Source organism: Vicia villosa, linkage group LG3 (genome assembly GCF_029867415.1).
Source record: "Vicia villosa cultivar HV-30 ecotype Madison, WI linkage group LG3, Vvil1.0, whole genome shotgun sequence".
Lineage (NCBI taxonomy): Eukaryota > Viridiplantae > Streptophyta > Magnoliopsida > Fabales > Fabaceae > Vicia > Vicia villosa.
Window position 1 is genome coordinate 214,362,711 of NC_081182.1, and position 135,788 is coordinate 214,498,498.

At 34.0% G+C, this 135,788-nt stretch overlaps 6 protein-coding genes and 1 pseudogene across 9 annotated transcripts; 5 read left to right on the plus strand and 2 right to left on the minus strand.

The window, feature by feature from the left end:
• The first annotated feature begins 46,031 nt into the window (after nt 1-46,031).
• LOC131657346 (glycerophosphodiester phosphodiesterase GDPD4-like) lies at nt 46,032-50,130 on the plus strand. Of its 2 annotated transcripts, none has more exons than XM_058926752.1 (7): nt 46,032-46,324; nt 46,395-46,492; nt 47,613-47,673; nt 47,902-47,982; nt 48,158-48,250; nt 49,381-49,470; nt 49,628-50,127. In XM_058926752.1, exons 1-7 carry the CDS (start codon nt 46,040-46,042, stop codon nt 49,922-49,924), a joined length of 1,005 nt encoding a protein of 334 aa, XP_058782735.1. In that variant the 5' UTR covers nt 46,032-46,039; the 3' UTR covers nt 49,925-50,127. The 2 variants fall into 2 exon arrangements, with proteins under 2 accessions (XP_058782735.1, XP_058782737.1); XM_058926754.1 differs by having other exon boundaries at nt 46,293-46,324; nt 47,609-47,673; nt 49,628-50,130.
• Nucleotides 50,131-51,287: 1,157 nt separating this feature from the next.
• Nucleotides 51,288-54,349, plus strand: LOC131593504 (uncharacterized). Its single transcript, XM_058866007.1, has 5 exons — nt 51,288-51,485; nt 52,323-52,393; nt 52,708-52,813; nt 53,015-53,147; nt 54,015-54,349. Exons 1-5 carry the CDS (start codon nt 51,409-51,411, stop codon nt 54,171-54,173), a joined length of 546 nt encoding a protein of 181 aa, XP_058721990.1. The 5' UTR covers nt 51,288-51,408; the 3' UTR covers nt 54,174-54,349.
• Nucleotides 54,350-55,913: 1,564 nt separating this feature from the next.
• LOC131593505 (uncharacterized) lies at nt 55,914-59,022 on the plus strand. Of its 2 annotated transcripts, none has more exons than XM_058866008.1 (3): nt 55,914-56,054; nt 56,209-56,984; nt 57,788-59,022. In XM_058866008.1, the coding sequence occupies exons 2-3, from the start codon at nt 56,246-56,248 to the stop codon at nt 58,870-58,872; spliced, it is 1,824 nt and encodes a 607-aa protein (XP_058721991.1). In that variant the 5' UTR covers nt 55,914-56,054; nt 56,209-56,245; the 3' UTR covers nt 58,873-59,022. The 2 variants fall into 2 exon arrangements, with proteins under 2 accessions (XP_058721991.1, XP_058721992.1); XM_058866009.1 differs by having other exon boundaries at nt 55,944-56,054; nt 56,246-56,984.
• Nucleotides 59,023-59,391: 369 nt separating this feature from the next.
• LOC131593506 (uncharacterized) lies at nt 59,392-63,041 on the minus strand. 2 transcript variants are annotated; one of them, XM_058866010.1, is made up of 10 exons: nt 62,915-63,041; nt 62,575-62,692; nt 61,276-61,420; nt 61,059-61,186; nt 60,703-60,774; nt 60,512-60,626; nt 60,312-60,418; nt 60,136-60,177; nt 59,836-60,048; nt 59,392-59,708 (listed from the first exon to the last, which is right to left on the minus strand). In XM_058866010.1, the coding sequence occupies exons 1-10, from the start codon at nt 63,007-63,009 to the stop codon at nt 59,640-59,642; spliced, it is 1,104 nt and encodes a 367-aa protein (XP_058721993.1). In that variant the 5' UTR covers nt 63,010-63,041; the 3' UTR covers nt 59,392-59,639. The 2 variants fall into 2 exon arrangements, with proteins under 2 accessions (XP_058721993.1, XP_058721994.1); XM_058866011.1 differs by having other exon boundaries at nt 59,395-59,708; nt 62,911-63,023.
• A 12,058-nt stretch (nt 63,042-75,099) lies between these two features.
• On the plus strand, nt 75,100-83,324 carry LOC131657347 (cyclin-D1-1-like; annotated as a pseudogene).
• A 2,135-nt stretch (nt 83,325-85,459) lies between these two features.
• On the plus strand, nt 85,460-93,334 carry LOC131593507 (DNA mismatch repair protein MLH1-like). The gene is made up of 15 exons (XM_058866012.1): nt 85,460-85,937; nt 86,821-86,893; nt 87,361-87,495; nt 87,623-87,833; nt 87,979-88,127; nt 88,626-88,724; nt 89,484-89,553; nt 89,646-89,781; nt 90,132-90,226; nt 90,946-91,054; nt 91,270-91,435; nt 91,913-92,074; nt 92,288-92,459; nt 92,565-92,725; nt 93,008-93,334. The coding sequence occupies exons 1-15, from the start codon at nt 85,537-85,539 to the stop codon at nt 93,050-93,052; spliced, it is 2,184 nt and encodes a 727-aa protein (XP_058721995.1). The 5' UTR covers nt 85,460-85,536; the 3' UTR covers nt 93,053-93,334.
• Nucleotides 93,335-100,812: 7,478 nt separating this feature from the next.
• Nucleotides 100,813-103,050, minus strand: LOC131657348 (uncharacterized). The gene is made up of 3 exons (XM_058926755.1): nt 102,534-103,050; nt 101,645-101,696; nt 100,813-101,513 (listed from the first exon to the last, which is right to left on the minus strand). Exons 1-3 carry the CDS (start codon nt 103,020-103,022, stop codon nt 101,401-101,403), a joined length of 654 nt encoding a protein of 217 aa, XP_058782738.1. The 5' UTR covers nt 103,023-103,050; the 3' UTR covers nt 100,813-101,400.
• Nucleotides 103,051-135,788: the final 32,738 nt, after the last annotated feature.

Consider the following 135,788-nt stretch of genomic DNA (forward strand, 5'->3'; position numbering starts at 1 on the left):
TATACACATTTTGTCATGAAAAAAGTTCAATAAAATAAAAATCATGAGAAACGTCTTAATGTCACACCTTGATCATGATGATGATACTAAAAAGCATGTATATGAACTATAAATTTATATTAGATCAATATTATATATGAAAGTGTTGCATTTTTTGCATTCATATAAAAAAATGGGATCTTAATTTTTGGCTTAAACATGTAAATGCTAGAAAAAAACTATATAATGAGGATTGCACATAAAATAGCGTGACTGTTTGTTTCATTTTTTATTTTTTATTTTATTATGTTACATATTTTTGTTAAAAAAAAAATACAATCTAAAAAAAGTTTTAAACAAAAAAAATTAATTTAAATAGTTTTTTTTAAAATGTTATTTTTAATATTTGTTCTTTTTATTATACTATGAATATTAAAATTTCAAAAAATAACTTCAGTTTTAAAGTTATTTCGAATAACTTTTTATGAGAATTATTTTTGAAATATATTTTTTTTTGAATTTTTTTGTAATTTTGACTATTTTAATCTTTAATAATATATATTTATATTATTTGATGTCAAAATTAATCTTTTAACTACTATTAAAATTTTTTTACTAATAATTTTTTTTATACAGATTATTTTTTGAAGGTGGATGAGTGATGTGACCCTTCATATTTGACTATTTTAATAGGTCTATTCATTTACAATATTACATATCTAATATTTTTATTTGTGTAATTGAAATAGTAATACCCAATTAAGCTAAAAGAAGAGGTTAGTATTTTCAATGAAAATTAAATTAAAAACATTATTTGGTTTAATTTTTCTTTGAAATATCATATTTTAATTAAAACAAATCTCTATAGTAATACCATTCCTATAACCATGACACAAAAAATATTGTGATTCACAACTGAAAAGGTTGATTTTTATCTTTGGTAGGTGGGTTAAGAATTATAGGTGTAACAAAAGTATCAAGGATCAAAAATCATCTGATTTTTTAGATAAATTATTTTGATATTTTATCTGCGCAGTTTTTTTTTCTTCTAAATAATGGAATATATATATATATATATATATATATATATATATATATATATATATATATATATATATATATATATATATATATATATATATATATATATATATATATATATATATATATATATATTAATCTGCACTTAATCAAGTGCAGAAATCAACCAGATACATCAAATGCAGGGTCAGCCCAGCAAGTTACAGATACAGTCAACCCATTAAAATTAGGAAAGTGTTTTAATTTTTTTTAAAAATATAAATCATTGAATTGTTAGAAAAGTTTAAAGTTGATTGATAACGTTGTGAGGTAACTTTAAATGATAATATTTTTAATTCCTCAAACGAATGTTTTCTGAAATTCAAAATGAGGTCTAAGTAGGAAGCTGTGATTTCACTTTTTTTTAAACACTTATACTTTGTACCTAATCATAAATATATATGTGAATAAAAGACCATCGATTATGATTTATAGAATAAAAAATATGGTGAAAATTATATCAATTACTTGAGTCTAAGACCAAGTCTAATTTAACGCAACAAAAATCAACAAAAAAAAAACACCTTTAATATTATCGAGTAACATAAAAAAAATTAAAAAACAAAAAATGTAAATAAAATAACAAATATTAAATAATTTTAATATCAAGTATAATTGAATTAGTTTGCATGGTTGAACTTATCAATGTTACCAGAGGATAATGTTCTTCCCAATCGAACGTATGAGGCCAAAAAGATGTTTTCCTCTATTGGCATGAGCTATGATAAGATACATGCATGTTCAAACGATTGCGTTTTGTTTCGAAACGAGTATGCAGCGTTGAATGAGTGTTCTAAATGCGGTGCCCCTCGATATAAGAAAAAGTTGTCTCCGGCAGAAGTCTTATGGTATTTTCCTATAACTCCGAGATTTAGACTCATGTATCATAGTGAAACCTATTCAACACACTTGACTTGGCATGCAGATGAAAGAATTATTGATGGAAAGTTGCGACATCCGGCAGACTCACCACAGTGGATGAAAGTTGATAATGATTATCCTGAATTTGGAAAAGAAGCAAGAATCCTTCGCTTGTCATTGTCTACTGATGGAATGAACCCGCATGGTATTCAAAGTATCTCGCATAGCACCTGGTCTGTGATTCTTATGATCTATAACCTACCTCCGTGGCTATGTATGAAGCGTAAGTATATGATGTTATCTATGTTAATTTCTGGGCCTAAACAACCAGGGAATGACATAGACGTATACTTGGCACCCTTAATCGAAGATTTAAAGTTTTTGTGGGAGAACGGTGTGGAGGTTTACGATGGGTATAGGAAAGAAAGTTTCAACTTGAGGGCGATGTTGTTTGGAACAATTAATCATTTTCCAGCATACGGAAATCTATCAATGTACAACAATAAAGGTCAAAAAGTGTGTCCTGTTTGTGAAGATGAAACCGATACAACACGATTTGATCTTTGTCAGAAGAATGTCTTTCTCGGTCATCGTAGATTCTTAAATTCTAATCATCACTACCGTGGGTGGAGAAAAGCATTCGATGGAAATGCCGAACAACGTACAACCCCGCCTTTTTTTACAGGTGATCAAAATTTTGAAAAGGTGAAAGATGTGAGCACTCAGTTTGGCAAGCCTTTTGCACATTTACTTGTCAAGGGTGGGTTGAAGAAGAGGTCAATTTCTTTTGAACTTCCATATTGGAAGTCACTGTACGTAAGACATTTCCTCGATGTTATGCACATTGAAAAAAATGTATTTGACAGCGTTATAGGTACGTTACTCAATATACAAGGAAAGTCATGATGTCCTTAACATAAGGAAGGACATTGTAAACATGGGAATGAGAACTGAATTGGGACCCGTGACGAAAGGAAGACGAACATATCTGCCACCTGCTGTTTACACTCTGTCTAGAAAGGAGAAGAAAACAATGTGTAAGTTCCTCAGTGAAGTTAAAGTTCCAGAAGGCTACTCATCAGATATTAGAAGATTCGTGTCCATGAAAGACCTCAAGTTAAAGAGTTTAAAGACGCATGATTGCCATGTTATAATGGGACATTTTCTACCAATAGGTATACGTTATATTCTGCCAGAAAAAATAAGAAGCGCAATAACTAAATTGTGTTTTTTCTTCAGGTCAATTTGCAGTAAGGTGATCGATCTCGTGATCTTAGCAACATTGCAAAAAGAGATACTTGTTACTTTATGTGATCTTGAAATGTATTTTCCATAGATCGCTCCCGGATGGACACCTGAAAGTATCAGTTGATGTTGTATTAGATCATGATGCGGTGCTACCAGTACCTGACATGGTCTCAGAGACAACATTGTTGCGAGATGAAATAGGGTCATTTGTTGCATGGCCCTCGGAGCTCATTATCATTGGTGATGAGGTATGTTGAAAACCATTATGAATCATTTAGTTTTCGAACGTCAATTCTGAACCGTTACGTTAATTATTTTTTACATTTTAATTTTAGACTACTCCTACAAAACCTGCAATTAAGGGTAAAGGGATTTTGCAGGAGGATGAGTCTGTTGCATCACTAAAAGAGGTACATTTAAAGTGTTAATATATGATCTAAATCTAAAACTGCATGATTTTATAATTTACCTAAGTTATATGATTTTTAGGTATCTGCTCGGGGGTCACAACAAGTGACGCAGCAAGTTCGTAGCGTACCACCCAAGGAAAAGGGTCCTCCGAAGCCAGGGGAAAAAAGAGGTGCTTTATGCCTCGATACCGGCAAAAGCGCGGAACACTTGTTGATATGTCAGATTTGACGACAAGTGCTTTCCGTGAAATTAATACGGATGAAGCTGTCTTTGATATGGAATTCCTCAAAAATATTGCACTAGATGGCATGCATGAGATTTTTTTTGCATGACCAACTAGGCGTCTGTAATATTCACTCATACATCCGGTAATCCGATGAATATATTATTTAATTAGTTGAACAATTTATTTACACATTTCAATGAAAATAATCTAATGTTTATTATGTTTTTATTTAAGGTTGTTGTATGACAAAGTGTTGCGCGGGACTGAATTGTCAAACAGATTCCATTTCGTGTCTTCCGCCCATTACAGCAGACAAACAATTGCTATAGAATTGGAATCAGTTAGACATCGCTTAGTCGATAGATTCTTGACCACCGGTAATACAGAAAGTCTATATCTTTGGGCGTATAATACCCGACCAGTAGGGTTAGTTTCTCATTCTTGGTTCATCTAATCTTTTTTTCTTTTGCATAGCAAAATTTTCATATAAACTTTTGTTTTATTTTATAGAGCACACTGGTTGTTGCTTGCTATCAACCCTATAAGAGAAGTGGTATATTTTCTGAATTCAGTAGATGGTGAGTGGACCAATTATTCTGCTATGAAGTCAATGATTGATACGTAAGTGAGATCGTTCTAAATATTCGTGTATATTTATATATTTAATTATTTTTGATATTGATCTAAATATATGCTTTTATATTTTTGTTAGATCAATACAAGTGTTTCGAAGTCAAAGAGACGCACAGGTATCCCGAACTAAATCAAACAACATTACTTGGATCAAAGTGCAGGTACATTAATTTTCACAATTTTGCTTATAATGTTTATACTACTTGATAAAACAAGACAACTATAAAATCTTATTTGTTTTTCTATGTAGTATCCGCAACAACGAAACAGTTATGATTGCGGGTACTTTGTTTTGAGGTTTTTGAAAGAAATCCTTCAAACGAATCAATTAGAGATTTCAATCACGGTATGGATTTATAACTTAAGATGATTTCTTATAATTTATTACATTTAACTAAATCATTCATATTATATTTTTGTTATGTAGTACTTTGATGACTTCTATGCTGCTTTTTACACGAGACTTAAGTTGGAAGAAATCAAAGAGGAATTGTGTCAATTTTATATTCAGCAACTATTCATATAGGTATGAATACATTATTATGTGAAAAGTTTTATGAATACATTAATGTGTGACGAAATTTGATAATGACTTTGTGTTAGAGTTTCTTTGGTGGATGTTGGTTCATTTTGCTTAATATTAGTTGACGATGATGACGTTGTTATATGAATCAAGTTTGTTTTTGTTGTTGTTAAGTGATGCTGATAGTTTGATTTGAGACTGGATTGATGATACATTACATTTCTGGATTGAGTTGCAAATCACATGAAATTGTTGCTAATAATATTGTTGATGTTACTGAATGACAATTTGTTTTCTTGGAAAATTTGAAGTATAGATGTTGGAGCCTTTAATTGTGTTTGAGCAAAGTTAGTTTAATTGACCGTGTTGTTCTGTTCATACTTTGCAGAACTAGGACCGTGCACTCGTCGGATTTTTTACATTTCAGGCTTATATTCAGATTTAGTTATTGTTAGAGATGAGTTAGTTATATGTATCTGATTTAGTTTTCTTGAGATGAGTTAGTTACATGTGAATTGAACTATAATGGTGTATATATATTATTTTGGATTATAATGGTATTATATTGGTATATATTGTCCTACCTATGGTTGAAAATATTACAGATTGAAAATATATTACAGGTCGAAAATAAATATAGGTTGAAAATATTACAGGTTGAAAATATTAGAGGTTGAAAATATTAGAGGTTGAAAATATATATAAATTAGAGGTCGAAATGGGAGGCTTAATGATTAGTGCATTTTGATGCACGTTCTTCCATGTTTGTACTCAAGCATTTCTTCGGTTTGTTTTATTTATTTTTATGTTTTAATATGTTTTTATATTTTATTTTATTTTTGCACTTAATTGTTTTTCGTATTAATTTTTCAGCATTAGCAGTCTGCACGGAAACGATCATATATGGAGTTCCAGGAGTCCGATTGAGGCGTTCTAATAATCGAAGGAAAGCTAAGAGAAAGAGCTACAATTCTTATGTTGGAGTCGAAGTCAGATTCGGAACTCATATTTTCCAGAATTGCATTTGAAGTTGCAGCACTAGTTTTAGTTAAGTTTCGGGTCAATTAGTTTTGGGCCTGGGTCGTATGTTTGACCCAATTGGATAGTAAAACGGGTTGTACTCTTTCCCCTTAGGGTAGCAGCCAGGGTGCTGTAGCAATCATCTTCCATTCACGATTTTGAAAGCTTTAACGAATTCATGGAGAACTAAACACCTTCTTACGGATTCACTGTACTCAGGTTTCAAACTTTGAGATTGTTATAATATTTACAATTTGATTTCTATTCCTTTCAATTATGCTATAAGATTCTTGTTTGCTTAATTCGATTATCATATAACATTGTTGATTTAATTTGATTGATTCGTGTTCCCAATTTTAATCGCTGTTAACTTTGCTTAATTGTTAATTTGCGCTATTCATAACCGTATGCTTAATTCGGCAATAGGAACATGTTTCTCATAGTATCAATCACGCTTGTTGATTGATATTGTAATCAAATAGGATAGAAAATCCGCTTAGGGAATTGTAATATTAGCAATCGATGATAAGTAAGAACCGAGTCAGTGGATCTGTTTGCTTTATAATCACTTATTTCAAAACAACTTATTTTCAGAATCACTTATTTTAAGCACTTTTTTCTGTAATTCGACCACCAAACCAACCCCCCCCCCCCCAATTTCGATTTCAGTTAGTAATAATTAAGAATCCTTGAGAGACGATATTCGAGTTACCTTACCGTCGTACTACAATTTTGCAATTAACTCGTTTTTGACCCGCGCGCGACAGCGGATCACTTAAATTACAGGTTGCACTTTAAAATACTGCGCAACCTACGAGAGCGCTTCTGAAAAAAGCGCTGCTATAGGGGAGGCTACCAGAGCGCTTTTCTAGATAAAAGCGCTACTATAGGGGAGGCTACGAGAGCTTTTCTGGAAAAATCGCTGCTATAGGGGTGGCTAAGAGAGCGCTTTTTTGGAAAAAGCGCTGCTATAGGGGTGGCTACGAGAGAGCTTTTGGCGTTTCAAAAGCGTTGTCGTTACCTACGGCAGTGCTGGCTTTGGCAGCGCTTTTAAACGCTCTAAAAGACAAAAATAAACGTTGTCGTAGCCCTTGTACGGTGTAGTGTTCCCTATATGATACAAAACAAAAATCTCTATGTTCATTTTGAAGGGAGATAAAATATATAAATATTTTGGTGGTACTGTTTTTGAACAATTTTTAAGATTCAGTAAGGTGTGAATTGGAAATGTTGCTATCTACTCTCTGTTGTAGAAGTGTGGAAGTTTACATTTGACTAGGTTGCTTTATCTTCATACAATGCTGTTGGAAATCTTGGTATGATGACAACTTAGAGTGGAACTAATATGGAGTGGATTTGAAAGAATATATTTTAGTCCCACGTAGGAGGAAATACAAATATTAGTAGTGTATATATATATATATATATATATATATATATATATATATATATATATATATATATATATATATATATATATATATATATATATATATATATATATATATTCCAACTTAGTCAAATGGATTCGGCCCCAAAGGTACCTAATTTTATAACATAGTGAGGACACACCATCAAGCCATCTTGTCACATACGAGTGTGCCGTCGTATTCGACCGGCCAGCTCGGTTCGATTCGGTCTAGCTATATAGATTTTTTTTAATCTGAATTAGTGAAATTTAATTATTTACTAATTAAATTAAATTTGAACATTAATTATTCATTAATTAATGATGTGTCACTCAAGGTTGACTGAGTTTCGTGTCCGAAAGTTGCTGACCAAATAAAAGGAGAAAAAGGAGGGGCCGTTATAGGTGGCGCTCATCACAGGGGCATGACGTTTGCCATAACCCTTTCAATGACCATATATGCCACGATTGAAACTCGACTGTTTTGCATATTAATTGGCAGTACGGCGAAACATCTTAAAGAAGCGACATAGTACGTGACTCGTTGTTAGAATCCCAATTGTGTTTAGTTTGTATATGAATTTTGTGGTATTTTTTAAACTCTTGTGCCAAGTTTGATTGCTTTTTTGATATATTAGGATGTAAATAAATAAATTTGTGTTTATTTTGTGTTTAAGTTAGTTTATTAACTTTTGTAATGTGTTCTATAGGTTTTAGCAACTTTTGGCAAGATGGAATGAAAAAAAATGGTGAAAACAATCTTGCAATGAGGTTGGAGAGCTAAAAGAAGATTTTTTGTACCAGAAGGACCGCTCAGCAGAGCTTTAGCGGACCTGGCAGAAAGTTTTGGACACCAAGTCCACTCGGCGGAGTTCAAGCGGACATGGGCAGAGGCGAACAACAAAATTGGTTCTGCTCAGCGGACCTTGAAGACAAAGCATATATTTTTGCTAGTCCGCTTAGCGGACCTGTCCCGCTCAGCGGACCTACTTTTTCAACTTTTGTTCTTAGCCACTTAAACTTGATTTGTGAGAGAGCTTAACACAACTTTAACATAATAGAACTTTAGAGAAAAAGCTAGGGCAAGGAAGAAGAGAGAAAAACAATTTTCAAAGTGTATAATCAAGATTTTCAAGCATCTTTCTTAGTTCTTCTTGAGTTTGATGCCAATAAATCTTGGTTTGTTGCTTGTTGTTGAAGCTTCCATGGTTATGGAGAGCTAAGTTTCATCTTGTGTCAAGATTAGAGGTAGTTAGTTTGTAAATATGTATTTTCTTTGATCTTTTATGTATGAACTTGGTTAATGATTAATATATGGTGAATATCTTGCTATTTATGTTTTATTTGTTGTTTTGAATCACTATTGAGAGATATGTTTCAAAGCTAGACCTAAAAGATATTCATCTATCAATAAACAAACTCTAGAGATGGATTTGTGAGTTGATAATCACATGTTTCAAGCTTTTAAGATTATCACGTTGATTGTCGGCATGAGAGATCATCTGACGGTTAATATGATAATAATCACGATATTGCTTTAGAGATAAACGGTATCAAGATGATACGTGGTTGTATTGATCATTAATAGGTTCATATATATAATCAGTAGAGTACATATGAAGCAAACTAACGAATGCTAATCTTGACACAATTTTTTCAAATCGTTTTCAAACCCTATTTTATTGTCTTTACTTAATTTGCATGCTATCTACATTTCATGTCACCAAACTTTAACCCAAACTTAACTCAAAATACACTAAGCAGTAGAACGGCGGTAATGTCGCATCAATCCCTGAGGAGACGATAGAAAAATACTTATCCTATACTTTCTAACAAAATGGCGCCGTCGCCGGGGATTGGCGTTTAGATATTACAAGCATCGCAATAGTTTTTGTGTGTTTTGAGTATAATAATTATTATTATTACCTAGTCTTGGCTCAATTCTTGGTTAGTGATTCAGCTTTGGTTTATGCGAGGAAGTATTCCGGTATAGCAGCTTCTTTTTTATCCAGAAATTGAAAGAACTGCAAGGAGACTTAACAGCAAAACCAGGAGAAGAAGGAAATTAGCCAAAGAACGAAGACTAGCCCAAGAAGCAACTACTTCATATACACCACAAGTTATATAAGAAGAGATGGTGGGGAACGGCGATCCACCACCACCACCAGATCCAAGACCACCATGTGCTAACAGTCCAAGAAGAACATCCCAGTTTGCAAGGAATGACAATAATGTTAGAAACTCGGAGATGAGGACTGGAATTCTTCAGTTATTGTATGCTAGTCCCTTTGCAGGCCTTGACCATGAGGATCCATATACACACTTGACAAAGTTCTATGAAATTTCTGGTGCAGTAGGAGCTCCTGAAAGAGAGGAAGAGCACGTGTTTAAGAGATTGTTTCCTCATTCATTGATTGGCAAAGCAAAGGATTGGTATCTTGACCAACCCACTCAAACTATGACAAATTGGAATGAGTTAGAGGAAAAGTTTCTTGATAGGTTTTTCCCTCAATCAAGGTTGCTCGAAGCAAAAACAGCTATTTCAGTGTTCTCTCAAGGTGTGAATGAAACTCTTAATGAAGCATGGGAAAGGTATAAGTCAATGTTAAGAAAATGTCCGAGTCATGGTTTTGATGAACTCACCCAGATTCACATTTTTTGGAATGGCTTACAACCACAACCTAAGCTCTTGTTAGATGCTACAACTGGAGGTTCTTTGATGGCTAAGACAGCAGAGGAGGCAATTGAAATAATTGAGAAAATGGCCAGAAATGATCATCAGGTGCAACATAACAGAGGAGTTGTTCAAAAGAAACCGGGGCTTATTGAATTAGGGACCAATGATGCTATTCTTGCATAAAATAAGCTTCTTTATCAACAAGTGGAGGAGCTTACTAAACAAATGGCAAGGTTACCTCAACAACTCAAAGAGCTGCAAGATCCTAACAAGAATAAATAAGTTGCTTTGTGTGAGCTTTGTAGTGGAGACCACCCTACCGGATATTGTCCACCGGTGAATGAAGTGAATTATATGGCAAATAAAAATCAAGGAGGCTATCAACAAAGACAAGCTCCTTACCAAAATCAAGGTGGATACCAACAAAGGCCCAATGCACCACAATATGGCCAAGGGTTGAGACAAGATAATTATCAACAAAGACAATCCTTTTCAACAACCACCACCTCAAGGCAAGCCTTCAAAGTTGGAGGAAACTCTAAATCAATTCATGCAAGCATCAATGGCAAATCAAAAGAGTAATGAAGCGGCAATAAAGAATTTAGAGACTCAAGTCGGCCAACTAGCTAAACAACTAGACGAGAAACAAACCGGACCATCATTCACGGCAAACACTCAAACGAATCCTAAGGAGCATTGCCAAGCGGTTGTAACTAGGAGTGGAAGAGTGCTTGAAATTGAAGTGAAGAAGGAGGTTAATGAGGAGAAAGTTAGGATAGAAAAGGAGAAAGAGGTAGAAAGTGAAGTAGAACAAAAGAAAGATAAAGGAGTTTTAGTTGAAAATGAGAGTGAAGAAAAAGTGAGGTAGAAAAAGAAGAAGAAAAATAGAGAGAAAAAGAAAAACATTCAAGAAGGAAAAAGATAAGTATGAGTCCGCCCGTTCGTAACATACCTTACCCTCATGCTCCCACAAAGAAAGATAATGAGAGGCAATATGCTCGATTTATGGACATATTTAGGCAATTGCAAATTAATATCCCTTTTTTGGAAGATTTAGAGCAAATGCCAAAATATGCCAAGTTTATGAAGGACATTCTCACGAAGAAAAGAAGTTACCCTGAGCCTAAAACGGTTGTTCTTGACGCTAAGTGTAGCGCAATCATTCAATGTACTTTACCGAGGAAGGAAAGAGATCCCAGAAGAGTCACTTTGCTAGTTACTATTGGTGATATTCATGTTGGAAGAGGTTTAGTTGATTTGGGTTCAAGTATCAATTTGATTCTGTTGTCCATGGTCAAGAGGTTAGGCATTGTTGATATGAAAGATACAAGAATGACACTTCAATTAGAGGATAAGTCTACAACTCGCCCTTTTGGGATAGCGGAGGACTTGCTTCTGAAAGTTGATAAATTCTTGTTTCTGGTTGATTTTGTCGTTATTGATATGGAGGAAGATGTTGATACCCCATTGATTCTAGGAAGACCTTTTATGAAGACGGAAAGGATGGTGATTGATATTGATGATGGTTTGATGAAGGTGAGATTTCAAGATGAGGAAGTGTGCTTTGATCTCTTTGAGGCAATGAAACATCCAAGTGATAATGGTGATTGTTTTAGAATTGATGGTATGGAGGAAGTTATCATTCAAGTTGAAAATCGAGTTCATGTGTTCAATCCTCTTGAAAAAACATTGACCAAAGCTCTTGATGTTCTCAATGAAGAAGAAGAAAAAGAGATTGAAGAGTGTTTGCGAGATCTTGATGTATTCGAAGAGATAAGTCCTTTTGAAGCAAAGATGGAAGAGTTGAAAGATGAGCCAAAGGTGGAATAAACAAAGTTATAATTGAAGATGTTACCATCCCATTTGAAATATGTCTTTCTTGAAGAAGGTGGTAAGAAGCCGGTGATTATTAGTGGTTCATTGTCAAACAAGGAGGAAGAGAAATTAATTCATGTGTTGAAAGCTAACAAGGAAGCAATAGGATGGGTTCTTTCAAATTTAAAAGGGATTAGTCCGGCCTATTGTATGCATAAAATTATGATGGAGGAGGACTTTAAACCGGTCGCTCAACCTCAACGCCGGTTGAATCCTACAATGAAAGAAGTAGTAAAGAAGGAAGTGGTAAAACTATTGGAATCCGGAATGATTTATCCTATTTCCGATAGTGCATGGGTGAGTCCAGTCCAAGTGGTACCGAAAAAAGGAGGAATGACTGTGATCACTGTAATACGGTGAACTCACTTTATCGGAATGTCGCGGTAAGCAAGAGTCGTCACCGACTTTTATTTTATCCAAATTAATGAAAGGCTAAAAGAACAGAAAAAAACCTTTTTAAAAGAAACTGGGTACGGGGGGTAATTTATACAAAGGGAAGGTGTAAGGCACCCTTTGTATCCATGGTTTTCTATGGGTTCTTAATTGCTTTTCTCTTTTTGAAACCAAAAGTTTAGAAATGTAGAAGAAGAAAATAAGGACTTTAGCTCGTAAATGAGCGTAGCCTTATGAGTTTTGAGAAAAAGGGTAGAAAAGGGAATTTAAACCAGAGCATGCAATTAAGGGCAAGGAAGTCCTTTTATTTGGAGGTTAAAGGGTCGTCGAATCATCGTTAAGAGCATGCAATTAAGGGCAAGGAAGTCCTTGTAAAGAGGTTCTTTTAGTCTTTCAGGGCTATCCATACCATAGGAGGGTAGGAAGTCCTTTTATTTGGAGGTTAAAGGGTCGTCGAATCATCGTTCGCCACAAGACTGTCTCTGTCATAAGAGGGAAGGTAGTCTAAGGGAAGGATCAGAATAGCCATCATTCTTTAGGCAACCAGAGGACACCTCAGCATTTCGTAGGCAACTTCGAGGGACGAGATCATATTAGTGAATCGAAGGTAGCATCATTGGGACTTATGATCTTAAGAATGAACCGAGGGCAATATTGCTGAGGTATCCTCGTATTCGAGGGACTTAGCTATTCTGCACTGAAAAACACAAGGCAACAAGGCAACAGGCAACATGCAACAAGAGGGGTTACCATAAAAGGTGTGTGGATGCACAATCACGTGATTAATTCAAATAATTATCTTATAAAAGTTAATGACTCTACATTCAGTTCGAGGTTATCACACCCTAGAACTACTAACCACGCAGTAATATAAACAGTGTTAAGTGCCTTCAAGGCCACACAATACAGTCCAGGAACAGTTACACAATAAGCCATGGGGATGGGGGACAAAAGCAATAAAGATAAAAAAACCCCACAAGGCAGATAGTTTGAGATAAGTAATAATAATAATAATAAAAAGAAATTAAAAATATAGTGAGGTTTAGGGTTATCGAACATTCGAGCTCTGACCGGTTGATTAACCTTGAAAAATAATAGAGGCAAAGAATAAAGAGGGTAAGTGTAGGAGGAGTTCATTGACATTTAAAAGTAAACCCTAATTTATTTTATTAGGCAGCAAATAAATAATACTTAAAATAATAATTAAATTAGGGACTTAGCTTTTTGATCTGATAGGGCGCGTAGGCGGACGAACCCCGATGGTAACCCTGAAAAACTGCACAAAAAAAGGGAAAATTTTTCAGTGTAGGGATGATCCTCGTAAACCCTGATTAGGGCGAGTAATAGAATAAATAAAAAGCCAAATTAATTATTGGTTTTCAACCTAATCAATTAAATCGGCAAAAATAAGGTTTCGATTAAATTTTCTAACCCTAATATGTATTTTTATCAATTAAAAAAATTAATTAACTAATTAAACAAATAATTTAAACAAATTAAATTTTTAAAATAATTAAAATAAAATTATTTAATAAAAATTAAAACAAATAAATATTTTTTATTTATTATGTTTTTGATAAAAAAAGAATTTAAGAATAATTTAAGAAAGAAAATATAATTAAAAGGATTTTTAAAAAAATAATATAAAAACAATATGTTATATAATTAAAAAGAAAAAAAATTAGAAAACTTAGCTAATGATCCTGTGTGGTACAGCGCTGAGGACGTATGGTGGATCTGCGCATCCTTGGTCGTTGGATGAGGTTGGAGTATTATCCAGTGGCTGAAAGAGTGAGGGCATGTGGTATGCACAACACCTGAATGCACCGGAGCCAAGAAGTCCACTAACCAAAGTGCGCGCCTTTTCTATTTCAAACTGGCCAATCAGAACGCGCCACTTCATCATCTTCTACCTCAGGATTTCTGCAAAGCCCTTTTTATAGCGCTTTTTTCTGAAGCGCCATGGAAGACCCTATCTATTACACCTGTAATTTACGAATACCTCCAAATATACAAATAAACGTTTCGCGAGGCCATGAACAGGATCGTCCAGACCTCACGAGTCCAACCATGGCATTAATTGATCTTAATTTTACCTGTAGATAAAAACCCTCTTTCGAACCTAAAAACCCTAACTATGGCATATCATTCAATCAAGTATGAAAACACAATTAAAGCTCCAGAATCCATAAGAGTATGAACATGATCATGAATATGCAAAGGAAATCCAATTAAAATGCGCAAATCATTAAGATCGAAGAAGTTCGAAGGAGTGCAAACCGTGAGCAATTGTACGTGATTCTGAGTGTTTGAAGCCTTGAATTCGATTGGAAAAACTTCCTTGATGCTCCTGGAACGTGTTGCAATCAACAAAATAACTTGAATTGACCTGTAATTCAGAATTTGTGTTTGAGATTTTCTTGATTTTTGAAGCTCGGGTTTACGGTTCTTGGATGCAGAAATTCGTAACCTTTGCTTCTGAATGGTTTATGTATTTATAATGCAAGGTTTTAGGTCAACAATTATGGACTGAATCCCTTTGAATCATTGATTGGCAACTTGGCAAAAATTTGATTTGAAATTCTTACTAAATTTGTCCAATATTTGATTCAATCACTCTTAATCCTATTTGCACGAAATTTGAGTGTTTATGAGGTATGATTTTTGATTGGGATCAGATTCAAAACAATTTCTTCCATAAATCTTTGATTTTTCTTAATTTTATTGATTTTTTAAATGAATAAAATTCTCATAAAATTAATTAAATCAAATATTTGCGTGGCCAAAGGATTTTGGACTTTCAATACCATGAGGAAGGAGATTGGGTCTTAAAAACATGGGCCTATATGCAAAGAACTTATTTTGAGGCCTTTTATTTCACATTTTCCTTCTTAAAATTGTCCAACTTTAACAAGTGTCATACCCCAAAATTTACCCATACTATTTCTCCTATTCAAATTCAAATCAAAGTATAAAGCTCAAAGACATCTCTCCTAAGCAAAGATCAGAGAATTAGGGTTTTTGTTGTTCTGAAGGAAAATCAATGAATCAATAGCTCCAAGGCATTCTATATGGCCTATGATATCTCACATTACCTCTATGACAAGTCTCAAGTCTCAATTCAAAGGATTGGTCACTCAATTGTTCAGAAAGTCAACAGTCGACTAAGTTAACCTAAAAGTCAACTATGGTCAAAGTAAAGTCAAAACTCCTGATTTTTTGTCAAGATCCTCATATTGAAGTATCATTCACCATTTGATTAAGGATTGATCATGGTTCATCAAGAAAAGCTCCCAGATCATCAAAGACCTGAGTTTCTAAATTAGGGTTTCTAAGGAAAAGTCAACTAAACTTTGACCGGCCATAACTTTCACATGGAACATCATAAATTTCCCATCCAAAGCTCATTTTGAAGGAAATTGAATTCTCTACAACTTTGTCTCTCACATGCCAAGTCTAAAAATGCACCATTTGAGAGATATGAGCCAATACATTACGGGTCCTTCTAGAAGATCGCAAAAAGCAGCTTTTTGTCAAAGCCAATATCATCAAGATAAATTCTTCAAATGTAAAAAAGCTTCCAAAGTGGCTTGTAGAGGACTTCTGGAGGTTTCGAAAAAGTATTAGAACTCCTCCATATCTTAAAAATTGAGGGAGATATGCCTTGTCAAAGTTGGTTGATTTTAAGAGAGAAAATGTGAAACAAAAGGCCTCAAATTGAATTTTCTTGCAAAGGGACCCAACTTTTTTTTGGCCCAAGCTTGACCCCCAAGATATCGAAGGCCCCAAATCTGATCTTCATGAATTTTGCAACATTTATTGATTTTATATGAATTTTTAATCATTTAAAAGTGATTTTAAATCATGTAAATCAAATAAAAAATTGAATACTTGGTTAGAGATATGATATTAATCAATTTAAATCACCAATAAAAACTTCATGATCAATATAAAATAGGATTGATTGAAAAATATTGAAATTTGGCAAAATTGGAAAGATTAAAAACCAAATTTCAATCAAAGTTCAAAAGATTGATTCAAAAGGATCTTGGGTAGTTTTATTGACCGGATTTGTTCTAATACATAAAGGCAAATATCTCAGACCTCAAGGGAGGAGGAAAAAATAAGGGTTGCAGGCAAGAGAGAATCGTGAAACTCCACCAAAATTCAAGAGAAATTCAAAATCGGTTTGAGAGATTGGAGGAGATTCAAAGACTGTTGGAGGTTCAAATACATTCCTGGAGTATTGGTGATCATCTCTCAATCGAGATCGAAGCCCAAAACGCCCGGAATTGTCTACGCACGTTCACGGTTTGGTTACTTTTTTTTTAAGTTCGATTTCGCACATTCGTTCATTCTACACATGATTTAGTTGCATATTGTTATTCATGATGATGTTTGGGACGTGTCTGTATAATTTGATTGGAGTTTGAGTGCAGGTATAGAGATCCACCATGGCTAGGGTTAGAAGCTTCTGATTAGGGCTTTTCTAAAGGGCCAAAATTAGACCAAACGATGGTTACCATCGTGTTCAGGGCATGAATTTTGATCGATCCATAATCTCCATATAAATTTGCATTGCATATTTTTTGGTTTCGGAAATTGCAGGTCACGGCTACGCTCAAGAGTCGTAGCTAATCCAAGGGCACTTCGCAGCAAGAGGAACAGAAGCCAAAGACGGGGACGATGAACAAGGAAGGGCGGGGGATTTAAAATTTTTGAATCTTTGTTGTTTTATATATTTTGTATGCAGATCGTTTCCTTAACAGCAGCGACTCCCAGCACGTGTGGCAAGAAGCATAGATTTGAGCGTGGGGGCCTGGGTTCGAACCCTACCCCCAACGCTTTATTTTTATTAATTGGGTGATTTGTATTGATTTCAGATCCGATGCTCTCCCTTTGTGAATATGCATGGTACACCTTCCTCTCTCAGCCTTTAGATTGTCAGCGCTCCAGATCCAACACACCAAGACTGAAGGACCATCACATGGACTACCAGACTCATTGCACCTAATCAAAGTTGAGTATTTCTTAAATCTTTTTCTTTTTTTATTATTTTACATTAATTGTTTTCTTTGTTACCTTCTTCCTTTTTATTATTAAAATTATCTTTAAATCCAATAAAGTAATATTTTAACGAATGTTGTTTTATTTTATCGAAGACTTTATTTTTACAATTATATCGAAAATTGTTTATTTTTTTATATTCAATTCTTTTTTACAAAAACGTAATCAATTTAATAACCAAGATTTTTATTTTAATAATTATTTGATTGATATGTGTTAAAACAAATTCTCTTCTTTGCGCAAATTTTCAGGGTTATTTCAAGTTCTTCAGCCGCGCGCTTCACCCGACCAAAAGCTAAGTTTTCTGACTTTTTTTATATATTTATTTTTATTTTTAATTACACAATTCCTCTTTTATTTATTATCAATGCCTTGTATTTGCCACAAAATGTTTTCTACCTTTCTCTTCTTCATTTTTCAGGGTTAGCCACGATCCTCCGACTACGCACCATCAGAGCTAAGTTTCCTATCCTTATTTTATTTTATTTAAATATTATTTTACTTTTTGCCTTTTTCCCAAAATAGGGTTTGCTTCGAATAGTCAATACACTCACCCCTATTATTTTTCTATTAATTTTTAGGGTCGATCGAGGGTTCGAGGAAGATCAAAGCGTTCAAGGATGTTTAAAACTAATTATTAATCCTTCTTATTTTTCCGCCTTTTAATTTCCCCCGCCCCCCGCAGGTGTTTATTGTAATAGCGTAGGAAATTTTATTTCTGCCTTTATTTTATTTTAATTGCGTGGTTAGTAATTTAGGGAGTGATAACCATGAATTGAACATAGAATCAGCTAATTCACCTAATTACAAGATAAATGTCATCGAAGTTAACCACATGAATGTTGCACCCAGACACCTTTAGGGTAACCCTTCTTATGCTGTCTGTTGCCTTGTACTGTTGCCTTGTTACCTAAAAATAGTCAAGTCCCTCGATTCCGAGGATACCTAAAGCAAATGTTGCCCTTAAAGTTATTGAAATTCCCTCGATGTTGCCTTATAAATGTTTGTCCCCAATTGCTAAGGTATCCTCGCCTGTTGCCTAAAAGATAAAATGACTATTATATCCTTCCCTTAGACTACCTGCCCTCTTATGGCATGGGACAGTCTTATGGCGAACGATACTCTCTATGACCCTTTCACATCCAATTGAAAGACTTCTTGCCCTCTTATGGTATGGATAGACCCTTTCGCCTGAAAAGCTAAAAGAACAAATTTCTAAACTTAGGGTAGTTGCTATTAATTGCTTGCTCTTTTTTTCAAATTCAAATTCAAATTCTTTTTTCCACTCTTTTCCCAAATCAAATTCAAAAAGACTACGCTTATTTACAAGCTAAAGTTCTTTTTCCAAATCTTTTCTATTCACACTCCATTTTTCAAACAATTCAAACGTTTTTAATAAGTGAGCTAAGCAATTAAGAGCCCATGGATAACCATGGATGCAAAGGGTGCTTTACACCTTCCCTTTGTATAACTTACCCCCCGAACTCAAATCTTTTTTAAAAGGTCTTTTCTGTTCTTTTAGCCTTTCCTAAAATTGGATAAAATAAAAGTCGGTGGCGACTCATGCTTAACCGCGACATTTCGATCATATAAAGTCAGTTCATTGTATTACAACAAGGCATATCTCCCTCAATTTTTAAGATATGGAGGAGTTCTAGGACTTTTTCGAAACCTCAAGATGTCCTCTACAAGCCACTTTGGAAGCTTTTTTCCATTTGGGGATTTTTTCTTGATGATATTGGCTTTGACAAAAAACTACTTTTGGTTGACTTTCAAAAAGGACCTATAATCTTTTGATCCAAATCTCTCAAATGAAGCATTTTTAGACTTGGCTTGTGAGAGACAAAATTGTAGGGAATTCAATTTCCTTCTAAATGAGCTTTCAATGGTAAATTTCTGATGTTTCATGTAGGAGTTAAGGCTGGTCAAAGTTCAGTTGACTTTCTCCTATGAAAACCCTAATTTAGAAACTTTTGAATTTGTTGATTTATGATCTTTCCTTGATGAACCATGATCAATCCTTGATCAAATGGTGAATGATACTTCTAAATAAGGTTGTTGATAAAAAATTAGGGGTTTTTACTGTACTTTGACCACAGTTGACTTTCTGAGCAATTGAGTGATCGATCCTTTGAATTAAATTTGAATTAAAGCCTGAATTTTGTCATGGAGGTAGTTTGAAACATCATAAGCCATATGAGATGCCTTGGAGCCTTTGGTTCATTGATTTTCTTCAGGAAACCACAATCCCTAGTTTCTTGAGCCTTTGTTTAGGAGGGATGTCTTTAAGTTTTGAACTTTGATCTGAGTTTGAATTAAGAGAATTAGGTAGGGAAATTTTGGGGTATGACAATCACAAATGATAAGAACGAATTGATTCCGAAAAGGACCGTTACGGGATGGAGAATGTGTATTGATTACCGGAAGCTTAACCAAGCTACTAGGAAAGATCACTTCCCTTTACCTTTTATGGACCAAATGTTGGAAAGGTTATCGGGTCAAGAGTTTTATTGTTTCTTGGATGGCTACTCCGGATACAACCAAATTTCGGTCAATCCGGAAGATCAAGAGAAAACGGCGTTCACTTGTCCCTTTGGAATTTTTGCTTATAGGAGAATGTCGTTTGGATTGTGTAATGCACCGACCACCTTCCAAAGATGTATGCAAGCTATTTTCTCGGACTTCATAGAAAAGATAATGGAAGTTTTCATGGGTGACTTCTCCGTCTTTGGAGCTTCATTCGATCTGTGTTTGAAGAATTTGGATGCCGTGTTGAAAAGATGTGTTGAAACAAATTTGGTCCTCAATTGGAAAAAATACAATTTCATGGTTACCAAAGGCATATTTCTTGGACATAAAATCTCTTCCAAAGGCATTGAAGTGGATCGAGCAAAAGTGGAAGTTATTGAGAAGTTACCACCACCAACAAATGTCAAAGGAATTCGAAGCTTTTTAGGCCATGCGGGATTCTATAGGAGGTTTATCAAGGACTTCTGAAAGATTGCAAAGCCTTTGAGCAACTTGCTCAACAAAGATAAGCCTTTTATTTTTGATAATGCATGTCTTTTAGCTTTTAATGAATTGAAACAAAGATTGACTACCGCGCCCATAATCATAGCGCCCGATTGGAAACTTGATTTTGAACTAATGTGTGATGCTAGTGATTATGCGATGGGAGCGGTATTGGGTCAAAGAAAAGGAAAAAATTGCATGCTATACATTATGCTAGTAAGGTTCCTAATGAAGCATAAATTAATTATGCAACAACTGAAAAAGAACTACTAGCTATTGTATATGCATTAGAAAAATTTAGGTCCTATTTAATTGGTTCGAAAGTTGTTGTTCACACTGACCATGCAGCGATAAAGTATTTGCTTACCAAGCCGGATTCAAAGCAAAGGCTCATTAGGTGGATATTGTTGTTACAAGAGTTCCATTTAGAGATTAAAGACAAGAAAGGAGCGGAAAACTTGGTAGCGGATCATTTGTCAAGGTTAGTGAATGGGGAAGTAACCAATAAAGAAGAAGAGGCTTTGGAATCATTCCCGGATGAAAAGTTGTTCATGGTGCAAGAAAGACCGTGGTTCGCTGACATGGCCAATCACAAGGCATCGGGTTGGATACCGGAAGATTTGAGTAAAAGTGCAAGAAAGAAGTTCCTTCATAATGCCAAATTCTTTGTGTGTGATGATCCTTATTTGTTCAAAATTGGTGTGAATGGTGTGATGAGAAGATGTGTGACAAGGGAAGAAGCAAAAAGAATATTGTGGCATTGTCATAACTGACCTTATGGTGGCCATTATGGTGGGCAAAGGACGGCGGCAAAAGTTCTCCAATCCGGGTTCTATTGGCCGACGTTGTTCAAAAATGCTTACTTGCATGCACAAAGTTATGACAATTGTCAAAGAAGTGGTGGAGTGAACAAGAGGAATGAGATGCCATTGACAAATATGTTAGAAGTCGAAGTGTTCGATTGCTGGGGTATATACTTTGTAGGACCATTTCCTTCATCATTTAGTTGCGAGTATATCTTGGTTTCGGTTGATTACGTTTCTAAATGGGTGGAAGCAATAGTGTGTCCAAAGGCGGATGGAAAGACCGTAATCAAGTTCTTAAAGAAAAGCATTTTCACAAGGTTTGGAATACCAAGGATTCTCATTAGTGATGGTGGCTCACATTTCTACAACACTCAACTTGAAAAAGTCTTAGAACAATATAGTGTGAAGCACAAAGTAATAACGGCCTACCATCCTCAAACTAATGGTCAAGCCAAAGTGTCCAACCGAGAAATCAAAAGAATCTTGGAAAAAACTGTTTCTTCATCAAGGAAAGATTGGTCGCACAAGTTGGATGCTGCTTTATGAGCTTACCATACGGCATTCAAGGCACCGATTGGCTTTACTCCGTTTCAAATGGTTTATGAAAAAGTTGTCATTTACCCGTGGAATTGGAGCATAAGGCATTTTGGGCCTTGAAGTTGCTTAATTTTGATCCAAAAGCAAGTGGTGAAATGAGGAAATTACAATTACTTGAGATGGAAGAATTGCGGTTATAAGCTTATGAATCCAACAAAATATACAAGGAAAAAGTGAAAGGATATCATGATAAAAAGATTGTTGAGAAGGGATTCAAGGAAGGTCAAATGGTACTTTTGTTCAATTCAAGATTGAAGTTGTTTCCGGGCAAATTGAAATCGAAGTGGTCGGGTCCGTTCCGAATCAAGGAAGTAGAAGAATATGGAGCAGTTATGCTTGAAAATCCGACAACAAACGAAAGTTGGACAGTGAATGGTCAAACACTCAAGTCGTATCTTGGTGGTGAAGTCGATCGAAGTTCGGAAGCCATTCTGATTTTTGATCCGTAAAGCCGCCTCGGACCGTCAAGCTAACCGACGTTAAACAAAGCGCTAGTTGGGAGGCACCCCAACATTGTAAGTATTCCCTGTTTTTTGTGTTTTGGGATGGGTGAAAAGTCGGTGGAGAAAAATCGAGTGGAGAAAAAAGGGTCCAATGGACCAAACCGGTCCAAAGGCCCGCTTAAGACAGAAGTCTGTGGCTGAGCGGGTTCAGAACCCTAACTCACCACAATTGTGTTGCTCACTTGTTCTCTTCTCCCTCTCCACCATTTTCAAACCTTCCAAGCCCTTAATCTTTTGTTTACTCAAGTTGCTGCACTTTTGTTCCTGACAATTCTTAAGCAAGGTATGCAGTGTTGTTTGTTATCATTTGTGTTAGCTATATGTTAGGGTATTGCCAAGATTTGTTTTTTTTGTAGATTTGAAGTTAGGTTTAGCAATAGATTGTGTTTTAGGTTGTGTTTATGTAAGAAATTGTGTAGATTTTAGGATTAGATTTGATTAGGTTTTTGATTTTAGGGTTTTGCTATATGTATCATTTATCCCCTTGCTTGTTTTCATGCTTAATTGTGTACTGGAATGGGGTTTGAAACCCCATTATTCTTCTGATGCAGACCTGTGTTCTGCAGAATTTTTCAATTTCAGCGCAGGTCCGCTGAGCGAACCTCCTTCGCTAAGCGGACCCTGCTGAGTGCAGAATTTTAATTTTGTGATCTGTGGTGATGTGTAGTGGTTTGTGATCTTGTGTAATGTTTCAAATGGACATGTGATATGTTGTAAATGTTGTTTTGATGATGTTTGTTCGATTTTGTGTTGAATTTTTTTTGTAGATGTCGTCAAGAAGTGATCGTGGAAAAAGAGCTAGGCAATTGATCGGTTCAAGTTCTGGTGCTGCTCCGTAACCACCCTTTGACTCTCACAGGTTCCTAGGTCCAGTGCAACAGGAGAGGTTCGAAAATTTGTGTAGTAGGAAGATTTGGCCAGAGAAAGTGTTTGATCTCCCACAAAGCGGTAATTTTTATCAGTTTTTGGAAAACATTGAGGGTCACAAGTGGGAAGCCCTGCTCTCTCCTGAATCTCAAATCAATGTGGACATTGTACGTGAATTCTATGCTAATGCGGTACCGATTAAGGGGATGATATACATGTACAATTCCTATGTGAGAGGTAGGGCAGTTTCTTTTTCAAGGGATTCAATTAATAATTTTTTGGGAAGACCTTCACATCTTGCAGCAGGTGATAAGTGTGCTTATGCAAGGAAAAAGGCTGTAAAATCTTGGAATATGCAGGAGATTGCTGATTTGTTGTCCTTTAAGCACCGAGGGTTCACTCTTAACCCTTTTGGTTATATCCAAAAGATGTACATGAGCAACATGACTCAGATGGCTCAGCTATACTTGGTTTTTCTCCTGAGCAACGTCAAGCCTAGAAGCCACACTTCTGACCTAACCATTAACATGTCTTGTTTACTATTTTGGATTATGACAGGTGGAGAGGTGGATGTTTCACATATCATTTCTGAGGAGATTAGGACTGTGGCCTCAAGTGGTCACAAGTTAGGGACGAAGCCTGCTGCTCAGCTTGGTTTTCCTGGTTTGATAATGGGACTATGCAAGAAAGCTGGTGTGGAGTTTCCTGATGTGGCGAGTATGAGTCTCACTAGTATTTTGAACACTGGCTATGTCCATAGACATTGTGCTCCTAAGCTAGGTGTTCGACAACACCCCCAGCCACAGAACATGGCTCCTCCTGCTGGCGGAAGGTATAATGAGGAGTTAGGTTGCAGGTATAATTGGGCTTATTTTGATGCTAATAGGAGATCACATGCTATGATTCATGATTCTCTCTGCAAGTTGTATCGCCACCAGGTTAATCCGGCAGATGTTCCCTCTTTTCCTTCTAATGAGGACTATGAGGCCCATTGTGCATGGCCTGCGGAGAGGCCATTTTTCAGAGAGGGGGATGGTGAAGATGAGGGGGGGGATGGCATGGAGCAGGATGAGGAGGATTGAGGATATTTGTTGTTGATTCTTGTTGTTTGTTATTTAGTTTCTGTTTAGTTTTATAGTACTTTTATCTTATTGTATGTTGAAGACTGAGTATGTTAATTTGATGTTGTTATTCACTACTTTTGTGCCATTCGTATGCGGATGAGGTTTTGTGTACTTTGGTGGCCGTGAGTGTCACCCGAATATATTTTGTAGTCAATATATGCCTTTGTTGATTAAGTACTGTGTTTTAAGTAAATTGTTCTTGTGTGGGCAATTTATGCCCTTGTTGTTATAATATTTTGTGTTAGTAATAGTATTAGAATACTGTACATATATATTATATGTGTTGAGTTGTACATAAAATTTTTTTGTGTTTGTCTTGGAATAGAAGTGATGCTCTAAAGAAGAAAAGAGTACCAAGGTGTGTCAACATCAAAATTTGGATGGTGATGATAATATTCTTGATGATGTTCATACCAAGGTAAGCATTTTGTTGCTTTGTAGATTATGTGACCATGAATTAAGGGCTTTACACAAATTTTGTGTCACATTGCATTTTGAAAATTTTGTTTATGTTTGAATCAAATTTAGGACAAAACTAGATAAGTGAGTGGACTTCCACTTTGTACAAAAATAAGAGTGTTCTAGTATTTGATGTTAACTCAAATGATTCATGTTTAATCTTGCTTTGTTATGAGACATTAGAACTTAGAAGGGATCGAGGCATTTTTTTGAGTAGTATGAGAAAAACCACCATAAACAAGGCTACCCGTGAGTGTGCGATCTTTTGTAACCAACTTTGAGCCTAAAAATTTGTCTTTATCAAGTGAATCAAAGAAAATTACAATGAATTCTGAAAAAGATAAGAAAAGTCTTGATTCACTTGAAAACTTTCTTTGGTAAACACTTAACCCAATAGCACTTGAACCTTGAATGGAAAGCATTGATATCTTTATAGATAGAAATGTTCAAAGTCGGGGAGAGATGTTCTTTAAAGAAAGAAAAGAAAGAAAATGGTGGTGCAATGCATTCTTTGAAAAAGAAAAGAAAAGAAAAAAAAAAGAGAAAGAAAGAACAAATGGTCAGGATCTAAAGAAAAATCTAAATGATCTAAAGAAAAGAAAGGAATGCATTGTATGGTGAAGAACAAAAGGGTAACATATGAGTAGTTGTGTACATAAATAATGTTTTCCATGATCATTCACCCTTTTTGTTTCAATGGCCGTGTACATATAATATCACTTGTTTGGAACCCAGGCCAAGTTACAATCGAATAAAGTCCTCGGTGATCTTTGTCTCTATTGTCTCGTGTGCATAGTATAGATGAATATATGAATTTTTTTGGATGTCCATCATTTCTAGTGAGTGTGATATGTCCCTTATGCTATTATTGTAATTGTTCTTCAATTTTTTTTTTGTGAAGTGAAACTTAGGAGATTCATTCATAAACATTATCTTCTTAATACAATTGTGTTGGAACGTTTGTGTTTAGAAAGTGGTTCATAGTCATGTTAGAATCTTGTACAAGAAAGGAAGACTTATCTTGTAGGTATGTAACTCAAGTTTGAACCATTCAATTGATGTTACTAACCTTGTGTGATTTGTTGGTGTGTTTTTGAGCTAGCTTTGTTCGAGGACAAACAAAGATCAAAGTTGGGAAGAGTTGTTAGAATCCCAATTGTGTATAGTTTGTATATGAATTTTGTGGTATTTCTTAAACTCTTGTGCCAAGTTTGATTGCTTTTTTGATATATTAGGATGTAAATAAATAAATTTGTGTTTATTTTGTATTTAAGTTAGTTTATTAACTTTTGTAATGTGTTCTATAGGTTTTAGAAACTTTTGGCAAGATGGAATGAAGAGAAATGGTAAAAACAATCTTGCAATGAGGTTGGAGAGCTAAAAGAAGAATTTTTGTACCAGAAGGTCCGCTCAGCGGAGCTCTAGCGGACCTGGGCAGAAAGTTTTGGTCACCAAGTCCGCTCAGCGGAGTTCAAGCGGACATGGACAGAGGCGAATAACAAAATTGGTTCCGCTCAGCGGACCTTGAAGACAAAGCATATATTTTGGCTAGTCCGCTTAGCGGACCTGTCCCGCTCAGCGGACCTACTTTTTCAACTTTTGTTCTTAGCCACTTAAACTTGATTTGTGAGAGAGCTTAACACAACTTTATCATAATAGAACTTTAGAGAAAAAAGCTAGGGCAAGGAAGAAAGAGAAAAACCATTTTCAAAGTGTATAATCAAGATTTTCAAGCAACTTTCTTAGTTCTTCTTGAGTTTGATGCCACTAAATCTTGGTTTGTTGCTTGTTGTTGAAGCTTCCATGGCTATGGAGAGCTAAGTTTCATCTTGTGTCAAGATTAGAGGTAGTTAGTTTGTAAATATGTATTATCTTTGATCTTTTATGTATGAACTTGGTTAATGATTAATATATGGTGAATATCTTGCTATTTATGTTTTATTTGTTTTTTTGAATCACTATTGAGAGATATGTTTCAAAGCTAGACCTAAAAGATATTCATCTATCAATAAACAAACTCTAGAGATGGATTTGTGAGTTGATAATCACATGTATCAAGCTTTTAAGATTATCACGTTGATTGTCGGCATGAGAGATCATATGACGGTTAATATGATAATAATCACGATATTGCTTTAGAAATAAACGGTATCGAGAGGATACGTGGTTGTATTAATCATTAAAAGGTTCATATATATAATCAGTAGAGTACATATGAAGCAAACTAATGAAGGCTAATCTTGACACAATTTTCTCAAATCGTTTTCAAACCCTATTTTATTGTCTTTACTTAATTTGCATGCTATCTACATTTCATGTCACCAAACTTTAACCCAAACTTAACTCAAAATACACTAAGTTGTAGAACGGCGGTAATGTCGCATCAATCCCTTAGGAGACGATAGAAAAATACTTATCCTATACTTTCTAACACTCGTCCAAATAATTTTCTCGGTGGCAAAATTTTATTTTTCAAAATCGGAAACAGCAAGTGTTGGTTCCATTGATATTACAGATCATGTGCTGATTTTTGATGCAGACATGCGTGGAAGTGTGAAGAAAAAAAGTAGAATATTATCTGGTTAGTCGTAGTTAGAGTCATTTGGTTAATTAAAAATGATATTATTTTTAATGATGGAATCAAAAGTGTCAATGATATTGTAATGATCGCGAAAGCATTAACTTGGAATTGGTTTAGAAAAAACACGTCGGGACTTCCATGCAAAAGGTTGTTGATCAAAAGAAAAAACATTTAATGCATATGCTCCCAGAGCTAATAACGTTTCATTAAGACTATGCATTTACTTCTTTTCATATTCAACCTAAGGATGTATATGGAAAATCCCCGATTATACAGAATAAGAACAAGATACTGGGGAAAACACTTCTGGGCCATTAGCAAGGCCCATAACAAAAGTCCTAAGAGCGAACCTCGAGTTTATAAGCGCACATAATTAGAAGACCTCTGATAAGTCAAAGGCAGACATTTCTGCCATTCAACCTGTCAATCATTGCTCGTTTCAATCAGACGACTCTTCCCACATTATGCCACATCACGTACGAACAATTTTAATTGTCCTTGATATATAAGGATAAAGCATAACATTCATGTATTCAAATTCATTTTTACTCTCATGATTTTGCATTCTCTAACTAACTTAAATGTAGAAGTGTTAATTTTGCCGATCACTCACCTCTCTATTACATTGTAGTATTAATATTTTAGTTAATTATTTTTTTATACCTAATAATTAATAACGATAAATTTTCAATTTAACAAATAATTATTTATTAATCCAGTTTATACAAGCTACCCGAAGTTCAGTTGGATTAATCTTTCATGAGTTCATTTACATATCCTACCAAATAAACTGTCTTGCACACTCCTTAGTCACACACACTTCATTTTTCGGGATTATCTCCCACATACAATTTTAAAGCTAAATCTCTATCTCTTCATAAAAAAGTTTATACGCATAAACATTTTAATAAAATGACAATACACATTAACCAACCAAATGATAAAGAATAATAAAAATAACATGATGAAAATATGTATGAGAGGTGAATTGAACAACACCTACCATAAAAACATAAACACACCACTACCTTATGCTGGAATCATGCAATATTATAAACATTATGAGAAACGTCTTTCTTTATGTCACACCTTGATCATGGTGATACTAAAAAGCATGTCAGGAACTATAAATTTATATTAGATCAATGATATATATGAAAGTGTTGCATTTTGCATTCACTTAAAAAATGAGATCTTAATTTTTGGCTTAAATATGTAAATACCAGAAAAAAAAACTATATAGTGATGATTGAACATAAAATAACGTGACAGTTTGTTTCATCTTTTGTTTTTTTTTTTAAAAAGTTATTGTGTTACATATATTTTTGTTAAAAAAAATATACAATTTAAAAAATATATTTTAAAAAAGTTTATTTAAAGATATTTTCTGTAAAATGTTATTTTTAGTATTTTATCTTTTTATTATAATTTTCATTTATATTAACATTTCAAAAAATCACTTACATTTAAAGATTTTTCAAATAACTTTTTATAAAAATTATTTTTGAAAGATATCTTCTTGAAAAAATATATAAATTTGACTATTTTAATTTTCAATAATATATAATTTTGTTATTTGATGGCAAAACTTTTCTTTTAACTACAAAAAATGAGTTAGTTTTTTTATAAAAATTATTTTTATAAAATTCATTTTTAAAAATACAAACAAAAAAAATCCAAAAGTTAAAAGAAAGAGATTTAACATGAATGATTCGAGATATGGTGACTAGCACCTATTTTTAAACCTCACACCAAATTGCTTTTTATTTATATATTTAAAGACAAAATATTATTGTGTACGCTTTGTATTATTAAGAATGCTATATTTGAATTGAACTCAAAAATTAAAACACACAAAAACTTGGGTTGAAGGTTTTGTATTTTTTATTAATACAAATAAATTATTTTTTAAAAAGTATTAGGAAATTAAAAAAACCAAATTATATTTATATTAACTAACTAATTTTTTAAAAAATATAATGCATTAAAATTAAAACTTTTATTTTAATGCTAGGTTTTGGATAATCAATCAAAACTTTTATAATGCATTAACCAATAACATTATCCATTTTCTTGTCGTTAAATTAATGAAAATCAATGGTTAAGATTTGAAGTAAGTCTTCTACACTTACTATTGGAGTAAATATATCCATCCTCATATATATTATATGAATTATATAATTCATTTTTTCTATAAATAACGATATTTATTTTTTCATTTTCATAATTATAATTTATTAACTAAATAATTAAATGATTATTATTATATATAAAATTGATAATTAAATACTATTATTATATATTGAATTTCAAAATTTACTATATAAATCAATTAGCTTAGAAGTATAATTTATTTCTCTTTCCTCAAACGCATTTTTACATAAGAATCTTATGAAATGGCTATCAAAGAATGAAGCTTTACTTCGAATAACGGGAACTTCAATCGTGTCTCCTCCTCCAAGAGCTCGTGGCTCCTCCTCCAAGAGCTATGTGCGTAACTCCTCCTCCAAAACTCAGGCTCGTGATTACTCCTCCAAGCCTCAGGCTCGCGACAGCTTCTCCTCCAATACTCGTATAGAATACCAAATTAGATTTAAAGCGATAATTTAAATATTAAATTAAGTTAAAATTTTATATTAATTGAAATTATTTAGTTAATGTGTACCTTTTAGTTATGATTCATTATTAGAACTATTTGTGTATGAGAGAATTACAATCATCAAATAAATAAAATCAAATTCATTTTTTTAGTAAATTTTATTTGTCTTTTTAATTCTTAACTTTCTCTCATTTTTGTTAGGGTTCTAAATTTATCTTCCTATTAAATTTATGGCTTCCTTGATCATAACCTATTTAACGGGTCTCCATATATCTGTCATATGCTCCTTCATCGACTTCACATGAATCGGCCTATCACTTAGGAATCTCCTACATCTACGCTGTCACTGTCCATATCAAAGCAGATCTACAATTTTGTCTGGTTGGTAGATTCCTAAGTGATAGGCTGATTCATGTGAAGTCGATGAAGGAGCGTATAGCAGATATATGGAGACCCGTTAAATAGGTTATGATCAAGGAAGCCATGAATGGTTGTTTCTCTTCCAATTTAGTCACCGTCTCGATATGGAAGCGGCAAAAAAGGAGGTCTTTGACTTATGATAATCACCTTCTGGTCATTGAGAAAGTGCAGGTAGGAGTGCAAATCACCGTCTGGAGTCTATTATTCTTGCAACTGGGTTATTTTTGGGTTTACAAAGATGTCGAATAGGATGTTCCAACCTGAGTCTTGTTTGTGTTATGTCTTGTAATCTAAGTTATAAACACAATTGTGTCTTTGTTCTGAGTTGCCCATGTTGGTGTTTGGTTGCTACTTAAGAGGTCTCTTATGCCCTTTGGAAGAATTATCCATCAGTAGCAAGAAATGGGTAATTTCATCAATGGCAAGAAATGGTTCCTAGGTTGAGGCGGGTGTCAGTTATCTTCTTCCTCATGTACACCAATGACTTCAGGACTTTATACTCCTTTCTCGAGGTTGTTGTAATGCGGTGTTGAGTTTGTTGTGCTGAAATGGAGATGTTTAGACTATTGTGAATAGATGTAGAACATGATGTCCTGACATCAATCAGATTGAGAAGAAATTTCTCTATGTAGCTGTGTTTAGTAGCTTCTGAAGTTGAGAGATATATTTGAGGAGTGTATGAGCACTGTTGTACTTATGATTTTCCTGTTTGTTTTATTTTTGTTGTTGAACTGTGAATTGTAATATGTTTATTTGTTTTAGCCAAAAAATTTCAAAGGGGGAGATTGTTAATTCTCCATTTTATGGTTGGCATTAATTTTAGTCAATCAAATTAGGCAGCAACATGTTAAAAAGGATGTCCTAACTTGCAGAAAAAATATATTGAACAAAATGTTTTAAAAAAGTTTATTTAAAGATATTTTCTATAAAATGTTATTTTTAGTATTGTATCTTTTTATTATAATTTTCTTTTATATTAATATTTCAAAAAAGCACTTACATTTAAAGTTTTTTCAAATAACTTTTTATAAAAATTATTTTTGAGATATATATTTTTGAAAAATTATGTAAATTTGACTATTTTAATTCTTAATAATATATATTTTTGTTATTTGATGTCAAAACTTTTCTTTTAATAAAAAAATCATTTTTAAAAATACAAATTTATTTTCCTAAAGTTAAAACAAAGAAACTTAACATGAATGATTGGAGGTAAGGTGATTAGTACACTATTTTTAAGCCGCGCACACAATTATTTTTTATTTATATATTTAAAGACAAAATATTATTGTGTAAGCTTTCTGTTTTTAGTAATGCTATATTTGAATTCATTAGGCAAAGAGTGTTCAGTTAAACGAAGCCACCAATCTCAAGCTTGCCTGGGCGCTCTTTAACTCTTCTGATTCTTGGGCCTCTCTTCTTAGGCAAAGAGTGTTCAGGAAAGATAAGGTAATTAATTTCCACATTTTTTCCTCCATCTGGACGAGTATTAAATCAGAGTTGGCTACCATTTTGGACAATTCTTCTTGGTGTCTTGGTAATGGGGCTTCTATCAGCTTGTGGTTTGATAATTGGTGTGGTAATCCGTTGTATTTGGATATGGTGGATTACAATTCTATTGTGGATCATCCTGTGAGCACCATTATTGTCAATGGCCAGTGGGATTTCTCTAAATCTGCCACTCCCATTCCTTCCTCTATCCAGGTGAAAATTCGAAAGTGTCATATTCCCTTTGATCTTAGACCGGATAAGAGAGTTTGGTTTCATTCAGCTTCTGGAGACCTTTCTACTAAAGATGCTTTTGACTTTAAGCGGGTTAAAGGTGTTTGTCAAGATTGGTGGCGGTGGATTTGGTCCAAATCGATTCCTCCATCCAAATCTTCTTTAGTTTGGAGAATCCTTCATAACAAGGTTCCTACAGATGATCAATGGAAGCGGAGGAATTTCTCCTTTCCTTCTAGATGTGCTATTTGCAATGGGGCAGAGGACACGACTCATCATCTTTTCTTTGAATGCGGGTTTGCTTTGCGGCTTTGGCATTGGTTCCAAAATACTCTTAATATCTCTTTTCCCATTCGAGATTGGGCCGACATTTGGAGTACTTGTAGAGCTTCTGGTACGGGTCAATGTAAGATCATTACTATGGCTGCTATCATCTTTATTTTCAACGCTATTTGGCAGGTTAGGAATAAGGTGATTTTTCATAACGCTTCTTTTAATTTCTCTTCTACTATCTCCAACATTTTGGCTTCTGTTTCGTTGGCTGGTAATTCTTCATCTGCTTCCTCTTTTGTGAATATGCATGATTTTGTGCTTCTTAAGAGATTTAGGGTCATTATTCGGCCTCCGAAAGCCCCTGATATCGTCGAGGTTATTTGGAAACCTCCACCTATGAATTGGGTTAAATTTAATTGTGATGGAGCTTCTCTTTCTAATTCTGGTATCTCTTCCTGTGGCGGAATTGCGAGGGATAGTGATGGCGGTTTTTTGGGTGCTTTTGCTGTAACACCCCACATTTTCTAATTGTTAATTTAATCGGAAATTAAATTATTATTTAGAATTATTTGGTATTTTGTTGAATTATTGGAAAAGGATGGTTTATGGTATTGGGCCATGTGTGATGTTAGTAAAGAGGGGGTGCTATGTTAGTAAAGCCCTTTACTAAATTAAAATCTATTTTTCATAAAAATAAGGAATTGAGGAAAAAAAGGAAAATAGATGTGGAAGAGGAGCAGAAGAGTAGAAGTGCTGATACGTGAAAGAGGAACAAAAGAGGAAGAGGGCTAATCAAGATCTTTGGCTAAGGTAAGGGGGGACTCTTCCGGTTAATATCTTTTATCGTATTATAGATAATAGGACTGATTTAGATGCATTGTTTGTGTCAATTGGTTATATGATGGATTGGGGTTTTGGGATGATTTTGAGGGAATTGTATGATTTGATGAATTGTATGATTATATGATTGTTATGATGATTGAATGATCCTCTTTGTGTGTTATATTTGTGTTATAACATGTATGTGGCTGATATGGTGGTATTTGAGGTTCATGACATAACTTGGTTTGGTTTTTGGGGTTTTTGGGGTAAATCCCGTAATGCTGTCAATCGATGTGAGATCTCTGGTTTTTGCCAGTTCGCGCCGCGAAGGTGGGTGCGCGCCGCGAAGGCGGAGTGATTTTCTCGTTCCGCGCCGCGAACCTGTGTTTGCGCCGCGAAGGCGTGTTTTCTATTCGTTACGCGCCGCGGACTGTGGGTGGCGCCGCGTGCTGTAACGATAATTGTTTTCTTTGAAAAAAATGTAAAGATGTGTAACTTTCAAACCGTAAGTCCGTTTTAGACACCATTTTGGGCGTTGTTCCTTAAATTGAATGTTCTACCATATGAAATGAATAAAACAATAATAACTTGATTTTATTTTAAAAAGTATCATTTTCTTCAAATGTGTTTTATTTTGGTTTTGCATAGCTGATGAGGTGCAATGGTTGTTGTGTGCATAATTGAATACGTGCAATGATGTATGTTGTGATAATGTGGTTGCTTCTGTTAATTGTGCAAATGGGTGTTGTTCATGGTAAATATAGTTATCATGTGTTTTGAGGAATGATGAGGTAAATTGATGAGTTGCTTTGTCGTACTTGGTACACGATCGTGAGGGGTGTTATTGTTGTTGCACTGTATATAAATGATTTACCTGTTATGATGTGGTGGTTGTAATTGGTGTTTGTTATACATATATTGTTGATGTAAAATATGTATTTTATTATGGTTGAGAAATAACATAACTGTGTGTGGCTATTGATTATTGTGGTGGTTGATGATTATGACATTTGGTTGATTTATGTGGGTGATGAGCATGTTATGGTTGATACATGCATTCATAATCATTATGTGGCTGATCCTTGACGATGGTGGATCAGTGGTAGCTAATTCCCATTGTGTGGAATTAGTGAGTGGGTGTTGCCGTATCCTTGACGATGGTGGATCGGTGAGTTGGGTTATCCCAGATTTTGGTACCACATGCATATAGTTGCATTTGCATTAGGCTACTTGTGTTATTATAACATGAATGGAAGATTGTCCAATGTTATAATATGTGATGATTGTATAATGGTTATGATTTGTTTGGATGAATTGTGGTGTTGTCTCTTGTAATGTATTCTATTTGTTGTTGTGTGTTGATGAGTACTTCCTGACAATCTGAATATAATGAAATTGGATGAATAATGTGACTATGATGTGTTATTGTTTATGATTCGATAACATTTGTTAATTGTGAATGAGACTCACCCTTACTTTGATGATTTCAGATTGGCGAGTAGAGGCTTTTGGCTCGGTGAGGATTAGCTCATGAGTCAGTTTATTTGGTATAGCGTCGGTGTCATGCTCTGATATTGTAACACTGGGGGAACGCTAGTTTAGAGTTTATGATGATACTCTATTTTGTTGTTATTGGAGTAATTTTGTGAGATATTGCATAGATGATGTTATGCTTATCTGTTGATTAATGTTCCGCTGTATAGAAACATGATTTTGTTAAATGGATGATTTTCCCCTAAGTGAAGCATGACAATTGATTTATGCAAATTTGTTATAATCGGAATTGTGGCACCCTTGTTTTCATGTTTTACTCTGAGTTATTTTATTAATTTCCGCGGGGTTTAGAAGGGTGTTACAATAGTGGTATCAGAGCAGGTCGGTCCGTCCGGCCAATTGTTGAGTCAGTTGAGTTGCACGACGGTTGAATACTGCCGGCATTTTTATTCCTTGGTATGCGACATGTGAGTGAATCACTGTCGGTACTTGGTTGTTTGTTGCAGGTGTGGGATTGAAACAAGTGGGGGAGAAGCTTCGCTTCTCGGTTATGTTTCAGTTGAAGAAGATTGATTCAGTAGGCTGTTGTTGGAAACAGTGCGAGCGTTGTCGGAGTTTGTTGTTTCCCGAGTTGAAGGTGATTTGGAATTAAGACTTCACTGGGAATTGAGTTAGAACATCTTGAAGGAAGGTGATTAGAGGTAATTGACTGTTATTGTAAGAGAAGGAAATTGGAAAGTTGCGATGTGTCAGCTCTACTGGTGTACTGCGAAGATGTCAGTTGAGTAGCTTACGTCTCGGAAGAGATTCAGCTACAAGTTTGCAAAGAAGATTGATGTTGTAATATTTCAGAAATCGCGCTTCGGCGATAGGATGTGTTGCTCAAAGTCATAAGAATGTTTGGAAGTAAAGAGATACGATAAGGGGCTGTTTGGAATGTGATAGAGTTGAAGAGAATGAGTTTTGGAGAGAGATTTTCGTAAGCAAAACGCAGGAAAATTGCTGAATAGCTGCGGAACTTCGAAAATTCATAACTGGAGTTCTGGACATCCGAATTGAGTTCCGTTTGAAGCGTCGGAAAGCTAACGAGATGAACTTTGTTATAAAAATGGTTGCAGCAGCTGTAACATAATTAATTGTGACAGGAGGACGTTGGAAAGAGGTGAAGTTACGGTTACTCTTGTTCTTATAACTAGACTTGTTTATTAGTACTGCACGGGATGTCAGTGTCAGTGTTGAATGGATTGAAGGAATAATTAGAAGGTTTGTTGAGGAGTAATTTTAAGAATTGAATTTACCAATTGAGAATGTTTTGGATATATCGTATAGAGTGTCGCTGCATGATGTCAGTGTTGCATTTTTCGGGCAATGATTGGAAAATTCATATCTTGAGTTTCGAGCGTCGGATTAATGTGCCGTTTGAACCTATGAAGAGGAGAGACTATGTTCTACATTATGGGAGAGTTATAAATACAGTAGAGGTGATCCTATGAGAAGATATTTTGAATTCAGTTAAGGAAGCGTGAAATTGTTGAATAGGAATGTCTACTACCGTGATTATTCGAAACGAAGTTGAGTAAGACATATTGTTGATGAATAAGTCGATGAGATATTCGGTAATAAAGATGATTTGAGTACCGATGGATTTTAGTGAGGATTGAATTAGTAGCAAAGATGGAATAAACTTTAGAACTCTTGGAATCGTATTTGTGATGGCAAAGTGACGATAAGTATAAAAGAAGAATTGTGGGGAATTTCTAACATTTGTTGACGTGAGGAAGACTTTGTTGGGATTCCGAGTGGGATGATATTTGGACGTGAAGGATGTAATAGAATTTGGATTAAAACCACGAGTTATGAATGTTGTGCTATTGTGTTGCGTAGGAAGTCTTTAAATATGTCGGTGCTAATGATGAATGAGTTGGATTTAATTGGACAATTTTGAGACTTGAGTTGGTATGTGAAGGCACTCCTAATAGTGTTAGATTGAGTATGCTAGAAGATGACTAGTGGTATTCTTGACGAGATTTGAGAAGGTCAGAAAGATGATAGTTGAGTTGATCGATAGGTTGACTTTGAATTACCAAAGGTAAAGGCGGTGAATTCATAATCGATGAAAACAATGTAATGAGGTTGAGTGATTGGATTTGTGTAACTGATGTTTTGAGCTTCAGAAGGATATTCTAGAAGGACACCGTAGTGGATTATTGAACTATGACGATGTTAATGAGTTTGGGTGCAAACTCGGAAATGGACACTATTATGTAGTAACGACGGTTTATGCTTAAATATGATTTTCAACTAATATTGACAAATTTAGGACTTGATCACCCTAAATCTCTTGTTGGTAGTAGATGGAATCATATAGAAGAGATAAGCTTGTTTTGTTACCTTAATGGTTTAAGATGTGATGAATACTAAGCCGTGAGAATAATCACTCACTATGTTGTGTGAACTTATGAAGAAGTGAATATGAAAGAGTGCAACATGGTGGATGATGACTTAAGACGGGTAATCAGAGTTGCGCAGCGAAAGTGTGATGCGGAGTAGTGTTATGAGTACTACTCGCGGGAAGTAAGGAATTAATATGTCGGAAGCCTACATAGAGAATATGTATTGATCTATATGTTGGATTTAGAATCCAGTGGATGTGAGGATGCGTGTCGAAGGATTGTAACTCTTTTGAATAATTACCGAGATGATGAATATGTTACTACGGTTGTACGTAGTTAACAAGTATGTATTCGGCGAAATTAAAACGAAGAGTTGATGCTATATGATGTTGTAATAATTTTGCGTTGTTATTGAGGTGACATTGTAGATTCCAGATATAATGAGGAATTATACTCGATGAAGAGAGAAATTGATTTAATTCTTAGAAAAGAGCGAAACTCAAATTGAGTTGTTTTGTAAGAAATTGTGTATTGAAGCTGATGAGTGTGATTATAATTGCTTGTGTATACTCGTTCTGATGGTTAGAATGTTTTAATAGATGTAGTAATTCAAGAATGTGTTTTTGAGTACGAGTAAGTATTGCTAAGTGGTAAATTGGTACCATGAATGGTGAAGAATGATTCTTGATCGAATTAGTGAAGAGAGAGTCGGAATCGGGTAAAACTCAGAAAATCTATTTGGTATAGATGATTGTGATGAGTAGTCAGAGTAGTGCGGAAAAAGCGGAATGTAACGTGTTGGATAATTACTGGTGTGACCTAAAAGGAGTCAGATAATTGGAATTCAATGGTATAAGAATACGAGTATTGAGTTTCTTGAAGGAAGTGGTTGATGAAAAATGTAAGTATTACATTATCACTTAGATGGAAAAGTGTGTCTAAGGTTGGTATGTTTGGTAGATGGAATGCATTACTGCAGTGTCGATCAGTGTGATCATACTATGGATTGTGTAATTGTATTACTCGGCTGTTGAGCGTATTGTATAGGTTGTACCTCAATGTTCTGTTGTTGTTAACCTTTTTGGAGCTATAGCGAGTGGTATACGTTTGGATAGTCAAATGTGACGTAAGAACTGGGATTGGAATGTATGAAACATGTTTCCTGTTGGTTATGTCAGATGAATTTTGAGGATTGACTGATGGTAATGTTAGTTAGGAGCTGGAGAGTCAGGTGAAGGACTCTTATACGAGCTGGTTACTTGAGGTATGTTTTCGAGGACGAAAACTCTTCTAGTGGGGGAGAGTTGTAACACCCCACATTTTCTAATTGTTAATTTAATCGGAAATTAAATTATTATTTAGAATTATTTGGTATTTTGTTGAATTATTGGAAAAGGATGGTTTATGGTATTGGGCCATGTGTGATGTTAGTAAAGAGGGGGTGCTATGTTAGTAAAGCCCTTTACTAAATTAAAATCTATTTTTCATAAAAATAAGGAATTGAGGAAAAAAAGGAAAATAGATGTGGAAGAGGAGCAGAAGAGTAGAAGTGCTGATACGTGAAAGAGGAACAAAAGAGGAAGAGGGCTAATCAAGATCTTTGGCTAAGGTAAGGGGGGACTCTTCCGGTTAATATCTTTTATCGTATTATAGATAATAGGACTGATTTAGATGCATTGTTTGTGTCAATTGGTTATATGATGGATTGGGGTTTTGGGATGATTTTGAGGGAATTGTATGATTTGATGAATTGTATGATTATATGATTGTTATGATGATTGAATGATCCTCTTTGTGTGTTATATTTGTGTTATAACATGTATGTGGCTGATATGGTGGTATTTGAGGTTCATGACATAACTTGGTTTGGTTTTTGGGGTTTTTGGGGTAAATCCCGTAATGCTGTCAATCGATGTGAGATCTCTGGTTTTTGCCAGTTCGCGCCGCGAAGGTGGGTGCGCGCCGCGAAGGCGGAGTGATTTTCTCGTTCCGCGCCGCGAACCTGTGTTTGCGCCGCGAAGGCGTGTTTTCTATTCGTTACGCGCCGCGGACTGTGGGTGGCGCCGCGTGCTGTAACGATAATTGTTTTCTTTGAAAAAAATGTAAAGATGTGTAACTTTCAAACCGTAAGTCCGTTTTAGACACCATTTTGGGCGTTGTTCCTTAAATTGAATGTTCTACCATATGAAATGAATAAAACAATAATAACTTGATTTTATTTTAAAAAGTATCATTTTCTTCAAATGTGGTTTATTTTGGTTTTGCATAGCTGATGAGGTGCAATGGTTGTTGTGTGCATAATTGAATACGTGCAATGATGTATGTTGTGATAATGTGGTTGCTTCTGTTAATTGTGCAAATGGGTGTTGTTCATGGTAAATATAGTTATCATGTGTTTTGAGGAATGATGAGGTAAATTGATGAGTTGCTTTGTCGTACTTGGTACACGATCGTGAGGGGTGTTATTGTTGTTGCACTGTATATAAATGATTTACCTGTTATGATGTGGTGGTTGTAATTGGTGTTTGTTATACATATATTGTTGATGTAAAATATGTATTTTATTATGGTTGAGAAATAGCATAACTGTGTGTGGCTATTGATTATTGTGGTGGTTGATGATTATGACATTTGGTTGATTTATGTGGGTGATGAGCATGTTATGGTTGATACATGCATTCATAATCATTATGTGGCTGATCCTTGACGATGGTGGATCAGTGGTAGCTAATTCCCATTGTGTGGAATTAGTGAGTGGGTGTTGCCGTATCCTTGACGATGGTGGATCGGTGAGTTGGGTTATCCCAGATTTTGGTACCACATGCATATAGTTGCATTTGCATTAGGCTACTTGTGTTATTATAACATGAATGGAAGATTGTCCAATGTTATAATATGTGATGATTGTATAATGGTTATGATTTGTTTGGATGAATTGTGGTGTTGTCTCTTGTAATGTATTCTATTTGTTGTTGTGTGTTGATGAGTACTTCCTGACAATCTGAATATAATGAAATTGGATGAATAATGTGACTATGATGTGTTATTGTTTATGATTCGATAACATTTGTTAATTGTGAATGAGACTCACCCTTACTTTGATGATTTCAGATTGGCGAGTAGAGGCTTTTGGCTCGGTGAGGATTAGCTCATGAGTCAGTTTATTTGGTATAGCGTCGGTGTCATGCTCTGGTATTGTAACACTGGGGGAACGCTAGTTTAGAGTTTATGATGATACTCTATTTTGTTGTTATTGGAGTAATTTTGTGAGATATTGCATAGATGATGTTATGCTTATCTGTTGATTAATGTTCCGCTGTATAGAAACATGATTTTGTTAAATGGATGATTTTCCCCTAAGTGAAGCATGACAATTGATTTATGCAAATTTGTTATAATCGGAATTGTGGCACCCTTGTTTTCATGTTTTACTCTGAGTTATTTTATTAATTTCCGCGGGGTTTAGAAGGGTGTTACATTTGCTTCTTTCTTGGGTGTTTCAAATTCTCTCATTGCCGAGCTCTCGGGCGCCATGTTTGCAATTGAGTTTGCTCATGAGAAGAATTGGAAAAATTTGTGGTTGGAAACTGACTCAACAATGGTGGTAAAAGCTTTTAAATCTACTTCTATTGTGCCTTGGATACTTAGAAATAGATGGCTGAATTGTATAAATATAGTTTCTAATTGGAATTTTGTGGTTTCACATATTTATAGGGAAGGGAATAGTTGTGCTGATGCCCTTGCTAATTTAGGTCTATCTATTACAGATTTTACGCAGTTTTCTTCTGTCCCTTCTTTCTTAAGGGCTGATTTTGTAAAGAATAGGCTAGGATTGCCTTTCTTTAGGTTTGTTACTTCCTGATAGGGTTTTGGTTATTGTATCCCCTATCCTTTTTGTAATTTTTCCTTATATATATATATATGGAAGCTTCATTTAAAAAAAAAAAAATTCATTACAATATTTAAAATACATAAAAAAACTGGGGCGAAGGTTTTGTATTTTTTATTAATTTGATTTTTTTTTTAAAAGCCTTAGGAAATTTAAAACCAAATTATATTTATATTAACTAAATAATTTTTTAAAAAACATAATGTATTATAATTAAAATATAATGCATTAACCCTACTTAATTTTTATCTCGATTTTATTTTAATATTATTAGATTTTGGATATAATCAATTAAAACTTTTATAATGCATTAATCTTAATAATATTATCCATTTTCTCCTCTTCACCTCTTTCTTTCTATTTGATTTTATTATATATATAAATATTACATAAATTATATCATTTATTTTTTCTATAAATAATGATATTTATTTTCTCATTTTCATAATTATAATTCATTAACTAAATAAATAAATAATTATCATTATATATATATATATATATATATATATATATATATATATATATATATATATATATATATATATATATATATATATATATATATATATATATATATATATATATATATATATATATATATACTATTATTCTATACTGAATTTCAAAATTTACTATAAAAATCAATATAGTCCAAAAGTATCATTTATTTGTCTTTTCTCAAACACAGTTTTACATGAGAATGTTCTGAAATGACTCTTCTTCGAAGATTGGAAACTTCACTCACGTCGACGGCGACAACGTCATCTCAAAGACTAAGGTTCATTGATAGATCCATAGATATTAGATTTAAAGTGATAATTTAAATATTAAATTAAGTTAAAATTTTATACTAATTAAAATTATTTAGTTAATGTGTAGTTTTTAGGTTTGATTCATTATTAGAATTATTTATGTACGAGAGTATTACAATCATAAAAAAATAAAATGAAAGTCATTTTATTAATTAATTTTATATTTCTTTTTAATTCTTAGTTTCTCTAATTTTTGTTAGGGTTTTAGATTTGACTTTATATTAACGAGTGTTTTCATTCTTGTACTCAAGCATCTAAATGACATCTTCTAATCCATATTACTCTAAATTCACTCAAAAGTATTATTCTATTAACATATCTATTTCAATTTTCACCTCCATTACCAACCCTTTCATTCTTATTCAGACAAAAACTATATATTTTACCTCCATTATCAAATTTGTCATTTATACTCTAATAAAACTTCATATGACACTCTCAAAGCAATTTTAGACAAACTTTCTAATTCGTTTCAAAACCTGCGGAAAATTGCAGAGCAAGTTGTTGTTGAAGAGTAGAGAGATGAAAAAGATGTGTCAGATGCAAGAAATCTTTTTCCCTAATCTAACTTTGGAGCAATATAATTTTGTCACATTCAAACCTTCATCAATTCAATCTCTGTTGGCATAACCATTCAATCTTATTTGGAGTTTTTGTCCGCTATCATTCACAAACCCATTTTTATAGAAATTACCAGACTCTTTTGGTTTGAGATTATTAATTTTGTTCTGGATTGCATATGTCAGATGTGGATTGGATTTGTGTGTCCTGCCAGATTTTCTTTGATTTATTTTTAACCTGTTTTGTAGTGTTGGGTGTCTTTGGTGCACCTTGTATTGGGAGGAAATCACAAATGCAACTGAATAATTCAATAACACAAACTCTCTCAAATATCACATGCTACTTAAAGACAATTAACAAAATACACACCAAATAACACAACACAATTTTAGCGTGGAAAAACCTCCGTTAACTAGAAGTAAAAAACCACGAGACTTGTAGGCCACTTAAAATCTCCATTATAATCAATAATGGATACAAGCAAGGTTATCTCTAACACTAATTAAAGGCATACATAAACATCATTAAGATCTACAATCAATCTTGAAATACAACAAGAACAAAGAGAGACAAAATAACCCAAAAAACATCAAGAAATTATGACCTCAAAGATTGGAGGGCAACACCAATTCGACTACCGTGCAACAAAACTCAAATTTTTCCCTAGGCAACACCTTCGTCAACATATCCAATTCATTGTCATGGGTTTAAATCTTCTCAAGCTCCATCAACTTGAAATCTAATGCATCACGAATCTAATGATAACGAACATTAATATGCTTCGACCTTGAGTGAAAGGAGGAATTCTTCGATAAGTGAATGACACTTTGATTATCACAAAACAAGACATACTTTTCTTGTTTCACACCAAGTTCCATTGAAAATGTCCTCAACCATAACAACTCTTTTGACTCTTCTACGGTGGCTATAAACTCAGCTTCGGTAGTTGAGAATGCAACACACTTTTGCAACTTTGATTTCCAAGCCACAACTCCCCCGACAAAACTCACCATATATCCCGAAGTAGATTTCTGATCATCCAAGCTTTTGGCTAAATCTGAATCTGTATATCCAACCAACGTAGAGTTCTTGCATCCTAAAGTTAGTCTCACATTAGAAATGTCATTCAAATATCTCATCACCCACTTCACGACCTCCCATTGATTTTTTCCCGGATTTGAGAGATAACGACTCACTATTCCCACAACATGAGCAATATCGGGTCTTGTACAAACCATGACATACATCAAACTACCAATGGCCGATGAGTACTAAATGTTCTTCATACTCAACTTTTCTTCATCCGTAGACGGACATTGTTTATGACTAAGCTTGAAATCAGAAACAAGCACAATGCTTACCGCTTTAGCCTTATCTATACTAAAATGTTGAAGGGCTTTCTCCATACACATTTCAATACCAATAATTTTTTGAGCCTCTTCTAAATCCTTCATAGCAAAATATTCACTCAAAGTGTTCTTCAACTCTTTATTTCTTGAAATATTATTTCCAACAATTAGCATATCATCAACATAAAGCAAGAGAATAATGAAATCAACTTTGGAGAAATTCTGGAAAAACACATAATGATCGGCCTTGGCCATCTTGTACCCATTTTCAATCATCACTGAGTTGAGCTTTTGATATCATTGGCGAGGTGTTTGTTTCAAACCATAAATACTTTTTACCAATTTAAAAACATAGTCTTCTTTTCCCTTTTCTAGGATTCCATATGGTTGCTCCATGTAAATTTCTTCATGTAGATCACCATGAAGGAAATCCGTCTTCACGTCCATTTTCTCTACTTCCAAATCAAGACTAGCAGCTAGCCCAAGAACCATTCGAATAGATTGCATCTTAACAACCGGAGCAAAAATCTCGCCAAAATCAACACCTTCCCGTTGTTTAAAACCTTTTACCACCAAACAAGTCTTGTATCTTCTTTGAGAAGTTCACCCATCTTGCTTAATCCGATAAACCCATCTATTATCCAATGCTCTCTTACATTTAGAAAACTTCACCAAATCAAAAGTATTATTCTCATAAAGTGATTGCATTTCATCCTCCATGACATCTATCCACTCCTTTTTATTCTCATCCTCCAAAACTTCTTTAAAGTTTTCAGGTCCTCCTACCCATATCATGAATATACCGCATCAACTCATTAGAAGCCACCGGTTTGTCAATACTTTCAAACTCTTGATCAACCTTATTTTCAACAACGTCTTCCGTAGCACCTACATCAACAATATCATTAGGATTTAAAACATTATCAACATTCAAATCTATACCTTGATTTTCAAATGGTCTTGGAGGACAAAACCCTCAGATTTTATTCAAGAAAAACCCACAATCCCTTAACTCGAACAAGAACTGAATCTACCGTCAAACATTATCAACACATGCTCTTCACCTTGATTGAAAAAAATTGTTATGTGTAATTGTTGATCGATGAGCGAGAGGTTGAAGATGATAAGAGCCTTGTGTATATCTTTCACTTTTCTTGTTGTTTCAAATGAAATAACCAATGAATCATTTATATGTCATGTGGAGCTAAAGCAATAAGAAAACATCAAAAAACAACTTTTCACAGTGACAAGCCGACCTAAGCAACTGAAAGGGTCGACTTGTGCAAACCCGTGGCTTCAGTAGAGAAGGGAAAACAAGTTATGCGTCGACCTGAACAAGTCATGATTCGACCTATAGGTCGACCTGAGCAAACCTGTAGTTCATTCAAAATTTCATGCGTCGACCTAAGCAGGGTCATGCGTCGACGCATGTTATCCCAACATGGATTCCAGGATGAGTCGACCTGAGGGTTGACTTGAGCAAACCTATGGCTCTCCCTAAGTTTCATGCGTCGACCTGAAGGATCTATAGGTCGACCTGAACAATCCAAATCACCAAAAATACCATTTCTTGAACCTGTGGGTCGACCTGAGCCCTGTGTAGGTCGACCTGTACCTCTTAAACAACCAAAAATGCCAATTTTTAGATTCTTCAAGCTTCTTACTTTGTCTTGTTGGTTTGAGACACATCCATACTTGAATTGCAAGTTTTGACATCATTGAAAACACATCTTTTCCCTTACATACTCCCCCCTTTTTGATGATGGCAAAACATGTTCTCATGAGTCAAGCAAACTTTTATCATTTCATAGATACATCTACGAAACTAACATTACTTTTTTTTTTTTTTTGCTGAAATTTAATGCATAATGTGAATAATGCAATGGTTGAAAATGAATATTTACCTGAAATTGAGTCTTCTCAAACTCCTTTTGATTTGTTGCACAAAAAATTTGAGTTTTGGAGTGAAAAATGGTATTGGAGAAATAGGGTTTTTAGGTTGTGAAGAGTGAGTGTTGATGAAGAAATATAACAATGGGGAAGTGATCATGTTGACTATATCAGATGTTTTCGTAGATGCATCTACGGAATAATGTAGCGCTAAGACGTTCCGTAGATGCACTTACGGAACACTAGTTTATTATAGTTTCGCTGATGTACGTACGCAAGTTGTACGTACGAAAGTTATAAAAAAAATACTTCGAAAAATATATCTACGAAAGTTGAGGACATAAAAGAAATTTCGCGTGGTGTCTAAGAATAAGAAATCCTTTCAATAAAATCGCAAAAAATATAATAATTTGAGATCCAAAAAAATATAATAATTTGGGAGTTGAGAGTTAAGAGTTGCCTATGGTATTTCTTCATCTTCACAGAATTCAACAATCAAGTATCACAATGTTGCATAGATCAAGAGACTCAAAATCAAGATCAAAACCTAAATCGATTTCTAGAAGATTCTTTTCGCGGAAGGTGATGATTTTCTCTCTCATCTTTCTCGCTATTTTGCCTCCAATCTTCTTCCATTTCCGCCTCCGTCGCTTCAACCAGATTCAACTCCGGCGATGCGGTTGGGTGAAAAATCCTCCTCTCGTTTGCGCTCACGGCGGTGATTCCTCCGCAGCATTCCCCAACACCGTACGTTGAAATTGAAATTGAATTTGAAATTGAATTTGAAATTGAAATTGAAATGTGAATATTGATATAGATGGCTGCGTATCACTCTGCTCTTAGCTCTCGAGTTGACTGTATTGAGATTGATGTTTCTCGTTCTTCAGACGGAGTTTTGTTTGCTCTTCATGATAGGTAATTTTCTTCTGAATTTGTTTTTATGTATATATATTTGATATTGTTACTTTTGAAACATTATTTAATAGGTGATTAATGATAATTAAGTAGTTTAATTACTAATTGATGTTAGAAGATAATGAAATATAGTTAGACTTCATTGCTAAGTTTAGACTAGTTAAATTGTATTCATAGTGAAAAATAGTTTAATGACTATCTAGTAAAATGGTTGCACGCTGGCGCTGTTTTGGTAAAAATAGTGGTTGACTTATAAGCTAGCTTATTGTTTATGATTGTTGGCCGATGACTGATAGCTCATAGTTTATAGCTGATGGCAGATGATTGATAACTTAATAAGATAATTGAAGACGTGTTTGATAAAATTAGCAGTTTTTCTTTTTTGTTCTTAATGTATTTATATAATATCGTTACCTTTAAAACATAATCTTATAGTTGATTAATGATAATTAAATAGTTTAATAATTAATTGATGACAGAAGATAATGAAATGCTTAGTTTATAGTAATTAAATTGTATTCATAATGAAAAATAGTTTAACTACGACGTAAAACAGTTACAATAAGCCTGCAAGTCCTAACTCATGGCAAATGCCGATATCTAGTGTCGATGGACACCATGCTCGAATCTCAGAAGTTATTGTCACTTTGTTTAAGGATAAGAAAAACAGTTACAATAAATACAATTCAGTTAGCTGTGGCAATAACGTATGTGGCAGGGCAGGTTCGAGTCTAGTCATTTGGCTACTTCACCAAATAAAATAAAATAATATTACTAGATATTTTAAGATATCATATCACAACGCTCATTATGGTCCTCATTGGCTCGAGGAATTAGTCTATGCAGTTGTGCGGAGAGGATTCCCGATTTCTAAAAAAAATGGCAACATAGTGAGATATTATTGTAATTTAGGCTACTATGTTAAATTGTTTTGCACCTTCTGTCATTGCATTTGTCGTCATTCAATTCATAAAAATAGAACATGGAAATAGAAAATATTTTCTAAAAATTGATGGATCATGTATTTTTCATATTTTATATCATTATTTGTCTAATCCCGTTTCATGTAGAGGTAGCTTTATAGTCACTGTTGATATTAATTCTCATATGATGCAGGCAGGGATTTGCAGCGGTTGTCTGGAAACACTAGTTCTAGAGTTGGTCATATGAGCTCAAAACAGGTGATGCTGGAACTTCATTTCATCTTCATATATATTATAAATATAACCTATTCTAAGTGTTGCTATTGTTTTCTTGTTGTGGTTTCAAATTTTGCTTACTTCGTTGCATACTAGTTTTTTAGTAGACGAGTAAAACTAGCATCTTATATACATTGGATGAAAGTATACTCACAATTCATATGCTTAAATCGACTAACTTGACTAAGTGTTCTCAGTTTATTTCTGTAGATAAGAGAACTTAGTGCTTCACACCAATCTACTGAGAAGATTAATGATGAAAGTATAACCACAATTCAAGATGCTCTGATGGTATGACTTATCATTCAGTAAATGCTATTCCTTTTCTTCCCTAATTCCGTGGTTGGTTCAAACGAGGGGAGGGGTGATAACATTCTTTGTTTGGTTCACAGGGGGGGTGGTTTTTTATGAAGGGGAATAATTTACTTTATACACTAATCTTTCATGTTACGTTGTATGTTTCTAGTTTGCTGCAAGTTCTGTACAACAGATAGTTCTAGATGTTAAAGTTGGACCCCCGTGGTATGAGAAAGGGCTTGCCAAAGATGTTCTCTCTATAGTAAGTATAATGATTATGTCCCTTTCTCATGTATGTCCCCGTTTGCATTCTTAATTTTTCTGCGTTCTTTCTTATGGAGAAGTTAATTATGAGAGCTTTTGAAAAAATTGAGTTGCAAAAGCTTTTTCAACTTATGTGCAAAACTATTAGTTGAAAATCTCATTATTAGTAATAAACTTTTTATCCTCGCATCATTTTTTTTTTATAAATGTGATAGGTAGGGTCCTAAGTGAGTCTATGTTCTGTTAATAGCCAAATAAGATAGTTAGGTAATCCGGAAATAAAGCATGTTGCCTATAAATAAGAGGAGAGCCTTGAAGAATGTTCTATCTTGTAATTTTTACAGATTTGGGGCCTTTTCAGCACAAAATGTTATTTCCGTATGGGTAAAATGTATTTTTCAGCTTGAAATCAAAGGCTACTGCCACAAACTTAGTACATCAAGTTCAAAAACCTAAACGAAACCCCCTTATATCTTGACTCTAGCTGAAATGTTAGTTTCTCCATTATGATGGATTGAATTACTCCTCATGTTTATCTCAGTATGAACCTCCCTTTCTTTTTCAACATTACCTTCCCCATGCATCGCCGCTTAAATTCAAAATCAAGTGACACACATGTGCTCTACTTTTACTGCCATCTTCATTTTCTTTGGAAGCCTAACATAACTTCAATAGCTCCTAATTAACTGTCTTAATAGCATGACTTTAATATTGACTACATTCTTTTGTGCCTCATGGTCTTCAATTTACCGGGTCTTTTATGGCTTGCTAGTAAATAGAGCGAGGAAGAAAGTAATGAAACATCCATCAAATTAAAATGTGAGAAACCTCGCACACTTTGCACCGCATTTAGCTGCCAATGTAGCATCTCTTGTTCATTTAACATCACACTAGCAAGCATACTTTTTGTTAATGTCCGATGGTAAAACTTCATTTACAAGGTGCCACACCTAGATTATGTGAAATGCGTTTATAAGTGGTGGCAGTGTTCACCTTACAAGTTGCTTTTATAGGGGTTGAGTTAGACCCAATCCAATTTAAGAGCTTATGATACATAGTATAGGATAGTTTCTTTAAAATATTTCTATTGCAGCCATGTAATTTCCAAGTGTCAATACAATTTTTCAGGTGGAGCAGACAGGGTGCAAAAACTGCCTCATATGGGCTAAAAGTGACAATTTAGCAAGAGATGTCATTAAACTCTCATCAGAAATTGCAGTAAGAAGGAATTCATTTAGTTATATTTGCAAAACTTGATGTTTTTATGACTAGAATGTTTTACCTGGGAAAATCTTTGGTTGTCTTCTAGAAGTTGCTTTTACTAGGTTTTATTGTCAACTTCAACATCGACACGATTTAGTTTGGAATGATGCAGGTTGGCTATATAGTAATGATGGAACCTTCAACCGGGGCTAGATCAAAATTGTTGAGGATGAAAGGTGCTGAGGTTGTTGGCGTCTACCACCCGTTGATTGACGAAAAGCTTATGAAAGTTTTGCACCGGAGAAGAAAAAAGGTTTTTGCATGGACTGTTGACGATGCAGAATCCATGGAAAAGCTATTGTTGCAGCAGGTTGATGGTATTGTTTCGAGTAACCCGACTTTACTTCAACGATTAATGCAGGATATCAAAACACAATGTTTTGAAGAAGGTTATTCATTACCAAACTAACATTTGTTTCTAGAACATGTTACATATACCTCTGATTCAAAGATTCCTTGTACATTGTTATTTGTGATGAGTAGAGAACTAATCCCATGTGTATCATGCAGACTTTTGATTTTGAGTATCATGCTTTGGAATATTTGATCCATGCTTTTTAACATGCATTATGCAATAGATGGGTAAATTAATTAATTGATAAATGACCTTCTTAGTTCTTTTTATGTCTTATCTATTACATAATTGTCTTTAAATGTTTAATAAAAAGACATGTCTTCGAAATAAAGAGAAAATTTCTTATGTTAAATCATATATCCTCTTTGTCGTTATTATAAGCAAATATTGATGTTTTAGTTCTATTATTCAATAAATTTAAAAATGTATTTTGTTTATAATAATAAAAACTCATTATATTATTTTGCTAAGTATTTGTATAAAAGATATATAATAACATAGATAATGATGGCAAACTGGATTCAACTATATTCAACTCTACTTTTTACAATTGGATTCACAAGATCCTTCATTCAGCTTTTACATCAGTATCAATTAATACGGCGCTTTACGGTTTAGAAAGGATCCTTTTTATCTATGGCTGGTAGGATTATGCTAGTCATAACAATCATCCAAAGCATGCTTACACATATCATCACTTTCTGTAACTTGCCCACAGTTCTTCTTAAAAACATTGAGAGGGCTTCTAGATATTTTATTTGGTCTGGAACTGTCACCAAAAGGGAAGCTTGTTATGGGCTCTTGGAAGAGAATGTGTAGACCTCAGTCTCATGGTGGCCTTGGCCTGAGATATCTGATGACTCTTAATTCAACTTTAAATTTGAAACTTGGGTGGGACTTTCTAAATAGTAAGGATTAAGGAACCTTGGCCCAACATCATCAAAGGGAGATTCATTAAATCTCTTGGCATTATCAAATATCATATTTTCTCTTTTCTTTGACTTAGTATCAAATTTGAATGGCACTCCAGATGGTTATGACCATTTGGAATTGGAAGGAGGACAAAAATGCTAGAATTGATAGTCCTCCTTCAAGACTCGAGTTTTCACCACTAGGTCATACACATGTATGGCAAAAAAATTGTGTTTATAATAACTAGATAATATAATTTTCTAATATAGTTTTGTTAAGTATTTTTATAAAAAATAAAATTACTATATATTTTTATAGTATGTTCTACCGACGTGTGATGTGACCTACCAAATTGGATGCACGTGGAGCAATTCTAATATTTATGAATGTTTTTTCCTATCTCAAAATATATATAAAAAACAAAACAAAACATAAATATCTTATAATAAAACAAAAATAAAATATAATAATTAAATTATATTTTGGTTTTTTTTTTTTTTTTGAGATGCTATTATATTTTGGTTTGAAATTGGGGTTTCTTGTGGTGAGATAGAAACTCAGATTCTGTTATTTGGAACCATTTGATTTCAATTTTGTTACTTAAATTTTGAAACTTTGAACCAAAGATGGCGAATGGGAAAACGGAAGTTTCCAATTGGTTCCAAAAGAAAATCACTGATCCTCTTCACGCCATTCTCCAAAGGTACTCATTCATTTGCATTTTATCAGATCTGTTTCTGTATTTTGATTCTCAATTAAGTTAGGGTTTGTTTGTTAGGGATTGTTAAATAAGTGATTTTGGTATTCAATTATTTAGAGATTCACTTTTAGATTTTTAAGGAAAGTGAGTTTTTTTTTTTTTAAAATAATATGGATGTGTTTGATTTTTGGCTAAAAAAATTGATTTTGAATTAATTGATTATGGAAAATTTAATCTAGTTAAAAGTTAGTTGAAGATAGATTTTTTCAATGTAAAAATCATAGAAGTTATAAATTATAGCTTTGACTAGAATCAATTCTAAAGGCCGAATCAATTCTACCTTAGAAAAACCAAACACCTCAAAATCACTTCTAGATTAACTCTACACCTCTAGATTGCTTTTGTCTCTTCTAAAAGTTAAACCAAACGTACACTTAGGACCTGTTTGGATAAACAGCTTATTTGGAGTTTATAGCACAAGTGTTTATCAAAATAAGCACTTATGAAAAGTTTGTATAAGCTATTTTTCTAGCAAAAGATAAAATAAATTTAAGTTATTTTTCTATGTGCTATAAATTGTTTTCGTAAGTAATCTTTGAGAATTTATAAAAGTAAGTTCAAAAATGTTTATGAATAATGTTATAAGTTGTTTTAATAAACTCTTTCAAACGTTACTAAACTTATGGCATAAGATAAGCTGAAACAAACCAATTCAAAGAGGCCCGTGAGAACTTAAAAGTGATTAATTTGAAAAATAAGCTATAAAATAGGATTCATAATTTGGAAATGTTTGTTTATGAATTATATTGGGTGACAATTAGTTTGTTATGGTTTTTTCAGAGGAGCTGAACCAAAGCAGCTGGCTTTCTCTGCTGCTCTTGGCATTACATTTGGAATATTTCCTATAGTTGGTATGATGTAATTCACTCATCTTGAATTAGGCGCTCTTTTTTCTATAGATGTTGTTCGCCAATTATTTGCCGATTAAAATTTGGATTTGATTCATGTATTAATGTGAGTATAAAGATTTTATGCTGTCAACCAATCATTATCGTCTGATCGTTAAAATGTTTGACTTCAATCATAACTATTTGACAACACTTTTTTACGAAATCGCGTATCACTGGATAATAGCGGTTTGTTAAACCTAATTAATCAATCTGCAACGTCTCTTTGGAAATTGACCAAATATTGAGATAATATGAGGCTAATGTTTTTCTAATAGGTGTCACTGTATTTCTCTGCGGAGTCGCTATTGCATTGCTTGGATCACGTTGTCATGCTCCAACTTTGATGCTCGCAAACTTTATGGCTACTCCAATAGAGTTGAGGTAATCTGCATTAAAAAATCAGAGCAATCTTTGCGTATACTTTTAATCCCTATCCCTATCGTGAATCATTATGTTTGTATTTTGTTCATCATGTTACAACCAATGTCAATGTTTGTTTTGTTTCATGATTGATGTCGTTCTATGTTATTATTCTTGTGAGAAAGATTGTGATTGACGATTAATTTTTTTTCATAATTTCAGTCTAATTGTGCCCTTTCTACGTCTCGGTGAATTTATTTCTGGCGGACCTCAATTCCCTTTGACATCTGACGCTTTAAAGAAAGTTCTTACCGGTCAAGCTTCACATGAGGTCATATTAAGTGTTGTCCATGCGGTAGGTGCCTTTTGACCATAATATTTTCCTGTCGGTTTGTCTTGCATAGAACAAAAACTCAATTTATTTCTCTTTTCATCGAACACGCATTTTACATAGGTTGAAGTTGAACTCTTGATCTTTTCCACCTTTCCTGCATTACATAAAGAATGGCATGTTTTGTATCTTCTAGAGTGTAGGTGGTTTTTTGATTCCCTATTAAAATTCGAATAGCTCGTATTAGGTTTTGGACCCAGATTGGTTGACGTAGCAATTGCACGCAGCTTCGTTCAGTAAACAATCCTGGTCCTTAATCTGAGTTCGGAATCGGACGGCCTAGATTACACACTAACAAATGGTATCTTATTAGGCACTTAATGAATGCATTAAATTTATATGCTTATGGTTGTTAAAAGCAAAGTAGTCAAGCACAAGATCTTAAGATCAATCGGCTTGTGAAAGATCGTAAAACTCGGATCGTTAGCACGGCACGTAAGATCCTACTGAAGAGAAAAATGGTAATTTCATATATATATTTATACACACACACAAAAACATGAAAATTATAATTTAGGCAAAAATAATTCATGTTGTTATTTATGATCTTGCCTCAAAAAGCTCGATCTTGACCACCCAGGCAACGAAAACAATATTTCTCTAACCGTAGCACTCTTAGGCACCCTTGGCACATAAGATCTTACGATCCAGCACTCGATCTTGACTACATTAGTTAAGCGTCTCATAGTGGATGAGATACCCTTCACTTTATAAGTCAGTTTTGTAGGATTGGATTCATGTGATTTCCTTGTTCACACTAACTTGTTTGAATTGCTTTATGTTTATATGATTATCAAATTTTAATACCATTTATTTATCAAACTCTTGCAGGTGTTTGGGTGGCTTGCGGCGTCGCCTTTTATTCTAGGAACACTATACATAATATTTTTACCATGCTTCAGAACTCTCCTGCAGAAATTCTCAAATGTACCTATAAGTCCAAAGAAGCCTCTTCATTCTCACTCAGAAGTAAGCTTGAAGGTAATTTGAGAAAAAAATATAGTAATCAGTTATATAGTAATATGTTATTTCTTGACACATATTGTACATAATTATCAAAGACTTGTAACTGTTTATAAGCTGAGATTGCTGTACTCTGGTTGTAAAGGATGGATTCTTCAAATTCTTCTGATAAACAGGTTCATAGAAAAGGATTGAATGTCGAACTCCCTTGCCTATACATCACACGTTAATCTCGACTTTTGATTTGAGATTGATGTAATGTGGATTGCATGCATGAATTTGTAGATATAAACATTTACATACTTTAATTGGTGTTTGTCATTGATCTAAAATATGATGGTTCATAGTATCTTCATCGATTCCTCGACTAGCTTGAGTTTTTTTTTTCAAATTAATCGAGTCGATTTTAATAATTTACTATTCTTATATTCCATTTTTTTGCCACTTTGTATTATTGTCAATTTTTTATCTACCTTTCATTTTTTGCTACACACTAGTCGTGGGATATTAAAATATCTGTTGGAATTTTGAAAGAAAATTTAGTCTATATTATTAGCCCTCCAATCCATACAACATATATTGTACCGAATCTGTAAAGTTTAATAGAGATTAGTCATTAATTAGCTGCAATTTTTGTCGTAGTTAATTGCATAATTTCTTAGAGTGTCTCTAATGATGATTGATGAAAGAAATGAAAGAAAGAAATCTTTTTTTTTTTTTCTAGCGTATTTTAAATAATATATTTCAACAAATTATATGAAATTCACTTTACTCTTTATAATAGTTCCAAAAAAAATATAAATTTATTTTGATATGGTCTCTAAAACACCTCCACTAAAATTATTGTAAGGAAATAAGTTATTATGATAGTTTTACTAATTAGAATATATATATATATATATATATATATATATATATATATATATATATATATATATATATATATATATATATATATATATATATATATATATTCATGAGTAGGAATATATATATATATATATACATATATATATATATATATGAGTAGGAAGTGGCTGCGTTGCAACACCTTTAAATGTGTTTCTTTTTTAGTAGGAATTTTATATCACATCAAATAATATTTTTAGTTCATGAGTCATTACCACCATAACGTCTATTTGATTTTAATCAACAATTATCTTTATTTTAGAGATAATTTTTACTTTTAAATATTAAAATTTTATTTTTTTTCCTTCCATCTCACATTCCTTTTTTATATGCTTATTCAATATATAATTAGGGTCTTGCTAACCAGTGTCATCAGGACAATGATTAAGCATTCTTAAAAAAGAAAATATTTTATAAAAAATTTAATATTTCAATTTTCAAGGCATTAAATATGCAGATTACCGAGATAAAGTTACTATTTAAAAATGTTTAACCATTACCCTGAGGGCACTAGTTAGCATTTCCCATATAATTATTATTCTTTTACAATTAACTCATTCATTTTAAATTTATACGTGTATAAACTGTATAAACTGATTTTATACAATATCAAATATATTTTACTAGTTTCTATAAAAATATAAAATTATTGTGACGAATAAATAATGTAGACAATCGTAATAATAAGTGTTTAGTACTCCGTAATAATTATTAATTACTATTTATATTAATAATTATTAATCCTTCTACAACAAGTACATTATACAATATCAAATATATCTTTTTCAAATTTTTACACATTTTAAAAAAATAATTATTGTGTTAATTTCAATGAGTTTCATTTTTTAATATAACCAAGTTGATATTTTAAAAGACAAATAATTTGAGACTTTTTCCCACAAAAGAAACAAAGAGCACTGTTTGTGGTGGCGACGGTGGCGAAAGTGCGACAAAAGCCACTCGTGGCGGCGGCAGTGCAAACCCTAACAAGAAACCACTGTATGTGTTCTTCAACTCCTCAGTTTTTTTTCATTTTTCATATCCATAATAAGAAAATCACTAGTTTGAATTTTGAATTAGGGTTTCATAATTTTGAAATTTGAATTTTGAATTAGGGTTTCCTGATTTTGAATTTTGAATTTTCATTTTTCAGATTTGAATTAAACTGAATTTGATTATTTTCCATCAAGATGAAGAATTGCACCACTGATGAAGCATTAGAGTTACTATCAGCAGCAATTAAACTTGAGTTTCATGATGAGAATAGAGAAAAGTACCAATCTTTTTTCCAAATTTTGAAAGATTACAAAGCTCAAAGAATTGATACAAGGGTTCTTAGATTAAAAGTGCATCAATTGTTTAAAGGCCATAAAGATTTAATTTTGAGATTCAACACCCTCATGCCAACTCAATATGTAATCAAACTTCCACTAGATGGCGACGATAAACAACCACAATGTGGTCGATTAGAGAAAGAAGATGCATTAGGTTTTCTCAAGGAAGTAGGAGATGTGTTTCAAGGTAAGAATAAGGGAAAGTATGATGAGTTTTTAGAAATTATGAAGGGTTTCAAGGCTCAGAGAATTGAAACAAGTGTTGTTGTGGAGAGAGTGAAGGAGCTGTTTAAAGGGCATATAGCTTTGATTTTGGGGTTTTATAAGTTCTTGCCGGAGGAATACCGTCGATTTGAGGAAGAACATGCATTAGCTTTTGTCAAGAAAGTAGGAGATGTGTTTCAAGATAAGAATAGGGAAAAGTATGATGAGTTTTTAGGAATTTTTAAGGATTTCAAGGCTCGGAGAATTGATGCAAGTGTTGTTGCGAAGAGATTGAAGGAGCTGTTTAAAGGGCATACAAATTTAATTTTGGAATTCAATGCCTTCTTGCCAAAGAAATATCAAACCACGCTTCCACTTCAGGTTCACACTGGTTAGTACTTGAAATGTGTTGATTATTTTTTATGCTGTTTTTTTTGCTATAATATGCCATAAACTTAGTTATCTATTTGGTCCATTTTTTGCTATAATATGATCTGCAGTAAACTTAGCTATTTAGTTATATTAAGTGTCTTTATTTTATATCGGTCCGTCTCTGTTGTATTGAGAGAAACGAGTGTAATGAACTCTTAACTTAGGGACTAATTTGATGGTGTTTTGCATGATTAAGAAATTTAGCTGCGACATTTCGCACTTATAGTTTACGGCTAGGTTAAGTGAGGGGTTTGAGAGAGAAGATGGAGAGAAGCTAGGTTCATGTTTCCAAGTGTCTAGGTCTCAAATGAGAGAACAGATTCAGATTCTTTGAGTTTAAATAGTTTGAATGAGCTTTGCAATGGGTCAAACCCAATTTTAACTTTTTTTTTTTTGTTTTACGAAAATAAGCATTTCTAGAGTTTGATAATATCGATTCCAAGCATGTGTGATTCGTTTTAAGATGTGCTTCTGGTTTTTAAATTCCGTATAAGCATGAATTGATTCAATCGGGCTAAACTGCTGAAAAATAAGTTGTGACTTAAATCAGTTCTCTGATAAATGAACATTTTTACAAGTTAAACAACCGAATCTAGTATTGACGTCTTCGTAAGAAATGTAGATATGAATGTTTGGAATCCAATGGCTTTAATCTCACTAAATCGGGGGATGCATAAAGGGTTTTATCTGTTTGTTTTCATCCCTTCAATAATTCCGCACTATTGTTTCTCTTCATATCATTTTCATTATTTCAATTTTCAGTTTCATCAGTATTCGAAGGAGAAAAAATGAAGGTAGCAGAGAACTGTGAAATTCCTTGGGACCTGCTTGATATCATCTCCAGGAAACTAGATATTGACGAGCTCTTCGGATTCGCTGGCGTGTGCAAGAGTTGGAGGGAATTTCATAAAATTTATTGGAGAAATTTCATGGCATCCCAAGAACCATTACTTCTTCAAAAGTCTTCCTATGATAAAAAATCTTTTTCCTTCATGAGCATACATGATCAAAGAGTTTATCACTCAAAGACAATCGACCGTTTCTGGAACTTGGCCTATTCCGGGTCTTCTAGCGGATATTTGATCATGACAACCAACAATAATTCATTTATACTAATGAATCCATTTACAAGAAAAATGATGGAAATCAACACAACAGCCTTTAAAGTCGAGTTTTCTGTTTTTGCTTACCATGTCTTACTTGCTTTCGGCAAAGGCTCAGAGGAATTTGTCTTAGTGGCTTTATGTACAAGTTCCAACAGTTTACATGTCTATCAATCTCGAAACTCCGATTGGATTACTTACTCGACGAAGGGAAGACCATGGAAAGTTGTCGACTTTGTTGTTTTGCATAATACTATATATGTTGTAACCGACAAGGCGAAGATAGGTGTGCTCAGCTTGAATTCTGCAAATATAAAATTTTTAAAATTGAAGAGTACTCCCAAGGTAACTTCTTCCTCGCACCTAAGATTGGTTAGTTGCGACGACGGAAAACTTCTAATGATTCATATTTTGTCTTGGAAAATATGGAATGTGTACGAGATAGACTTGTCAATCAAGAATTTTGTCGAGGTGAAAACTCTAGGCGACATTGCATTATTTTATGCTTCTGGGAAATACTTCTATGCGTTGAGCAACCCGGAAAAATGGGGCTATGAAAGCAATTCTCTGCATGCCATCAATCTTTCATCTACACAATGCAGAGTGTCTATAGGGAAGGATAATGAATTGCCAGAATACATTAGCCATGATAGACTAAGTAAACCTCCTACAGGAAGACCCTATTTGTTGGATTGGTGTTTTAAACATCTTCACTATGAAGTGGATTATTCTCTTGTTGAATAACTTGTGGTTTTTATGATTGAACTTTGTTCCTTTTGTTTGTCAGTGATTTGAATAGACTGAAAAAAGTTGTCATAGTTTATGGTTTCAATATTAGAAAAGTAATGAGATAAGAAATGTAGTTGATTACTTTCTTGATTAGTTTATGCGACAGATATAACTTTGTGCTTTCTTGATTAGTTTATGCACCAACACATTCATTAATTCGTTGTAATTTGATAACTTGTGAAGCTCCTACTCATTCATTGATTCGTTGTAATTTGATAACTTGTGAAGCACCAACACATTCATTGATTCGTTGTAATTTGATAATTTAACACATTAATTGATTCATTGTAATTTGATAACTTGTGAAGCACCAACACATTCATTGGTTCGCCGTAATTTGAAAGAATTAATTGAAGGTAACTGCATAATACTATTAGTCATCAGACATGCCTTTTAACAGAAAGTGACTGTATGACACTGTTAGTCGTCAGATACAAATACACCTTTTATTAGAGATGTGAATTAATTGTTAGTCATCAGACACAACAAACACGTCTTTTATTAGAGATGTGAATTAATTGAAGGTGGATGCATGACAGTGTTAGTCATTAGTCATCAGACACGTCTTTTATTAGAGATTTTCGTGCTATAGAGACTACACTAATAGAGATAAAAAATGTTTAATACACAACCATTGTCTCATCTCAATTCTATATATATAATAAAGCTAAGTGTTTCTGCAACATTAAAAATGATAAAGTTCATGAACTTTATGCTATAATTCAATTGACTAACTCAATCCCAGTCAAAGGAAGCCCATCATGAAGTTGAAGAACCACATCACCAACAACCTATATTAAAACAACAGTCAAGAAAAATATCAGATTCACAGTATTTTTGTTCTCGCGAAAAATTCAATGGTAAAACACGATTTTTTTACACACGAGCAGAATAATTTTTTTACGGATCCACACGCACCTTAGCCATTGATCTATATGAATGCTCTGTAACGCCAGCAATATGAGGAGTCATGATAACGTTCTTAAATTTCAATATCCGATCGTCAGGATCAAATGGCTCCGCCCATGCAACATCGGTGCCTAACCCTCCTAAGTGTCCGGATTCAAGGTGTTCGACCACAGCCTCATAGTCTAAAAGACGACCTCTAGCAACATTCACCAGAAGGGCACCCTGAAATATTTAGTATACTTGTTTAACAAGAAACCTGACCAAAAAATGAAGTAAATTCAAGGAGTTAATTTCAGATGGTAAAAAAACCTTTTTCATAGATGATATGAAGTTATTGTTTATAATACCAGCCTGAAAAAAATCGTATCCGAGTAAATACGTATACGTGACAAAATTTCTAGCAAAATCAAATTGTAATGAAAAAACAAATATTCAACCAAACTAGCTAGAAGTAATAGAAGAACTAATGCTGGAAAAAGTTTTACCGTTTCACTGTTTAAGATTAAGCAGCAAACAACAATGTCAGCTTTCCTCGCAAAATCATAGATATCTTTAGAAGTACCCTTCTCATCAACAAGATCATCAACATCATCTTCAATAAATAATACAGAAAACGTTAAGAATTAGAAGAACGAAATAGTGTTATTAACTCGTCATAATCCAAAACAATCGGGAAGAAAAATACTTCTGATTTCGCTAGATGAAGCCCAGCTTCGTTTTGTAGCAATAACTTTTACACCAAATGGTTTCAATCGCCGTGCTAAATCCATTCCAATGTTCCCGAAGCCCAAAATGAATATCTACATTATCACGAGAAAGTAGTAAGGGATGCATGCAGAATACTATTTGCTTTCCAAACAGATTCAATATACTCACCGTTTTCCCAAATATAGTATCGGTGATAGGCTCTCCAAGCTTTCTTTGTTGTATGGAAATCTGCAGTTCATTCTGCACAGACGAATTTGTTTTTTCATAAATAAAATAACATTTAACGCAAATATTTCACATACTGCATAGAGTAAGAAAATTGAAACTCGAGCACGAAAACCGTAGCATGGTAGATTTGTTGTGGACCTGTTAAGCATGATAGTTGGAAGTTTGGAGAGGTTACTTGTATAACAAGTAAACTCTCGAAACTTCTAACTCTCATATGCTTATCAGGACCAGTTTTGTGTCGCTGCATTTAAAAAGAATGAAGGGACACTTTTGTTGCTAAACTGAAGTTACTATACTTGCTTACGGAGGAGGCCCAACATTAGATATATGGCCATTTCCGCGCACGAAGCTGAATTTCCAGTTACATCACCAGGAATCCTAGCAACTTTGATTCCATGCTTTGTTGCAGCATCGATATCAACGCCTAGGAGCAAAATTAACAATTAATCAAAAAGATAAAAATGACACTTTCTGAAATTCATCAATAAAAGCTCAACTCAGAATATACGGTACCTTCAAGCCCAACACCGTACTGCATTATAAGTTGCATCTGAACTGCTCGTGAAATTATGTTTGAATCTAGCTTCATACTTTTTACGACGCAAGCATGATAGTTGCCAATAGCATGTGGCACTTCTTCCAAAGGTAGAACATCAACCTGAAAACGTAATAGATAACTTATTCGTCTAAACTAAAATTAATTTGAATTTTTCTCGCATTGAAATACTAAGGTGGTATAAAGCTAGAACGATCTAGGGCTGGGTTAGCTTAAACTATATCAAATTGTAGACAGTAGAATCATGGAACTTTCGCTATGTCGCGACGCCGCCCTCCTTCACATATTTGGCCATGGCAGAAAGCCTAAAACCCGCCATCTATATCACGCCATGGCCGATATTTGACAACACTAGTCAAAGACTGTTCCGGTCAAGAATCAAACTTGGGTGCTCCCAATCGATTCGGCCTTAACTGAAGTTCGTCAATCATTTAAGTTCAAACCACTTAGTTAGAGACTGATCTCATGTAAAAGTAATCCAACTATATAGAATTCATCATGTGGCTATCCATCTTTCTTCTACCAAACAACATAAAACATCAACATATCAAAAAATAGATAAAAAATCAAAACTAAAGATGCTGAAACAAAACAATTACAATCAGAACCATCTTTGAGTGCAAGGCAGACCACCGCATAACGGCCAAAATTTGTCACAACAATTAAGCCTTATCCCACTAGGCGGAGTCGGCTACAAGGATCAACTTTCGCCATAATGTTTTATCAAGGACCATGTTTCTATCCAAATCATTAATCTCGAGATCTTTCTTAATAACTTCTCTTATAGTCTTTCTGGGTCTTCCTCTTCTTCAAATTGTTTGCCTTCTCTCCATCTGGCCTACTCTCCTTACTATAGAATCTACATTTTTTCTCTCTACATGTCCAAACCCCCTAAGTATATTTTCAACTATCTTCTCTATTATAGACGCTATCCCGACACTCAAATATTTTCATTTCTAATTTATCCTGTCGAATTTTATCACACATCCACCGCAACATTCTCATCTCTGCTAATGATAAAACAAAACAATTACAATTAAGGCTGTCGTTGAGCGCGTGCAAGACAGGCAGGCCACCGCATAATGGCCAAAATTTGTCACAGTTAAACCGTAATTAAATAGTGCCTCTTAAAATATTTAACCCTAGTTAAACCATGGTTAATAAGACTTCTAATTCTTGTCAACCTACAGAGGGTCTGCAAAAACTTAAAACGACTCTGATTACAATATACATGTATTGCTCTAACAGAAATGTACCTTTATAGATGAATGATTCTGCAAATATTCAGCTGTATATTGATTAGAAGCTGGGAAATGATATCCACAAAACAAAACACGAGTCATTTTTTTCTCATTTTTCTCCATCAGATTTTTCCTACACAGCAGCAATTCCAATTAGGTCAATTGTGTGAATGAAATCATTTAAAACTATCATCCGTTCATTCATCTTCATCCATTCAAGCAAGAGTGTGTGAATTGTTAACAGTGAAGAAAATGAAGCATTATATATATAATAATATTCATTTGAAATTGAAATTGAAATTAAACACATTCAACAAGAACAAAACATTAAAAAAAAACATAGAAACATACCAACCTCGGATCCTGAGGTTTGGTCGAGAAAAGGCGCAGATTTTGTGCAAGCAAAGATTTGCTCCTCCTCACCAACGACCACACTCTCTCTCTTGTCATAGTGTTAATCTATAGTGTTTTGTAAATAGAAGTTAATTGTGGAGTGTATTTGTTAATTGTAATGTCTAGCAGGGGTTTTTCCGACTTTTCAAGCTAAAAAAAATGTGCGATTTTAGAAAAAAACCGAACCAAATCAAATTAAACTAATACGGTTTGGTTCAGTTCGTTTGGTTTAATTTTTTATAGATATTTTATTGATTCATATATACACATATGAAAGACAATATAATTTTATATATAGTCGTTCATACACTATCAAATAAAAATAAAATTCATCATATTTTTACAATAACTATTTATGTAATATGTAAAAATTAGATTAACAAAAATGAAATAATAAACATAAAATAATAGTATAAAATAATATCAAAAATATTATAATGAAACAAATGATGAAAAAGAAAAAACATAACAGACGAGAGATTAGAGAAAAAGATGTACATTAAAAACGAAATTGAAAGAGAAAATATTTGCATAAAAATGAGAAGGTGGAAAAAGAAATATTATAAGAAAGTGGAAATTAGAAAAGAAATATTATAAGAGAGTGGAAATTAGAAAAGAAAATTTTGGTGCTTAATTATATTTGAAAAGACTGAAACTGAAATCATAAAAATAAGAATGATAAAATTGTTCGTAATCAAGGTTAAGGTATAATAGATTTAGGTTTGGATTGAATGTGAGTTAACTAAAATTTAGGTTGTAACATAATGTGGTTTGATTCGGTTTGGTTCGGTTTGTAAATTTCAAACCACAAACCGAACTTAACCGTGCAGTTTTGTTAAAAGATGACTCAAACACATCCGAATCAAATACGATTTTTTATAATTTCGTTTTAATTTGGTTCGGTTTACGATTTTTAATTGGGTTATTTCGATTTTTGAATACCACTAATGCCTAGTTTTCTAATACTAAACATCATTCTACTAATGATATATTAATGGTTTAATGAGATGATTAGTAAGCTCATTCTCGTAGGTTATTAAATTGGATTTCATGCCAATAGAATTATGAACTTTTTTCATGTGCAATATATAAGTCAATTGGAAAGGTTTTGCCTCATTTCTTATCTTGTTTCTCTTAGAAAATGGAAGAGAGTTTAAGGAGGAAAATAAGAAAGTTTTTGAATTCATCATCAAATGATCTTGCATGTGTGAACTTTTTGTAGATTCTTGAAGAACAAACATTAAATTAGTTTTTGATTATTTTCCTTGTCATCCTTAACCTCTTATTAAAGCACCATACTTCTCGACTTGACAATTAAATTAAATAAAACAGACATAATATATAATTATCCAAGTAGGATGTTACTCACATTAAAACATCATTCAAACCCACCTATTTGTTTATAATTAAATCATTCATTAAGCATCAAAATTTTTATTAAGTATTATGGCATTAAAGCCTCAACAATAATTCCAAAGTTAAACACGATTCATCTCTAAAATAAGGAAAGATATGCAACATAACATAAATAAAGAACAAATTGTTCTGTTTGTGTTACATATCAAAGCGACTCCACTAAAAGACTCTATCGTCAAGCAACTAAAAAGGCGCAATATCGTCTTTAACCACAAGCTTCTATTTAGGTACTTGATTGTCTGTACTCTAGAGGAGCAAATACTCCACAACACAAACAGGGGATGAGAATACATTCAAATAATTAACGATGCATAAACAATCAGAGTAGTTCACTACATACAGGTTCTCATAGAAAATCAACTATGCACCATAATCACAAACATCCACAACTCACCCACAATCACCATCATCTACATATACTCGTGTAGTGTAACTCACAACACCTTAATGACTCGTATGCATGCAGCACCGACTCAACAATGGTTCCATCTACCGAATCCACAAGCCCCACACCGAGCTCAAAGTCCCACACTAAACTTGGGATAGTCACAAGTCCCCTCACCGAGACTCATAACCTGCCTCTTTCAACAACAACAACAATATAGGATGCATGCATGAATGAATGCATCATCATAATAATTCAACAACAAATAACAGTATCACATCTGTACTGACCTAGAGATTAGAACCAGAAAGGGCCACGAACGTCTTGCATGGTGTCGAGGAAGAGGAGAGGGGTGTACCTTCAAGGTACTCCGACGATCAAGTAAGCACGGTCATAGATACGAGTATGTGTTTAGGGTTATGAAAAATGTGTTACCTGACTCTCTCAAGAGAGAGATTATATAATACCCCCAGCGCGTGGCTAACGATCTGAGTTTTAGGCTAGGCCGTGGACTTGGGCCCAAAACTGGTGACTGCCAGGATTATAAGAGTAACCCTAGGAATCCTGGGGTACTTCTCGACACTAGCCGTTAGACGAGCAGAGGGGCGATCCTGGTCGACACGGAGTGAGATATGGGGAGCTAAATGACCTCCTGGGGATGCGGGAGCCGATTTGGTCGGCTAGGCGGCGGCGTGCTCGGTATCGGGCATAGAGAAGAGCGTTTTCTCCGCCCGCGAGTGATTGGGCCTAGGTCATTTGGCTCGTCTCAAAGTTGGACGCGGATTGGACCGTTTCTTAGTGTCGGACAAGTCCATAACAAGATCCCCCCAAGTCGTTGCTCCGAGCATGGGAGTGATGACTTAAGGTAATCGGGGCTTCGCTGGTACGAGTGTTTCATGTTAAGTCGAAGAGGATAGTCTTCGAGGAGAGCAAGTGTTGTTTCTAGGATCTAAAAAGTTGATGGGATGTGAAGAGGTGACGTCACACGTGCGCCTCGAGATGTGTGCAGATACTACGGCGCAATGATGGCTAAGGTGGGAGTGGACTAGGCGCGCGTTCGCCCACGCGCTAGGGGATCCTTCTATAAATAGGGGGAGCCCACCATTTTAGCACTTTCCATTTCTCTTTCTTCTCTGGATCTCTGCTCGAAGCTTGCTCGGAGTTCTTTTCTGCCGTTCTCCGATGTCAACAACTTTCGGCCAGCTCTCACTTACCGTTTGAACACGTAAGTTTGCTTACCTTTCCAGTTTTCTATGCTTTGCCTTTGTTATTAGGTGAAATGCATGTGGTTTAGGATCGAAGAAACATAATTCTAGGACTTTTCTCGGTAGTGTGTTAGTGGTAGATGGCGGTTTAGTAGGTTCTGGATCTCCGACGCCGTCGTCTAGGTCGGGACTATTTGTTGCCTCGTCGTTACTCCGTTGCTTGCGCCATTTTTTAAGAGGGCAACTACGTGAGCGTGAGAGGGGGTCTCTGCCGGTACCTGGGTTTTAATGAGTGGATCTCTTAACCTGCTTGTCACCGAGGGCATTCCCCGACGCCTTCGTTAGCCATTGAGGGGGTTTCCCCGACACCTTTGTTCGTTGTTTTCAGTTAAGGGCTCTGGCCGAGGACGTCATCCTCGTCGCCTCAGCGCACGCCCTTTCACTTGATTAGCGGTGGAAGAATGGATTTAATTTTTTGAAGTCGAATTCACTGTTCTCTGCTGCTTTTCAGGTACATGTCTAATCGTTATGACAATGGTACCATGAGTGAGGATCGCACTGAGAGCGCAGGCAACTCGACCGATTCCCTATTCTCACAAAAGCCTTCCTTTGACCGGACGTCTACCGACCAAGAGGAGAACTCTACTTTGCCCTAGGAGACCACTACTTCCAGGGGTGCTTGGGTGGCAGACGAGCCGAAGTTCACTCCCTCGAGATTCGTCCTTCATCCCGAGGAGGCCTTCACTGCAGTCACCAGGGAGACGTCCCTGCATGTGGCCGCTAAGGAAAGGAGGGTGGTGTTCCCTTCGGCGGACAACGGGATATCTATAGCGTATGCCGAGGACAGGTTCGCCATGTATGAGGTGTGTTTCAAAGATATGGGGTTACGCCTGCCCTTCACCGAGCTCTAGATCGGAGTATTCCATCACATGCACTTGGCACCCTCCAATCTGCACCCTAACTCCATTGATTTCTTGAGAGCTTTAGAATTGGTGTGCGAGCACCTGGGAATTGGGGTGTCTCTTCCCCTATTCTTTAGTTGTTTCCATCTCTAGAGGGGCGTTGTCGATGGTCGATATTCGTGGGTCTCCCTGAAGTAACCGCGGAAACTTATCAAGGCTTTCTCCTAATTTGTTTGGGGCTTTAAAGATAGTTTTTTTCAGATTCATACGATCTCGAGGAAGGCCTTCCTTAGCACTTTCTACTCGAAGGTCTTGCTCGGTCCTGATGGTCGTCTTGAGTTGAACGAGGAAGCGGAACCACGGTATCATCTAGTCTAGCGGTTTAACTTTAGTTGGTCCGAGATTCACTTCGTGGACGATAAGGACGCGTATACTGTTAAACCGAGTGCCTTGGACGACAAGGATTCAGCGAGCTATGAAAAACTAGTAGTTTTCATTGAGAGGTTAGGGGTCGTGCATAGATTTGGTAGGGGGTCTTCCGTTGCTCAACAAGGATGGGAACCCCTTGGTTGATAAAGTATTTATTAGTGTTAAGGAGCTCCTCGAGTGCAAGACGACCGAGGATATCCGAGCCTACTTGGGTAGTTGATTTGCTTTCTTTAATTCACTCGACGATTTGGGCGGTTTTTCCTTGTTTATACTGATTTTATTTTCTTATCATGTTTCAGATGAGATGTCGAACCCACACGAGAGAATGCAAAGGAACTTGGCGGCCAAGTACAAGAAGAAGGTCATAAAGCTCCAGGCAGCGGATGTCACCAACACTGGTTCTAGAGGCACCTCCAATGCTCCTTAACTCAGGCAACCTTCCTCGCAAGCCACGTCCTAGAGGTTGAAGCGGTCGTGTCCTGACAGTGATCTGGTCGACCTGACCATGGAGAGTCCGAAGTCGAAGTTTAATCTGCCTTCTGTCTTCCAGCAGCCGAAGTTTTTTTAGGGTTGCTCCCTAGATTTTGATCGGGCTAAGTGTCTCCACCTGGAGGAGATGGACAGACCAACGAGGAAGCTTTTGTTGGCCCATAACGTTGCTGCTGCAATGAGGCTCATTGGCGTGGCCTCGGTTTATGCCAACAAGGAGACTTCCTTAGAGCTCGAATTGCACAAGGTTAAGTCGCCCTTAAGTGATGCTGAAGCAAAGCTGAAGAAAGCCCAACCCGATCTCAAGGATTCTTCCAAGGCGATGGAGGCTCTGGCCAAATTCGAGGAGCTTAAAAATGTCGCTCTCAGAAGCGTGCCCTCGAGGACCAGATTGCTAACCTTGAAACTAACGCCGCTCCTCTTGAGGATGAGCCTAAAGATCTCCACGGGGCAGAAACTTGTGTCGAGCTGGTACATCGCTATCGAGTGGCCTTCGATGATGGCATGGTCAACGCTGAGGCTAGCTTTGTGAATGCAATTTCTCAGTTGAGGATCCTAAACCCTGAGGTTACTCTCCAGACCGAGGGATGTAATTATTCCTATATTGTGGTCGACGGACAAGTGGTGATCCCCGTGTATCTCCAGAATTTAGAGATTCCAGAGGATTTCCTTGCTACTGTTGCCGAAGACCGTGGACTAGAGGATGCGGCGCAACAAGGTTCAGGTAATGAGGAGCAACGTGATCGGATCATCCAGCCCATAGTCGAGGAGCACCAGCCTTCTTCCCAATAGTCCTGCCAGTTTTTTCCCGGGCTACGTGCCGTATTTTGTAATTTTGTTGGGGTTCGACCCTGTTGATGTAATTTCTGTACTTTCGTGGTCCTTGCGGCCACATTTTTAATTTTTGTTAGGGCTTCGGCCCCTTTTGGTGTAACCAAGTACAATGGCCCTTGTGGTCGATTTATTATGCTTACGTTGAACTTATTTATTATTCTTCTCGTCCTCGAAGGACTGTGTATGTTTTGATTATTTTTAAGTGTTTTTCGTGTTCGATAATCGTGCCCATCGGAGGATTGTATATATCTGTTATTTTAACGTTCAGAAGTTTGCTTGACTTGGTTTATCGTCTTGATGGTGTGGGGAACGGTCAAGGTGGCCGAATTAATTTCCCGGGCTATGTTGGAGGCGCTCGGATCCTCGTTCTCGGTTCGAGTTCCTCGGCGTGAACGGCCCATCATGACTTAGGGGTTCTTTCAGGGTGGTACAGCGGCAGTGGAGCTCGATTGAAGGTTCCCCTTAGGCAGAGGACTTGCTCGTTATAAAAGTGTTATCCTGCCTTTCGTTTCATATCATTACGCATCGCTCGTACCGGGGGCGCGCGTGCTTGGCCGGTCCTACCGAGGCTGTATTACAGCTGAGAAGGCCGACAGTTTTGTCGTTTCTTAGTTGTAATATTGTTTGAGTTTTTCAACTTTCCATGGTCGAGCTAATTCTTCCCCGTCTAGGCGTTCAAGGTAGTAGGCTCCGTTGTCTTTTTTTTTCGAACTCGGTACGAGCCTTTCCAGTTTGCCGTGAGATTCCCTTCGCGGGAGTCTGTGTGGTTCCTTTTTAGGACAAGGCTGCCGACCTCAAAGTTTCTTTTCCTGACCTGCACGTCATACCTTATGGCTATTTTCTGTTTGAGCGAGGCTTTCCAGAGAGAGGCCCCTGATCTGACCTCCTCGACCAAGTCAAGCTCTTCTCTTAGAGCTTCGTTTTTTTCTTCTATCTCCATATGAGATTCTATTCGCCTCGAGGGTATGTGTATCTCGACAGGGATTACTGCCTCTGTTCCGTAAGCTAGTCCGAAAGGAGTTTCCCCGGTGGTCGAATGGGGTGTGTGAATATCGCATGAAGGACTTAGAGTACCATCAGTATGACTCATCTAAATGCCCCGTCGGAGCCCAAAAGGACTTGAAGTCTCCTGAAAAAGGATCCAACCTAAGGTCTCAGCTTAGGGACTTGATCAAAGTTAGACCGAAAGACTTAACTTAAAAGTCTTTCTTAAGGGTTTCGATCAAATTCTTTCTCGAGAGACCCAACAGCTTGTCAAAGGAGCAAAGAGTCTTTTTATATTAACATATTTATCTCTTTTAGAATATTGAAAATTGTAAAAATTAATAAAATAAAAAAACACATTAATAAAAATATTTTGGTTTTAAATATTTTAAAAAAATAAATATCGTGTGATTAGCTTTCTTTAATAACAAATAATCTTATTAGTTGGTTAATTTTTACAGTTAATTTGTTTTTTTTCAAATTTAAAGTTATAAAATTATAATATTGTAATGTATACCTTGAAGGTAAATGACTATTTTTTATTTAAATATATTATAATTTACACGCATTTAATTATTTTTAAATATATATGTTTTTTTAAAAAAAGCTTTCCAAATTCAAATTTTACTAACATCATTTTTTCCTAAAAAAAAAACTTCCCTATTAATTTTCAATTAATTTTTTATAATTTAGGTCACTATTAATATTATTTAAATTATATTACTACTTTAATTTAATAACTCCTATTAACATTAATTGGTATAAACTTTTGAACTACTTTTTTTCTATTTTATAATTTAGGCTTATTTCAAAAGTTAATTGATTGATGGTTAAATTATATTAATTTTTTGAGTGGACACTAATTTTCATATTAATATATTTAAAGTTAATTAGTTGTTTGATAGTCTAAATATTGGGAAAAAAACAACATGTATTAGGCGATTAAGTTTAATAACAAATCATCTTATTAATTTGTCATTTTTCACAAATAACTAATTTTTCTAAGGTTTTTAAATGATAAAATTATAATTTATAGTTGAAGATGCTTGAGTATTTCGAAAGTTTATTACTTGATTGTTAATTTATTAAGTATTTAATTGGACACTATTTTTTTATATTAAAATTGAAAATTTTATATATTAATAAAATAAAAAATTTTAAATACAATTCTTTTGGTCTTTAAATATTGAAAAAAAAAACTAATATTATGTGACTAAAGTTTTTGAATAACAGATCATCGATTAGCTGGCCAATTTTGATTATTATTTTGAATTTTCCTAAGGATTTAGAATTATAAAATTGTAATGTATAATTGAAGTTTGAAGATACTTGAGTATTTTATTTTATTTAAATATATAATATTTTTTATGATTATTTTATGAATCATATGGAGGGGCACCTTTTTTATACGAATATACTTATCTATTTTAGAAAATTTAATTTTTTTTATAAATTAATAAAATAAAAAACTCATAATAATAGAGGTCTTAGTTTCTTAATATTTTAAAAAAAATTTACAATGTGATTAAGTTTTTTAATAACATATCATCTTATTAGTTTTTCAATTTTATTATTTAAAAAAATTAAAATCCAGCAAATTATAAAATATTAATGTATAATCTAAAGATACTTTACTATTTATTTTTATTTAAAGATATCATTGTTTATGTAATAGATTATTTTTTAAAAATATCATTTAAAACAAAGCTTTGAATTTTTTAAATATTTTATACAAATCTATATTTCTTTCAAAAGTAACTCCAAAATTAATTTTGTCTAAAAAAACAGTCAAATAAATTGGTCATCAATTTTTTATAATTTATAACACTATTTAAAGTACTCTACTACTTTTATAACTCCTATTAATTATTATTAAATATTATAAATTTTTGAACTACCTTTTATATATTCAAGTCAATGTTGGTAAAATATTAATGTCTATGTGTTCTATACTTTTTATTGATGTTGTTTTGATCTTCAACGTCATAGTTATGAGTTTCTTTTTTAAATCGACTTGTATTGTATAAAATAATTTGACGATTTTAGTATTATATACGAACAACAATATTGTGAAGTTTCTTCAACGAGGTATGTTCGATTTTTTGTCTCCTTTATATAAATTTTAATAATAGTGTATAAAACAAACGATTTTATAGTTTTCTTCAGTTTAACAGTTGATCATATATATTGTTTAAGATAATATTCATAAATCTTTTGTTTAAGATAATATTCATAAATCAGTTTAACGATTTTATATGTTTTAAGAATTCTAATTTAGTATTAGGAGTGAAATATAGAGTGTCATGGAGGTAATAAGTCTATGAAGTATGAACATAATTGTGATATAAGAAGATGTAATGGTTTTGTTGTTTATTGGGGAGGTAGTTAAACATTGTTTTCTATTAATGCAAGAAAAAAATATATTATTTTTTAAGTTATTGTTTGTATTTTCAATTTATTAACAACAACAAAAATTTCAGTAATTTGTCTCGTTAAAGTTTAAAAATGGTTCAATTCTTAAGCATTTTTTGCCTCATAGTGTTTGTGTTAGAACCAAGAATATTAAGATATTTTAAATTAGTATTTTTAATTCTAAATCTAATACAAAATCTTAACTTTTATAGTTGATTCGTAAGTCCTTTAAATTTTTATTCTATTTTTGTTATTATATAAGTTTAGATGTTGGTAATGATATCTTTATTGTTCATATTTTGTACTTATTTTTTTTAATAATATCTTTATTTAAAGAATTTGTGCTATTATAGTTTAGATGTTTATATATATATATATATATATATATATATATATATATATATATATATATATATATATATATATATATATATATATATATATATATATATATATATATATATATATATATATATATATATATATATATATATATATATATACATTATACTTAATTCATCTTAATAATCATAATAATATTTAAATTAAAATAATAACTATTAATATAGTTATTCATATAGTTTATGATTAATATAGATAAAATTAAAATTTTAATTAATTTTTAAAATTAAATTTGGATCTTCCCTAAAGATAATATCAAATTTATTTTTAATTAGTAAGTTAAACTATATTTCCTTTTGCTTTTATATATATACTAGTAAGATACCCGTGCTTCCGCACGGGTAAATTTATTTAATATTGTATAAAATTTAATTAGATGCGTATAAATTAAAAATGAATGGTTTAATTATAAATGAAAAATGATCATATAAATTCAATTATATTAAATAATCATATAAAAAATACTATAAGATGGAGATAATAAAAATGAAATGTTAACATTTAAAAATAAAAATTATCTCTCAATTAATAGTAATTGTTGATTAAAATAAAATAGCTACTATGTTGATAATGACCCGTGAAATAAAAAAATTATTTGATGCGATATAAAATATATTTAAAAACAAATGTAAAATAAACAATAATCATGGAAATTTAATTGTATTAAATAATAATAAATCATGAGATGGAGAAAAAAATAAAAATAAAGATATTATCTCTCAAATAAAGACAATGATTAGACATTATGTTAATAGTGACCCGTGAGATAATGAATAAATAGAGAAAAAAATTAAAATGAAAGTAAGAAAGTGTGAAAAAAATGTGAGAGAAATTTGAAATTTTAATTAAGATAGAAAAAACGTGTAATGATCGATTAAAAAAATTAAATATTGAGTTGATAGTGACCCGTGAAATAATTAAATATTTTTAAGGATAATAATTAAATGATCGATTATTAATATTTTTTGTGATAATAGATAAATGTAGAAAAATTAAAATGAAAGTAAGAAAGTGTGGGAAAATGAAATGTAAAAGAAATTTGAAATTTTAAGTAAGAGAGAGATGTGTGTTTGGAGAAAAAGTTGAATCATAAACATGCAATTGACACTTGGCAAAAAAATTGATTTTCATTGGACAATAGAAAAGTGGTTGGGTGATTTTGTTAGTTACTATTTTGTCCAATTTCTGGTGTAAAATTTTTTAGTGAGAAGGTTAATTTTGACAGTTTGGTCAATTTCTTAGTAATAGATAGATAATAGATTAAAATCATCAATTTTACTAAATTTCCTGTAATGATGTGAAATAAATGATATCCGCTATCTATATTCAAATTAGTGATAAATAAATATAAATATCTAAAATTAATAAAAATAAAAATAAAAATATTTATATGATAATTTATTAATTATTGATTAGGATTAATGCAAAACTATTTTAAATTTAATTTCACATTATTAAATAATGACAATAAGCTTTAATAAAAATGGTATGTTTCCAATCTTAGAACTCGCAAACAATGGTCGAGAATTCAAGAACCGATCCATGTAGTTGACTACCAGATAGGCAGTGAGCGGTTGAAAATATAATAAGCTTGCACCAACATCCATCAGACTGCAATCCAATTCAATTAAGAAAGAGTGATAAATAAAAAATGTAACATAATAAATATGAATATTCGATAGTGAAAAAACACTTAGATCCAGAGTGTTTACCTTTAGAATTCGTGCAACGAAATCTTCTCTAGCAAATGGATCGAGTTTGCAAGAATTTAACTTAGAGAAATAGTTAAATTCGAGGATGAATTTACTTTTGTATTTGATTCATCCATCGACGAACTCTTCTTTTGATGGTAGAGACAAATCAACATCAGAGAAGCATTTCATCGGTAAATCTTCGGACAAGATGTTGGAGGTTTTCTCACTGTATATGAGTTCATCATCGTTGAAGAAATTGGAGTTGGAAAGAGACATTGTAAGTGCAATCAATTCATTCTAATAGCATGATTTTATATGAGATCGGTCGTCGGCAGAGATGAACCTAAGTATTAAAGAGTGGAGGCATGAGCCCCCAGTATAATTGTAAAACATATTTAGTAAGGAGTATTATTTATTTTATTAATTAATTACTATTGTATTAGTTTGTATTTCAATGTTTAGTGTTCTTCTGCACATTACACAATAAAAAACTAGCAATTTTTTATTTCATTTTTATGATATTGTTTTTTGGAATTAAAAAAGAATTAAAGCTCTATAAATAATAGTAACTTCGTTATATTAAAAAATTTAAAAATCATTCTGATTATATAATTTATCAAATCATTCTGATTATATAATATATCATATATAAATGGATATCAAAATGATTTTTAAAGTTTTTAATATAATGAAGTTACTATTATAATAATAGAGCTTTAATTCTTTTTTAATTCCAAAAAATAATATCATAAAGATGGGATAAAAAATCTCTCAACACATAATAGCTCTTTATCGTGTAATGTACAAAAGAACGCTAAACATTGAAATACAAACAAATAAAATAGTAATTAATTAATACGATAGATAGTATTACTAAATATGTTTCAAAATTATAGTGGGGATCATGCCTCCACTCTTTAATACATAGGTATGTCCCTGTCGACAGACGATTTCATTTAAAATCATGTCATTAGAACAAATTGACTTCACTTACAATGTCTTTTTCCAACTCCAATTTCTTCCACGATGATGACCTCCTGTGCAATGAGGAAACCACCAACATCTTGTCCGGAGATTCACCGATGGAATGCTTCTCTAGTGTTTATTTGTTTCTACCATTGGAGGAAGAGTTCATCAGTGAATTAATCAAAGACGAAAGTAAATTCGTCCTCGGATTTGACTATTTCTCTAAGTTACATTATGGCAAACTCAGGAAGAATCCATTGCATGGATCTTAAAGGTAAACACTCAGAATCTAACCATTTTTTCACTATCGAACTTTCATTTTCATTATGTTACAATATATTTTTTTTATCTTTTTCTCTTTCTCATTTGAATTGGATTTTCGTATGGTGGATGTAGATGCAGACTTATTATAATTTTCAACCGCTCACTGCCTATCTCGCCGTCAACTACATGGATCGGTTTTTGAATTCCCGACCATTTTATGTGAGTTCTAAGAAGTCCAATGTCATAATTTAATATAAAATTAAAGAAAAAGATAAACTAAATATGCTTACTGCAGTCAAATGGGTCGTCAGTGCAACTTATATCAGTTGCTTCCTTGTCTCTAGCTGCCAAGATGGAGGAAAATCTAGTCCCTTCTCTATTGGACCTTCGGGTATAGATTTTTATGTGTTGTCAAAAATAAAAGGTATATATTTATGTATAGAGTCATATTCTTAGTACATTCTTCATTAAATAAAAATTATTAGTCAATTAAATAGAATAATTTAATTCAGGTAGAGGGTTACAAATATATATTTGAACCCGTAACAATTAGAAGAATGGAGCTACTTGTTCTAAGTGTCTTGGATTGGAGGCTAAGATCAATTACCCCATTTAGCTTCCTCAGTCTCTTTGCGTGCAAGTTAGATTCAACTGGAAATTATGTTGGATTCCTTATTTCACGAGCTACATAAATTATCTTATCTCATATCCAAGGTAGATTTTTTTATTTAACTTTTATGCATTTCATACGTAAAATTTATGCATAAATAGAAATCGAAGATACATAAACAAAAAATTGCACCGCTTGTTGGATCTTATGTGTTAGTGTACTAGCTATAATTTAGGATTTCTGTTAGTGGTTTAAATTAACCCGGTATTTTTAGGAAGTGCTGAGCACATTCTATTTTGGTGGTTAGTAGGAGTTTGTTTCAATGTTTCTCTCCATGTTATGTTCCTATTTTTCTGCACTTATTTTTTCTATTTCAGTTTTCATTTTGCAGGCTATCTAAGCCATGTTGCAGTATTAAATAACACAATGTGATTTTACATAAGCTTGGCTTAGTGTTTTTGTTTTAACATTTGGTATCAGAGTTCTCGCAAGGGGACCTGGTTGAGTGATTAAACACTGAAAAGTTTGAGGAGTGAAAACATTAGTGAGAGTAATGGCAGCTGAATCATGAAATTTCACTGCCCCATGTGTTCCCAAATTTGATGGGGATTATGATCATTGGAGTTTGGTCATGGAGAACTTGATGCTTTCAAAAGAATACTTGTGTGATCCAATATGGTTACCAAGCACCTGACAAAAAATGAAGTGTTGACGACAGCTCGGCAAAAGGAAGTGGATGAAGTAAAACTCAAAGACCTGAAAACAAAAAACTATTTGTTCCAGGCCATTACAAGTCCATTTTGAAGACCATCACGTAGAAGGAGACTGGAAAACAATTGTGGGAGTCAATGAAAATCACGTACTAGGGAAGTGCAAAAGTGAAGCGTGCCCAACTGCAGGTGTTTCAAAGGACTTTCGAAACGTTGGAGATGAAGGTGGGAGAATCTTTCACTGATAAAGTAATGGTTATCGCAAATGATATGAGAAATTATGGAGAAGATATGGTAGATGTTAAAATCGTCGAAAAGATACTTCGATCATTAACAGAGAACTTCAACTTTGTTGTGTGTTCGATTGAAGTATCTAAGGACATAACCCAACTTACGGTTGATGAGCTATAGATCTTGTTACTCGTACACGAGCAGAAGGTGTGCCATAAGAAAAGTGAAGACTAGGTTCTAAAGGTAGAGCATGATTCCTACTTTGGGCGTGGTAGAGGAAGGAGAAACTCTCTAAGAGGAGGAAGTAGCAGCTCAAGAGGGAGAGGAAGAACCAAGACAGGTTATGACAAGGCTACTATTGAATGCTTCAGGTGTTACAAGCTGGGACACTTCCAATATGAGTGTCCAAGTATGATAAGGGAAGCAAACTATGTTGAATTTGATGATATTAAAGAGTTATTGCTGATGACACTAGCACAAGTTGAAGGTGATGGACACAAGGGAGTTTGGTTTCTTGATTCTGGTTGTTCAAACCACATGACAGGTAACAAAGGCTGGTTTTGTGAAATAAATGACAGCTTCAGGCACACTGTAAAATTGGGAAATAACTCAAAGTTGGCTGTTATGGGAAAAGGAAGTATATGATTTGAAGTTGATGGCATAACTTAATTGATATATGATGTTTTCTTTGTTCCAAAATTATTTAGCAACCTTTTAAGCATTGGATAACTACAAGAGAAGGGAGTAGACATTCGTATTAAAGGAAGGATGTGCAAAGTTCACGACCCTCAAAGAGGCCTAATCATGAACACTAAAATGACTGTGATTGTGTTGGCACTTAGGAAACCTCTCTCGAGCAAGTGCAAGAAGGTAAAAGGAGGGGAAGTTGTAAACCTTTGGTACAAGCGCTATGGGCATTTAAACAACAAAGCCATTCCCACCATGCGGTATAAAGGAATGGTCAATGGGTTACCACAACTCAAAATTGCATACGGGGTATGTGAAGTTTGTAATATTGGGAAGCAACATTAAGAGATTATATAAAAAAGGAGCAAGTGGAGAGCCTCAGAACAACTCCAACTAGTTCATGCAGATTTATGTGGTCCTATATCTGCAACACCCTTCTAATACCCCGCGGAATATCAAATAAAATTCAGAGTAAATATAAAAAGGGCATTACAACTCCGAAATATTTAAAACATTAACCATGTCATGCATTAGGGGAAAAGATCAAACCATATTATTCAGCAATTATTTTAACACAACATAAAATACTTCAAAACTGAATAACATAAAACAATCGGATTCACATCAAAATCACCGATTTAAAACCACCAAACATTATTCCAACATAGGAAAACAATTCATCAAACAACTCTAAAATAAGCGTTCCCTAGTGTTACAAGACCAGAGCATGACACTGACACAACCAAACTAAAACGAAGTAACTCTACGAGTTATCCTCACCAAGCACAAGCCACTACTTCTTAATCTGAAAAATATCAACAGTAAGGGTGAGTCTCATTCTCAATTAATCAATGTTATAAATCCACAAACAACAAGATATCATGTATATTATTCACCCAATTGAATATATTTAGGTATTCAACAATTAATACATCAAACACACCAATTAAATCCATCACACCACATTATAACATTGAACCTCTTCCATTCATGTTATAATCATACATACAGTCTAATGTAATTCAACTACATGCATGTGGTACCAACCCATGGGATTAACCCATCTCACCGATCCACCGTCATCAAGGATACGTCTACCTCCGATCACCAATTCCACACAGTGGGAATCAGCTACCGTTGATCCATCACCACCAGGATACTGCCACAAATATAATTATGTATGCATGCATCACTTATAGCATGCTAATCATCAACACAAACAATATGAACAATCTTCTTCATATTTCAACACTGAACAACAATCATGGATAATGTATTAACACTCCTACACAATCCAAATGATTACATTATACAGTTCAACCAGACACAATATTTCATCATAAACATATTGTCACAACACTTCCACATTGTTACATTAATCATTTATGCACACAATGCACAACACAATACCAAGACCTTAAATCGAGGCATTTAAAATAAAATCGATTACTATTCCAACACATCATTTAGTATTATAGAACATTTTATTAGCTTCATGATGCTTAAAATAGTACTCAAAACGGATAAACGGTTTAAAAGATATGGATTTTATAAAATACTTTATTTTAAAAAAACGAACAGCGGTAACCGGTTACTCCCAAAATTCTATTCGTAACAACGATAACTGGTTACCCTATCTCAGTAACCGGTTACTGCCTCCCAGACAACAACAATAACACATTTTCAAACAGTGGTAACCAGTTACCTTATCCGAGTAACCAGTTACTTCACAACGAATAACAATTCTTCGTTGACGTAACCTCAGGTAATCGGTTACCACACCCTGATAACCGGTTACCTCGTACCTGCAGCCCTAAAAACACAGTTTTGACAACATCTAACCATTTCTATTTCCACTAAATTTGTACCCAAGTGGTTCAAACACAAAAACAGCAGCAGAATTCATGTTATAACACAACATTAACATGTTTAAGAAACAAATTAACACCATATGCAATCACCATCATTCCAATTCATTAAATCTTCCCAAAACCCCAAAAATCCCCAAAACCAAACATATCTCAATCGAATCAAACAACATACAATTCAATCTTACTATCATAAATCGATAAAAGAGATTAATCGGAAGAGTCCTCCCTTACCTTAGAGTTTGGTTTGGTTCTTCCCCTTCCTATGCTCTTCAGCTCTTTCACGTTCTTTTCTTTTCTCCAAAAATGCTCTTTCTCTTCTATTTTTCCAATTTCCTCTATTTCCGTCTTTTATGAAAAATAGACCAACTTTAGTAAAAGGCACAACAATTGACACCCCCTCTTTACTAACTACAACTCTGGCCCAATTATGTTATTTCTCAATTTTTCTGTTTAAGTCAATTAAAATACTAAATAATTCAAATAATTAATTTAAATCTTAATTAAATTAAAATGGAAAATACGGGGTGTTACAATATCCCCTACATCTCATAGTGGTAAAAGGTACATGTTAGTTCTTATTGATGACTTTTCCTGCAAGACTTGGATATACTTTCTTACAAAAAAAAGTGGAACTTTTGACATGTTTAAAAGGTTCAAAAATTTTGTCAACAAAGAAGTAGGAAAGTATATATGTTGTTTAAGGACAGATAGGGGATGAGAATTCACCTCAAACTCCTTCAACCAATTTTGCAAGGAACATGGGATTAGATGACAATTAACCGTTGCCTACACTCCACAACAAAATGGAGTAGCTGAAAGAAGAAATCGCACCATAATGAATATGGTTCGATGCTTGCTCACGAAGAAAGAATTGCCAAAGAAATTTTGGCCTGAAGCTGCAAGATGGACATCACATGTGCTAAATAGAAGTCTCACAAGTGCTGTAAATGGCATGGTGCCAGACGAGTATTGGCGTGGGGTTAAACCAAGTGTTGATCATTTTAGGGTGTTTGGTTGCATTGATCATGTACACATTCTTGAACAACATATGATAAAACTTGATAATAAAAGTCACAAGTGCATTTTGTTCGGGATCAGTGAGGAATCAAAGGCGTATCAACTATTTGATCCAATATAAGATAAAATAATCATCAATCGAGATGCTATATATTCGAAGAGGAAGGCAAATGGGATTGTAAAATAGCGGAAACTGAGTCAAAATCTAATATTCTAGTATAGAATAATGAAGGAATAATAAATGAGGGAGAACACGAAGAAGAGATGGAGGTTGACTATGAAAAACAACGTGCAACGGGTGAGCCAGATTTTGAAAATTCGGATGCACCAAATTTTGGAAATTTAAATGATCCGTAAGTGCCACAAAGAAGAAACAGAAGAAGACCCGCATGGATGCATGACTATGAGAGTGGAGCAGAATTTTCGGATGAAGAAATAGGTGCATGTATGGTGTTGTTTTCTTCTCATAATGATCCTCCAAATTTTGTAGAAGCTGCCAAAGAAGAAAAATGGATGGAGGCAATGAAGCGTGAATTACAAGCTATCGAGAAGAATAATACTTGGGAGCTTGTGGTTCTATTGGCTCGACAAAAAACTATAGGGGTCAAATGGGTTTTCAAAACAAAACTAAATGAGGATGGACAGGTCGATAAATACAAGGCGAGGCTGGTTGTAAAAGGATATGCTTAAAAGAAGGGATTGATTATGATGAAGTTTTTGCTCCAGTTGCTCAAAGGGACACTATAAGAATTATTCTCGCTATTGCTGCCCAAAAAGGATGGACAATGTATCCTTTGGACGTAAAGAGTGTTTTCTTATACGGGGAGCTAAAGGAAGTTGTGTATCTGGATCAACTAGAAGGATTTGTCAAGAAAGGTGAGGAATACAAAGTTTATCGACTTAACAAAGCTCTTTACAACCTAAAACAGGCTCCTAGAGCATAGTTTAGTCGAATTGAGAGTTATTTCAGACTTAAGGGGCTTGAGAAAAGCAACCATGATCACACTTTATTCAGCAAGAGTGTTGGAGAAAATTTTCTTACGGCAAGCCTTTATGTAGATGATTTAATTTTTGTTGGAAATGATGATGTGATGTGTGGAGAGTTTAAGCAATCAATGAAACAAGAATTCAAGATGACTGATCTGGGGAGGATAAGTTTCTTTCTTGGTGTTGAAGTACATCAAAGCTCAAAGGGAATCCATCTATGTCAGAAGAAGTATGCTAAGGAAGTGCTTGAAAGATTCAAAATGTGGAGCTGCAATCCTATCAAAAATCCGGTAGTACCAGGGACCAAACTCTCAAATGAAGGAGAAGGCAAAGATGTGGATGCTACAACATACAAGAAACTCGTGGGATGCCTTATGTATTTAACAGTCAGCAGACCTGATATGATGTATGTGGTATGTTTAATATCTCGTTTCATGGCCAAACCTAGAGAAGAGCATATGCAGATTGCTGAGAGGGCTTTAAGGCACTTAAGGGGCACTCTGGATTTTGGTCTCTTCTATAAGCAGGAATCTGACTCAATACCAAAAGTATATTCTGATAGCGATTATGCCGGGGATATAGACGGCGGGAAGAACACGTCAGGATATGTATTTCTATTAAGTAAAGCAGTTGTGTGTCAGAGTTCACAAAATCAAGCTATAGTCACTTTATCCTCGACCAAAGCCGAGTATGTAGCTGCAACATCCCGTGCTTGCAACTGTGTTTGGGTGAAAGGAATTCTTCAACAGTTCAGTACCAAGCTTTGTTAGTGCTTCGAGATCCTGAGCGATAATAGTTCCTCCGTTAAACTCTCAAAAAACCCAGTGATGCATAAGAGGACAAAACATATATATGTGAGGTATCATTATTTACGCGATCTTATAAGTCAAGAAGTTGTGAAACTAGTGTTTTGTGGGACTGAAGAACATGTGGTAGATATCATGACTAAACCAGTAAAATTGGAGACACTTGTTAAGCTAAGAAGCTTGCTTGGGATACAAGCTCGAGAAGATTAAACTGGATGCTTGATTAGCATTTTCATTTTAAAGGGAGGAATTGTTGGATCTGATATGTTAGTGTACTAGTTACAATTTAGGATTTCTGTTAGTGGTTTAAATTAACCTGTTGTTTTTAGGAAGTGCTGAGCACGTTCTATTTAAATGGGTTAGTAGGAGTTTGTTCCAGTCTTTCTCTCCACGTTTTGTTCCTGTTTTTCTGCAGTTATTTTTTCTATTTCAGTTTTCATTTTGTAAACTATTTAAGCCATATTTCAGTATTAAATAACACAATGTGGTTGTACAGAAGCTTACCTTAGTGTTTCTGTTTTAACACACTACCATTTTTTAGATTCATGTAGCCATTTAAAGATATGAAATCTCAACTAACAAGTAGTTATGATGGTTGGGAAGAATTACTTGTGCCAACAAAATGATTTAAATACTAACTTTTTTCTTTTCAAATTGGAAATATATTTTTGTAGAGGCAAACTTTCTTGCATATTGGCCATCGTGCATTGCTGCATCGGCTATTCTTTATGCAGCAAACAAAATTCCTAATTGGTCTCTCGTTCATCCAGAGCATGCAGAGACATGGTGTGAGGGGCTAAGAAAAGTAAATGCCTGTTTTAAATTATGATGAGTTTGACTAATTGTAGTATTTAATTTGCTAATAATCACGTTTCGAATGTTTTGCAAGATAAAATTATAGGGTGCTACAAGTTAATGGAAGAACTTAGGATTGTCAATAACCAAACAAAAGCCCCTAAAATGTTGCCACATCTACGAGTCTCGTCATCATCCTCTTCCTCGTCCTTTAATAAAAGGAGGAAATTAAATAATCATAGGTGGGTACATAATCACAAAGGAAACTCCCAATGAGCAATAACAATAATAAGAAAAAAATACGTGTTGGGGAATTTGAGGTTTTCTTGAGTGTTCTTCATGTGAAATGCTTGATTTCCCATGTTTGTGATTCTATGTTAGTTGGACACCCTCCACTATATTATGCTATATTCTATGTGAATCACCTGCACTTCGGTGCTAATTTCCTGAGAAACAAACTTGATCTTCAATGAGTTAGATTTCTGTTTGAATTAATTGCACTCTATTATACTAGTTCCTATGCGGGTCAATTATAACACTTTATCGTATGTTTCAATTTATGGAACCAAATCATGTGTGAGTCAATTGGTAGAACTTTATGTGTTACATTCTAAATTAGAGTTTTGGTTCCCAAAGTTAAAATTTTGGTCAACAAGTGGTCCACAAGAGCTTTCACTTCAAGGCATGACCTATAATCTTAGGTCATATTTATGTCCAGCTTCGTCCAACATCATTTGATAAAAGGAAGTTCAAATTTGGTGCATGATTTCAAAGATGATTAAAGTATAGTTCACGTGTGTATTTCCATACCATCTTCATCCAATTCTCAAGCACTTATCAAGATTATTCAAGGGACAATCAAGATTCCTTCATTTGGTATTCAAGTGTTCATCATTGGACACTTGGAAAGAAAAAAGGCGTGTTCGTATCCGCGTTGGAATCATACAATTATACCAAAACATGTGATTAAGTTTAATTAATTTATTTTTTCAAATTATTATTGATGTCGTTGTGTCAGTGTTAGAGACTTTTTCAGGGTGTCGTGCTTCATAGTTCATGAGTAAAGAAATAGTAGAAAAAGTCCCTAAGCAAATGAGATTTAAAAACAAACTTGAAGAGAAAATAATATCTTCATATGATTGAGAAGTACTAGATAACTGATAGCAAACTATAGTCCTGAAAACAAAACCTTAATGAAAAAGTAATTACCACCTAGCACTGGAACGATCGACCATTCCGAATGGTCACTGACCATAATGTTAGTATCATTGATGGTGGTCTCAATTCTCAAAATAGAAGAACTACCCGCTACCTTTGATTTACCCAATCGTACTTCGATACAAACTATCTACCTCAAAGATTCAAATGTTCTAGCACCCCAACACCGCTATGATCATGGCCTAACGACCAGAAAGAAGAATTTTCTTCCTCCAAGGAAGTCTCAAACATCCCTTATGACCCAGATTTGTCAGATATGGTTATAATCTCTAATCCTACGTGATCGCTACTAAGACAAGGATGAAGAGAATCATAGGATCACCCAAATGAGGTTTCCACTTCAAAATATTTCACTAAATCAACATTATTACCGCTCATATTGGCTAGATAAACAGGGGGTGCTAATAAAACTTGAATGAGAAGAGTACCTTGTTAAAGAAAGTTGATGAAGCAGAATGAATGAAAAAGACGAAAGCTTTAAACAAAAATCTGAGTCACTTCTAGTGGTGTTCTTAGGAGGAGGGAACAAAGACGTTTTCTAAAAAGTAATTAAAAGCTTGAATGCTAAAAGGTTGCGAAAAATTCAAACTATTCAACCCACTCTATTTATAAGTAACGACAGCACAAAGATTAAAACCAACTACGAACAATAATTGCAAGATCAATAACTGAAATTTCTCTCACTGAGACAACTCAAACTCAATTGCACTTAAACACTCAATGAACTGCGCCACACCCTAGTTGGCCACTTTATCACATGTATCTGGAATGAGTGAGGAAACGCCTCAATGTTGGAACCGCATTAAATGCGCTTGCTCCCTATTAATTTTTCAAAACTGGTCCCAAGAGATTCAATTTTATTCCACGCCGAACTAACGACATATACTTAAGGTTTCCCTCGTCCCTTTAGTGTCCACCAAAAGGCCAAAAGGTCCAACTAACTACAATCTAATCCACCTCAAGTCCACATTACTCAATCTAAAATATAAAAATAATTCGCATGTCATGAGAAGGTACACTTACTTTGATCTTCCATTTCACTTTACTCATATAAGGCCATTGCTCAAGATCAACAATTATCCATATCTCATCATTTTTGGTTCTTTCCAAAAGTTGAAACATCAATTTTTAATTCAACTTACATTTTAAGAATTTTATTGATAATCACTAACAATATAAAAAAAAATAATCTCATATTTTAAATAGAAAAAATTGATATGGATTCCCTCCCGCCAGCAACACTCTCATTCGCGCGAACTAATTTCATTTCATGTCCGTACGAATGACGGAGGAGATGGAAGAGCAACCCAAAATTCAGCGACTCAGTGAGTCGGTGGTTAACCGAATCGCCGCCGGCGAGGTCATCCAGCGTCCCGTGTCCGCCGTCAAGGAGCTCGTGGAAAACAGTCTCGACGCCGGATCCACTTCCATAAACCTTTCCATCAAAGACGGCGGCCTCAAACTCATCCAAGTCTCCGACGACGGTCACGGCATCCGGTATGAGGATCTTCCGATTTTATGCGAGCGGCACACGACGTCGAAGTTGTCGGCGTTCGAGGACTTGCAGAGCATCAAGTCTATGGGGTTTAGGGGAGAAGCTCTCGCTAGCATGACCTATGTTGCACATGTCACGGTTACTACCATTACCAAAGGCCAATTGCACGGTTACAGGTTTCTCTCTCTCTTTCAATCATGTATAATAAGACATTGTTTGGATGAATAGTTAAATTAAGCGCTTAAAAATATAATCACTTATGCTTATGTATAGGTAGTTTCTATAATAGAAGATACAACGGAATTAAACTGCTTTTATACCAGCTATAAGCTGTTTTCATGAAAATTATAAGGGAGAGCTTTTGAAAATAAGCTGGAAACAGCATTTGCAAATACCTTAAGTTGTTTTCACAAGCTCTCATAAACAGTCTCACATGTACTTATGTCAATAGATAAATGGCGTGTTTGGATAGATAGCTTATTTGCAGGTTATAGGACAAGTGCTTATAAAAAAAAGTTCTTATGAATAAGCTCGCATAAGCTATTTTTATGGCAAAAGATAAAATAAATTTAAATTGTTTTTATGCATGTTATAAGTTGTTTTTATTAGCTATTCTGAAGAATTATATAAAAATAAGTTTAAAAAAAATTATGAAAAATGTCATAAGCTGTTTTGATTAAGGGCCTGTTTGGATAAACAGTTTATTTGCAGCTTATGGTACAAGTGCTTATCAAACTAACTGCTTATGAATAAGCTACCATAAGCTATTTTTATAGCTAAAGATAAAATAAGTTTAAATTGAGTTGTTTTCATTAGCTACCTTGAAGAATTTATAAAATAAGTTTAAAAAAATTTATGAAAAATGTCATAAGCTGTTTTTATTAAGTCTCCCGAACAGTGTGTCAAAGCTTATGGCAGTAGATAAGCTCAAATAAGCCTATCCAAACAGGTTCAAAATGGCAATCCAAAAATGGGAATCTAAATAAGCTCGAATAAACTTATGACTATGATGATATTGAGTATTGATTAATGATTTTAGTTTTGTTTATTATGGTTTAGAGTATCCTATAGAGATGGTGTCATGGAGCATGAGCCTAGACCCTGTGCTGCGGTAAAAGGAACACAGATAATGGTATATACTATATTATCTATATATTATATATTGTCATTAATGTTTGATTTCAACTATTGGTCTATATAATGAAGCTAAGTAGAAGTTTATTAGGATATTGTATGTTGATTACTAATTGATAGAAATGCTAGGACTTTTTTGAAACTAAGCTGTACTTAAGTGCTTATGCCCGTATAAATCAGCAATTGAAATAAGATTAATCATCAATTATAGGTGGCGAGCAATTTGGTTCTTGAAAATTTACAAATCTTGATCGCACTTGTTCTTTTAGATTAGTGATTTCAGTTACTAATAATGTGATTGAGAAATTTTTCATTTGAAGGGTCTTTTTGAAATTTTGTTAACATCTGAGAATTGTTTGACTTTTACGATATCAGGGACTAATTTAGTGATTCACTCGATTTGGAATTGAATTTTTGTATTTAAATGATTGAGATTTGCGCGCTTACCTGTGCGTGTGCTGTCAGGTTGAGAATCTATTTTATAACATGGCTGCAAGGAAGAAGACACTACAAAATTCTTCGGATGATTACTCAAAGATAGTAGACGTTGTCAGTCGGTTTGCGATTCATCATACTAATGTCAGTTTCTCTTGCAGAAAGGTTGGTTTTTGTATCTTGAACTATAAAACTAAGCTTATTTACCTCTACATTCTTATGGCCGCATGTGTTGTGAGTTATATATGTTAATTAATTTTCATTGGCCATTTGCAACTACTGTTACTATTAGCACGGAGCTGTTAAAGCAGATGTGCACACCATGGCCACATCTTCGAGGCTCGATTCCATCAGAACAGTTTATGGGGTCTCAGCTGCTCGCAATCTGGTTGAAGTTAAAGCTTCAGACGATGATCCGTCTTCTTCAGTTTTCGAGATGAATGGTTATGTGTCTAATGCTAACTATGCTGCCAAGAAAATCACTATGGTGCTTTTCATAAATGGTATGCTTTAGCTATATAAAACATCAAAGCTTATTTACTTGAATTTTTTGACCGGAGAATGTTTAATATTTAATTTGAAATCTGACTTGCTAACGACTAATTGTTTACACATTCTCATGAAAGTCTTCTTCTCTATTTTCCTCAGATAGACTGGTTGAGTGGTCTGCGTTGAAGCGAGCTATAGAAATTGTTTATGCAGCGACACTACCTAAAGCATCTAAGCCTTTTATATATATTTCAATTGTTTTACCACCTGAGAATATTGATGTCAATGTGCATCCAACAAAGAGAGAGGTACGAGCGTAATCAAGAATATGATTGTGTATAGTGCACATTCTTTATTTGTCATAGTTATTTATGAAGTCACTTTCTTGGCCAAACAAAGTTCCATGTAGCCGGTTTTATATCTAGCATCCTTTCTTGCAAGAACCCTCTATGCTTGAAGCGTAGACAACACATAGGCCCCCCGTTTTTTTTTCAAAAGCATCCACTGGCCCACTTTACCTTGTTATGAAATTTGACTTTTTTTAGAGTTGTGGACAACCATCAACAGTGGTGTGCCAAGAGTCAAACAGTTAGTAGTTGTTAAAGAAGCTAGGGAACAATCTTATTTAAAAAATTGTGTTGATAAAAGTTCTATTACCAAGGAATTGATACCATGTTACCCTACTATGTCCTTAGTCCTTACTATGTAACTAGCATTGAGTTTAAACATTTGTTAAAATTTTAAACATGACATTTATTAGTTATTTCTTCTCTGTTATGGAAAACAGTATGTTTGTTTGCATATAGGTGAGCCTCTTAAATCAGGAAGTTATCATTGAGAAGATACAATCGGTGATTGAATCAACATTGAGAAGTTCCAATGAAGCACGGACATTTCAAGATCAAGTATGTTTACAAGATAATACTCCGCGCTTTCTATTTTTTTTTAGTATATAGTTAGAAACAGTTGCTGATTTTGATATATTGCTTTTTCCTTCTTCAATTGAATGCATGGATGAAAAAGGTAGGTGTGAAATTGTTTTATTTTTTATAAACTGGCGGTGACGGTGAGTGAACTTTTCCTTGAACTGTTTGCAAATCAACTTCTACAATTTCCATGATCTTGCTTTCACCAAATTTTTATCACTAGAGCTTACCCCATTCGACACCATGGCTGTACAGCGTGGTCTCTTTTTAGAAGCCTTGATAATGATTAGAATGCAAAATCATTTTCAACTTCACTATTGCAGCCTGCACCATAGCAATATAAATAGTCGAGTCAAGATATGGTTGTTCAAGAATATAGGCCAATTCTTAGACATGATCATTTAGAACACTGCTGTATCTAACACTGCCTTGTTTCACTAATAAATAGGTTAGTTCCTCTCTTTATAATGAAACCAAACTTTATGAAAAGTTTTACTTGAAATGATTTGTTTCACAATCTAGTTTCCTCCAATCTTTATTATGTATTCCTCATCAAATCCCATCTATACATCTTGGATCATGTTTTTAAATTTCTAAAATATCTCCATTTTTAATTATTAACAAATTCCTGGTAAATGTGAATGCAGATTCTGCTATTTTTTTTTCTTTCATGTTTTATTAAATCACAGTCTTACGTAGTACCTGTATTTTATGTGTGTTGTCTCATACTCGCGGCAGACAGCTGGACAATCTTCTATTTCTCGTATTAATAAGAGCAGGGAGGATAATCTCAGCCCTACCCCATCGGGTATTGGAAATGTTCCTGTCATTTTGTCTTGCACACCTTATGTTAGTTTTTGGTTTATACTCATAATGTGTTTCATCTTTTATCAATGTTAGGCTCAAGAGCACCCAAAGTGCCAGTGAATAAGTTCATTAGAACAGATTCATTAGATCCTGCAGGAAGATTACATGCCTACATGCAAGTTATGCCTAGTGGACAACAAGAAAAGAATGTCACATTGAGTGCAGTAAGGTGACTACAATTTTTTTTCTTGTACATTTTTGTATCTAACAAGCTAATATTCATTTTTAAATTGAGTTTTCGTTTGCACAAATTGCACTTTGCGGTATATAAACAACTTTACATTTTAACTAAAAGAACAATTAAATTATGAAACTAAGTTTCTTCAACTTATTTGGGACATTGGGTGTTATCTTCTGTAATTAGTTGGTTATTTGTAAATATTTGTGATAAATAGTTATTATTTGACTGTATTCATGTTTTATTTTTTGCAGTCAATTGGGCTAGTAATAAGTAAATATTGGACTCACATGTAATTTTTAGAATGTATGAGTTTGTAAATTTTATTTGTACATTGTCAGGTCCTCAGTTAGACAAAGAAGGAATCTAAAAGATTCTACAGAACTCACTAGTGTAGAAGAGCTTCTTGAAGAGATCAATAAGACCTATGACCCTGGTATGCTTCTAGATTAATCATAGTGCTGACTATTGATGCAGCATGTGACCATTAATCTCTACTCTGTTATAAGTTAATCCTTTTCCTAGTTTCCTATAGTTAGTTTCAGTTTTGGTTCTTGTTAAGACTCCCAAATTGGATGAGATATATGACTTGAATTGGAGTTTAGAAGTGGGAGGCATCCCTCACCTTATAAACCGGTTTTGTAGGTTTTAGATAGACCCTACCTAAATTCTAAGAGTTCTCTTTTGATGTTTCGAGTTAGTTAGTTTCATAGTTGTTGAAGTTATGGGTTTTATAATAAAACTTTGAATATGATGATGATTTAATATTATTGAAAACGATTTAATCCTATTTGATACAAAAGACTAAGCTCCGACCCCTATTCATTGGGATAATAATTAAGAAAAATGGAAAATAATCTTAAGAGATACTCTAAGATTAATCCTAAGAGATAACCTAAGATGCTCTAACATAAAACCAAAATATTATAAGGTATTTTCTTATGTTCTGAAAATAGTTCCTTTTTTATGTTGGTTTACTGCTAGTTTCCATATTATCATGCATTCTATTTAAAGCCTTTGAGGTGTTATTGTCTGTGAACAATCTGAATCGAATATTTTCTGGTTCACGGTCAAATCTCTCCTTCTGCTGCGCCAACTCTATTCTGTGATGTAGGTTGATTTGGAAAAAGTTATTAACAAACATCTACCTTGTAGGAATGTTGGAGATTGTAAAGCACTGTACATATGTTGGAATGGCAGATGATGTTTTTGCTTTGCTTCAGCATAAAACTCATCTTTATCTTGCAAATGTTGTAAACTTGAGGTAGACATTTTGCTTTTGTTAATTTAATCTGTTATTGACAGTCTTTGTTATTAATTTGTAAGTTAAGGAGGTTAACAGGTCTGTCAGTATTCAGACTTCAGACTCAATGAGCTCTTACATGATGGAGCATGTTTGCGACATACAGTATCTTTTTCCATGTATCTATATGTTTTTGAAAATTGATCATTGCCAGTTTGTTCTTATTTCATTTGCAGCAAGGAGCTTATGTATCAGCAAGTTCTGAGCCGTTTTGGCCATTTCAATGCCATCCAGCTTAGTGATCCAGCCCCAGTGAAAGACTTGATTATATTGGCATTGAAGGAAGAGGATTTAGATTCAGAATCTAATGATGATGACACATTTAAAGAGAAGATTGCAGAAGTAATCTCACTTTGGCTTTTTATTACTTCTAATTTGTTGAAATCGTAATTCTTTGTGTCCAACTCAGGCTACACTCACCTCCATTTATAATAGCATATCGAATAATACAAAAAATGCTAATTGATATGATTTGCTAATTCTAATTCTAATAATAAATAGGGTCATGCTAAGGGAACTTGTTAGGAATCAAAAAAGAAAATTGTGTTGAAAATAACATTTTTTTAGACTTAGTATTGATTATGCAGCTACCAAGACGTTATTACTATATTGAATTCCTTAAGTGCCGGTGCCCTGTAGTGTTACATTTCCACGATTTACGATTTTACTTACCCATTCCGGTTTTGGATGAAGTCATACAAACTCACAAGTCTCAAACAAGAGAATTTAACTTCTTGAACATGCATGTTTTCATTTGATACATTCTTTTTGTATCTTTATTTATGCATACTTATGGGTATCTCTTTTCCTATTTTCCAGATGAACACAGATCTGCTGAAACAAAAGGCTGCAATGCTGGAGGAATATTTTGGTATTAATATTGATGATCATGGAAATATCTCTAGACTTCCTGTGATACTTGATCAGTATACTCCTGACATGGATCGCATCCCCGAGTTTGTGCTTAGTTTAGGCAATGATGTTAGTCATAAAACTCTATTCTCCACCTCTTAAATACTGTCGTACCATCGGCACGCTGTCTCTGTATCTTGAATACACTTTTCGGGATCCATTAAAGTTTTTGCCAACTAAACATTTAAGTGCATGCCTTTTGCTAATTTTGAACATGCAGTATTTTCCGATCACATTTTTTTCTTTACATGTTGAAAACCGTGGTATGCATTTTGATGATAGGTTGATTGGGAAGATGAAAGGAACTGCATTCAGGCAGTTTCAGCTGCTCTAGGAAATTTCTATGCTATGCATCCACCGTTGTTGCCCAATCCATCTGGAGAGGGAATGCTTTTCTACAAGAAGAGGAAACTGTTCGACAGTTGTTCCCTGGAGAATATCTGTGATAGTACTGGTATGTACTTCATGCATGTTACTTTCTAGATCACCCTCACTCGTACATGTGCATATATATCAACACTTATCTGAGAGTGATGACGTAAGTGAATTTTGTTTTCAGAGAGTGATGTTATTGACAACAATGTTGAACAAGAACTGCTTTCTGAAGCTGAAACAGCATGGGCTCAGCGTGAATGGTCAGTACAACATGTGCTTTTTCCATCCATGAGACTTTTTTTCAAACCACCCGCTTCTATGGCTACTAACGGAACATTTGTTAAGGTAATGTGTGTTGTCAATGCTACTTCAAAATTTCAAATTTAACCTGCGAGGTTTGTTATGTTTAAATTTTATACTACGATACATCAAATAATCTATCCTCATTATGTTTCTTTGAAGTTGTATACATTATATATGTAGCATATAGATTATCACTCTATTAAATTTTCCTATGCTTCGCATGAGCCACTAAGCTAAGAGTACTGATTTATTTATAGTATAATCTTAGTGAAGTAGAGTGAGGAAACATGCAAGGATTCATTTTCTCCTTTCTATTTGTTACAGGTAGCTTCATTGGAAAAGCTATACAAGATTTTTGAAAGATGCTAGCCAACCAAGTGGATTTTGTGAAACTACATACATCAATTTTGAGCCGGGAACTATGGTTTTGGCATTATCTCTGTTTAGTGTTACAACTTTTATTGCTCACACATGTGAATATGTATCTACTATCTAGAAACTAGATTCAAAGGCCTTCTAGAGAATTTTTTGGCCTAGTGATCCTTCATGTTTTTTGTTAAGCAGTTCCAAATGTATAGGTATCATTTCAGTTGGCTCATGGAAAATTGATGAATTTAGTATATCATACATAGTATGTGATGATGAATTTCAGTTGGTTCAGGGAAAGTTGATGAATTTAACATCATTTAAGGATTGCATTAGGCTTCAAACTTTTATCCATCTCCAAAACACTTAGGTGTGTTTGTTTGAAGGATTAAAATTATAATTCTGGGAATATCATTCCTAGGAATATTATTGCAACTTTATTCTTATTAATGTGTTTGGCAAATGAATAATTCCTAGAAATATTTTTAGATTTTGTTTTAATTAAATTTTAAAAATTACAAATTAAAAAAAGTAGACGTGTTAAAATAATATGAGAGTGAGAAGTTATGGTTGGTTATTTTATATTCCCATGGAATGTAAGATTCCCATATTTTTACATGAGAATGAAAATGAAGAAACTCATTAACAAAATTTATTCCTGGGAATAAAAAGTACCGGAAATAATTTATCAAAACTTGAAACAAACAAAGGAATATATGAATTCCAATGTCACATTCCTGAGAATAACATTTGTATCTCTGAAACAAACACCCCCCCTTAGGAATTACACAGTTTCATCTCCATTTTCATATGTATAGTGTTTTTTTTTTTTTTAAATACGTTTTCTTTTTTAAAGTTCATAACATACTTATACAAATAAAAGTTCGTATAAAAAAAATAAATAAAAGTAAATTATAAAGAAATTTTTAATAGAGATTTTGTATAAAATATAAAGAAATTTTAAATTTTTAATTTTTTTTTTGTATAAAATATTTTTAATTGCGTTAAACAAATTTTTGGTCCCTATAAATATTGTAGTTTTCATTTTTAGTCTCTCGCTGTCTTTAGGTAACCATTTTTACAAAAAACCGTTGGCAAAACCAGCTAAAACCGTTGTCAAAACTCAGGAGGGACTAAAAATGAAACTGCAATGTTTATAGGGACCAAAAACTTATTTAACCCTTTTTAATTTATAGAATACTATAGCAACACAAATTATATTCAAATAATTAAATTTGAAGATTTTTAGTTTTTGGAAGAAAAAAAAATTACGCATAATTCTATTCACCTAAATCTTTTATTCTTTTCATTCAATTCTTCTAATTTTCAAAGTCTTTTTTTATCTTTCAAATTTTCAAACAAAGCCTCAAAATTGAACTTATTTTGATTTCTTTTCTATTTTAAAAATATATATAAATAGTGGAATTGATTTTATGTTATTAATTATTCGTATAGAAATCTATTTGATATTTTAAAATTTTTAAATTTAAAAATAATAAAGCTTGTTTGATAGTATAATTTTACAAAATTATTTTTAAAATGAGAGTTTTAAAAGTTAAAAAATTAAAATTGGTTTTAGAAATTTGATTTTTGAAAATTAAAAAGAGAAAAAAACAAAAAAAACATTATTTTGTTATTAATGCAAATTTGTAATATTGCGCAACTTTAAAATAAATTTTGAAAAATAATATTGTCAAATACATTTTTTATTTTATTTATTTTTTAGAACTCTTTTAAAATTAATTTATAAAATAGTTTCAAAAACTAAAAGTTAAAATTCATTAGTCTTCATTGTTCAATCTTAAATTCCAAAAATAGAGAACACATGATTTAATACAAATTGATAATAGTTATAAAATTGAAGATAAACAAAGTGAACTAAAAGAATCAAAAGAGAATCAACCTTCAATTTCTTCAAAGTTAAAAATAAAAGAATCATTTGATCTCTAATGTGATCAAGATTTTTTTACGGCTCGAAATAGTGGTGCTATCTCGAGGATGTTCCCGACAATCTGTCATAATCTTGATTCATTTGCCGTGTTTTCAATTGTTATATATAGCACCGTTGTTGATGAATCAAAAGAAACTTAATATATAGATCATATAAATAATAGAAAACGAAACCATACTGAAAACTAATCAATCTTAACCTAATTTATAATTTTCTTGAAATCATAGCGAAGAAGAACCCTACCTTTTGTAATTCAAAAAGACTAAAGTGTCCATAAAAGTGTAAAGAAGATAAGTTTATTTCAATTAAATTAAATACAGATTAGTATTCGGGTTTTAAAACACTGTTAATTTTAATATTTGTTTTATAAGTTACTCATATAATTATCCTTTATTAGTTATCCCGCTATTTTATTTTTAAGTCGGAGGTTATTTCATTTTTGGGTTTATTCCATTAGTATTCCATTTTTGATGTAGAATTAATAACTCTGAGACATCATGATTGTGCTATAAATATCAAGGATTGCTGCAAAAATGTGATTGTTATTGCATCTATGATTCGTTCCAGTGTTAGGCGACATACTTTTCCTCGGATTTTCTTAGAGCTTAAAACAAATACACAGTCATGTTCTGTCAAGAATTCTTGGCTTGATACTTTTCTCATTATTATTTCTCGTATATATAAAGGTTACAGGGCTATATCGATAATTACACTAAATAATTACACTTAAACTAATTCCTATTCACACCCCCTCAAATTGATGCTGCTTGTCAATGAGCATCAATTTGCTAACAAGAAACTAATGACGTGGACGCGGAACAGCCTTGGTAAGAATATCTATAATCTGCAACTGAGTACTGACATGAGGAAGTGATATTATTCTGTCATCATAAGCGTCACGGATTGAGTGACAATCAACTTCAATATGTTTGGTGCGTTCATGAAAAACAGGATTCGCAACAATTTGGATGGCACTTGTATTGTCAGCATAAAGTGAAGTTGGCTCTATTTGAGGAAATCCAAGTTCAACCAGAAGACCACGAAGCCAAATTATTTCAGAACAAGCAGCAGACATGGCACGATACTCAGATTCAGTAGAAGATTTAGAGACTCTCGCTTGTTTCTTACTTTTCCATGAGATCAATGAAGAGCCAAGAAACATGCACCAACCAGTGACAGATCGTCGAGTATCAGGACACCCTGCCCAATCGGCTTCACTATAAGCATTCAATTTAGGAGGAACTCCAGTAGGAAAGAATAAACCACGATGAGAGCTTCCCTTCAAGTAACGAATTATACGACGAACTGCTGCCAAGTGAAGGTGACGAGGAGAGTGCATGATTGACTTACTTGTTGAACAACAAATGATATGTCAGGGCGAGTAATAGTCAAGTAATTAAGGCTACCCACGAGTTGACGATACAATAAGGGATCATGCAACAGATCACCATCATCACGATGATATTTAACATTAACCTCAAGAGGAGTATCCACTGGATTAGCCGATTGCAGACCAGCCATAGAAATTAAATCTGTGGCATACTTGTGTTGATGGAGGAATATGCCCTTGGATGTAGAATGAACCTCAAGACCAAGAAAATAATGCAAATTACCAAGATCTTTCATATGAAACGCTGCTTGTAACTGCTGTTTAAGGCTTTGAATGGAAGCATCATCAGAACCAGTAATAATCATATCATCAACATACAAAAGAAGTAGGACAATTCCAGTAGATGTTCTATGAATAAATAGAGAAGAGTCGTACTGACTCTGAGTAAAGGAAAACCCAAGTAGAGTGGAGCGAAATTTTTCATACCATGCTCTAGGCGCTTGTTTCAAACCATATAAGGAGCGTTTGAGCTTGCACACACCCTTAGATGACGGAAATAGACCTTGAGGAGGAGTCATATAAATATCTTCCGCCAGGTCACCATGAAGAAAAGCATTTTTCACATCTAATTGATGAAGAGCCCACCCGTTAGAAGCAGCTATAGAGAGTACCGTACGAACAGATGTCATTTTGGCAACCGGTGCAAATGTCTCATCATAATCGATTCCATATTCCTGCTTGTTTCCTAAGGCAACCAAGCGAGCCTTGAAATGGTTGAGGGACCCATCAGAATTCAATTTCACAGAATAAACCCATTTGCAACCAATGGGTTTAACATCAGGAGGACAAGAGACAATATCCCATGTGAAATTCTCTTGAAGAGCTTGAAGTTCCTCATTCATTGCTTTTATCCAACGTACATCTTTAACAGCCTGTGAATAGCAAGTAGGAATAGATATGCTAGAGAGTGTGGCAGTCAGAGAAGTATGTGAGGAATCATACCTGTCTGGTGAATATCTATCTGGTGCTCGAGATATTCGACCAGAACGTCGTGGTTCAACCGTTACAGGATCAGGTGGCGGTTCAGCGTCGGGAAGGGGTGTGGGAACCTGCTGTTTGTGTTTTCTGACATATACATGACCTGGTTTATAGCGTTCTATAGATTGAGGCATAATAGAAAACTTAGGAAGAGTAACAATATCATTCATGACAGGAGAAACACATGGAAACATAAACTGATTATCAAAAAATGTCACATTCCTAGAAATGCGAAAACGATGGTTAGTGACATCATAACACACAAATCCCTTATGAGAGTGACTATACCCCATAAACGCACATTGAACAGACTGCGCTCCAAGCTTATGCCTTTCAAATGGAGGTAAGTGAACAAAACAAACACATCCAAAAGTATGTAGATCATTATAATTAGGCTGAATTTTAAAAAGACGAAAAAAAGGAGAATCAAGATCAATAACCATAGAAGGAAGACGATTGATCAAGAAGACAGCTGTGGAAAGAGCCTCCACCCAAAATCGGGGTGGTACAGAAGCTTGAAGAAGTAAAGTGCGGGTCACATCAAGCAAATGACGATTCTTGCGTTCTGCCATCCCATTTTGTTTGGGGGTATTGGGACAAGATCGTTGAGACAAAATGCCTTTTTGTTGAAGAAATTCTTGAAACTCACGAGACATGTACTCACCACCAGAATCAGAGCGAAAATTTTTAACATTTTCATGAAATTGAGTTTCAACATATGTCAGAAATTTCTTAAACATAGAAAACACTTCAGATTTAGACCGAAGAAAATATATCCAAGTAAAACGACTATAATCATCAATAAATGTGACAAAATATTTATAGCGAGCATGAGAAACTACAGGAGACATACCCCATACATCACTATGAATCATTTCAAAACAAGAGGAAGCCCGATAAGCACCAGACGGAAAAGGAAGTGTTTTACTTTTAGCTAATTTGCAAACAGAACATGAAAGAGAGGCATTAGAAACAACTTTTTTATTTCCCAATAAACCTTTTTTAAATAAATGAGATAAAACAGCAGAGTTAGGATGACCCAATTTTCTATGCCAATCCTCATAAGAATTCAAGACATTATTACAAACAAGAGATAAATGACAAGAAATAAACTGAAGTGGAAACAGCCTTCCCACTTTAGGCCCCATCACGAGAAAAATTTACATTACAATTATTATCAACCAATTGACCAACAGATAATAAATTGGAAGCAAGTCCAGGTGCTACAAACACATCCCGAAAATCCGAGTTGAGGTCACCAACATTCGTGATAGAGAGAGCATTACCATCCGCAATTTGAATTTTCTGATTACCATGGTAAGAATGTAAATTGTGCAGGTATTCAGAAGAGGCTGTCATGTGATTGGATGCACCAGAATCAAGAAACCACGGGCAGGAAACATTCGAAGACTTACCCTGAATTCCCAAGGTTGAAAGAGCGGAAAGTACCATCTGTTGGATTATTTCAGGTTGGAGAGCACCACTATTAGATGGATTGGTGATGGAAGGACCAACTGCAGAGCTTGTACTAGCAGGAAATGCTTGCACCGAAAGTTGTGCTGATCGTGGAGGACGGGTGGGACAATCAGAGATAATATGGCCCCGCTACTTGCAATAATTACAATACTTCTTACTGCAACTCTGAGAAAAATGTCCAAATTGTTTGCAAGAGAAACATTGGACATGTCGAATATCACGACCTTTACCTCTACTCTGAGGAGCATATGCAAACATAGCAGACTCAGAAATGACAACATCGTGAGACATGGATCCTTGAGTAGCAAGATGTTGTTCCTCTCTGAGAAGTTCACCAACACATGTATCTAAAGAAGGAACAAGATTCCTATTCAGCAAAGCACCTTTGACAACCTCAAATTCTGCACGAAGCTTCATGAGAAATTGGTCTCGCCTACTAGTATTGTAGACCTCTTGGACATCCGCGAGAGAACTCTTGGGAACATCAACATGTATAATCGTAGAGTGTTCTGTCCACAAATTCAAAAAACCAGAATAATATTCTTGAACAGACAGATTGCCTTGTTTGTAATTGGCAATGTCTAGCTCCAACTGAAAACCTTTGGCCGCGTTGTCTAGGTTATAGATACGCTTCAAGTAGTTCCACATTTCTTGGGTAGTGGAAAAAGATCGCAAATTATTAATCATGTGAGGATCAATAGTACCGAGAATCCAAGTGATAATCTGAGCATCTTCTATTTCCCATGCATCTAAGTCAGTTGTCTCTAACGGTGCCAAAGAGACATCGTCCAAGTGACTCCATAATCCTTTCCCTTTGACATACATCCGAAACTGAAATTTCCAAACAAGATAATTCTTTCCGGTAAAACGAACACAAATATGATCTATCTCTTCTTCGGAAGCCATAATATCAGAGATGACTTAAGAACAATTTTGTTAACGTAACAATTTCGTTAACGTGAAACAAGAAACACCAACAGAACACTGAAGAAAATACTTGCCGACACCAAATCAACACCCCAATTCAGGATACTCGCCGACACCAAGTCAAAACCCTAATTCAGAATACTTGCCGACACCGAGTCAAAACCCTAATTCAGAATACTTGCCGACACCAATACGATAACACGATCAAAGCAAAGACGATTTGTAAGCACCAGAGATTAGAATCGCAATCTTGGAAGAGATTACCGAGAATCGAGATGATTTCAATTACCGAGAAACAAGATCTACCGAGACGATTTCAAGAGCGATCCTGTGGGGTGTCGCTGAATAAAGCCAAGATTAACCTAAAACTCACAGGTTTGATCGAAAACCTACTGATACCATGTCAAGAATTCTTGGCTTGATACTTTTCTCATTATTATTTCTCGTATATATAAAGGTTACAGGGCTATATCGGTAATTACACTAAATAATTACATTTAAACTAATTCCTATTCACAGTTCCCATGTTCACATCGCTCCAGTGTTAGGTACATACTTTTCTTCGGATTTTCGCTCGAGATTAGTCTTTGTTAGGGTTGTTCGTGGTATGGTTGTGTCAGAAAACGGAACCGGACCGAACTATTATAAAAGGTCATTTGAACCAAATCAAATTGTTTTAATTTTTACAGAATCAAACCAAATTTTTTGATTAAGTATAATGGATCGAAATTCTAAACCGTATCAAATCATTTGAAGACAGTTTTTCCAAACGAGCCACTTTGTTAAAGAATCGAACAGTTATATTGTTTTTAAATCAACTCCAAACATAATGATATGTGAAATAAACACTGTCAGTGGCAATTTGAATCCTCATAGTAACATGTATACAAATTTTATATAAACAAGTCTACCTAAAAATAAATCAAACGCAAAAAATCAAAGTAATTATCTATAGCAATATCCCAAATAAGTTAAAAGTAAATTACATATAAACAGGTTTTTAAGGATCAAAGAAGCATCAGATATTTCCACATGATGCATTAATAACACTAATGTTCAATTATATACAGATATTCACAGAGAATGTAGGCATACTGCTAAGGATGTGCTATACTGCTAAAACACTTCAGTTTTCATGTTTTAAAGGTTCAGTTTTGGTTAATTTCAACTTGGTAAGTTCTAGAACAGTTAGTAAAATACCGGTTCAGATCAATAATCAAACATAACTGTTTGATTATTTTAACTTTAATTCGGTTCGGTTCGACAATTCAGTTCATACCTTTTTTTGAACAGTCCTAATATTTGCAGTTGTGCGCAGAGAACACATAGTTTGTATTAAAAAACTATGATTCGCTCCGGTGTTAGGAGACATACTTTTCTCTGGATTTTCTTAGAGCTTAAAACTAATACAGGGTCAGGTTCCATGTTCCCCTTATTGAGAAAGATAAACTTTGATATTTCTTTTGGCTCTACAAGATATTTGAAATCTAAATGGAGCTTATAGATTAACCTCTTGCTAAATCCAAATTACAAACTGATCTAAAGCATGTCTATCTTATGTACAAAACAGGTTATAGTCAATTTTTCACAAGATGGAAGAAAACGCAACATCTCATTTCACAACTTTACTTATGCACCCCCATGACGGAGGTAAAGAACTGATCTATAAATGGCAGCAGCATGTAGGAAGAAGATTAGTGCAACTAGAGCATCATCCAAGAAACCAATCACTCCGAATATTCCTGCAGAAAAGGGAAAAAAACTCTAACATGAACAATTTCACAATTTCACCGATTAAACAAAATGGTAAAATATAACAAGTAATTGAAATCATTCATCAACATATATGCTTAGCTACACTACAGTGCATTACCTTCTGGAATGATGTCAATCGGGCTGACGATGTATATGACACTCAGTATCATCTGTGTATAAGAAGAGACAATGTAAGTGTTCGGATTCACACTACAAATGTGTTGTAATTTACCAACTTTATCAAATGTGATAATAAGAATAGGATTGCTTGATTATTGTTAGACAAAAGTGAGTTGAATAATAAATTTCAACGTTGAAATTACATTTAGACTCAAACTACAAACCCTAACTTAAGTAAAATCATTTATGTAAACAAAAACAATTCTATTTTAGAGAAACAAAACATGCAAAATCAATTCTCCACTTCTAAAATCACTTTTGCATCTCCCCAAATTGGAAACAAACATATAATATGTCAAAAACATTCTAAATCCAGAACCAACAAAGCCACACATCATGTAGCATTTCCCCTTAGTTAAAAGAGACTAGAAACAATTTCAACTATCTATCAATCAATCAACACATGAATCTGAACTGAACACCAAACCATAGAAGATAGCCCACTGGATCCAGACTCTGATACCATGTTAAGAAATGTGGTTGGGCCTAACTCATCCCTACAAAACCGGTTAATAGGGTGAGGATTGCTCCCATTTATAAGTACATGTTCAGGCCATATATTGTCCGATGTGAGACTCTTAACAAAAACTCCCATAAAAACCTACTTAGCACCACCACCTCTGAAAAAAGGTCCGTGTTAGTATCAGACACCTGCACCAGTGATTACGTTTAATTTATTAATTATCTTAAATTATTATCAGTGCCGGGTTATGTTCGAGATATCCACGCTTCATAGATAAAAACCCTACCAAACTTTGTTCCATTAAATTTCAACTACAGACAACAACAATCAATAAAGAGTCAGTTGAGTAAGAAAGAAAACCAACCGAAAGAAAAATCCGAGCTTTGATAACAACCGGAAGCGAGTTATCAGGATTAACAAAATCCCTAAACAGCCTCCTCAGCAGAAACGGAAGATCAAGAATCCTCTGAGCAATAGGAGCATCAGATTGCCGACCAAAAGTCCGGTTATAAATCTGAATCTCCGACAGAATCTGCTGCGAATCCTCGTTGTTTATGCCATTCGTCGGAACCAGGAGGTTGATCGGTCGACGACAGAGCGGACATTTGCACGGCTGAATGCCGGAAGTGTGGCGCCAAACAAGGAGTATACAGTTTGCGCAGAACCAGTGGGAGCAGTTTGCTTGACATGGGATTTGGAAGGTTCCGTGGCAGATTGAACATAGGTCGTTTGACGGTGGATGTGGTTCTTGTTCGGACATTTTTGTTTCTCTGTGTGTGATGTTTTTTTTGTTGTTGCTGTCGGTGATGATATGAATCTTATGCTTTGTTTTGTGGAAATGAGAAGTAGACATAAAGAAAGGAAGAAAGAGTTAGATTGAAATTAATATTACTACACAAGTTTGAATAATATAAATAAAGCTTAAATGCAACTAAAGTTGTCCTATTATTTAATTTTAGTTTCTTTATTTTAAATGCAACTAAAGTTTTTGGGAATATAGTTCCATTTTAATTTGAGAGTATTTTTTTAATGAGGTGACAGATATGTAGCTTATGTGTCAGATGGTAGATAGATAAAATATTTGTTTTTTTTATTAAATTTGAATGTTTATTAGACATTAATATTAAATATTGGTAAATATAAATTTTTGATTCGTTTATTATTCCTATAATTCCATGAGAAATCACATTTGAAATTGTTTTTCTAAAACATGAACCATAGATATCTCAGCAAGCCGAATCAAAGAGATTGAACCACAAATGTGATATTCGTCTTCAAAGTTGTTGTTCGTCATGAACGTGAGATTCGTCTTCAATGTTGTTGTTCGTCTTCATCTTCAACGCTGTTGTTCGTCACAAACGTGAGATTCGTCTTCAACGTTGTTGTTCGTCTTCATCTTCAACGTTGTTGTTCGTCACGAACGTGAGCTTCGTCTTCAACGTTGTTGTTCGTCTTCACTTTCAACGTTGTTGTTCGTCACAAACGTGAGATTCGTCTTCAACGTTGTTATTCGTCTTCACTTTCAACGTTGTTGTTCGTCACAAACGTGAGATTCGTCTTCAACGTCATTGTTCGTCATAAACGTGAGATTCGTCTTCAACGTTGTTGTTCGTCTCCACTTTCAACGTTGTTGTTCGTCACAAACATGAGATTCGTCTTCAACGTTGTTGTTCGTCTTCGTCTTCAAGTTGTTGTTTGTATTAGTCCGTCTTCGTCTTCACATTCCTCTTCTTTTGCAATGGCCCCAAACTATATTCTTCCACTTTGTTCTTCGTGAGATTTGGAAATGGCAAACCCATCGTATGTATCAAGGTAAGTGCTGACTTATTATGGTCCAAAACTATATTTTTGGTAGTTTATTTATTGTTGACACGTGGTCTCTTAAGTGTAATGCTTATTTTGTCACATAGTTATGGTCCTACATGTATGTCCAATTGTTCTTGTATTTGTTTTGTGTAGGCCAACACCTGTTCAAACTGTCAGACTTAGAATACACATTAAGGGGGAATTGATAACTCATCCCATGACATGGTATAAGTATTGTGAGATATTGGATCGAACTCTAGTATGGCCGAAGGGTAGCTTCTTGGTTCGACAGGGTTAAGCATGATGTCGAAGGTTGTTCACATGCTTGTGTCGAAGATGCTAGGGTTGTTAGCATGTTAAATTAGGTTTTAGTGTTTAAACCCTAATTTGTTAAGTTAGCTTGTTTATTAAGTTGACTTGTGTAATGGGCCTTGTGGAAAAAGCCCATTAGTTAGTATGTTAGGTTTTATTATAAATAGCATACTAGTCTCTCATCATTGCTAAGCTGCAAATCCTAATTTAGGGTGAGAGAGGTTATTTGTTATTCTTGTAAACTTGTAATCTTGTTTTAAGAGAAAGTAAAAGAATAGCAGTTATAACCAATTCTTGTGTTCTTATTCTCTTCCCTAATTCCCTATTATACTTTGTTATTGGTATCGTTTTTCACAACAAATTGGTGCGGTGAGCGTGGAGAAGATGCCTTCAACAAAGTATGAGATTGAAAAGTTCACTGGAGTGAATGATTTCGGTCTGTGGCGCTTGAAGATGAAAGCCCTACTGGTTCAGCAGGGTTGTTTGGAAGCGTTGAAGGGAGAGGCAGCCATGAATGCAGAATTGACGGCAGCGGAGAAGACAAATATGATCGAGAAAGCACACAGCGCAATTTTGTTGAGCCTTGGTGATAAGGTTCTCCGGCAGGTATCAAAGGAGACGACGGCATCAGGGTTATGGGTGAAACTTGAAAGTTTGTACATGACCAAATCGCTGGTAAATCGACTCTACCTGAAGCAAGCTTTGTATTCATTCAAGATGATTGAAGACAAAGTATTGGCTGAGCAGTTGGATATGTTCAACAAGCTGATTCTTGATCTTGAAAATATTGATGTGAAAATCGATGATGAAGATCAAGCGCTGTTACTATTGTGTTCTTTGCCTCGATCACATGCTCACTTCAAAGAAACTCTCTTGTATGGAAGGGAGTCCCTGACGTTTGAAGAAGTTCAATCAGCCTTGTACTCTAAGGAATTGAATGAACGAAAGGAGCATAAACCTTCGACTGTTGGCGAAGGTTTGGCCGTTAAAGGAAAACTCTTACGAAAGGATGGTAAGTTCGACAAGAAGAAAGGCAAAAGTCAGTCGAAGACTTACAGTGGCGAAGCATCTGGCATTCGATGCTACCATTGTAAGAAGGAGGGTCACACAAGAAAGGTGTGCCCTGAACGCTTGAAATATCATGGAGGTAAGGATAATGGCAACGCTGCCATTGTTCAAGATGATTTCGAATTATCTGATGTTCTTGTGGTTTCAAGCAGTGACTCTAAGAAGGAGTGGATTATGGATTCAGGTTGCACTTGGCACATGACTCCAAACAAAGACTTGTTCGAGGAATTATGTGATCAAGATGGTGGATCAGTATTGCTGGGAAACAACAAGGCTTGCAAGATTGCAGGTGTTGGATCTGTGAGATTCAAGCTCCATGATGAGTCAATAAGGTTGTTGACTGAAGTCAGGTATGTTCCTGATTTGAAGAGAAATCTGCTTTCTCTTGGTGAATTCGACAAGAAAGGATATGTTTTCCAAGGAGAGAAAAGCATCCTAAGAGTCATGAAGGGGTCGAAGGAAGTCTTGAGAGGCGTGAAGAAACAAGGCTTGTATACCCTTGAGGCTGAAGTTGTAAGTGGTTCGACAAATGTTGTATCCACGAAACCTTTGTCGAAGACAGAAATCTGGCACATGAGATTGGGCCATGTCAGTGAAAGGGGTCTGGTCGAATTAGGGAAACAAAATCTGCTTGGTGGAGACAAAATCGAAAAGCTGAAGTTTTGTGAACCCTGTGTACTTGGAAAATCTTGCAGAGTGAAGTTCAACAAAGGCAAACAAAGAACACATGGATCCCTTGATTACATCCATGCTGATCTTTGGGGGCCTGCAAGGTGTCCATCACATTCAGGAGCAAGGTATTTTCTATCCATAGTAGATGATTATTCCAGAAAATTATGGGTATTCATCCAGAAGACTAAGGATGAAACTTTTGAGAATTTCAAAAGTTGGAAGACTCTGGTTGAAAATCAGACTGGCAGAAAGGTCAAGAGGTTGAGAACCGACAATGGCCTTGAATTTTGCAATGAGGCATTCGACAGTTTTTGTGCTGCCTCTGGTATTGCAAGGCATAGAACTACTGCAGGTACTCCACAGCAAAATGGTTTGGCTGAAAGGTTTAATCGAACTATTTTGGAAAGAGTCAGATGCATGTTGACTAGTGCGGGGTTAACAAAGGTGTTCTGGGCTGAGGCTGTTTCGACAGCAACATATCTGATAAACAGATGTCCTTCGACAGCGTTAGATATGAAGACACCTGAAGAAGTTTGGTCGGGACATCCACCAGATCTCGACAAACTGAGAGTATTTGGCTGCGTAGCCTATGCTCACATTAGGCAAGACAAGGTCGAACCTAGAGCTCTGAAATGCATGTTCATGGGATACCCTGAAGGAGTCAAAGCTTATAGGCTATGGTGCCTAGAGCCAGGTCACAGGAGGTGTATCACCAGTCGAGATGTAGTTTTTAATGAAGCTAAAATGGCTTTTAAGAAAACTGATGATGTTGATCGAAGTACAGAAACATCTGACGAAGAGCTGGAACAGGTAGAGATTCCTGTTGAGGTGGAGCATGTTGATGCTGAATTGCATATCCCAGATGAAGTCGAAGAAGAAGCAGAAGATGCTGAAGTTGAGGAAACTGACGATGACTACCTATTGTCGAGAGATAGGTCGAGAAGAGTCATCAAGCCACCTCAAAGACTTGGATATGCAGATCTTATAGCTTATGCCTTAATCTCTGCAAGTGAGGTTCTAGACGAAGAACCTAGAGACTATAAGGAAGTTATGAGGAGTCGAAATAAGACTGAATGGCTGAAGGCCATGGATGATGAGATGAAATCTCTTCATGATAATCATACTTGGGAACTGATCAAGAAACCTGTTGGGGCAAGGTTAGTCAGCTGTAAATGGATTTTCAAAGTTAAGGAAGGAATTGAAGGAGTGACGTCGAAAAGATACAAGGCAAGGTTAGTTGCAAGGGGTTTCACTCAGAAAGAAGGTGTCGACTTCAATGATGTGTTTTCTCCTGTTGTGAAGCATAGGTCCATTCGAATGTTGCTTGCCATGGTGGCACAGTTCGATCTTGAACTGGAACAGATGGATGTGAAGACTGCGTTCTTGTATGGTGATCTAGATGAAACGATCCTGATGAGGCAACCTGAAGGGTATGTCGAAAAGGGGAAGGAAGATTATGTGTGCAAGTTAAAGAGATCTTTGTATGGGCTGAAACAATCTCCTCGACAGTGGAATAGGAGATTCGACAAGTTCATGGCACGCATAAGTTTCATTAGAAGTCAGTTCGACCACTGCGTTTACTTCAGATTTCGACCTGGTAATTCATTTGTTATTTTGTTACTTTATGTGGATGATATTCTCATAGCAAGCAACAATGTTGAAGATGTGATGAGGGTGAAGGCTGAACTCAATAAGGAGTTCGATATGAAGGATCTGGGAGCTGCTTCCAGGATTCTTGGAATTGACATTCGAAGAGATAGAAAGAAGTCGAAGTTATGTCTATCTCAAGAGGCATATCTACGGAAGATTCTTGAAAAGTTTGGTATGTCGAATTCGAAGCCAGTTGTGACTCCAACAAACCCTCAATTCAAGCTGAGTGTTGATCAGTGTCCCAGTACTGATGTCGAAATAGCCTATATGAATAGCATCCCATATGCTAATATAGTTGGTTCTTTGATGTATGCTATGGTCTGTACTAGACCCGACATAGCTTACGCAGTCAGTCTTGTAAGCAGGTACATGGCGAATCCTGGAAAGGCTCACTGGCAAGCATTGAAGTGGATTTTAAGGTACATAAATGGGTCTCTGAATAGAGTCCTAATTTATGGTGGAGCCTTGGGTGAAGATAGTAAAGCAGTAATAGAAGGATATGTCGACTCTGATTATGCAGGTTGTATGGATTCTAGAAAGTCTATTTCTGGATATGTTTTCACTATGTTTGGCACAGCAATTAGTTGGAAAGCAACTCTTCAGAAGGTTGTTGCTCTATCAACCACTGAAGCGGAATATATTGCTCTCACTGAAGCTGTGAAAGAAGCATTGTGGCTTGAAGGTTTTGCAAAGGAGCTGAAACTTCAAGGTCGAAGTATCACTATTAAATGTGATAGTCAGAGTGCAATACACCTGTCGAAGAATTCAGCCTATCATGAGCGAACTAAGCACATTGATGTGAGGCTGCATTTCGTCAGAGGAGTAATCGAGCGTGGAGAAGTCCAAGTGCTGAAGGTTTCGACTGAAGACAATGCTGCTGATATGATCACCAAGACATTGCCGAGTTGCAAGTTTTTCCACTGTATGCAGTTGATAAAGCTGCATGAAGAAAGCTAGTGTGTTCCCTTGATGTTGTAGAGTTAGATCCAAGGTGGAGATTTGTGAGATATTGGATCGAACTCTAGTATGGCCGAAGGGTAGCTTCTTGGTTCGACAGGGTTAAGCATGATGTCGAAGGTTGTTCACATGCTTGTGTCGAAGATGCTAGGGTTGTTAGCATGTTAAATTAGGTTTTAGTGTTTAAACCCTAATTTGTTAAGTTAGCTTGTTTATTAAGTTGACTTGTGTAATGGGCCTTGTGGAAAAAGCCCATTAGTTAGTATGTTAGGTTTTATTATAAATAGCATACTAGTCTCTCATCATTGCTAAGCTGCAAATCCTAATTTAGGGTGAGAGAGGTTATTTGTTATTCTTGTAAACTTGTAATCTTGTTTTAAGAGAAAGTAAAAGAATAGCAGTTATAACCAATTCTTGTGTTCTCATTCTCTTCCCTAATTCCCTATTATACTTTGTTATTGGTATCGTTTTTCACAACAAGTATGTTGGTGAGACTTTGACTGAAATGGATTGGGATTGGGATGTTGACTATGTGTCCTATATGGAGAGTGAGAAAACGATAAAAGGTGTGGGTTACGGGAATATAAAGTGTCTTTGGTATTGGCACCCTAGGTTTTCATTTTCTTGTGGGCTTCAACCGTTAAATAATGACCAATATATTTTAAGGTTTATTGAAGATGTTAAAGGGTTTAAGGGAGTTGATATATATATATATATATATATATATATATATATATATATATATATTGAACAAAATGTTGATATACTTGATGTCATAAAGAGTGATGAAGCTAGTGTGAATGTGATTGGGGAGAATAAGGGATCTGGTGTGAATGTAAATGTGGAGGAGAGTGAAGAGGCTGATGTGAATGTGAACGTGGAGAATGAAGGAGCTGATGTGAAAGTGAATGTAGATGTGGAGAGTGAAGGGGCTGATGTGAATGTGAATGTGGAGAGTGAAGGTAATGATGTGAATGTGAATATAGACGTGGAGAGTGAATGTGTTGATGTGAATGTGTTGATGTGAATGTGTTGATGTGAATGTGAATGTGGAGAGTGAAGGAGCTGATGTGAATGTGGATGTGGAGGATGATAGTGAAACTGATCCAGATTATGAGAAAAGTGCTGAAGTTGATGAGATAAGTGAGGAATATCATGGTGAAAGTGAGGAAGTTGATGATGAAAGTTGTAACGCTCGAAAAAATAATTATTTGCTTAATTTAGTCATTTGTGATGTTTATTGAAATTTTCGCGTTTTGGGACTATTTAGTCGGTATTAGTTCTGGATAGCGGATCAATATTTAATCGAAAACGATAAAAGGTGTGGGTTACGGGAATATAAAGTGTCTTTGGTATTGGCACCCTAGGTTTTCATTTTCTCGTGGGCTTCGACCGTTAAATAATGACCAATATGTTTTAAAGTTTATTGAAGATGTTAAAGGGTTTAAGGGAGTTGATATATATATATATATATATATATGTATATATATATATATATGTATATATATATATATATGTATATATATATATATATGTATATATATATATATATATATATATATATATATATATATATATATATATATATATATATATTGAACACAATGTTGATATACTTGATGTCATAAAGAGTGATGAAGCTAGTGTGAATGTGATTGGGGAGAATGAGGGATTTGGTGTGAATGTAAATGTGGAGGAGAGTGAAGAGGCTGATGTGAATGTGAACGTGGAGAATGAAGGAGCTGATGTGAAAGTGAATGTAGATGTGGATAGTGAAGGGGCTGATGTGAATGTGAATGTGGAGAGTGAAGGTGATGATGTGAATGTGAATATAGACGTGGAGAGTGAATGTGTTGATGTGAATGTGAATGTGGAGAGTGAAGGAGCTGATGTGAATGTGGATGTGGAGGATGATAGTGAAACTGATCCAGATTATGAGAAAAGTGCTGAAGTTGATGAGATAAGTGAGGAATATGATGGTGAAAGTGAGGAAGTTGATGATGAAAGTTGTAACGCTCGGAAAAATAATTATTTGCTTAATTTAGTCATTTGTGATGTTTATTGAAATTTTCGCGTTTTGGGACTATTTAGTCGGTATCAGTTCTGGATAGCGGATCGATATTTAATCGAAAATTTTAATATTTTTAGTATTAGAAATATTAATGAGTTAATATTTAGCGTTTTGAGAATTTTCTGAGTAATTAAGATTAGACCGAAAATATGAGACATTGAGTTATTAGACCGAAAATATGAGATATAATAATTAATTGAATTAATTAACTTTGTGTGTATTGGTGTTTATTTAGTTTATTGAACTAAATAGAGATATTAAGAGATTATATTTAATTGAGCCTATTTATTAGAGTTAGAAGTAAATAAGGGGTGTTATTTTTAAGCCCAATATGACATAAGATAGTAAGGGTTGAGGAGAGTAGACATAACATTATCATTTCATTTGCTGAATTTTAAAGAAGAGAATAGAAGGTGGATAAGAGGAGCAAAAGATGAACAAATGAGAGCCGGGTTTGAAGAATCAAAGAGGTAAGGGGGAGAATCCTTATTATTATGGGTTAGTATGATTGAGTCAATGAGTAGCTTAACATGATTAAGTTTGTTGTTGGTTGAAATCCATGAAAATATTATTTGGATTGTGTCATTGTTAATGGAAATGGAAATTGATTTAGTAATAGAAATCACTTAGAAATAATATGAATGATGTGCATAAAGAAATAATAAAAAAATTAGTGGTCCATTAGCCTTGCCGGTCGGCGCGAATGCCTTGAAGGACTGGCATAATGTTGTCGGCACTGTAGTGGATTCCGTTCCGTTGCTATTTCATTTATGCTGCGACTTGTTTTAAGTTCCAACTATTTACATTCATTTTGTTACTTTGTTTTTTTTGGTTTGCTATAGGTACCAATCTGTTCCCTTGATTTCATAATGTCACTTAAGAAATTTATAATGGCATGATACACATGGAAATGAAACCCATTTAGCCATATGATTTTCATTTCATTGCTATTTTATATAATGAAATAATAGGATAGGATAGTGAGATTATGAAACAGTGGCTGTTATAAAACAAAATGAAATGCAAAACAGTCCCGTTTGATCAAAATAGGCTAATTAAACGGTATAATTAGTTGTCCAAAATTTGATGAAAAATTTACGTGGTAACTAAAGATTAACAGGGTAGTATTATTTTATTGAAATTGTGCTATTTACGAACCGACCGAAATGGTGTGGATTTGAATATCTTTTATATTAAATATTGGTTTTGGAATAGAAAATGAATTAGTAACTTGGAACTAATATAGTGTAATTATTAATTAGTTGATTTACTTAGTAGTTAAATTAATTTCAATAAGTATAATTGATTGGAATATAATAGGTATTGAATTGATTATTTGTTTGTCGGTAACTTACAGTATTTTGGAAAGTTGACCGTAATTATATTTTTAGTCAAATACTAATGAATTGATACTTGGTTTGGAAGTATATTCTTATATTTTGTTGGCAATATGAATTAACATGAGATAGTATGATTTACTAGTGTTAATTGTATTTTGTGAATCATAATTAAATATTGTTCTATTATGTGGATTGATACCAATGTGTTGTGAATGTTGTGTACAATTTGATATATAATTCATAGGGTTGAATTATTTTTGGTATGCGGTAAGTTAAGATTGATGAGATAATCTTAATTGCATAGTTAGTTGGTAATTGTACATTCATTCATAGCATAGTCGGCTTTATTGTGGAAGCGGTAAAACTGTGGGTTCACATGGTAATAGACGGTGATCCTTGATTGGAAATAGACGTAGAAGACGTTGATCCTTGATTGGGATTAGGCGTAGTGGCTTTGATCTTGTCCGGATCGGAAGCGTGGCTTGGATTCTAGATATTGAATCGGAAAGCGGTGAAACATTGGGTTCATATTGCGGTACCACATGCATAGTGTCACATATCTTGCATTGAGTCAAATTAGAGTTATGCGATAATTGAATATGTGAAATTGATGTAGTTGTGATATGTGTATGAGTTTGATAATTGAAATGGGTGATGTTTGGATACATACTTGATTAATTGTGTGAATATGTGATAATTATGGTTATGTGCATAATTGGAAAGATAGTATTGGAATTAGAATATTATACTCTTTATACTTGTTGAATGCTTAAGATATGTGAATATATTGAATTGTATTATTTTACATGATTATGCATGGTATAATAAATTCCTATAATTGTTGATCTTAATCATTGTATCTTATTATACTTTCTTCATAATGATTCGTATTCTCACCCTTCTATTTTAATGTTGCCCTCGTTTGGCGACATGCAGGTTCTGTCGTTTAGTAGCTTATGTGAGACTTAGACGGATATTTCTTCCGAGTTGTTGGAGATTAGGTAGTGAGTCGATGCTCTGGTCATGTAACACTGGGTAGACTAGGCGTGTTGAACTCATGTTTTCTATTTGGTTATGTATTATGTTATAACTTGTGAACCTGTTTATTTGGCTACTTGTCGTTTGAGAGGCTTTAAGCCAAATATTATGAATATTATGATTATGGTTTATTTTATGTTAAGATGCTTATTGAGATATGATCATGGTATGGGACATGAATCATTTTATGAAATACATGAGTATTTTTAGTACTTTCCGTTGTGAATGCATATTCTGTATTGTAATTAAATGTTTAGGTGTTATATGGAATGACCAGGTGTATTGTATATTGTGGATAAATGTTGTCGGTTTTTAAAAGCTTTTAGTTTTTGGAAACGTCGATGTGACGCCCTTTTGAATTATATGCATGCTTATTATCTGATTATATGCTTATTTATTTTGGGGTATAAAAGGGGTGTTACAAAAGTGAGGAAGTTGATCCTACTAGAGGTCCCAATGTTACTGTTGATTGGACAATAATTTTTCCAATGCCAAACATGATGAAAGCTCTTTCAGACACGATGTTATTTCAGATGAAGATATTTGTGATTCGGATGAACTGCACACCTCTCTATAAAGTGATATTGAAGATGAGATGCCAAGGTTTCTAAGTTTTAAATAAACCACCAAATTTGAGTTAGGCATGAAGTTTATAAGCAAATTGCAAATTAGAGATACTGGAAAGGAATATGCAATGGAACAAAAGAAAAACAATGTCATAATCAAGAATGATAAGACGGTAGTAGTGGTAAGATGCATGGATGGATGCCTTTTTTATATACGATTTAGTATGAGGAGTGGCAATATATTTCGGCAACTTGTAAGTTTCATTGAAAAGTATAGTTGCAAAGGACACCCAAGAATAGACAAGCAACAACTGAATAGTTAGGTCGCAAATTTATGTATATGTTGAGACACAGTCCTGCCATGAGGTGTAAAGGCTTTATTGCAGAAGCCCTTTAAAAATGGGGTGTCAAGTTGTCAAAAGACCAAGCTTTCATGGCCAAAATAAAAGCATTAGAGTTGATTCAAGGAGCTGGTCGTGAACAATTCTCACATTGAGGACCTATGCTGATGAATTGCTCAAGTCAAATCCAAACTCTACAGTTAAGATTCAATGTGAAGATTCAAGTGTTGGTCTTACATTTAAGAGAATTTATATATGCTTGGAAGCATGTAAGGTTGCATTTGTCACGACGTCTAGACCCTTAATTGGATTGGATGCATATTTTTTAAAGGGGGATTTTGGAGGTCAATTGATAGCTGCTGTTGGGAAATATGGAACTAACAAGATCATGCCCATATCATATGCAGTTGTGGAAGCCGAAACCAATGACTTGTGGCAATGGTTCCTACATTTGGTACTTGATTATTTACAAGCCATCCAAGAAAAGGTCTATGGCTTTATCTCAGACCAGCAAAAGGTATTCAAATTTATGCTTTATGCTTTATGTTTCATATTTACAAGCCATCCAATACAAGGTCTATGGATTTATGGTTCATATTTATGCTTTATGTTTTTTACTATCATATTATCATTTCGTTATGTCATTGTTTTATGGATTGGTACCGACTGTTCTTGACACAAGCCATAACGTTTAACAAAGATTATGTGTCAAACAATTGTATGGCAACTGGAGAAAGAAATATATGGGGATAGAGTTGAAGGAAGATTTATGGAGGACTGCTAGGGAGAAAACATTACTTGGATGGAAAGGGCAATGAATCGTATGAAAGAACTTAATCCAAAGGCTTGGAAAGACATTTCCTGGTGCATGTTGGAGAAGAGCACATTTTAAGCTAGATACATAATGTGACTTGCAAGTCAATAACATGTACGAAGCCTTCAATAAAGCAATATTGGAGTATCGAAATAAACTGATTATTACCTTGCTGGAAGGAATGAAGAACTAACCAACATTGAGGATTGCTACACAAAAAAGATGCTCTAGGTAAATGTAAAGGAATTATAAGTCCAACCATCCAAAATGTCTTTGAAAAATTTAAAAGGGAAGTTGGTGGATATAGTGCAACTTGGCATTGTGCTGATGAATTTGCCATTTTTGGGGAATTTCTTACTCTTCTTCAAAAACATGGACTATCATATGCAATTTATGGAATTTATTTCCCTTCTCCAAAAACATGGACTATCATATGCAATTTATGAAATTTCTTTCCCTTCTCCAAAAACGTGGACTATCATATGCAATTTCTGAAATTTCTTTCCCTTCTCCAAAAATGTGGACTATCGTATGCCATTTCTGAATTTTCTTTCCCTTCTAAAAATAGTGGACTAATCATATGCAATTTCTGAAATTTCTTTCCCTTTTCCATAAACTCAGACTATCATATGCTATTTATGGAATTTCTTTCCCTTATCCAAAAACATAAACTATCATATGCAATTTCGAAAATATCTTTTCCCTTCTCAAAAAACATGGACCATCATATGCGATTTCTGAAATTTCTTTCCCTTCTCCAAAAACATGGACCATCATATGCAATATCTGGAATTTCTTTCCCTTTTCTAAAAACGTGGACTATCATATGCATTTATGGAATTTCTTTCCCTTCTCCAAAAACATGGACTATCATATGGAATTTATGTAATTTATTTCCCTTTGACTAAAAACTTGGTCTATCATATGCAATTTCTGAAATTTCTTTCCCTTCTCCATAAACATGGACTATTTTATGCAATTTATGAAATTTCTTTCCCTTATCCAAAATATGGACTATCATATGCAATTTCTGAAATTTCTTTCCCTTCTCCAAAAACGTGGACAAATCATATACAATTTATGAAATTTCTTCCGCCTCTCAAAAAATGTGGACTATCATATGCCATTTCTGAAATTTCTTTCCCTTCTCCAAAAATTTGGACTATCATATGCAATTTCTGAAATTTCTTTCCTTTTTCCATAAACGTGGACTATCATATGCAATTTAGGGAATTTCTTTCCCTTATCCAAAAACATGGACTATCATATGCAATTTATGGAATTAATTTCCCTTATTCAAAAACGTGGACTATCATATGCAATTTATGGAATTTCTTCCCCTTCTCGAAAAACGTAGACTATCATATGCAATATCTGATATTTCTCTCTCTTTTCCAAAAACATGGACTATCATATGCAATATCTCGAATTTCTTTCCCTTCTCCAAAAATGTGGACTATCATATGTGTAACACCCTTCTAAACCCCCGCGGAAATTAATAATTAAATTAGAGTAACATGTGAACAAGGGCGTCACAATTAAAATAAATCAATTATCATCTGTCACTGTCATGCATTCACTAAGGAACATATCATTATAACTCATAATTCATAATATATCATGTTGACACATCGGAATAAATCATCAAAATTAACATCACATCATCGATGCCATAATCCCAAAATTAATTAAAACATAATAGAGTTATTCAATTAAACTCGAAACATTTCATCCCCCAGTGTTACAATATCAGAGCATGACACCTGACGCTAAACTAAACTATGACTTATGAGCTAATCCTCACCAAGCCGAAAAGCCGCTATCCTCAATCTGAAAAATATAGTGTAAGGGTGAGTCTCATTTGCAATTAACAAATATTATTGCATTATAAATAACAACACATCAATAGTTATATTATTCACCCAATTCATCTATATTCAGATAGTCCATCATCACACATAACACATATGACCAATCATAACAATGAAGTACATTCAGTCATGTTATCAAATTCATGCATATGGATGCAACTGACTATATGCATGTGGTACCAAACATCATCAATGGGAATAACCCACCGACCGATCCAACATCGTCAAGATACGACCCTGCCAACACAAATTCCACACAATGGGAATTATGCCCTTCACTGAATCCCCTCATCATTAGGATTTAGCCCTCAACAATGACTATGAAATGAATGCAACATACACAACATACTTATATCATCATCATTATCATCATCAAAAGTATGTATATGTATCAGCATCATTCATCACAAATCAATCATCATCACCATCATTACAGAACATACATGTATTACACTAATCATCATCATCAATAATAAGAATATACATGTATTCACATCATTCAACACATCTCATATTGTCACATGAAATATCTCATAAGCTCCATCACACAATCAAACAAATCATTATACGAATCATGTTTAAAACATAGCATGTATTGTCACATCTCATCACATATATGTACAATACATCATTCATCAAGCAATAAATTCATGATTCAAAATTAATTAAAAGCTACACCTCATTTCATCATTTAAACACATAGGTTATCTCATAAGGTTCATCATACTCAAAACGGCACTAAAAATGGAGTTACAGATCAAAAGTTACGCATCATTGAACTTTCGAAGAAAATCACAAAAACAGAAAATTTAACACACAGCGGCCATACGCGTATGGCACCTCCCATACGCGTATCACCCATACTCATACGCATATCAGTCATCCCATACGCGTATCAACAGAACTGATTTTTAACTAAAATTTCCCATACGCGTATCAACACCCTCATACGCGTATGACCTCATCCCATACGCGTATGACTCCATTCCATACGCAAAACACCAATATTCTCCAAAAATATGCAATTTCGCAGCAGTCAGTTTTTCCACTCGTTTTCACTCATAACAGGCTGCGATTTAGGTCCCAACACAACATTTAAACATGTTTTAACTCATAGGATTCATTTAACTTCATTAATCTATTACCCTATATTAGTTTTATACATCCAAAGCCCAATTTCTCATCAATCAATTAGAACTCATATGTTCAGATTTGGTTTTCTTGGAAGAACATCACAACACAGCAATTGATACAATACCCACAACATAAACATCAATTAACATACAATTCTATATAGAATTCACAGAGGTGTTCATCAATTATTCAACTTCTATTAAAATCATCCCAAAACCCAACTCTGATATATGATCAAATTAACTCAAACAATATCCTTAATCATGCCCTATCATTCATAACACGATAAGAGATGGTAATTAGAGAGTCCCCCCTTACCTTAGCCAAGTTCTTGATTTGGTCCTCTTCCTCTTTGGTTCCTCTTTCACGTTCTTCAGTTCTCTCCTTCAGCTTCTCTTTTCACGTTCTAACTCCTTTTTCCTTATTTTCCTTTATTTTATGAAAACATAAAATAAATTAGTAATGCGCTTAACCACTTAACACCCCTTCTTTACTAATCTCAACACTTGGCCCAACTGCCTATAACCCGTAATTTTACTGATAAATCCCTTAAAATGCTAAATTCTTAATAATTAGTTTAAAATTAAATTAATAAATAAGAAAATGCGGGTGTTACAACTCTCTCCCACTAAAAGAGTTTTCGTCCTCGAAAACATACCTCAAGTAAAGAGTTCCGGGTAGGAGTCTTTCATATGACTCTCCAACTCCCAGGTAACATTCCCATCACCTGGTCCTCCCCAAGCTACTCTGACTAATGCTATCTCTTTACCACGTAATTGCTTCAACTTCCTATCCTCAAATTCATCTGATACAATCAACAGAAAGCCTGTCTCATACATTCAAATCTCAACTCTTACGTCACATTTGACCATCCAAAGGTGTACCAATCGTTATATCTCCAAAAGGTTAACAAAAATAGAACATTGAGGTGCAACCCGTACCATGCACCCAATAACTGAATAATACAATTACACAACCATGGTATGACCACACCTGATCAACGCTGCAGTAAAGCATTCCATCTACCGAACGTACCAACCTTAGACACACTTTTCCATCTGAGCGATGAGATAATACTTACACTTTTCACCAACTTTTTCCTTCAAGAAACTCGATAATAACATTCCTATACCATTGAATTTCAACTATCTGACTCCTCTCAAGTCACACCAGCAATTATCCAACACGTTACATTCCGCTTTTGCTGCACTATTTTGATTACTCATTACAATCATCATTACCAATTAGATTTCTCAGTTTTACCCAATTCCGACTCCCTTTACTCATTCGTTCAAGAGTCCTTCTTTATCATACATGGTACTAATCTACCACTTAGCAATACTTACTCGCACTCAAAAACAAAGTCCTGATTTACTTCCTCTATTTAAACATTCTAACCATCAGAACGAGTACACACAAGTAATTATAATCACACTCATCAGCCTCAATATACCATTGCTTACAAAATAGCTCAAACTGAGTCCCGCTCTTCTCTAAGAATTAAATCAACTTTGTCCTTCATAGAGTATAATTCCTCATTATATCTGGAAATCTACAATAACACCTTACAACAGTACAAAATTATTATAGCATCACATAGTATTAACTCGTCGTCTTAACTTTGCTGAATACCTACTCGTTAACTACGTACAACCACAATAGCATACTCATCATCTCGGCAATTATTCAAAAGAGTACTAATTCTCAGGAATGACATCCTTTGATCCACTAGATTATAAATCCAACATATAGATCAATACATATTTTCTATGTAGACTCCTGACATATTAATTCCTCTCTGCCCACGAGTAATACTCATAACACTACTCCACATCACACTTTCGTCTTAAGTCATCGTCCAATATGTTGCACTCTTTCATATTCACTTCTTCATAAGTTCACACAACATGGTGAGTGATTATTCTCACGGTTTAATATCCATCACAACTTATACCATTAAGGTAACAAAATAAGTTCATCCCATTTATATGATTCCATCTACTACCAACAAGAGATTTAGGGTGATCAAGTCCTAAATTTGTCAATAGATAGTCGACAACCATATTTAAGCATAAACTGTCGTTACTACATAATAGTGTCCTTTATGAGTTTGTGTAACACCCTTCTAAACCCCCGCGGAAAATACAATAATAATCAGAGTAAACATACAACAAGGATGTTACAATTAAAAAAATAAAGAAAACTCCAAGTCATTTGTCATGCTTTATTAGGAATAATCCACAAATATCAAAACACATATTCAGCACAGCGGAATCTCATTCAACAGTGTTATAAAACATCACCAACATAAATCAACGATACATAATCCAAAAATGGCAAAATAGTGTATCATAAGTAACTCTAAGACTATCGTTCCCAGTGTTACAAATCAGAGCATGACTCGACACGAACTACGGACTAGCCTACGAGCTATCCTCACCAATCAAGATGCCGCTACTCCTTAATCTGAAAATGTCAACATGTAAGGGTGAGTTTCTTTCGAAATTAATAAGCATTATACAATCATAAGTAATAAAATATCATAGCAATTATCATTCACCCAACCATACATGTATTCAGATTTACAACAACTGAGCAAAGCACCAATTCACACGTATCACCAATTATATTACACAATCGTTTAATTATATCATGTTATCATGCACATGAATGAACTGACACTATGCATGTGGTACCATACATGGGCTAAACCAATCCAACTGATCTTTTCATCACTAAGATACAGTCCAACCGGCACAAATTCCTCACAATGGGAATTATGCCCACCATTTTGATCCACAACGTCACCAGGATCCATCACCAAAATGTATATGAATGAATGCAACGTATAACATGCTTACAACATCACCGATCCGATGTATTGCATCGTCTCATTACCAATCACCAATTCATCACCAATAAGCATGCACATGTCTCAACACCCATTCAAATATATTACACATATTCATGTTAAACATCACCCAATAAATAATCGAAGCAAAATATAAACTCGGACCCCCGTCCATTTCACCCATTCATCATGTAAGGCTATTAATCAGCCTTGCAACGCCCCAAACGACACATAAATCAGACACTCGAATCAAAAGTTATGGGTTTTTAAAATAAAAATAATTTTTTCAAAAACACACAGTGGAACTCGGTTCCTCCCTATGTGGAACCCGGTTCCTGGCTTCGTCTCAAAACTCGCCTCTGGTTTTTACTATGGGAAACCGGGTTGTCACTAAATGGGAACCGGTTCCCAGCACCCAGAATTCCCACGCCTATGCTTTTTATAAGGGAAACCCGGTTCCTCCCACACCGGAACCGGTTCCCACGTACCTGCAGCAGCAATTTCATGGTGTTTGACAGCAAAACACTTTTCCAAATTCAACCAATTTCGTTCCCAAACGAATATCACATACAAACAGCACTAAATTGCACATTATAACACAACTCAAACAAGTTTTAAACATCAATTAACAACATACATCATTGTTATCACCCAAATTCACCAAATTGTACAAAATCATGAATATTCATCAAAACCTAACAATTTCCCCAAAACCCAACACATTCGATTGAATCAAATAACAATCCTAATCAATTCTACTACCCTTAATTGCATAATATCTACTAACCCGAAGAATCCCCCCTTACCTTAGAGTCCAATCTTCGAAGATCCTCTTCCTCTTTGGTTCTTCTTCTTTCACGTATCTTTTCTGTTCTCAGACTTTTGCTCTATTGCTTCTAACTTCCTTCTTTATTCCAACTTCCCTTATTTTAAGAAAAAAATAGAAAATGTCTCAATAGGCTTACATAGTTAACACCTCCCTTTTGCTAACCACTACACCAAGCACAATTGTTTATTTCTACGATATTCCTCAATAATGTACCAAAGATGCCAATTAATCCAATTAAATGAATTAAAAATCTAGTTAAATTAAATAATGGAAAATATGAGATGTTACAATCATATGCAATTTCTGAAATTTCTTTCCCTTCTAAAAAAATGTGGACTATCATATGCAATTTCTGAAATTTCATTTCCTTCTCCAAAAACGCGGACTATCATATGCAATTTGTGAAATTTATTTCCATTCTCCAAAAACACGGACTATCATATGCAATTTCTGAAATTTCTTTTCCTTCTCCAAAAACGTGGACTATCATATGCAATTTATGAAATTACTTTTCCTTCTCCAAAAATGTGGACTATCATATGCAATTTCTGAAATTTCTTTCCCTTCTCCAAAAATGTCGACTATATCATATTCAATTTATGAAATTTCTTACCCTTCTCCAAAAACGTGGACTATCATATGCAATTTCTGAAATTTCTCTCCCTTCTCCAAAAACGTGGACTATCATATGCAATTTCTGAAATTTCTTTCCCTTCTCCAAAAACGTGGACTATCTTATATAATTTCTGGAAATTCTTTCCCTTCTCCATAAACGTGGACTATAATATGCAATTTTTGAAAATTTCTTTCCCTTCTCCAAAAATGTGGACTATCATATGCAATTTCTAAAATTCCTTTACTTTCTCCAAAAATGTGGACTATCATATGCAATTTATGTAATTTCATTCCCTTCTCAAAAAACTTGGACTATCATATGCAATATCTGGAATTTCTTTCCCTTTTCCAAAAACATGGACTATCATATGCAATTTCTGAAATTTCTTTCCCTTATCCAAAAACGTGGACTATCATATGCAATTTCTATAATTTCTTTCTCTTCTCAAAAAATATGGACTATAATATGCAATTTCTGTAAATTCTTTCCCTTCTACAAATCATGGACTATCATATGCAATTTCTAAAATTTCTTTACCTTCAAAAAAACGTGGACTATTATATGCAATTTCTGAAAATTCTTTAACTTCTCCAAAAACGTGGACTATCATATGCAATTTCCGAAATTTTTTTTCCTTCTCCAAAAACGTGGACAATCATAAGTAATTTCTGGAAATTCTTTCCCTTCTCCAAAAACGTGGACTATCATATGCAATTTCTGAAATTTCTTTTTCTTCTCCAAAAACGTGGACTATCATATTCATTTTCTGGAATTTCTTCTCCAAAAACGTGGACCATTATATGCAATTTTTGGAATTTCTTTCCATTCTCCAAAAACGTGGACTATCATATGCAATTTATGAAATTTCTTCCCCTTCTCCAAAAACATGGACTATCATATGCAATTTCTAGAATTTCTTTCTCTTCTCCAAAAAGTTGGACTATCATATGCAATTTCTAAAATTTCTTTCCCTTCTCCAAAAACATGGACTATCATATGCAATTTCTAAAATTCCTTTACCTTCTCCAAAAATGTGGACTATAATATTCAATTCATGTAATTTCATTCCTTTCTCTAAAAACGTGGAATATCATATGCAATTTCTGAAATTTCTATCCCTTCTCCAAAAACGTGGACGATCATATGCAATTTATGAATTTCTATCCCTTCTCAAAAAACGTGGACTATCATATGCAATTTCTAAAATTTCTTTCCCTTCTCAAAAAACGTGGACTATCATATGCAATTTCTGAAATTTCTTTCCCTTCTCAAAAAACGTGGACTATCATATGCAGTTTCTGAAATTTTATTCCTTCTCCAAAAACGTGGACTATCATATGCAATTTCTGAAATTTCTTTCCATTCTCCAAAAACGTGGACTATCTTATATAATTTCTGGAAATTCTTTCCCTTCTCCATAAACGTGGACTATCATATGCAATTTCTGAAATTTCTTTCCCTTATCCAAAAACGTGGACTATCATATGCAATTTCTATAATTTCTTTCTCTTCTCCAAAAATATGGACTATCATATGCAATTTCTGTAAATTCTTTCCCGTCTACAAATCGTGGACTATCATATGCAATTTCTAAAATTTCTTTACCTTCTAAAAAACGTTAACTATCATATGCAATTTCTGAAAATTCTTTAACTTCTCCAAAAACGTGGACTATCATATGCAATTTCCGAAAATTTTTTTCCTTCTCCAAAAACGTGGACAATCATAAGTAATTTCTGGAAATTCTTTCCCTTCTCCAAAAACGTGGACTATCATATGCAATTTCTGAAATTTCTTTTTCTTCTCCAAAAACGTGGACTATCATATGCAGGTTCTGGAATTTCTTCTACAAAAACGTGGACTATCATATGCAATTTCTGAAATTTCATTTCCTTCTCCAAAAACATGGACTATCATATGCAATTTGTGAAATTTCTTTCCATTCTCCAAAAACACGGACTATCATATGCAATTTCTGAAATTTCTTTTCCTTCTCCAAAAACGTGGACTATCATATGCAATTTATGAAATTACTTTTCCTTCTCCAAAAATGTGGACTATCATATGCAATTTCTGAAATTTCTTTCCCTTCTCCAAAAATGTCGACTATATCATATTCAATTCATGAAATTTCTTACCCTTCTCCAAAAACGTGGACTATCATATGCAATTTCTGAAATTTCTATCCCTTCTCCAAAAATGTGGACTATCATATGCAATTTCTAAAATTCCTTTACTTTCTCCAAAAATGTGGACAATCATATGCAATTTATGTAATTTCATTCCCTTCTAAAAAAACTTGGACTATCATATGCAATATCTGGAATTTCTTTCCCTTTTCCAAAAACATGGACTATCATATGCAATTTCTGAAATTTCTTTCCCTTATCCAAAAACGTGGACTATCATATGCAATTTCTATAATTTCTTTCTCTTCTCCAAAAATATGGACTATCATATGCAATTTCTGTAAATTCTTTCCCTTCTACAAATCGTGGACTATCATATGCAATTTCTAAAATTTCTTTACCTTCTAAAAAACGTGGACTATCATATGCAATTTCTGAAAATTCTTTAACTTCTCCAAAAACGTGGACTATCATATGCAATTTCCGAAATTTTTTTTCCTTCTCCAAAAACGTGGACAATCATAAGTAATTTCTGGAAATTCTTTCCCTTCTCCAAAAACGTGGACTATCATATGCAATTTCTGAAATTTCTTTTTCTTCTCCAAAAACGTGGACTATCATATGCAGTTTCTGGAATTTCTTCTCCAAAAACGTGGACCATTATATGCAATTTTTGGAATTTCTTTCCATTCTCGAAAAACATGGACTATCATATGCAATTTATGAAATTTCTTCCCCTTCTCCAAAAACATGGACTATCATATGCAATTTCTAGAATTTCTTTCTCTTCTCCAAAAAGTTGGACTATCATATGCAATTTCTAAAATTTCTTTCCCTTCTCCAAAAACATGGACTATTATATGCAATTTCTAAAATTCCTTTACCTTCTCCAAAAATGTGGACTATAATATTCAATTCATGTAATTTCATTCCTTTCTCTAAAAACGTGGAATATCATATGCAATTTCTGAAATTTCTATCCCTTCTCCAAAAACGTGGACGATCATATGCAATTTATGAAATTTCTATCCCTTCTCAAAAAACGTGGACTATCATATGCAATTTCTAAAATTTGTTTCCCTTCTCAAAAAACGTGGACTATCATATGCAATTTCTGAAATTTTTTTCCCTTCTCAAAAAACGTGGACTATCATATGCAGTTTCTGAAATTTCATTTCCTTCTCCAAAAACGTGGACTATCATATGCAATTTATGAAATTTCTTTCCATTCTCTAAAAACGTGGACTATCTTATATAATTTCTGGAAATTCTTTCCCTTCTCCATAAACGTGGACTATCATATGCAATTTCTGAAATTTCTTTCCCTTATCCAAAAACGTGGACTATCATATGCAATTTCTATAATTTCTTTCTCTTCTCCAAAAATATGGACTATCATATGCAATTTCTGTAAATTCTTTCCCTTCTACAAATCGTGGACTATCATATGCAATTTCTAAAATTTCTTTACCTTCTAAAAAACGTTAACTATCATATGCAATTTCTGAAAATTCTTTAACTTCTCCAAAAACGTGGACTATCATATGCAATTTTTGAAATTTTTTTCCTTCTCCAAAAACGTGGACAATCATAAGTAATTTCTGGAAATTCTTTCCCTTCTCCAAAAACGTGGACTATCATATGCAATTTCTGAAATTTCTTTTTCTTCTCCAAAAACGTGGACTATCATATGCAGGTTCTGGAATTTCTTCTCCAAAAACGTGGACTATCATATGCAATTTCTGAAATTTCATTTCCTTCTCCAAAAACACGGACTATCATATGCAATTTGTGAAATTTCTTTCCATTCTCCAAAAACACGGACTATCATATGCAATTTCTGAAATTTCTTTTCCTTCTCCAAAAACGTGGACTATCATATGCAATTTATGAAATTACTTTTCCTTCTCCAAAAATGTGGACTATCATATGCAATTTCTGAAATTTCTTTCCCTTCTCCAAAAATGTCGACTATACCATATTCAATTCATGAAATTTCTTACCCTTCTCCAAAAACGTGGACTATCATATGCAATTTCTGAAATTTCTATCCCTTCTCCAAAAACGTGGACTATCATATGCAATTTCTGAAATTTCTTTCCCTTCTTCAAAAACGTGGACTATCTTATATAATTTCTGGAAATTCTTTCCCTTCTCCATAAACGTGGACTATCATATGCAATTTTTGAAAATTTCTTTCCCTTCTCCAAAAATTTGGACTATCATATGCAATTTCTAAAATTCCTTTACTTTCTCCAAAAATGTGGACTATCATATGCAATTTATGTAATTTCATTCCCTTCTCAAAAAACTTGGACTATCATATGCAATATCTGGAACTTCTTTCCCTTTTCCAAAAACATGGACTATCATATGCAATTTCTAAAATTTATTTCTCTTATCCAAAAACGTGGACTATCATATGCAATTTCTATAATTTCTTTCTCTTCTCCAAAAATATGGACTATCATATGCAATTTCTGTAAATTCTTTCCCATCTACAAATCGTGGACTATCATATGCAATTTCTAAAATTTCTTTACCTTCTAAAAAACGTGGACTATCATATGCAATTTCTGAAAATTCTTTAACTTCTCCAAAAACGTGGACTATCATATGCAATTTCCGAATTTTTTTTCCTTCTCCAAAAACGTGGACAATCATAAGTAATTTCTGGAAATTCTTTCCCTTCTCCAAAAACATGGACTATCATATGCAATTTCTGAAATTTCTTTTTCTTCTCCAAAAACGTGGACTATCATATGCAGTTTCTGGAATTTCTTCTCCAAACACGTGGACCATTATATGCAATTTTTGGAATTTCTTTCCATTCTCGAAAAACGTGGACTATCATATGCAATTTATGAAATTTCTTCCCCTTCTCCAAAAACATGGACTATCATATGCAATTTCTAGAATTTCTTTCTCTTCTCCAAAAAGTTGGACTATCATATGCAATTTCTAAAATTTCTTTCCCTTCTCCAAAAACATGGACTATCATATGCAATTTCTAAAATTCCTTTACCTTCTCCAAAAATGTGGACTATATTATTCAATTCATGTAATTTCATTCCTTTCTCTAAAAACGTGGAATATCATATGCAATTTCTGAAATTTCTATCCCTTCTCCAAAAACGTGGACGATCATATGCAATTTATGAAATTTCTATCCCTTCTCCAAAAACGTGGACTATCATATGCAATTTCTAAAATTTCTTTCCCTTCTCAAAAAACGTGGACTATCATATGCAATTTCTGAAATTTCTTTCCCTTCTCAAAAAACGTGGACTATCATATGCAGTTTCTGAAATTTCATTTCCTTCTCCAAAAACGTGGACTATCATATGCAATTTCTGAAATTTCTTTCCATTCTCCAAAAACGTGGACTATCTTATATAATTTCTGGAAATTCTTTCCCTTCTCCATAAACGTGGACTATCATATGCAATTTCTGAAATTTCTTTCCCTTATCCAAAAACGTGGACTATCATATGCAATTTCTATAATTTCTTTCTCTACTCCAAAAATATGGACTATCATATGCAATTTCTGTAAATTCTTTCCCTTCTACAAGTCGTGGACTATCATATGCAATTTCTAAAATTTCTTTACCTTCTAAAAAACGTTAACTATCATATGCAATTTCTGAAAATTCTTTACCTTCTCCAAAAACGTGGACTATCATATGCAATTTCCGAAATTTTTTTTCCTTCTCCAAAAACGTGGACAATCATAAGTAATTTCTGGAAATTCTTTCCCTTCTCCAAAAACGTGGACTATCATATGCAATTTCTAAAATTTCTTTTTCTTCTCCAAAAACGTTGACTATCATATGCAGGTTCTTGAATTTCTTCTCCAAAAACGTGGACTATCATATGCAATTTCTGAAATTTCATTTCCTTCTCCAAAAACATGGACTATCATATGCAATTTGTGAAATTTCTTTCCATTCTCCAAAAACACGGACTATCATATGCAATTTCTGAAATTTCTTTTCCTTCTCCAAAAACGTGGACTATCATATGCAATTTATGAAATTACTTTTCCTTCTCCAAAAATGTGGACTATCATATGCAATTTCTGAAATTTCTTTCCCTTCTCCAAAAATGTCGACTATATCATATTCAATTCATGAAATTTCTTACCCTTCTCCAAAAACGTGGACTATCATATGCAATTTCTGAAATTTCTATCCCTTCTCCAAAAACGTGGACTATCATATGCAACTTCTGAAATTTCTTTCCCTTCTCCAAAAACGTGGACTATCTTATATAATTTCTGGAAATTCTTTCCCTTCTCCATAAACGTGGACTATCATATGCAATTTTTGAAAATTTCTTTCCCTTCTCCAAAAATGTGGACTATCATATGCAATTTCTAAAATTCCTTTACTTTCTCCAAAAATGTGGACTATCATATGCAATTTATGTAATTTCATTCCCTTCTCAAAAAACTTGGACTATCATATGCAATATCTGGAATTTCTTTCCCTTTTCCAAAAACATGGACTATCATATGCAATTTCTGAAATTTCTTTCCCTTATCCAAAAACGTGGACTATCATATGCAATTTCTATAATTTCTTTCTCTTCTCCAAAAATATGGACTATCATATGCAATTTCTGTAAATTCTTTCCCTTCTACAAATCGTGGACTATCATATGCAATTTCTAAAATTTCTTTACCTTCTAAAAAACGTGGACTATCATATGCAATTTCTGAAAATTCTTTAACTTCTCCAAAAACGTGGACTATCATATGCAATTTCCGAAATTTTTTTTCCTTCTCCAAAAACATGGACAATCATAAGTAATTTCTGGAAATTCTTTCCCTTCTCCAAAAACGTGGACTATCATATGCAATTTCTGAAATTTCTTTTTCTTCTCCAAAAACGTGGACTATCATATGCAGTTTCTGGAATTTCTTCTCCAAAAACGTGGACCATTATATGCAATTTTTGGAATTTCTTTCCATTCTCGAAAAACATGGACTATCATATGCAATTTATGAAATTTCTTCCCCTTCTCCAAAAACATGGACTATCATATGCAATTTCTAAAATTTCTTTCTCTTCTCCAAAAAGTTGGACTATCATATGCAATTTCTAAAATTTCTTTCCCTTCTCCAAAAACATGGACTATCATATGCAATTTCTAAAATTCCTTTACCTTCTCCAAAAATCTGGACTATAATATTCAATTCATGTAATTTCATTCCTTTCTCTAAAAACGTGGAATATCATATGCAATTTCTGAAATTTCTATCCCTTCTCCAAAAACGTGGACGATCATATGCAATTTATGAAATTTCTATCCCTTCTCCAAAAACGTGGACTATCATATGCAATTTCTAAAATTTGTTTCCCTTCTCAAAAAACGTGGACTATCATATGCAATTTCTGAAATTTCTTTCCCTTCTCAAAAAACGTGGACTATCATATGCAGTTTCTGAAATTTCATTTCCTTCTCCAAAAACGTGGACTATCATATGCAATTTCTGAAATTTCTTTCCATTCTCTAAAAACGTGGACTATCTTATATAATTTCTGGAAATTCTTTCCCTTCTCCATAAACGTGGACTATCATATGCAATTTCTGAAATTTCTTTCCCTTATCCAAAAACGTGGACTATCATATGCAATTTCTATAATTTCTTTCTCTTCTCCAAAAATATGGACTATCATATGCAATTTCTGTAAATTCTTTCCCTTCTACAAATCGTGGACTATCATATGCAATTTCTAAAATTTCTTTACCTTCTAAAAAACGTTAACTATCATATGCAATTTCTGAAAATTCTTTAACTTCTCCAAAAACGTGGACTATCATATGCAATTTTTGAAATTTTTTTCCTTCTCCAAAAACGTGGACAATCATAAGTAATTTCTGGAAATTCTTTCCCTTCTCCAAAAACGTTGACTATCATATGCAATTTCTGAAATTTCTTTTTCTTCTCCAAAAACGTGGACTATCATATGCAGGTTCTGAAATTTCTTCTCCAAAAACGTGGACTATCATATGCAATTTCTGAAATTTCATTTCCTTCTCCAAAAACATGGACTATCATATGCAATTTGTGAAATTTCTTTCCATTCTCCAAAAACACGGACTATCATATGCAATTTCTGAAATTTCTTTTCCTTCTCCAAAAACGTGGACTATCATATGCAATTTATGAAATTACTTTTCCTTCTCCAAAAATGTGGACTATCATATGCAATTTCTGAAATTTCTTTCCCTTCTCCAAAATTGTCGACTATACCATATTCAATTCATGAAATTTCATACCCTTCTCCAAAAACGTGGACTATCATATGCAGTTTCTGAAATTTCATTTCCTTCTCCAAAAACGTGGACTATCATATGCAATTTCTGAAATTTCTTTCCCTTCTCCAAAAACGTGGACTATCTTATATAATTTCTGGAAATTCTTTCCCTTCTCCATAAACGTGGACTATCATATGCAATTTTTGAAAATTTCTTTCCCTTCTCCAAAAATGTGGACTATCATATGCAATTTCTAAAATTCCTTTACTTTCTCCAAAAATGTGGACGATCATATGCAATTTATGTAATTTCATTCCCTTCTCAAAAAACTTGGACTATCATATGCAATATCTGGAACTTCTTTCCCTTTTCCAAAAACATGGACTATCATATGCAATTTCTAATATTTCTTTCTCTTATCCAAAAACGTGGACTATCATATGCAATTTCTATAATTTCTTTCTCTTCTCCAAAAATATGGACTATCATATGCAATTTCTGTAAATTCTTTCCCATCTACAAATCGTGGACTATCATATGCAATTTCTAAAATTTCTTTACCTTCTAAAAAACGTGGACTATCATATGCAATTTCTGAAAATTCTTTAACTTCTCCAAAAACGTGGACTATCATATGCAATTTCCGAATTTTTTTTTCCTTCTCCAAAAACGTGGACAATCATAAGTAATTTCTGGAAATTCTTTCCCTTCTCCAAAAACGTGGACTATCATATGCAATTTCTGAAATTTCTTTTTCTTCTCCAAAAACGTGGACTATCATATGCAGTTTCTGGAATTTCTTCTCCAAAAACGTGGACCATTATATGCAATTTTTGGAATTTCTTTCCATTCTCGAAAAACGTGGACTATCATATGCAATTTATGAAATTTCTTCCCCTTCTCCAAAAACATGGACTATCATATGCAATTTCTAGACTTTCTTTCTCTTCTCCAAAAAGATGGACTATCATATGCAATTTCTAAAATTTCATTCCCTTCTCCAAAAACATGGACTATCATATGCAATTTCTAAAATTCCTTTACCTTCTCCAAAAATGTGGACTATAATATTCAATTCATGTAATTTCATTCCTTTCTCTAAAAACGTGGAATATCATATGCAATTTCTGAAATTTCTATCCCTTCTTCAAAAACGTGGACGATCATATGCAATTTATGAAATTTCTATCCCTTCTCCAAAAACGTGGACTATCATATGCAATTTCTAAAATTTCTTTCCCTTCTCAAAAAACATGGACTATCATATGCAATTTCTGAAATTTCTTTCCCTTCTCAAAAAACGTGGACTATCATATGCAGTTTCTGAAATTTCATTTCCTTCTCCAAAAACGTGGACTATCATATGCAATTTCTGAAATTTCTTTCCATTCTCCAAAAACGTGGACTATCTTATATAATTTCTGGAAATTCTTTCCCTTCTCCATAAACGTGGACTATCATATGCAATTTCTGAAATTTCTTTCCCTTATCCAAAAAGGTGGACTATCATATGCAATTTCTATAATTTCTTTCTCTTCTCCAAAAATATGGACTTTCATATGCAATTTCTGAAAATTCTTTAACTTCTCCAAAAACGTGGACTATCATATGCAATTTCCGAAATTTTTTTTCCTTCTCCAAAAACGTGGACAATCATAAGTAATTTCTGGAAATTCTTTCCCTTCTCCAAAAACGTGGACTATCATATGCAATTTCTGAAATTTCTTTTTCTTCTCCAAAAACGTGGACTATCATATGCAGTTTCTGGAATTTCTTCACCAAAAACGTGGACTATCATATGCAATTTCTGAAATTTCATTTCCTTCTCCAAAAACATGGACTATCATATGCAATTTGTGAAATTTCTTTCCATTCTCCAAAAACACGGACTATCATACGCAATTTCTGAAATTTCTTTTCCTTCTCCAAAAACGTGGACTATCATATGCAATTTATGAAATTACTTTTCCTTCTCCAAAAATGTGGACTATCATATGCAATTTCTGAAATTTCTTTCCCTTCTCCAAAAATGTCAACTATACCATATTCAATTCATGAAATTTCTTACCCTTCTCCAAAAACGTGGACTATCATATGCAATTTCTGAAATTTCTATCCCTTCTCCAAAAACGTGGACTATCATATGCAATTTCTGAAATTTCTTTCCCTTCTCCAAAAACGTGGACTATCTTATTTAATTTCTGGAAATTCTTTCCCTTCTCCATAAACGTGGACTATCATATGCAATTTTTGAAAATTTCTTTCCCTTCTCCAAAAATGTGGACTATCATATGCAATTTCTAAAATTCCTTTACTTTCTCCAAAAATGTGGACTATCATATGCAATTTATGTAATTTCATTCCCTTCTCAAAAAACTTGGACTATCATATGCAATATCTGGAACTTCTTTCCCTTTTCCAAAAACATGGACTATCATATGCAATTTCTAAAATTTCTTTCTCTTATCCAAAAACGTGGACTATCATATGCAATTTCTATAATTTCTTTCTCTTCTCCAAAAATATGGACTATCATATGCAATTTCTGTAAATTCTTTCCCATCTACAAATCGTGGACTATCATATGCAATTTCTAAAATTTCTTTACCTTCTAAAAAACGTGGACTATCATATGCAATTTCTGAAAATTCTTTAACTTCTCCAAAAACGTGGACTATCATATGCAATTTCCGAATTTTTTTTCCTTCTCCAAAAACGTGGACAATCATAAGTAATTTCTGGAAATTCTTTCCCTTCTCCAAAAACGTGGACTATCATATGCAATTTCTGAAATTTCTTTTTCTTCTCCAAAAACGTGGACTATCATATGCAGTTTCTGGAATTTCTTCTCCAAAAACGTGGACCATTATATGCAATTTTTGGAATTTCTTTCCATTCTCGAAAAACGTGGACTATCATATGCAATTTATGAAATTTCTTCCCCTTCTCCAAAAACATGGACTATCATATGCAATTTCTAGACTTTCTTTCTCTTCTCCAAAAAGTTGGACTATCATATGCAATTTCTAAAATTTCTTTCCCTTCTCCAAAAACATGGACTATCATATGCAATTTCTAAAATTCCTTTACCTTCTCCAAAAATGTGGACTATAATATTCAATTCATGTAATTTCATTCCTTTCTCTAAAAACGTGGAATATCATATGCAATTTCTGAAATTTCTATCCCTTCTTCAAAAACGTGGACGATCATATGCAATTTATGAAATTTCTATCCCTTCTCCAAAAACGTGGACTATCATATGCAATTTCTAAAATTTCTTTCCCTTCTCAAAAAACATGGACTATCATATGCAATTTCTGAAATTTCTTTCCCTTCTCAAAAAACGTGGACTATCATATGCAGTTTCTGAAATTTCATTTCCTTCTCCAAAAACGTGGACTATCATATGCAATTTCTGAAATTTCTTTCCCTTCTCCAAAAACGTGGACTATCTTATATAATTTCTGGAAATTCTTTCCCTTCTCCATAAACGTGGACTATCATATGCAATTTTTGAAAATTTCTTTCCCTTCTCCAAAAATGTGGACTATCATATGCAATTTCTAAAATTCCTTTACTTTCTCCAAAAATGTGGACTATCATATGCAATTTATGTAATTTCATTCCCTTCTCAAAAAACTTGGACTATCATATGCAATATCTGGAACTTCTTTCCCTTTTCCAAAAACATGGACTATCATATGCAATTTCTAAAATTTCTTTCTCTTATCCAAAAACGTGGACTATCATATGCAATTTCTATAATTTCTTTCTCTTCTCCAAAAATATGGACTATCATATGCAATTTCTGTAAATTCTTTCCCATCTACAAATCGTGGACTATCATATGCAATTTTTAAAATTTCTTTACCTTCTAAAAAACGTGGACTATCATATGCAATTTCTGAAAATTCTTTAACTTCTCCAAAAACGTGGACTATCATATGCAATTTCCGAATTTTTTTTCCTTCTCCAAAAACGTGGACAATCATAAGTAATTTCTGGAAATTCTTTCCCTTCTCCAAAAACGTGGACTATCATATGCAATTTCTGAAATTTCTTTTTCTTCTCCAAAAACGTGGACTATCATATGCAGTTTCTGGAATTTCTTCTCCAAAAACGTGGACCATTATATGCAATTTTTGGAATTTCTTTCCATTCTCGAAAAACGTGGACTATCATATGCAATTTGTGAAATTTCTTCCCCTTCTCCAAAAACATGGACTATCATATGCAATTTCTAGAATTTCTTTCTCTTCTCCAAAAAGTTGGACTATCATATGCAATTTCTAAAATTTCTTTCCCTTCTCCAAAAACATGGACTATCATATGCAATTTCTAAAATTCCTTTTCCTTCTCCAAAAATGTGGACTATAATATTCAATTCATGTAATTTCATTCCTTTCTCTAAAAACGTGGAATATCATATGCAATTTCTGAAATTTCTATCCCTTCTCCAAAAACGTGGAAGATCATATGCAATTTATGAAATTTTATCCCTTCTCCAAAAACGTGGACTATCATATGCAATTTCTAAAATTTCTTTCCCTTCTCAAAAAACATGGACTATCATATGCAATTTCTGAAATTTCTTTCCCTTCTCAAAAAACGTGGACTATCATATGCAGTTTCTGAAATTTCATTTCCTTCTCCGAAAACGTGGACTATCATATGCAATTTCTGAAATTTCTTTCCCTTCTCCAAAAACGTGGACTATCTTATATAATTTCTGGAAATTCTTTCCCTTCTCCATAAACATGGACTATCATATGCAATTTTTGAAAATTTCTTTCCCTTCTCCAAAAATGTGGACTATCATATGCAATTTCTAAAATTCCTTTACTTTCTCCAAAAATGTGGACTATCATATGCAATTTATGTAATTTCATTCCCTTCTCAAAAAACTTGGACTATCATATGCAATATCTGGAACTTCTTTCCCTTTTCCAAAAACATGGACTATCATATGCAGTTTCTAAAATTTCTTTCTCTTATCCAAAAACGTGGACTATCATATGCAATTTCTATAATTTCTTTCTCTTCTCCAAAAATATGGACTATCATATGCAATTTCTGTAAATTCTTTCCCATCTACAAATCGTGGACTATCATATGCAATTTCTAAAATTTCTTTACCTTCTAAAAAACGTGGACTATCATATGCAATTTCTGAAAATTCTTTAACTTCTCCAAAAACGTGGACTATCATACGCAATTTCCGAAATTTTTTTCCTTCTCCAAAAACGTGGACAATCATAAGTAATTTCTGGAAATTCTTTCCCTTC

What these genes read in the sequence shown, in the direction of transcription:
- LOC131657348 (XM_058926755.1), bottom strand. Translation starts at nt 103,022, where the DNA reads ATGTCTACTTCTCATTTCCACAAAACAAAGCATAAGATTCATATCATC. An exon ending in AAGCTCGGATTTTTCTTTCG is followed by an intron (nt 101,697 to 102,533) that starts GTTGGTTTTCTT and finishes TCTTATACACAG; the next exon opens with ATGATACTGAGTGTCATATA. An exon ending in GATTGACATCATTCCAGAAG is followed by an intron (nt 101,514 to 101,644) that starts GTAATGCACTGT and finishes CCTTTTCTGCAG; the next exon opens with GAATATTCGGAGTGATTGGT.
- LOC131593506 (XM_058866010.1), bottom strand. Translation starts at nt 63,009, where the DNA reads ATGACAAGAGAGAGAGTGTGGTCGTTGGTGAGGAGGAGCAAATCTTTG. An exon ending in AGAATCATTCATCTATAAAG is followed by an intron (nt 61,421 to 62,574) that starts GTACATTTCTGT and finishes TTACGTTTTCAG; the next exon opens with GTTGATGTTCTACCTTTGGA. An exon ending in CATATAGATCAATGGCTAAG is followed by an intron (nt 59,709 to 59,835) that starts GTGCGTGTGGAT and finishes GTTTTAATATAG; the next exon opens with GTTGTTGGTGATGTGGTTCT.
- LOC131657346 (XM_058926752.1), top strand. Translation starts at nt 46,040, where the DNA reads ATGGTATTTCTTCATCTTCACAGAATTCAACAATCAAGTATCACAATG. An exon ending in CAATTCAAGATGCTCTGATG is followed by an intron (nt 47,983 to 48,157) that starts GTATGACTTATC and finishes GTATGTTTCTAG; the next exon opens with TTTGCTGCAAGTTCTGTACA. An exon ending in AACTCTCATCAGAAATTGCA is followed by an intron (nt 49,471 to 49,627) that starts GTAAGAAGGAAT and finishes GGAATGATGCAG; the next exon opens with GTTGGCTATATAGTAATGAT.
- LOC131593504 (XM_058866007.1), top strand. Translation starts at nt 51,409, where the DNA reads ATGGCGAATGGGAAAACGGAAGTTTCCAATTGGTTCCAAAAGAAAATC. An exon ending in CTTCACGCCATTCTCCAAAG is followed by an intron (nt 51,486 to 52,322) that starts GTACTCATTCAT and finishes TGGTTTTTTCAG; the next exon opens with AGGAGCTGAACCAAAGCAGC. An exon ending in GCTACTCCAATAGAGTTGAG is followed by an intron (nt 52,814 to 53,014) that starts GTAATCTGCATT and finishes TCATAATTTCAG; the next exon opens with TCTAATTGTGCCCTTTCTAC.
- LOC131593505 (XM_058866008.1), top strand. Translation starts at nt 56,246, where the DNA reads ATGAAGAATTGCACCACTGATGAAGCATTAGAGTTACTATCAGCAGCA. An exon ending in TCCACTTCAGGTTCACACTG is followed by an intron (nt 56,985 to 57,787) that starts GTTAGTACTTGA and finishes TTCAATTTTCAG; the next exon opens with TTTCATCAGTATTCGAAGGA.
- LOC131593507 (XM_058866012.1), top strand. Translation starts at nt 85,537, where the DNA reads ATGTCCGTACGAATGACGGAGGAGATGGAAGAGCAACCCAAAATTCAG. An exon ending in CAATAAGACCTATGACCCTG is followed by an intron (nt 90,227 to 90,945) that starts GTATGCTTCTAG and finishes TCTACCTTGTAG; the next exon opens with GAATGTTGGAGATTGTAAAG. An exon ending in GCAAATGTTGTAAACTTGAG is followed by an intron (nt 91,055 to 91,269) that starts GTAGACATTTTG and finishes TTTCATTTGCAG; the next exon opens with CAAGGAGCTTATGTATCAGC.